Source organism: Vicia villosa, linkage group LG5 (assembly GCF_029867415.1).
Source record: "Vicia villosa cultivar HV-30 ecotype Madison, WI linkage group LG5, Vvil1.0, whole genome shotgun sequence".
Taxonomy (NCBI): Eukaryota; Viridiplantae; Streptophyta; class Magnoliopsida; order Fabales; family Fabaceae; genus Vicia; species Vicia villosa.
In genome coordinates this window covers 160,031,479-160,157,449 of record NC_081184.1, presented here as the reverse complement: position 1 = coordinate 160,157,449, position 125,971 = coordinate 160,031,479, and the positions used below count along the sequence as shown (strand labels likewise).

The 125,971-nt window shown below is 34.0% G+C and overlaps 8 protein-coding genes, 1 long non-coding RNA gene and 1 pseudogene across 23 annotated transcripts; 6 read left to right on the top strand and 4 right to left on the bottom strand.

The window, feature by feature from the left end:
- Window positions 1–28,759: 28,759 nt before the first annotated feature.
- On the top strand, window positions 28,760–32,174 carry LOC131603546 (uncharacterized). Of its 2 annotated transcripts, XR_009284450.1 has the most exons (4): window positions 28,760–29,384; window positions 29,517–29,662; window positions 29,836–29,940; window positions 30,079–32,174. It is a non-coding gene; the product is annotated as an uncharacterized LOC131603546 (long non-coding RNA). The 2 variants fall into 2 exon arrangements; XR_009284449.1 differs by having other exon boundaries at window positions 28,762–29,662.
- A 151-nt stretch (window positions 32,175–32,325) lies between these two features.
- On the bottom strand, window positions 32,326–34,997 carry LOC131603545 (pyruvate dehydrogenase E1 component subunit beta-3, chloroplastic-like). 2 transcript variants are annotated; one of them, XM_058875899.1, is made up of 5 exons: window positions 34,582–34,997; window positions 34,366–34,475; window positions 34,236–34,276; window positions 32,468–33,479; window positions 32,326–32,388 (listed from the first exon to the last, which is right to left on the bottom strand). In XM_058875899.1, exons 1-4 carry the CDS (start codon window positions 34,682–34,684, stop codon window positions 32,507–32,509), a joined length of 1,227 nt encoding a protein of 408 aa, XP_058731882.1. In that variant the 5' UTR covers window positions 34,685–34,997; the 3' UTR covers window positions 32,326–32,388; window positions 32,468–32,506. The 2 variants fall into 2 exon arrangements, with proteins under 2 accessions (XP_058731882.1, XP_058731881.1); XM_058875898.1 differs by having other exon boundaries at window positions 32,326–33,479; window positions 34,582–34,715.
- Window positions 34,998–47,766: 12,769 nt separating this feature from the next.
- Window positions 47,767–56,818, top strand: LOC131605863 (protein TIFY 5A-like; annotated as a pseudogene).
- Window positions 56,819–60,425: 3,607 nt separating this feature from the next.
- On the bottom strand, window positions 60,426–62,134 carry LOC131603544 (uncharacterized). 4 transcript variants are annotated; one of them, XM_058875897.1, is made up of 5 exons: window positions 61,762–62,134; window positions 61,574–61,668; window positions 61,399–61,448; window positions 61,151–61,258; window positions 60,426–60,617 (listed from the first exon to the last, which is right to left on the bottom strand). In XM_058875897.1, the coding sequence occupies exons 1-5, from the start codon at window positions 61,831–61,833 to the stop codon at window positions 60,586–60,588; spliced, it is 357 nt and encodes a 118-aa protein (XP_058731880.1). In that variant the 5' UTR covers window positions 61,834–62,134; the 3' UTR covers window positions 60,426–60,585. The 4 variants fall into 4 exon arrangements, 2 of the variants coding, with proteins under 2 accessions (XP_058731880.1, XP_058731879.1); XR_009284448.1 differs by having other exon boundaries at window positions 61,151–61,448; window positions 61,764–62,134; XM_058875896.1 differs by having other exon boundaries at window positions 60,426–61,258.
- Window positions 62,135–77,141: 15,007 nt separating this feature from the next.
- Window positions 77,142–80,212, bottom strand: LOC131603543 (glycolate oxidase 1-like). 3 transcript variants are annotated; one of them, XM_058875892.1, is made up of 12 exons: window positions 80,054–80,212; window positions 79,506–79,649; window positions 79,261–79,385; window positions 79,102–79,148; window positions 78,861–78,938; window positions 78,582–78,706; window positions 78,404–78,470; window positions 78,241–78,306; window positions 78,076–78,145; window positions 77,864–77,964; window positions 77,590–77,694; window positions 77,142–77,493 (listed from the first exon to the last, which is right to left on the bottom strand). In XM_058875892.1, exons 2-12 carry the CDS (start codon window positions 79,643–79,645, stop codon window positions 77,308–77,310), a joined length of 1,110 nt encoding a protein of 369 aa, XP_058731875.1. In that variant the 5' UTR covers window positions 79,646–79,649; window positions 80,054–80,212; the 3' UTR covers window positions 77,142–77,307. The 3 variants fall into 3 exon arrangements, with proteins under 3 accessions (XP_058731875.1, XP_058731878.1, XP_058731877.1); XM_058875895.1 differs by having other exon boundaries at window positions 78,241–78,303; XM_058875894.1 differs by lacking the exon at window positions 80,054–80,212 and adding an exon at window positions 79,885–80,005.
- A 19,001-nt stretch (window positions 80,213–99,213) lies between these two features.
- On the top strand, window positions 99,214–101,575 carry LOC131607984 (F-box/FBD/LRR-repeat protein At1g13570-like). The gene is made up of 4 exons (XM_058879931.1): window positions 99,214–99,394; window positions 99,580–100,452; window positions 100,601–100,756; window positions 101,134–101,575. The coding sequence occupies exons 2-4, from the start codon at window positions 99,622–99,624 to the stop codon at window positions 101,497–101,499; spliced, it is 1,353 nt and encodes a 450-aa protein (XP_058735914.1). The 5' UTR covers window positions 99,214–99,394; window positions 99,580–99,621; the 3' UTR covers window positions 101,500–101,575.
- Window positions 101,576–102,667: 1,092 nt separating this feature from the next.
- LOC131605862 (uncharacterized) lies at window positions 102,668–103,837 on the top strand. The gene has a single exon (XM_058878163.1). It carries the CDS (start codon window positions 102,668–102,670, stop codon window positions 103,835–103,837), a length of 1,170 nt encoding a protein of 389 aa, XP_058734146.1.
- A 5,810-nt stretch (window positions 103,838–109,647) lies between these two features.
- On the top strand, window positions 109,648–111,212 carry LOC131603542 (glycolate oxidase-like). The gene is made up of 6 exons (XM_058875891.1): window positions 109,648–109,854; window positions 110,234–110,380; window positions 110,463–110,587; window positions 110,699–110,745; window positions 110,910–110,987; window positions 111,077–111,212. The coding sequence occupies exons 2-6, from the start codon at window positions 110,241–110,243 to the stop codon at window positions 111,077–111,079; spliced, it is 393 nt and encodes a 130-aa protein (XP_058731874.1). The 5' UTR covers window positions 109,648–109,854; window positions 110,234–110,240; the 3' UTR covers window positions 111,080–111,212.
- A 627-nt stretch (window positions 111,213–111,839) lies between these two features.
- Window positions 111,840–121,715, top strand: LOC131603537 (glycolate oxidase 1-like). 8 transcript variants are annotated; one of them, XM_058875878.1, is made up of 13 exons: window positions 111,840–111,940; window positions 112,119–112,223; window positions 117,126–117,272; window positions 117,355–117,479; window positions 117,590–117,636; window positions 117,787–117,864; window positions 118,015–118,139; window positions 118,251–118,317; window positions 118,418–118,480; window positions 118,572–118,641; window positions 118,755–118,855; window positions 119,033–119,137; window positions 119,350–121,715. In XM_058875878.1, the coding sequence occupies exons 2-13, from the start codon at window positions 112,159–112,161 to the stop codon at window positions 119,533–119,535; spliced, it is 1,179 nt and encodes a 392-aa protein (XP_058731861.1). In that variant the 5' UTR covers window positions 111,840–111,940; window positions 112,119–112,158; the 3' UTR covers window positions 119,536–121,715. The 8 variants fall into 8 exon arrangements, with proteins under 8 accessions (XP_058731861.1, XP_058731869.1, XP_058731867.1 ...); XM_058875886.1 differs by lacking the exon at window positions 111,840–111,940 and having other exon boundaries at window positions 117,335–117,479; XM_058875884.1 differs by lacking the exons at window positions 111,840–111,940; window positions 112,119–112,223 and adding an exon at window positions 116,608–116,745 and having other exon boundaries at window positions 117,335–117,479.
- A 452-nt stretch (window positions 121,716–122,167) lies between these two features.
- LOC131603541 (glycolate oxidase 1-like) lies at window positions 122,168–124,857 on the bottom strand. The gene is made up of 11 exons (XM_058875890.1): window positions 124,709–124,857; window positions 124,486–124,610; window positions 124,264–124,310; window positions 123,957–124,034; window positions 123,676–123,800; window positions 123,538–123,595; window positions 123,376–123,438; window positions 123,221–123,290; window positions 123,006–123,106; window positions 122,789–122,893; window positions 122,168–122,552 (listed from the first exon to the last, which is right to left on the bottom strand). Exons 1-11 carry the CDS (start codon window positions 124,849–124,851, stop codon window positions 122,367–122,369), a joined length of 1,101 nt encoding a protein of 366 aa, XP_058731873.1. The 5' UTR covers window positions 124,852–124,857; the 3' UTR covers window positions 122,168–122,366.
- Between the last annotated feature and the right edge of the window lie 1,114 nt (window positions 124,858–125,971).

Sequence of the window (125,971 nt, the reverse complement as noted above, 5' to 3'; positions counted from 1 at the left end):
AAGACAAAAAAGAAGTGACCATTGGATCGCTGCTTGATACTGATATCAAGAGTAAGTTGACAGACCTTCTCAAAGAATATGTTGACGTGTTTGCCTGGTCCTACCAAGACATGCCTGGGTTGGATACCAATATTGTTCAGCATTACTTGCCATTGAAGCCAGAATGTCCGCCAGTTAAGCAGAAATTGCGAAGGACTCACCCCGATATGGCTAACAAGATCAAAGTGGAAGTTCAAAAATAGCTCGATGCAGGTTTTCTTGTCACCTCCGAGTATCCTCAATGGTTGGCTAACATAGTGCCAGTTCCGAAAAAAGATGGCAAAGTCCGAATGTGTGTTGACTACCGTGACTTGAACAAAGCCAGTCCAAAAGATGACTTTCCGTTACCACATATTGACATGTTGGTTGATAACACCGCTAAGTTCAACGTCTTTTCCTTCATGGACGGGTTCTCCGGTTATAATCAGATCAAGATGGCTCCTGAAGACATGGAGAAGACATCTTTCATCACCCCATGGGGTACCTTTTGCTACAAAGTGATGCCGTTTGGATTAAAGAATGCAGGCGCAACTTACCAAAGGGCAATGACCACTCTCTTTCATGACATGATGCATAAAGAAATTGAAGTTTGTGTGGACGACATGATAGCTAAGTCCCGCACAGAAGAAGAACATATTGAATACCCTTTGAAGTTGTTTCAACGACTAAGGAAATATCAGTTTCGCTTGAATCCTAACAAATGTACTTTTGGGGTTAGATCTGGAAAACTCTTGGGTTTCATTGTCAGCCAAAGAGAAATTGAAGTGGATCCCGACAAAGTCAGAGCTATTCAAGAGATGCCTGCACCAAAAACTGAAAAGCAAGTAAGAGGATTTCTCGGACGATTGAACTATATCTCCAGGTTTATCTCTCAAATGACTGCTACATGTGGGCCAATTTTCAAGCTTCTCCGCAAAGATCAAGGGGCTGTATGGACTGAAGATTGCCAGAAAGCGTTCGACAGTATCAAAGAGTACCTGTTAGAACCACCAATATTGATTCCTCCAGTTGAAGGAAGACCACTAATCATGTACCTTACCGTGTTAGAAGAATCCATGGGTTGTATGCTTGGACAGCAAGATGAAACCGGTAAGAAGGAGCATGCCATCTATTACTTGAGTAAGAAATTCACAGATTGTGAGTCTCGTTACTCCATGCTCGAAAAAACGTGTTGTGCTTTGGCTTGGGCTTCAAAACGTCTCCGCCAATACATGATCAACAATACTACTTGGTTAATCTCCAAAATGGATCCGATCAAGTATGTCTTTGAAAATCCTGCCTTAACGGGAAGGATTGCCCGATGGCAAATGCTGTTATCCGAATATGACATCGAATACCATGCTCAAAAAGCGGTCAAAGGAAGCATTCTCGCCGATCATTTGGCGCATCAACCAATTAATGAATATCAATCTCTCAAGTTTGACTTTCCTGATGAAGATGTCTTGTACTTGAAAATGAAAGATTGTGACGAACCATTACCTGAAGAAGGTCCTGATCCTGGATCAAGATGGGGCCTAATTTTTGATGGAGCAGTAAACGCTTTTGGCAATGGAATTGGGGCAATCATCATCACTCCCAAGGGTACTCATATCCCGTTCTCTGCCAGACTGCTATTTGATTGCACCAACAACATCGCAGAATATGAAGCTTGTATCATGGGTCTCGAAGAAGCCATTGACTTAAGGATCAAGATCCTAGACATATATGGAGATTCAGCCCTTGTGATCAACCAAATCAAACACAAGTGGGAAACTTACCACCCTGGCTTGATTCCTTACAGAGATTATGCAAGACGTCTGTTGACTTTCTTCAACAAGGTTGAATTGCATCATATACCTCGAGATCAGAATCGAATGGCAGACGCCTTGGCTACTCTATCTTCCATGTTCAAAGTCAATCATTGGAACGATATGCCTAAAGTCAGAATTACGTGCCTTGAAAGGCCCGCCTATGTGTTTGCAACTGAAGTAGTCATCGATGATAAACCGTGGTTCCACGACATCAAGCGCTTCCTTCAAACTCAAGAGTACCCACTTGGGGCATCAAACAAAGATAAGAAAACTCTAAGGAGACTTGCTGGCAGTTTCTTCCTGAACGGAGATGTGCTATACAAAAGAAACTTCGACATGGTTTTGCTCAGATGCGTGGACAGACACGAAGCAGACATGTTAATGCATGAAGTGCATGAAGGGTCCTTTGGAACTCATTCAAATGGGCATGCAATGTCCAAAAAGATCTTAAGAGCAGGATACTATTGGTTGACAATGGAATCAGACTGTTACAAACACGTGAAGAGATGTCACAAGTGCCAGATCTACGCAGATAAGATCCATGTGCCACCAACTCTACTCAACGTTCTCTCATCTCCATGGCCTTTTTCCATGTGGGGGATCGACATGATTGGAATGATCGAACCAAAAGCTTCAAACGGTCATCGTTTCATCTTAGTGGCTATTGATTACTTCACCAAGTGGGTCGAAGCAGCATCTTATGCCAACGTTACAAGACAAGTGGTTGTGAGGTTTATCAAGAATAACATCATTTGTCGATATGGTATTCCCAGCAAGATCATTACTGACAATGGTTCGAACTTGAACAACAAGATGATGAAAGAACTGTGTGAGGAATTCAAGATTGAGCATCATAACTCTTCTCCTTACAGACCAAAAATGAACGGCGCCGTCGAAGCTGCCAACAAGAACATTAAGAAGATCGTCCAGAAAATGGTCGTCACTTACAAAGACTGGCATGAAATGCTGCCATTTGCTTTACATGGGTACCGTACTTCAGTGCGTACTTCAACAGGGGCAACTCCCTTTTCTCTAGTATACGGCATGGAAGCTGTGCTCCCCGTAGAAGTTGAAATCCCATCAATGAGAGTCCTCATGGAGACTAAGTTATCAGAGGCTGAATGGTGTCAAAACAGATACGATCAGTTGAACTTAATCGAAGAAAAACGTATGACTGCTCTATGCCATGGACAGTTATACCAAGCAAGGATGAAACACGCCTTCAACAAAAAGGTTCGACCTCGTGAATTTCAAGAAGGCGACCTCGTGCTTAAAAAGATCTTGTCTTTTCAACCAGATTCTAGGGGCAAATGGTCTCCTAATTACGAAGGCCTGTATGTTGTCAAAAGAACATTTTCTGGCGGCGCCATGATTCTTACAACCATGGATGGTGATGAACTCCCACATCCTGTGAATGCTGATGCAGTCAAGAAATACTTTGTCTAAAAAAGAACAAAAGAACAGCTCGGTAAGTCGAAAACCCGCAAAGGGCGACTTAGGCAAAAATGAGCGTCTCGGTGGACTGAAAACCCGAAAGGGCGGTCCAGGCAAAAATTAGAGACAATAAACAGAAAAAAATTCATCCTGGTAGATTGAAAACCTGAAAGGGCAATCTAGGAAAAAATTAGGGATTAATGACAAAGTAACTGCATCAGTCCGTACTTCGTCACCTGAGGAGTCTTTTTCATCAAAGGATCTTCAATCAAATCATCGCCAATCTGAAGCGACAAGCACAGTTGGAACTCAAAGTTGTTAGGGGGAATAGTGGTTATTGCTTTCAATGTAGCCTTTTCCGCATAATTACCATTTCCAACTTTTGTAAATACTCCATGGAATCACGCCTTTAGCTGATTACCATCCTATTAAATAAATTTGAGCCTTGTGCCCATTTGTTTGCAATCTTTAATTTCTTTCAGCTTGCAAAATGACGCTTTAATTGTGTTATTCACTTTTGAAAAAAAAAAGAAAAAAATAAGTTTTAAATGAATTTACTTCACTTTTCTTTTTCAAAATAAAAGCGAAATTTTCCTTTGAGTTGTGAACAACGGAAGGAACATCAGCAGTCGTCTCCATAGGATGAACAAAAGGATTCTCCCTGAAAAATTGTTGAGACAACGGTATTCTTGTCCCAGAAAAGAATTCTTGAAGCAATTATCCCTTGAGGTAAAGAAGCTCTTCTATCCCCAGTGAAGAAGCTCTTCTATCCCCAGTGAAGAAGCTCTTCTATCCCCATTGAAGAAGGTCTTTTATCCCCAGTAACGAAGATTTTCTATCTCCAGTGAAAAGGTTCTTCCATCTCAATAAGGAAAAATGCTTATCTTCCCCAGAGAAGTTTAAAACATGCAGCACCATTCATCACCCGTGCTATCTACAACGTGTTGAAAAACATTTGCCAAGTATCTGGTTGTATTGCGACGTCGGTCCCTCTCCAGTATATACTCCTCTGTCTGTCAGTATTGTTAGCATGCATGCGACATTCATGACATTCATCATTCATACATATTTGCATCATTTATGCATTCTTGCATTTTTCAATGTCTGCTTAAAATCACTTGTTTAGGATATATCTATCCCAAAAAGTAGAAGAAAAAGAAAAGAGAAAAAAAGAAAAAGAAAAAAACAAAGCAGATATGGGCGTGTCATCTCTCCAGTAGGTTGTCACCCATAAGCAGAAAGAACATCTTCTTTCTCCAGTTCCCCACTGAGATCATTCCTCGTGGAAGAAGGTTGCTTTAGTTTTCTCCTCTCAAAACAAAGGAGAAAATCCCCATTTGAGTTCATTCCTCATGGGTACAAAGTCTTGTTTGACTGTTTCTTTCCAAGTTCATTCATGGATAGAGCCTTGTCTTTACCAAAAATTCAAATTCCGATTCCTCAAACAGAGTTGTGAAAAACAGGCAATAAGCAATAGCCTCATCATCTGAGCAGCTTATGTCTCTTTCAAAAGACTTTTCCTCTCTAGGAAATCAATCATGAAGACCATTTGACAATTAGGGCCTTATTACTGTTCACAAGGCTGAATAACCAGTAATTCCCCTAGCAAAGTCTCCAGGATCATTTTGTCACTTGGCTGATAATTGATCATGTCTTCAAAACCACTATCACGAGGCTGGTAGTCGGTAACCTTCTGTTCTGGTTATATTATTCAACATGTCTATCACAAGGCTGATAGTCGGTAATATTAACCGAACCTTTGAAACTCTTTTACCTTGTCAAGTCTATCACCATGATGATAGTCGGTAATACGGTTTCACACCTTCCACCTTCGCATTATTAAACAAGTCTATCCCCAAGCTGATAGTCGATAATGCCGATAGGTAAGCTTTTCTTACAAAGCTATCATACCCCGGCGAAGCATACACTTGCTTTCCCGAAAAGAAAAATGGATTCTCTTCCTAAAAAACGGAATGAGACATCCTTCTCGATCTCTTGTCCCCAGTGGAGTCAATTTTTGATATCCCTCGGTAAAGATATCCTTGCATCATTCGCAATTTTGGTATCTTAGGTCCAAAATTCGCGTCTTCTGATATTTAAGTCTCTTCCACCCTATCAAAACGAAGATTTTCAATCTTCATGTCTCAGGTTGAAGAAACTTAAATAGGGGCATCTGTCATACCCCAATTTTTGACCTAAGATACCACCTCATATCATCTGCATATGCATCATTTGCATCTCTAACAAATTGCATAGTTTGTGTTTGCTACTTGTGACTCAGCAGGGTTTAATCAAGAAATCACTCATTAGTACAAGTAACAATCAATTAGGGTTTTGTTCTCCCTTCATCTCAAAAGAATTATCTTCATCAATAATCAACATTTGGTCCTCAGAGATTCATTTCAACAATCTCAAAGGCTCTGAACTAATCAAATTAGGGTTTTGACTGAAGATAGCATACTCCTGACTTTTGCTCAGAATTTGATCTAATGACTTGGGACATGACCTCAAGACCCCAAGTGCATCATTTTGACCTAATCCATTGACTCAGAACATCTCCTACACAAGGATTGATCAACAGTGAAAATTCAAATCATCAGATAAGGGTTTTGAACTATCAGGGACTGAAATCAGGGATCACATTTGGGAAACCCTAAAAATCCCCAGGAAGTCAATCAAAAGTTTCAATCATCCTCAAATAATCCCTATGACAAAATCCAATGGAAATTACATCTCAATTCAAGACCTACAGTCATCAATTTCATCTGGTCGACAATTAGGGTTTTTGACCTAACTCACTGAACAACTGACTTTTTAATCAGGAAATGATGCTACAACTCAAAACATGGCTCAATAACCTCTAATGCTTCAATGTGATCCATTCATACCATTCATTTGGTGAGGATAGCCTGTTTCATTTGAAATCTCCAGGATTCGTCTGAAAAAGTCAACTGTACAAGAACACCTTTGACTTTTGGGAATTTTGGTCAACCATGACTTTTGAAGTTTTGAATCATCAATATATGATATATGAAGTCATTTGATCAAGAAAAATCAAGAAAATCAATCAAGAATCAAAAAGTCAAAATTTGACTTTTCATACTTAGAAAAATTTCTAAGTGTTTTTCATGGTTTTTTCCAAACTTTGGAAGGGAATTTCTCAAAATTTCACCTACAAACTGAAAAAAACTTCCAACATGAAAGTTGTAGATTTTGATCCAATAAACAACTTTGACACATATAAATTTTTTCCATAAGATCAACCATTTAAGAGATATGGAGCTTCAAAGTTGGCATCTTTGGAAAATTTCACTTGAAACTTCATTTTTCTCAAAGTTCATGGATCTTTTTCACCCATTTCCTTAAAGGTCTTGAAGAAACTTCCAACTAGGGTTTTGAAGTATGTAACATGAGCTTTCCAAAATGTCCAAGAGCATAAAAAAATATGGAGTGTAGCTATGGCTTTGAATTTTGCCATTAGTGATCATTTCACTTGAAATTTCAAGTCATTTTGCCAAAGTTATGAACTATCTTACCAAATAATGCAAGTGATGACACACCAATGCAATAATTAGAAGATATTTTCTGGTTTGGGATCAGATAGGAAAGAGATAAGAAGCTTAGAGAAATAACCATGGTTAAGTCACTTTAACCATTTTGCATTAAATGGTAAGATTCCTTTCTATCTCCAAATGCCAAATCACCAAAGAAGAAGCAAGTTGCAAGGCTCTGCATTCAGACACTTTGGCCTATAAATAGAGGTCCAAACTCCATTCAAAATCACACCAAAACCTCACAAAAGATAGGTTTTCTCTTTCTTTCTTGAATTGCAAGTTTTAAGTTTCAAAGTGAGGAAGAAATCCCAACCTCCAAACCCTTGAAGTTCTGGCCAAAGTAATGATTCTAACATCTCATAAACATCATATATGATGTGTTTGAACCATTCACACACCTCAAATCATCCCAAAACTCAGAATCATCATCTCACCTCCAAATATGCATAACACTAGCCTTATCATGCCAAAATCCATACCAAGCAAATTCTGTCCAAACTAACCTTCTAAACATCATCCATATACTTCATATGAACTGTTCCAACCATCATACATGATCTGAAACACCAAAATCACTAAGCTTGATCCTCACTTGAACCATACTGCAGATCGAGTACCATGGATTGATCAAGAGGTTTTCAAATTGTTCCAGGCATCCAAACATGTTCCATAAGGTCCACTGAAGGTGTTCAGATCAAGAAACAACAACTGGAACTCCTCATTTGCAGAATTCGATTCTCACTTTTGCCGTTTTTGAAGGTAAGCTACTTGAACTTCAAACTCTATGAATCATGCATCATGAATGAAATATGAACATACCATCTCATTTCTGCACACATGAGGATCATTAACCCTCAATCAATTGCTATTTATCTTGCACATACACGATTTCAGATTGAATCATAGAATTAGGGTTCTTCATGTTCATCAGAAAATTAATGATCTTAGAGTGAAAATAAATGAAATTAAATGGTACCATCATGTTCCTTGTGGAAAATCGAGCAAGATAGGCTATTCACTTGATCAAAACAATCCAGTTTTCAGAATTTTCAAATTCAAATTGTTCATGTGTTCTTGGCGCCAGATTTTGAAACTGAAATTAGAAATTGATTCAAAAATATAACAAATTCGTTGCAAGTGTTAAACAGACCACGCGCGTGGTCCAGTTGGCTAAGTTTTTGAGTGGTGAGCATAAGGTCACGGGTTCAACACCCTTAGGGACCAAAACATTTTTTTTACAACTATTTTTCTTTCATTTTCTTTTACAACTTCATTTAATTATTTAACACATCAAATTAATTCATTTTTCATTCATTTTTTACACACTTCTTGTTTAACACATATATTTTAAGAATATCAAAAAAAATCATCAAAAAATATTTATTTGATACATTTTTAAATAGGTTTAAAATGACTTATTTTTAAGTATTTTTAATACTTTTAAATATTATTTTTTCATTTGATTTTCAAACTTAATCACTTGTAAATATTTTTTGAGCAAACCCTGATCATCTAAGTGTTAATTGAAGATAATCTTTTTGTTTATCTTGATTAATTTGACTCCTTTCAAAATTCAAACCGATTTAAAACAAGCGATCGCGATTCTTTTCAAAAACGATAAACCATTTCTTTTTGAAACTATTGATTAAATCTTTTTAATTGATCAATTGATTTTCAAAACGATGTGGGGCCTCTCGAATGTTAGAGAGTATAAGACCCACTCCTTTTTTCCTTTTTTACAGTTTTTCTTTATACAGAAAACTCTTTCAAAAAACAAAAACTTTCAAACAGTTTTTCAAACGACGCGTCTGTAAATAAAACGATCAACCATGTTTTGTAAATATACCACGGGCCTCCATGTAGGTATAAGTCCCAAGCCCCTTTTGTACATACCCATTCCTGTACATGAAATTAGGTATTTCATTGTACACACACATTTTTGTACATATCTCAATCTGTTTTTCTAAACTTTGAGTAACAAACCAAAAATGAAGGTTTTCTTTAAATCTTCCCAAAAATATACCATGGGCCTCCATGTAGGTATAAGTCCCAAGCCCCTTTGTAAATACCTGTTTACATAGCTTTGAATAAACTCAAAGGGCCTCTCCCCGAGTATGAGTCCCGAGCCCCCGTGTATACAAATGGAGCATGCTTACACGTATATTTCCTTCATAAACTCCATTATATACACACACTTTGTCATATATAATTGTTCATACCTGTTCATGTTTGTTCATACTTGTTCATGTTTGTTCATATGTGTGATATGTGTGCTTGTTCAACTTAGTATAACACTAGGTTCCCCATAGCCTCCTATTGGGCTTCGTGCAAAGAATCTCTCTAGTTTAGGTTAGGACATAGAGTATGGTTTCCCGGTGAAATCGCTCTAAGAGCTCAAACCAACTATACCATGCCTCCCCTTGGGCTTTGTACAAACGAGTGACCCTCCCATAGCCTCCTCTTGGGCTTACAATGCAAGGACCCTGGATTGTCCCTCCCATAGCCTCCTCTTGGGCTTACAATGCAAGGACCCTCGGATAGCCTCCTCTTGGGCTTCGTACAAGGACCCACGGGCTTCTTATAAGCATCCCCACTATCCAAATCAAAACACCCTAGGAGATTAGACATTTATCATCTCTATGATAGGAGTATCTCTTCTATATCATCACAAACAATCAATCAATCAAAGTTTTTTGCCACAAGGCTGGCTAATCAATCAAACCGTTTTGCCACCATACTGGCTGATTAATCAAAGTTTTTGTCACAAGGCTGACTTCATTGAAACTTTTGCCACAAGGCTGGCTGATTAATCAAAACTTTTTGTCACAAGGCTGACTTCATTGAAAGTTTTTTGCCACAAGGCTGGTTAAACAAACAAAAACATCTTTATCATTCTAAGCGCCATAAGTGGCATGGCCCAGGGCTTATAATGAAAAGATTTTCAAACAAAAACAAACAGATGTATGTGATGATATAGATTAGATACATCGAACATTTAGATGACATTTGTCTCTTTTCTTTTGCTTCCACTAGCATAAGTGGGAACTACGATTGCTCTGACTTTCTCAACATCCCTTTGAGAATACGTAGGCACAAGGTCGTATCCTTGGCGAGCAAAACTTCTCTCTCAAACCATTCAAACCTTAGCACCCGTAGACCCGAGCTACAGATGCTCTGATTCCCTCTAAGGGATATGTATGCAGAGGATCGCGATGATCTTTGCGAGCATAATCAAACAAACACCTTAGGTCCCACCTATTTCACAAGAACCTCTCAATAACATGGAATGAAAAATATAGCAAAGAAACCTATAGAGTACTATAGATACGTTGGGTGCTAATACCTTCCCTTCGTATAACCAACCCTCTTACCCAAGATCTCTCCCCCCACTTTTAGGTTATTGCAGCTTTTTTCCTTTTCCTACTTTGGAAACAATAAAAAGTTTGGTCGGAACAAAAGAAAAATCATTTTATGAGCACTCGAGCCCAAAGAAGGCATCAGGTGTCTCATCCCGAAAAAAGACAACGATTTTTCCCCGCGACAGGACTAAGAGAATATCTTTATCTTTTCTTTTAATAAAGAGAGTAGTGTCAACTTTACCCCTAGAGTACCCTTGACTAAGGAGAAATTTGCTCAAACGTTCGTACCAAGCCCGAGGGGCTTGTTTAAGACCGTATAGAGCACGTTTCAGCTTATAGACATGAGTTGGATACATGTAATTCTCAAAGCCGGGTGGCTGAGCAACATAGACTTCTTCATTTATATAGCCATTTAGAAAGGCACTTTTAACATCCATTTGGAATAGTTTGAAGTCTTTAGAACAGGCATAAGCAAGTAAGAGACGAATAACTTCGAGACGTGCTACAGGAGCGTATGTCTCTTCATAATCAATACCTTCCTCTTGATTATAACCTTGGGCAACTAATCTAGCTTTGTTTCTAGTAATAACGCCGTTTTCATCAAGTTTGTTACGAAAAACCCATCTAGTGCCTATTACTTGATGATCTCCCGGATGAGGGACTAAGTCCCAAACATCATTCCGTTTAAATTGGTTTAATTCTTCTTGCATGGCCATTAGCCAATGCTCATCAAGTAATGCATCCTTAGCGTTTTTCGGCTCAACTTGTGAAACAAAAGCAAAATGATGACAGAAGTTACTTATCTTTGAGCGTGTTGTAACGCCCCTTGAGATGTCTCCTATTATATTGTCAATTGGATGGTCTTTCACATTTGTCCAGGCCTTGGGAAGTTCTTCATTGTTTGAGATGCTTTCTTTTTCATTTACATCGTGAGACTCATCTTTCTCTCTCTCAGCATCTTTCTTTACAATACTTTCATTCTCGTCTTCCTTATCCTTGACAATGTCTTCAGTGGATGGACCTGCACCATTAAACGAAAGACCTTTCTCGACATATTTTGTATAAGATTCATCAAAAGACACGTGTACTGACTCTTCTACTATAAGTAATCTCTTATTATATACCCGATATGCTTTGCTAGATTGTGAGTAACCAAGGAATATGCCCTCATCAGCTTTAGCATCGAATTTACCAAGATTATCCTTACCATTGTTCAAGACAAAACACTTGCAACCGAATACATGGAGATGAGATACATTTGGTTTTCTACCTTTTAGTAATTCATAGGGAGTTTTGTTCAGTATAGGACGTATTATTATCCTATTCAAAACATAACATGCGGTGCTAATCGCGTCAGCCCAGAAATACTTGGGTAGATTACCCTCATTCAGCATTGTTCTTGCCAGCTCCTCTAGAACCCGATTTTTACGTTCAACCACTCCGTTTTGTTGAGGTGTTCTAGGAGCTGAAAAGTTATGCTCAATTCCATGTTTATCACAGTATTTTTCAAAAAGATAGTTTTCAAACTCTCCACCGTGATCACTTCGAATTGCAACTATTTTGTTGTTCATTTTATTTTGACATAATCTTGTAAATTGTGTGAAAGCTGGAAAAGTTTGATCCTTACTAGGTAGAAAGATTGTCCAACAAAATCTAGAGTAATCATCGACAATGACAAAACCATAGGTGTTTCCACCTATGCTTTTAGTCCTTGAAGGGCCAAAGAGATCCATGTGAAGTAGTTCAAGAGGGCGTGATGTTGAAACCACATTTTTTTGATTTAAAAGAGATTTTTGTTTGCTTTCCCTTTTGACAAGCATCACATAGATGATCTTTTGAAAACTTCATTTTAGGTAAGCCGATTACTAAATCTTTTGTGACAACTTTATTTAGTAAGTCAAAATTTATGTGGGCGAGACGTCTATGCCAAAGCCATGAGTCTTCGCCTAGAGCAATTAGACACTTGGTACTAGACTTAGATACCTCATCCAAGTTTAGCATGTAGATATTGTTTACTCTTAAGCCCTTAAACATAATGTCTCTTTTCTTAGTATGTTCTATTGTGCAGCCAGAATTTGTAAACATTACTTTAAAATCTTTGTCACACAATTGACTTATACTTAAAAGATTATGTTTAAGACCTTCTACTAGCAGCACATCAGTTATAGTAGTGGTAGAAGGGTTACCTACACTTCCTTTACCAAGTATGGCTCCCCGATTGTTATCTCCATAGGTGACATACCCCTTTTTCTTTGCTTGAAACTCAACGAAAAGAGATAGGTCTCCAGTCATGTGTCTTGAATATCCGCTATCAAGGAACCACAACCTTTCGGCAATGTCAAGACACTTTTCCTGCAAGATTAATTTAGAGAGGGAGGTCCCCAATTTTCATTGGGTCCTTGGTAGTGAGTACACAATTTGTTGCACTTAGGCAACCATTGAAATACTCCTTTAGGAACTAAAATTCTCCTAAATTTGCATTTTTCAATGGTATGACCCTTTTTGCAACAATAATGACAGGTAATATGATGAGAACATGCTGTTTTGCTAGTTGATACTTTTGGTACAAAAGTGTATTTGCTATATAAAGGAGTATACGATCTTTTGAACTTATTTGGATCAACGGCAAAAGTCACTTTTGGTTGTAGAGCCTTGTCTAACTTGGCTTTTAGATCTCTTACTTCTTTTTGCCAAATGTGACATGTCTCACAACCAAACCATGATGTGGGATCTATTTCAACTTTATCCTTTTGAATGTCTAGCATAGATTGTTTTAAAGCTTCCATATCCTTTTCGGTTTTCTCAACTTTTGATTCAAGATATGAAAAGATTTTCTTATTTGAGGCCAAAAGTTTGAAAGCTTTAATTGCATCTCTATGTAATTCTTCAAAAGCAAGTTTTAGTTGAGAATGAGATACCTTATCTACGAGTTCAGGTTTAAGATGACTTACAGCTTTCTTTTTCTTGTGTTGATGAGCCATGAAACATAGGTTTGCTGATTCTTCTTCATCGCTTGATGAGCTTTCACTAGATGAATCACTTTCCCATGCTATGTAGGCTCTTTTAGATTTGTTATGACCTTTGCTTTGGTTCTTCTCTTTTTCCTTCTTAAGGTATGGACAATCCGGTTTGTAGTGACCGGCTTTCCCACAATTGAAGCAAAGGCCTTTGATTTTTCCTTTATTGTCGTCATCTTGTTTGAACTTGTTTGATTGCTTTCTATAGTTGATCAAGCCTTTGTCAGAATGTTTTGCTCCATTTTTCTTTAGATATTTGTTGTATCTTCGCACAAACAGTCCCATTTCCTCATCATCGGAGTCTTCGTCATCACTTGTATCACTATCCTTTAGCTCTTGTCTTGAGGTCTTGGAGCTTGAAGCTTTTAGAGCTATTGACTTCTTCTCTACCTCTTTCTCCATGTTCTTTTCTTTCTTTGCCCTTTTCTCATGCATGTCAAGGCATTTAAGGTGTTGTTCATGTTCCTCTAGTTTACCAAAGAGAGTGGTAATGTCTAGGGTGTTTAGATCATTTGCTTCCTTTATTGCTGTAACCTTGGGTTGCCATTCCCTGTTCAAGCATCTTAAGATTTTGTTAGTAGCAACTGCATTGGAAACAGGTCTATCAAGAGAATTTAACCGATTTTTCAGGTGAACGAATCTCTTCTGCATGTTTTCGATGGATTCACCATCTTCCATGTGGAAGAGTTCGAACTCTTGAGTTAACGTATTGATCCTAGCTAGTTTGACATCATCCGTTCCCTCGTGGGCAACTTGCAATGTGTCCCACATAGCTTTAGCGGATCTACAATGGGAAACGCGATAGTATTCATCAACTCCTAGAGCTGAGATTAGAATGTTTCTCGCTTTCCAATCGTATGCATATCTCTTTTCATCTTCAGCATCCCAAGTATTTTCTGGTTTTGGAACAACTGCACCAGCTGCATTTGTCATGGTGATCTGAAAGGGACCATTGACAATAGCTGTCCAGATGTTCCTATCAATTGCATTGATGTGGACACACATACAATCCTTCCAATAGCCATAGTTTTCACCGTTGAAAACTGGAGCTCTATTGTGAGCCCCTTTAGGTCCGGAAGCCATCTTTCCAATAAGTGTTTCACGTAGCACGGAATAAACCAGAGCTCTTGATGCCACTTGTTAGACGCTGGCCTTAGGATCTAGAGGGGGGGTGAATAGATCTTACACAGTTTTGCGGAATTAATTGAACTTTAAGCGGAAGTGATTCTGAATCGACTTGCGTCTATTCCGAACCACTATTGAAACGATTGTATATGTGTTAAAACCACTAACCATCTTGAGATAAACGATAAGAGAATACACTATAGAATCAATACGTCGCTCTATTGAAAATCAATTAACTTCTTATATGATGAACGACGTTTGCAATGCAGTAATAGTGAAAGAAGCAAAAACACAAACACTTGGTGATAATGATCAAATTGATGGTGATTCAATATGTGATGGATTGTGATGTTTATATAAGTTCTTAATTCACAATCTTAACACTCGAATCGTTGATCAATTTGCTATTATAACCAAATATGAACAGAACGTAAATGAAAAGGTAAAAGCGACAAGAACACGATATTTGTTTAGGCAGTTCGTCGATCGTCCTCGCTACGACTACGTCTGCCCCCAATTCCAAACTGAAATTGGGAAATCTTTCATTAATGTTGAAAGCAGTTTATACAAAGAAGATAACAAAGCGATAAACCATAAACCAATTATGTCGATCCTTTGAATCTTCTTCCCCCTTAATCTTGAGTCAGATCAAGGTTATCCAAGAGCTTCACTTGATCCCTTTTCTGCAGTGTCTTGAATTGCCTTGAACCCTTGTTCTTCAATCTTCACACTCAGATGGATCCTCAATGAAACCTCTTGATAAAAACCCCCAAGAAACACCTATCTTGGAGGACAAAACCCGCAGATTTTATTCACCAAAAACCCCACAAATCTTCACCCACTAGGAATCTTCAATTCCGTTCCATGGACGTTATCGAACTCGATCACTAACCCTCAACGCAAGAATGATTATGTGTAATTGTGTTGGAGATGACGAAGAACGAAGATGAGAAGCCTTTGTGTATCTTTCAGTCTTTGGTGTTGTATTCAATAATTGAACCTTGGACAATATATATGAGAGCTTTTCAGTTGATGCAGAGAAAACCAGAAATTTTGACAGTTTTGATCAGATAGGTCGACCTAATTTAGGGCTGGGTCGACCTAACAGAGCTGCATATACTTTGGAAGTCAGTTTTGATCAGATAGGTCGACCTAATTTAGGACTGGGTCGACCTAACAGAGCTGCATATCTTTTGGATGTCATTTGTTCCCAGTTAGGTCGACCTGTCAAAGAGGTAGGTCGACCAGAATCCACTTCAGATGCGTTTTGGGGAAATTTTCTCAAATTAGGTCGACCTAGTTGTTGTGTAGGTCGACCTAGCAGAGTGATATGTAAATTTCCTCATTTTTGGTCGACCTGTGTTGGGAGTAGGTCGACCTAACTGCTGATTTTCTGAGTTCCTCTTATTTTGCTTGTGTTGAGTCGACCTGCGTGCATAGTAGGTCGACCTGCCCTGTTATGAGAGACCAAAGCTTGCTTTTCTTTGAGTTCTTCTGCTTGTACCTTGTTGCTTGAGTGCTTGTTGAGTTTGCCATGAATCAAAAACATCTTTGTGAGTGTGATCTTGTATTCACATACTCTGTGAGTGTGATCTTGTATTCACAATTATCTTAAGTTATAAATTCATACCGTGAGCGGAATCTCTAATTGATTCGCCTGAAGGATTTCCTTCATAAACCTCAAAACATAGTATCCGCAATCTGAACTGTTCCGCTGTTGCGAACACTACATAGAAAAACAAATAAGATTTTATAGTTGTCTTGTTTTATCAAGTAGCATAAATATTATAAGCAAAATTGTGAAAAATAATACACCTGCACTTTGATCCAAGTAATGTTGTTTGATTTAGTCCGGGATACCTGTGCGTCTCGTTGACTTCGGAACACTTGTATTGATCTAACAAATATATAAAAGCATATGTTTAGATCAATCTCACAAATAATTAAATATATAAATATACACGAATATTTAGAACGATCCCACTTACAAATCAATGATTTCCTTCATAGCCGGATAATTGGTCCATTCACGATTTACCGAATTCAGATAATACACCACTTCTCTTATAGGGTTGATAGCAAGCAACAACCAGTGTGCTCTATAAATTAAAACAATAGGTTATATGAAAATTTTGCTATACACAAAAGAAACAGAGATTAGATGAACCAAGAATGAGAAACTAACCCTACTGGTCGGGTATTATACGCCCAAAGATGCAGACTTTCTGTATTGCCGGTGGACATGAATCTATCGACTAAGCGTTGTCTAACTGATTCCGGTTCCGAAGCAATTGCCATTCCGCTGCAATGGGCAGAAGACACGAAACGGAATCTGTTTGACAATGTAGTCCCGCGCAACACTCTGTCATACAACAACCTTAAATAAAAACATAATAAACATTAGATTATTTTCATTGAAATGTGTAAATAAATTGTGGGACTAATTAAATAATATATCGGATGAGTGAATATTACCGGATGTATGAGTGCATATTACCGACGCCTAGTTGTTCATGCGTAAAAATCTCTTCCAAGTCATCAATTCCAATATTTGACATGAATTCAATACCGAAGACACCTTCATCCATATTGATTTCACGTAAAGCACCATCCATAGGAATTCTGTCAAGATAAGAAATAGCTATCATCATTATGTCTTGATCAGAATACCTAATGAGATCCTATAAAGTGTGAATAATATAAATAAATCTTGTCAAACCACTCAAGTCTTGAAATAGAATGTTATGCAACTATAGTACAAAAATATACTACCGTGAATAAGCAACACTTAAGCAATACCTAATGAGATCCTATAGCTTTCATATTGGTTAAGTTGGTAGTTAGCTAAAGATAGGACGTTACAGTTGTCTCGATTGTTTGAGCCTCTAAAAGAAGACAGTACCTTATTTCATCCTACCCCCGATTTCTTAAAGAAGACATTACCTTATTTCAAGGTAATATAAGTCCACAAACCAAAAAACTGGTTGAGAGACACTAAATTGAAATTAAATAGAACCATAAACAATAAACTATAAGTAGAAAACAACAAACTATAAGCAAGAAGAAAGGGCTAGTAACCTGAGTTGGACTTGATGTGGGAGACGGGTAGGTTTGAATCGGCGTTGTACAAGTAGAAACCAGAGGCTTCAAAGTAACTGTAAAATTAAACACACACGATGCAGTTAAATACACCACTACTAACACAATATCAAAAAAACCCCAATCTAGAACTGAATTATTTAAAATGATATGAAATCATAATGTGATCATATTATAAGACATCATAATGTCAATATAATGCGTTTCTGTCAAAACGCAAAGTATAAATGGAATGAATCCAGAGCAATAAAACGCAACATATATAATCACACAATTTCAGACAAATTCATCATAATACCAGTAATTTGAGAAAGAAATTTACCTCGGATGTTACCGAACTCAAGAAAACACCAAACGTCGAACTAGGTCGGGAAACGATCAAACTTTCACTCTACACAAGTTACCCCTATAGCAAATTCACAAAGTTAGTAACCACCAAGACAAATCAAGGATTCAGAGTTTCATGTATCAACACATCTCACTGCTATTCATGTTGTCCTTAAAAATTGGCTGAAAAATCTGATGTTTGTTAACACCTTTACGAACAATACTTGCCTTACAAGGGAAAAAAAGGAAAAGAAAGGAACATAGTGCAACAAGAGACAAATACTGCTTAACTGAATGAACTGCGAGTTTAATATAATAGTGCTTTTTTAAAACATACACGTATACTAGTATATGACACCACACATTTATTTTCAAGCATCTGTTTAAATAGTCATACAAAGCTAATGTTTGTAGATAATCACAACCTCTTCAACAAAACTAGTGTTCCTATAAATAGTGGACTGTATAATCATACAAACTGACAATCAATCATATTAGTTTTCTATGCATTTTTTTATGCATTCCATAGTTTAGTAGATCAATTCCCACACATCATACTTAGAATTTATTGAATAGTTGAGAAGTCCACAAATGAGGGATAGAATTCCTCCTGCAATACAATCGCTTAAATAAAAAGAATCAATGTTAAACTTAGTTCTAGTGCGGTTTTTGGAATTAATAAAATAATATTAAGTCGAAGTGTTAATCTCTTGTGGCTAAATGATAATTTTTTTCATTATGGAAAAGAATTGTTTTACTCATGTTTGAAGAAGATTCCATGAGGCAAGTATGCGTTTCATGTACTTTCTCAATCTGGTTTTGTCCTTCCATAATTTCTATATAGCACACACACTACAAGCATAACTTCAATACTGATTGAAAATATAGCACACACTAATATTATACAAATATGACATAAAAATTACCTAAAACCTTTATTAGGAATCATGTACCTGGTGACGGCGAACCAGAGGCGGAGGGAGAACGGAGAACCAGCGGCTAAGACGACAAACCAGAGGCGGAGACGGAGAACCAGAGGAAGAGGGAGAACGTGGTGGAGTGACGGCCATAGCTGCAATTGAAGATGAAGGTCGTGGTGGAGGGACAGTCAGAGAACTGTGGATGAAGGTGGTTAGGGATTCAGACGCGAGGAGAAGAAGAGAGAATGAGAAATTAATTGGGGCAAAACGTGTTTCTGTGTTAATTAGTTTAATTAATTTAATTTTAAAATAGCTACGAGGGCGCTTTTGAAAAGCGCTTTAGTAGCACCCCCTATACTAGCGCTTTTTAGGAGAAAAGCGCTTTCGTAGCCTACCCCTATAGCAGCGCTTTTGAAAGCGCTTTCGTAGCCCACCCTATACCAGCGCTTCTATAAAGCGCTTTCGTATCCCAGGCTATACCAGCGCTTTTAAAAAGCGCTTTCGTAGGACCCCCATATTCTAGCGCTTTTTCCCCTTGTTTTATATTTTTGTCTTTAGTGAAAGCTATAGCAGCGCTTTCTCTCAAAGCGCTGTCGTAGCTGCGCTGCTAAATGAAAGATTTAGCGTAGTGTTTCATATGGAAAATATGGTACCAATCAAATCACAAGGAAGATATTATTCCTTCATTTTCCTGCATAGATTTGAATACAGTTGCCCAATAAATAGGAAAAGGATAGCATCTTAGCTGGAAATATATACTAAATACAATTTCATGGACTACATGACCTATACGAGGCATAAGTTTTAATATTAATTTTTCTCCAAAATTATATTTAAAAAACTCAGCATTCCTCCAATTACTTTTAGACCATATACATGCATATTCGAAAATGCCACCAAGACATGTTTTAGCATGTTTCAGCCATATGACTTGGCATCAGAGTCGAGTTTGGCTACAATATTATTGGACACAAATGAAATTATGTTGTCGTTCTCCCTTTTTGTTGGAATTCATTTTCTTTTTTGGCTACAATATTATTGGACACAAATGAAATTATGTTGTCGTTCTCCCTTTTTGTTGGAATTCATTTTCTTTTATCTGAGGTTGATATTCAAATTAAAAAGGATACATCGATTAGTGTCACCAAAATTCATTTTTTATTTTCAAAGTACAAAATTAGTTATTAAATTATTAAATTCAATTTTAATTTCAAGCGACAAAAAAGTCAATTTATTTAATATTTATTAAGAGGTTATTATTTTAAATAAAATTTATAAACTTTAATTTTAAAAAATTTATTTCTTTATACTATTTCTTTACAAAAGAAATTGATATCATTATTTTATAACATTTTAAAAGAATTGAGTCTTTTTATATAATTAAATGTCTCACTTTCAAAAGAAATTGAAGTAAGTTTGGAATTGATCAATGTTTCACTTTTAAAAAATTAAATCGACTGATACATGATTTTATTTTCCATTATACTTTAATGTTTGTTTAAGGTAAAAACTAATTTTATTTTTAATATCAATTGATTTTAATTTTAAATAAAAAAATATTATTCCATTGTTCAATTGATTGGACAGGAGGTTTATATAAATGAATAAAATAACACGGAGTAAAAAAAAGTAACTTAATTAGACAAAAAAAATACAGCAGAAGAGATGCATCAGTAATGAAGTCAGTAGTATGACAAAATTCGTAAAATCAATAAAGTATCTTAAAACATAGTGACAAAGTAATAATAATTAAATGTTACTATTATTTTTTAAAGTGAATTAAATGTTACTATTGAATATTGAATATGTATTGAATATACAGGCAAATGCCTAGGTTGCCTATACCTAGAGCTGTTAATATGGGTTACCCAGCCCTGAACGGGCCGGTCCTGATTGGCTCTGAGTTTTTCAGGACTGGGCCAAAAAGACTCTGTGTAATATGGGTTCGAGGTTTATTACTCCAATCCGGCTCTAGATGAGCTTCGGACTACCCGATCCTAAATGAGATTTTTTATTTAAAAAATTAAAATTAAAATTCTATAATATTTATTATAAATGAAATTAAAAATTATGTTATTTTAAACATAATACATTTTTAAGTACAATATTATCTGTTATAAATACTATAATGTGTTTCTAAATACAATATATGTCATACTTGAATATTTATTATTAGAGAAAAACTAATATAATTCGAAGAAAAAATGTTGATTATATTAATGTATAATATTTAAAGGAGAACTATTGAATAAAATAGAGATAAAATTTAGTGAAGTAAGAAAAATCAATATGCTATTTTGGAGTAAAATAATATAAATATTAATATATTTTTTAAAAATTTATAATTATGCAAGTCTAATGGCCTACTCACGGCCCATATGGGCTAGCCCTAATGGACAGCGGACTTTTCAGGACTGGACTAAAAAGACCTTGAAAAATATGGGCTCTAATTTTAAGACCCAAGCCCTGTAATTTTTCGAGTCTGGCGGACCGGCCCATATAGACTAACCTATTTTGACAGCTCTACCTATACCAATGACCGGGCCTGATACCTACTATTGGAAAGTTTCTCGTTTGATTCAAACTAAATGTTTTAAAAGATAATGTTTGATTATTTAAATCGATTATTTCAAAATGTAAAACTTTCTATAATTTTAAAAGATTTATTTATTTTTTCAAATTTTAGTCCATAAGAAGGGTGAGAGAACAAATGTGGTGGAGGTATGAGTCAAAATTTTCTAAGAAAATAATTTTGGTCCATGATTAATGGATCCGGATTTTCTGACTTTGTGGCGCCAACTGCAGAGTGCCTTTCAAAATATTTGGACCATTAGATTGATCTAAGGTTATAGATTGTGCCATTTGTTTTTTATTTTACAAATGAAACTCGTTACATTTATGTTTTTTGTCAAAGCAGAAAAATATTTTCATCTTCTTTCTCCGTCGAGCCACCGTTAACAAGCCAGAGCTAGCACGATACCATGCCTCTTTCTCCGTCGTACCGCCATTGACAAGACAAAGATAGAACCAAAGCTAGCACGAAACCACACTCCTTTCTACATCATGCCGCCATTAACAAGCCAAATCTAGCACTAAACCACGCTTCTTTCTCCGTCGTGCCGCCATTGACAGGCCAAACCTAGCTCGAAACAATGCTCCTTTCTTCATCGTTCCGCCATTAACAAGCCTAAGCTAGCATGAAACCACGCTCCTTTCTCCGTCGTGCCGCCAAGCCAAAGCTATCACAAAACCACACCATTGATCCTATAGCCATATCCATAATACAATTACCTCCTTAACATGGCTGCCCCATTGTTGAGTCATGTGTAGATTGTTGTGCACCATATCTCTCCTTTTCTACATATTTGGTTTGATTGAACAATTATTCTCACACTCCAAATTCACAATGGAATATTGGAAATCTAACAGAGGAAATCCAAACACTACAAGAAAACATTGATTTTGCCATGTCAGTTTGCCAAGTGAAAAGCACCTAGCAAAATAATGTACTTGCGGGGTGATTTTCACCTCGCAACACAATTTTTTTTATAAAAGAAAAGAAAAAGATTTTCCCTCTCGTAACTGATGGGTGAAATTTGAATTTTTTTGAAAATAACGTTGCGAAGTATTATTCACCCCGCAACTAAGTTTAAAAAAAATGGGGGGAAATTAAAGGTTGGAATTTATTGTGTGTCAGATGTGGTAGGTAACAGTTTGATACTTTTTCAAAGGCAGACACTGCGGGGTGAAAGTCACGCCGCAAGTCCCAACGTCTCTTTACGTTGCGGGGTGCAAAATACTTCGCAAGTGTTTTTTAAAAAAGTTGATAGGACAATGTCTGAACTTTTCTGATGGCACTGAGTACAGGGCAGGCTTTGACTGACACAAAAGTTGCGGGGTGGGAGTCACTTCTCAACTCTCAATGATAATAAATGTTGCGGGGTGAATTTCACTTTGCAACATTGTTATAAATACAAGTTTTTTCTTTCATTCTCCACACTCCATTTTATATCTCAGTTTTCCAAATACCCATTCTCTCTTCCCCACTTACTAGCTACGGATTCATCATTATATACACCCAAAATCTCTTAAAATTTTCATTTTTATCACAAATCAAAACTTCCAGGCCCCAATTTTATAGTTGGTTCAAGGTTTTGTCATCAAACCCATTTTTAAGGTACACATCTAAACGAAATTAGTTGTTATTTTTGAAATATCATGATAAAATTTGTATTTTGTGTATGAAATTTTTGTGATTTGGTTGAAATGTTAGAGTTTATGTTTTTAGGGTTTTATGTTAGAGTTTATGTTTTTAGGGTTTATGTTAGAGTTTATGATTTGATTGAAGTATGATTTTGTGTATTAAATTTCTATGAATTGATTGTATTATATTATACTGCATCAATGTTAAATTAGTTTATATTATACTGAATTAATGTTTTTAGGTTTATGTGAATAGTTTTTTTTTTGTTTTTTATATATAAATAAATAATATATTTAAAAAACAAGATAATACGTTTCTAAACAGAAAATTTTAATATTATGTTAAAAACTTATTTTGTTTATGTTTTTTATATATAAATAAATGTTTTATGAAAACAAAATAGTATTATTAATATTATATTTTAAAAAAAGAACTTTTATTATTAGCATTATATATAAAAAACAGAATAAATAATTTTCCAAAATAATTTTTTTTATAAAACAGAATATTTGCCAGGTGAAATTCACTCAGCAAGTTTCTGGATATTTAAATTTGCCAGGTGAATTTCACCCCGCAAGTTTCTGTCAAATCTGCACAGCTCCACCTGCTCCTCTGCTCTGACACTGCTCTAACTGCGCCATATTCTGTTTTAGCATTGCGGGGTGAAATTCACATGGCAACGTCGCGAAGTGATTTTCACCTGGCAACGTTGCGGGGTGTTTTCCACCTGAAAAAAAGTTGCGACTAACGTTTTTGCGGGGTAATTGGTCCACCTCGCAATAATTACGTTGCAGGGTGATTTTTTCATTTGTGAGCTGGATTTCACGTGGCAAAACGCTGTTTTCTTTGTAGTGAAAATTTGAAAGGACTGTCACAAATTTATTTTCTTATTTTCACCAAACTTACCTCGATTTTGAATGATTGTTTTGTTCATAGTGGATAAAAATGTCATACCCCAAACAACCATTGTCTCCTCCATATTGATTGTGATGGTCAGAGTTAAAATGGAGTCGATGAAAATGGGCGAAAGCGCGCAAAGATGAAATATGGTGTGCAAGTGTCTCTTTCTTTTGGTTTCAGTTTGTAGAAAATTAACAAAACCACGTGGCTAACTATGAAACTTTAGATTAATCTAATGACCAATAAAATTTGAAAGGTACTCTGCAGTTGGCGCCAAAACGTTAGACAATCCTTATCCATGATTAATCCTAATTTGTACCTATTTTTGATTATTTTTCTTTCTTATTCTTACTTTTATTTATAATTATTGCACTAAATATCATCATTTCCTATAATTATTGCTTCAATCTTAGAAAGATTAATGTCGGCGACATCAGACAAAAACTAGATACTCCATATTTCTTTGAAAAATATGCCAAACGAATTTCTTAATCAACTATTTTATAAAGAAGAAATTAAGAATTTGATAACCCAATTATTAAGCAAATTCACTGAGAAAGGGAATGAAGAAAGACATGCTAACTAGCTAAGTGAGGCCAGAAACAGAGTATATATCTTATTTTATCATCCAAATATCTAAACATAGATATTGCCATTTGATTTCTTATGTATTCCACATGGTGTTATGGCTTATGATTAAATTAGGCAGCTTGTTATATGGACCATTATTTGTCCTGTTGATGGCCTAATCAAGCTACTATTATTTTATTTTGATGTTAACATCTTTATTCTTTACAATGAGAGAATTCTTTAAGCTGGTTGATATACATATGACTATGAGAACAATTAAAAAATCAAAGTTTTTAATTTTTGTAGCTAAATCATATATATATATATATATATATATATATATATATATATATATATATATATATATATATATATATATATATATAGCGTATTCAGTGAAAACTGATATCTATGGTGAGAAACGAGAACTATCGATATCAAACATCTAATTTAATTAACGCTTAAGATTTAATAATTTCATATAAAGAGCACTTTATAGAATCTTTTCTATTATTTTTAATATTTAAAGTTTTCATAAAAATAAAATCTTATCAAAAATATTATTCTATATGCTATTTAATTTTATATCAAACATATCAATTTTAATTTTTTTCATGCTATCTCGTTTTTTTTTCAAACTCTCTTGATTCTTTAATTTATTAAAAAAAATTATATTCAATATTTTTTATTGTTGGAGAGTTTTGATATTATTTATTTTATTAAAATATTCATGATTGTAAAATAGACATGTCTAAGTGTAGAATTTTTTTTACTGACGGCTTTATTTATTTATCACTTATATATTTATTTATTAAAAATATTAAAGAATTCGAAATTATTACTTATATTTTACTCTGTCTGATTTATTTATTTCCAAGTTAAGGAATTATTATTTAAGCAAGTTCTACAAAATAAAATCATATTACTAATTTATCATCTATATGTTACGGGAAGAAAGATAACTTCTTACAAAAAAAATTAAATAAATAAAAAGATTAAAAATTTTAGTTTGTCAATATTTAAAAGAGGCCAGAATTATTAAAATATTATTAAAATAGTAAAATTTATTTGAAATAGTCACCATAGTAAAATTTGTAAAAATAAAAAAATTATAAATTTGAAAATAAATAAATCAACTAAACTAAAATATTTTAAATAAATTCTAACAATACAAAAATTTATAATATAATTTATTTTACTAAATAATAATTTCCCTAAAAATACAATAAATAACAATAGCAAAAAATTGTATATTTTAGACATACATATTTTACTAAATAAATAATAACAAAATTCCATAACAATAAAAAATATGATTTTATTTTACAATAGATATAAAGGATCAAAAGAGTTTATTAAAATTTATATATAAATGGTAAAATTAAATAGCATATTTGGTAAGATTCTATTTTTATGAAAATTTTAAATATTAAATATAATAGAAAAGATTCAATGAAGCGTTCTTTATATAGAATTATTAAATCTTAAACGCTAATTAAATCTGATGGATGATATTGATAGTTCTCGTTTCTCATAAAAGATATCAGTTCTCACTAGATACGCTCCCTCTCTCTATCTCTCTCTCTCTCTCTCTCTCTCTCTATATATATATATATATATATATATATATATATATATATATATATATATATATATATATATATATATATATATATATATATTTATATAGGGGACGACTCAGGTGAGAACACTTGGTTATTATGAGAAATGAGAACAATGAATCACGACCATTAAATTTGATTTTAATGGACTGTATTAGTTTCTCTTTCTAAGATCCTTAATATTTAATGGTCTGGATCTTAGAAAGAGAAACCAATCCAGTCCATTAAAATCAAATTTAATGGTCGTGATTCATTGTTCTCATTTCTCATAATAACCAAATGTTTTCACTTGAGTCGTCCCCATATATATATATATATATATATATATATATATATATATATATATATATATATATATATATATATATATATATATATGAGGAGGGATATATTTACTCAAAGAGTATGTGTTGAACATTTATTCCAAATCTTAATCATTTATTTCCATTAATTTAATGGTTTTAATTGATCATTTAATCTAATTATTTTTGAAAATATTTTTCTATTAAAGCCGTTAAATTAATGATAATCAATGGTTAAAATTTGAAGTAAATGTTCAACACTTACTCTTGAAGTAAATATATATATATATATATATATATATATATATATATATATATATATATATATATATATATATATATATATATATATATATATATATATATATATATATATATATATATATATATATATATATATATAAAAGAGATGCCGAGATACACCGGAAAAAAGCAATAAATATCAAGCATATACAATATAAAATAGAGCATTGCTATTTTGACACAATTTTCATACACCGTAAATCTTACACCGTATATTTCAACAAACAAAAATGATCATGCACAAAAACCAAGGTTCAATGAATCATTAAAAAAATAAAATGAGTATCTTATATACATACTTATACGGTGTAAATGTAGAAAATGGGTGTATAGATAGCTTTTCTCTATAAAATAATACATAGACAAGGGAAATTCCTAGAAATGATAGTATGTAAAAATCCAATCAACATCCATACCCATCAAGAAAAAAACTCATAGCAATAAACACTACATTCAAAATAAACCACCGTCAATTGAAAGAGGATCGATCCTTTAGAAAAAGTATCAATGCAAGATATATGTCATAAGGTCAGACAAATAATAGAGTTCCAAAGTCAAGTAGAAAAAGTATAGGAGTTGACACATGCATACTAAATTGTTATTTTCAAGCAATTAAAAAACGGTTAAATAAAAAAAATTATTCATGTGGAATTTTTCTTACTTTTAAATTTTTTTTTTTTTACTTTTTTAATTATATATTTTAGTCTTTATAAAAAAAAACATATTTTAGTCCCTAAATAAAAATGACATATTTTAACGCCTACAAAATTATAAATGGTAAAATTCTTCGCTTTATTCTTCTTAATACTAATCTCTAACTTGTGAACATTAACATTTAGCACAACCTCTGAACATCCTAGTAGACTTTTGTTGGTGATCTCTCTTTTTAAAACCTACTAATTTATTAATTTATTACTTAAACATCAACTTTGGGTCTTAATGATACATGTAATTTTTTTTTTTTCGTTTTCTATTCTAGGTAATTTTATTTGAAACATGTATGGCACTAAATTTGAGCACATTTTTCAGTTTTATCTCAAAACTTAATCTAGCAACTTAGATTAAATTTATTGATGAAGCGAAATATCAATTATAGTCCAACATTGTTATTGAGTTAGGATTTCCAATATATAGAATTAATGTTTAGTAATACAATGTGATATATAAGTTATGTAGACGTTAAGTACACTAGTTTATAACTTTATTGATATTAGGCCAGTCATAGCTGCACTGTATATCCAATTATGAATCCTAGTAAAGATATGTCATTTATGCTTGGTGATTACCCGTTTATATAAGGTATCCTCTGCTCAAAGTCTCTTATGATTGATTTATTTATCATTATGATACATGTGTCCTTATTTGGCTGAAAGCAATAAAGCAAATTAAGTCTTATGTTTTCTTGCCTCATGTCGGCCTTTCAAGGCTATTTTATCGTTTAAATACTTTGTCTACATGAATATTGAGTATTGATCGAAAGTGGTTCATATATGGCCCTGGGCCTGCCTTTTCGGTCTGGCCCATTAAAATATATCGCGTTTCTTAAGCATGAGGTCTCAAAGAACGAGATGCTTTGGAGAAGAAATAGGAATATGCACACTCACTCAAAAGGGGCAATAGGGAAAAGCCCGGAATATTTTAGTTACAACTAATATAAGATATTAATGATATGATCATTGAAGATTGAAGATAGTTTAGTAGTCTTGAAAATAAACTATAGAAACTTGATCCTTTAGTTGGAGTACTTAACATTTAACATTTTGTACCTATTTTGTAATTTACTTCTAGTTTAGCTTAGTTGTTAAGCAAATGCTTTTGAAAGAAAAAAAGTGCAAGTTGGAATCTCTGAACATGAATGTCATGAAAAACTAAGACTAGAAACAGTTGTAATTGTGTAATAAAATTAGTAATCCAAGTTGCTAGATTAAGTTGTGAGATGAGAATCTTCAATTGTCTTATATCAGTTGTAACTTATATACATCATATTGTATTATTGAATATAGTCCATATATTGGAAATTCAAACTCAACAATAATGCTGCACAATAATGTTTCATTGTTAAATTATTGGCTTGAAAATCATGTTGACTGGTAATTAGATAAGTGGAAAACGACTTACCTATTAAACTATGTTTGTGGCTGAAGATGAAACACATTTGCCAATTGATTTTTCATCAATATGAATATATTATTCATTCATTCCAAAATAAGTGTTACCAATCAAATCCCAGTGATGATATTGTTCCTTCGTTTTTCCACATGACTAGATTGAATTACTACTCAAGTAGCAGCAGAAAACACTTGCCCAATAAATAAGAAAAAGAGTAACCATCTTGACTTTGAATAGCTGGAACAACTCAAACCCGAGGCTGGTCAAGGCAGAGTTTTTCAATAAAATAGAGTTGGTTTTGGTTAGGGCTATTTAAAAAATTCAAGAATTAAATCGAATCGTCGAATTGAATCACTGAACCGTTATGTTTGATTTAGTGAACCAAACCATTATGCTCCAATCTGGAAACAAGTGACGTTAATGAAAATTCTTTCACTTCTTTTCTTTTTTACTTCACTTTTTTAAAGTCTATTTCATACCGATTTCTTTCCTCTTTATGATGTACTATTGAGACTGATTATGCAATATTGGTGCACCCAATGTCTTGTTCTTAACCTCTCTATATGGTTTCGCTACAAAAAAGTTGATTTTCTGATTTTTGAGGTTTAATGCATGGGGGCTTCATTTGTCGTGACTGCATCTCCTTATCATTTGATCGAAACAAATTCCGATGATACTGATCAGTCAGACACGAATGCTCAACGTGACTAGTAGGATCCTTCTTCTTTGAAGTTCTATCACCAGTGTCATTGTCATTAGTTCTGAATTGTTGCTGTTCACTTTTTATTAGTCAAAATTTTCAAATTTTATCTTTTTTTCTAACTGGATTCGCAATTTGACAGTTTTTCAAGGCCTTTCTAGTGTTCTACATTCAATGGACCAGGGTTTGATATGTTGTTCAAATTGTGATTTAGAAACAATGACAGAGGCTCCTTATCATTGTTACTACATTCTGCAGCCATCAGATAATGGACCAATGCTTATGAGGGTGAGAACTAGTTTTTGCTCTTTATCCCTCTTAATCTCCGTCTCCGCACATTAGCACATAGTATAGTAACAGCAACCATATAGTATCATTACAATGCAGTAGAATGTATATTGGGTTCCTAACATACACTTTGATGATGATTCACCACTTTTCATTATCCATAAAACATGCAGCGCCTTGCAGGGGCAGAAGAAGTCAAACAAGCTCACGACAACCGTTTAATTGATCCATCGGTCAATAAGGATGTAGAGAACTCTGTTCAAGCCTGTTTGCTAAAGGTGTGATTTAAACATTTACACTGAAATTTACCGTTTTTTTGTTCCTTAGATTGACTTATTTATGCAGACAAGATATTGTATGTGGGCATTATTTTGTGCGGAATAAGAAAACCCCTTATGCATAAAATTTTTCATTAGGTTTCTTCAATGTTTTGGGAGCTCTGCATATCTGAATTTATCTGAGAAAATATTGCTTGTTCACTGTTGAGGATTGAAGAAAGGTTGACTTGGCTGAACTCCAAATATGGTCAAGATGTTTAGTAAATAGAAATGTGAGATACTCTAAAATAGGAGATAGTTTATCAACAGAATAAACTATAACAAAACGTGAAGAGCCCAAGACGACAGAACTATGGCCTGTATTACAGAAGAATGGAGGCAATTGGTGGTAAGTGAAGAGCCCAAGTTGCACTCTCCATCTTGCATGCCTAAAGCCAAGTTGGATCAATCAAGTATAGCACCGCGAAATGGTAATAGACAGCTAGACAAGGAAACTTCAAGAATTTTGGAGAGATTGGAGGTTCCAAGGCCATTGAAAGGAAAGAAGGCCTCTCCCGTTTCAAATGAAAGTTGTATGAAAAATAAAACTGTGCCTACAAAAAAGCCTCTAATACCATTCCAGCCAACTCAAAATACAGAACAAGTCATTGTCGGAAGCCAGCTATTGAAACCAAATTTCCAGAGGCAGAAAAGGAAGCAAAGATGAAAAGAACGTAACTCGGCGTTACATGAAAATAATTGTTCAAAAGTCTATAAGGTCAGGACATTTCTTTTCCCTTTTTTATCAGCCCGCGAGTTATTTTGCTGCTAAAAAAGAGCCCACTAGTCATGAAACATGTTTTCTAATGGACCAGAAGCGTTAAATTGCATACATTTTTTTGAGCAGGCTCGAGATTTCACTTAATAAATTCTGTTAAATTTTTATATCTACTTCTCTCCACAGTACTCACAACATTGTTATCTAACCACTTGAAATTCAACACGTCATGACCCATTGAACTCTAATATCAATATGAACAATAAGGTGCGTAGTACTTTGGTTTTCATAATACATTTTGGATGAAAACAAACTCATGAAGAAAACTCTTCAATTCACCTATAACAACTCCGTGTTAGTTTTAATTTGAACAATAAACTTTGCCTTTGTAGTAGGGCAAAAAGCTTCGCAATTCTGACTACCGCATCTTAGTTCCCCTTCACGCATGTAATATAAAAAAAGAAGTAAATATGTGACAGTTGATATCTCCCCCTATTGTCAAACTGTATACCCAACTAACACAGACTCTATCATCAGAGCAAAGTTTCAAGTTACTCTTTCCTTTCACTATTCATTTGACATTGACATGCATGAAGCTGGTTAGAGACAGCATAAAATTATTCTATAACAATTAATTCTCTTCATTTGTCATGGCAAATTATTTCACATTCAACTTGAAGGGTGCTGCAAGAAGAACCGAACCATAACCGAACTGGAACTGAACCATAACCGAATTGATCCTCATACTTTCCAAAATTACAAATGAAACCCTCAAAATAGACAATGCGAGTCTCATATCTGAATAGAGATCATTGGATAATGCAAACTTGTGTTTCTCCTCTATTCAACACAAAATATGTCTAATTGAAGAATTTTAACAAACATGGTATGGGCAGCATCAAAAGAGCATTTTGTCATGGTTTGTTGGTGTTTTCTCAACCACTTTAATTAGAAAAACAAGTAAACAACACATTAATAGAGAGAATTAACATGTTGTACCAATAATATGATGAAACTTAGCAATTAGATTTACAAACCCAAATTTTAGTCTAAAATAAAACACATCAATGTGTTGGATTACATGTAAGTGTATGGAGGAAAAGGGTCAGCTAGATCTGGACATATAGATTTGTTTCTAGGTCGACGGAGTTATGGAGGGACACCGGTGGTGTGATGGTTGTCCCACACTCTCTCTCCACCTGGACAAATTGTTGGATAGATTCCCCATCAGTTCAGGACCACCACCACCATTATCCCAATCCAATCCACAACATCTACCAAACAATGTTCATTGTTATGGGTGGCCCTGCTGTCCCATGATAGACTGTCTTTTCCTCACATGAAGACAAAAATGGTTCTCAAATTGAACCACAAAAAACAGAACGCTACACTGGTACACTACTACTTCCTCGGACTTTCTTCCTCATATTAAAATGAATTCATAACAAAACATGAAGCACATGAAATTACCAAGAAATTGAATATAGGTTATTATTCAGGAGGAGAAAACTTACATAGTATTCTCCAAAATTTGATTGAACATAGTATTCAAAATTCTATAAAATAACCTGTTACATCCATACAACAATACAAGTGAACTAAAAAAAAAAAAAAAGTGAAAATAGTGGTTGAACAGACAACTTCAGCATCCATTAAAATTATTGTCCAGTTATAGGGCTCACTTGATGAATCTAAAAAAATGCAAAGGATTTCAGAAATTAAAATATCATGATGAATATTCTATTTTAAGTAAACAAACACAAGATTTACCGAAAAACCATATCTCAACTAAGCTTGTTTTGGCAGTTATCACTGGCAGAGTTGTTCAACTGCAGTCACAATTTGAGCAGGTTGGACCACGGTCCATTCCTCCAAAGTTCCGGCATATGGAGTCGGCACATCCTGAGAGGATAAACATATAATAGGAGCATCCAAATAGTCATGGAAATTTTCAGTGATGGCAGCTGTGAGACTAGCACCAATTCCACCTGTTCGCATGCACTCCTCCACTATGAGCACCCGATGCGTCTTCTTAATTGAATTTCCAATTGTGTGAAGATCAAATGGTTTCAAAGACCTGATATCAATGACTTCAGGGTCATACCCTTTGTTCACTAATGTCTTGGCAGCTTGCATGACATGATACCTCATCCTTGAATATGTTAGTATTGTGACATGCTCTCCGGGCCTAACCATCTCGGCTTCTTCAAGTGATAATACATACTCTTCATCTGGGATTCTTTCCTTGAGGTTATAAAGCAAAACATGCTCAAAAAGTATCACAGGGTTGTCGCTTCGGATTGCTGCTTTCATCAAGCCCTTGGCGTTGTAAGGTGTTGAGCAAGCCACCATCTGAATACCAGGGATTGATTGAAAGTATGACTCCAGCCGCTGCGAGTGTTCTGCTCCAAGTTGTCGTCCGACTCCGCCAGGCCCACGAATGACAACTGGAATTTTAAACTGGCCTCCGGATGTGTAATGAAGCATGCCGCAGTTGTTAGAGATTTGGTTAAATGCAAGAAGTAGAAATCCCATGTTCATGCCCTCAATGATTGGCCTAAGACCAGTCATGGCAGCTCCGATGCCCATGCCAGTGAAGGCGTTTTCAGCAATTGGGGTGTCCAAAACTCTGAGATCACCAAACTTTTCAGCCAGGTTTCTAGTCACTTTGTAAGATCCTCCATAATGACCTACATCCTCGCCCATGACACAAACAGTTGCATCCCTTTCCATTTCTTCCTCCAAACCTTCACGTAGAGCTTCAAAAAGGAGAAGTTCATGCCTAAAAATAAAAATCCAATGAATGTCATTGTTGTTGGTCATAAATATTCAATCAATGTTACCAATAAGAGAGAAAAAACGCCAGCACATGTTTTAGCAAATTCAACCAACCAATGCAACCAATATGAGAGTAAAAATATGCCAGCACTGAATAGGCATGAACAAACTACCCCGAAATGTTGAGCTAAAGGGTAAAGATAAAGAAACACATGAAAAGACTTATATCTAACATTCCACCAAAAGCAAAAGAGCTCTTTGTACACATCGCATTTATTTCAGAAAATGAAACTACAGAAACTGAACGCACGACCACTTAGTCCCACTCACAAACAATCTAAAACTACTATATCATGAACCAGCCACCGCAAGAGCTTAAGTTCTTTATTGAAAGCAGGTAAAGGGCTTTATATCCAAATTTTACAAAATACAATACTCAGAAATATCAACTAATCTTGTGATAATTCAGGCGTTGATTCTATATTTCATTACAACAACAACCAAGTCTTAATCTTATGTCACTAAGTGGAGTCGGCTGGCTACATGAATCAACTTTCGCCATAATGTTCTATCCAAGATCATGCTTTATCTAAATCGTTAATCTCGATATCTTTCTTAATAACTTCTCTTAATAACTTAGATATTACACAAAGATAAAACACATCAAAAAAGGTTCATCTAATGCTTACATAACAAAATAACAAAAATTATCAAATTGACATAACAAAACAACATCAAGTGATAGTAGGAAAAGACATACCCAGGTTTAGATGCAGAAGCAACAGAACTACTTCCTTGTGTCTATAAACAAACAAGAACAAAAACACAATTGATTACAAACACAATTGGAAACCAAACCTCAAAATAAAAAGTGGAACGAAATAACTTACAGCAACTGCATTAGGAATCAACAACTCACTCTTCCGAGTAGTACCGCCTGACTTCAAAACCTGGTTTGCCTTTGCATCAGATCTGACAACAAAAACGCTACTTTTCCTCTCTGAAATCAGTTACAAAATGAAACAAACAAAATTCTCGGTCAATAACACTAACCCGGAAACACGAAACTGAACCGAACAATAAAAAAAACCTAAATCTACGCAAACCTGAGAGGGATCTACGAGAGGAAAGAAGAAACTTGGTAGATTCAAAGGAATTGGAAGGAGATAAAGGAGTAACAGCTCCTAATCCTTGAAAAAGCGTAGCCATTTGGATCAGAGAAGAAAAAGAGGAATGGAAATGAAGGGTTGAAGAAAAAGAGTATGAATATAAGAGGAAAAGTGGGCGGAGAAATTAAGGAAGAGTTAGTTGTAGCTGTAAGTGTATCTGTCTCTGTTTTTCCGTTGTTCTTACAAAGGTTTTTTAAATTGTCTTGTTGAATTGCATTGTTTCCATCGACAATTATCACTTCATTTTAGTTGTGGACGATGATGTATATTGTTGGTGGCCTAAGTGGATCCGAGTTCTAATGGCACCTCCTATTTATTCGGCCTTTCAATTTTTGGGTTTTATTGGATCTGGCCCAATTAATCTTTTAGGTTTGTAGACTCATAAGGCTTTTCTTTCTATTTTTTTTCGATATTCTTTTATTTTGTGACAGTTTTATGAAAACTCTATTGGTTGTAGATTTAATCTTTCAAACATATTTTGAGATCGTTTTTAAGTGGACTTGATGATCATTTGAGAACAAGGTAATCAGAACCTGACCGGACCGGCCAGTTCGACCGATTAAATTGAAAACCGGGCCTACATCCGGTTCTACAATGGCAGATAACCGTTTGAACATAAAACCGAAAAATAAACCGTTAAACCAGTCTAAAACCGGACTAAACCGGCGGCTCACGTGGTTACTGCGGTTAGACCGTATTTGGGTGTTTCAAATAAACATTGATTGTTTTGCGTCTCATAAGAAGGAGAAGGAGAAAAGTTATGTTCTTCTTTATTGATGTAAAAGCTTTTTTTGCATTCTTTTTAATATAAATGCATGTAGAATAGAATATTAGAAGGAAGTCTGGGGTTAAAAATTGTTTGCAGAAGAAAACTACTAATGGATGAAAGGCAGATGTTTTAGTTGCGGCGGCTGTTAGCTATCAGATTTATGTGTCTTGTATTTAAATCTAGGGTTCTTTTTTTGGTTAGTGAATGTGCTCCATGGACTTGCAACGAAAATGGGCTTATAAATGATAGTCCAAACTTGTAAAAAGAAACTAATACTAGTAAGTGATACATAAATAATTAGAGTTTTATTTTATTTTTTTAAAATAAAAATTGGAGTAATGCAAAATTAATTCTCTTTACAATTTAAGATAAAATAAATCAATGTAAAATTAATATTATTTTGATTAATGCAAAATTAAATCTTAAAAATTTATTATTATGAAATAAAAAAAATTAATTTATAATTAACAAAATATAATATATGATATATTATATTAAAATAGTAAAAATTACTATATTCTATTAATACCGGTCTGATCCCGGTTAGACCCCGGTCAAACCTTTAAACCTTAAACCCTTGTCTATACCGGTTCAATTACCGGTCCGGTTTTAATTACCTTGTTTGAGAATAATATTCTTTTAAACTTTTTTAAAAAAATCTTTGAATAGTAGTAAAAGTTTTTTAAAACTAGTTTTATGCGTAGGATAAGAGACATAATAGTATAATTGTAAGATATTTTGTGGGATTGTTGAATACCACCATAGGTATTTACTATCGGTATATTTTTGTAACATTTTATTATTATTGAGTGTTTATGATGTGTAATACTTGTCTAATATTTTTTCTATATAACTTTTGGATCTTAATTGGGCTCTAGTGATTTTATGAAGTAAATTTTGGGTTTAATCTTAACTTTATCCTTAGTGACTATGCAAACCATCTCTTGAGTTATGGTTGTCTAGTTGAAGCTTATGACCATGTGTTAGATACTTAAGAAGCATACTTACGGACAATTATGATGAACTAAAGGTACAGTTCAGACGGTATGATTGTCAAATATGCAGGTTACTTTGGCCAAAATATTGACCATAAGTTGGAAAGCTAAGAAGCATATCTATAATTATTGTCAAATATGCAAGTTTCTTTTGAAATATATCTTTGTAAGAAGTTTTTTTTTTTGGTTCGTGAGCTTAATCAATTAAAATCACTTGTTTGCTTTTTGAAATTAATCCTTGAAAAATATTTGTTTAGTTCTTAAGATTAGATTAATAAAATTTATGTTTTTGTTGAGTTAAGTATGTGAAAATTTTGATGGGTAAAAGTTCTATTTGGTCCATAAGAATAAGATAAGACAGTAGGGGTGTTCAAAATCAAACCGGCCCAATAAAAAATCGCAAAATCGAACCAAACTAAATCGAAACCACAAAAAATTGCATTTGGTTCGGATGTGTTTGGACCATTTTTTAACAAACCGCACGTTTCGGTTCGGTTTGCGGTTTGTATTTTACAAACCGAACCAAACCAAACCGCACGTTTCCTCTTTTTTTTCTATTTCATTATAATGTTTTTGATATTATTTTATGCAATTATTTTATGTTTTTTATCCCACTTTTATCTAATATTATTTTTGTATATTAAATGGAAAGTTGTTATCCAAATATGATGAATTTTGTTATTATTTGATAACGCATTAATGACTAAATACAAAGTTATGTTGTCATCAATATGTGTATGTATGGCTCAATAAATTTTTGTTAAAAAAACCGAACGAATCAAACCAATCCAAACCGCATTGGTTTGGTTCGGTTTTATTTTTTGAAAGTCAACTGAACCAAACCAAACCGCACACTTTTTTCTCTTGCGGTTCGAATATTTTTTGCGTCAAAACCGGCCAAATCGCACCGCGAACACCCCTATAAGTCAGTTAAAATCTCTTGGTTTGTAGTAAGAAGGTTCGTGACATAACCTGTGAAAAAGCTCACATTTCAACTTAGTGGAACTCTTAACAGAAAGCTCTTTGAGATAAAAGTAGGTTAAGTGGTTAAGTCGAACCTATTTAAATTTGTGGTACATTTCACTCTGAGAATTTCTTTATTGACCCCCCTATGGGGGTGACCCCCAGCAAAATTCCCAACTTGCCCCTGCTTCGGAGATGTATCTCCGAAGTTTTTTTTTAGATTTTTTCAGACTTCGGAAATGTATCTCCAAAAACACCAAAAAATTGGTGTTTTCGTAGATGCATTTCTGAAATGCATGAAATTTCAAAGTATACGTTGGTTTTAACAGTCAGGTATTATTTCGGAAGTACATTTCCGAAATAATATGTTCATATACCATTTTCCCTCCTTCACTATTTCATCATTTTTCTCCAAAACAAACTCAAACCCTCTCCAAAATTTCCATCAATATCAATCCATTTTTCGTCTCAAAATCAAGTTTCAAACCGTTGATCACGCTAAAGGGACCATAGAAAGCTACAATTTGAGGTAAATATCTCTCATTTGATCCCTTATTTCACTACATTGTTGCTGATTTCTGTGATGAAAACTCTGTCAGTTCGGAAGTTCATTTCTGAAATAAGTCACCTAACAAATTTCGGAAATGTACTTCCGAAATAATGTCTGGCAGAATTAAAAAAAACAGTTTTGACCATTTTTGCATATTTTTGCATATGTTAGGTATGGTGCATCCGGACAACATTGTCAACGTTAATAACGATCCGGTTAATGATGTTAAATCCATGATCGATGCGGTGGATGTACGACAATAATTTACAAATGATAGGAGCTTTGCTTGTCGTGAACAATTGCTTGATTGGGTTCGTAGTGAAGCTAGTAAACTTGGATTTGGCATTGTTATATTAAGGTCCGACAATGGAAATATTAGACGGAAAGTCTTTGTCGTTTTGAATTTCGAGAGGGGTGGGAGGTATGTACCAACAAACCGGGTGTTAAAACACGAAGACACGGGATCGAGAAAGTGTGGGTGTCCATTTAAGTTGCGCGTGACTCGTAGGATTGATGATTTGTGGCGTTTAAGCGTCATTTGTGGAATTCATAATCATGCCTTGGATGTCAAGCTACACGGGCATCCAACGGCGTGTCGGTTGTCCCACAAAGAGAAGAATGTTATTTCGGATTAATCGATAATCAAAGTGGCGCCTAGAAACATACTTTCCAATTTGAAGCGAAAAAACCGGATAGCATTTCAAATATCAAGCAAGTATACAATGAACGGCAAAATCGTAAAGTCTTGAAAATGGGCCCGAGGTCGGAAATTCAACAACTTTTGAAACTATTAGGCGGTAACCAATACGTGTTTAGCTTCCGAACGTGCGAGGACAAAGTTACGTTGCGTGACATTTCTTGGACTCATCCCGAAAGTATCAAATTGTTCAACATATTTCCAACCATTCTTGTGATAGATTCGACGTACAAGACCAACAAGTATAGGCTTCCGCTTCTAGAGATTGTCGCTGTGACCTCGACGGACAAGACATTTTCGGTTGGATTTGCTTTTTTGGAAGGTGAAAAATAAGATAACTTTACATGGGCTTTGGGAATATGCAAGTCTTTAATGAATACGGTAGATACCGTCTTCCCGACATCGACCGTATTACTTTGTCAGTATCACATAACGTGCAACGTGAGAAGTAAGCTCAAACCCACGGTTGGCACGGAAGATAGACGGGATGAAAACGGTAAAGTCATCAAAGTCGTTGTTGTGGTGGATAAGATTATGGCCGCATAGAGAGAGATTTTAGATGCACATTCGGAAGAGTTGTATACCGAGAAATTGGTATACTTTAGGTCTTTGTGCGTTTTTATTAAGACTTTTTTTCATTATGTCGAATCTACTATCCTTGACAAAGTAAAGGAAAAAGTTATTTGTGCTTGGACGGATCGAGTAAGACATCTTGGTTGCACTACAACTAACCGAGTTGAATCCGCACATGCAGTGTTGAAGAGATGGTTGGGTGATAGCAAGGGGAATTTTAGTTTTAACCGGACTGTTTTTTTTTTTTGTAATGACCGGTGTGTGTCATTTTTTGTGTGTATTGTCGTTTAACATGTAAAATCAAAATGATTCAATACATATATAATATAAGTATGTTTAATGTTGTCATTGTTTATGTTGTGCCTATCTTGATTTATTATGTGTATTTGTTATGGTTATCTCAAAACAGAATGCAATGTAGAAAATTTGATTTTTCACCTCTGTTTTTGCATATTCCGGAAGTTCATTTCCGAAATATAATTGTTTCTGGACTTATTTCGGAAGTTCATTTCTGAAACATCCACTGAATGCAAGATAAGGTTTGTTGGGCCATTATTACTCCAATAAGTCTATAAATACAACACAATCTTTTTCATCCTCATCACACCACAAAACACCAATGACACAAACATACCCCCACCTAGCATTTGTCTACTTCATCAGTGGCTACCCGATGTCGTTCCAATTCTGCTTCTCGAGCGTCACGCCATTCGCGGAATTGATAACGTCGCTCAACACGTTATTGCAATATCCGGAAAATTAGAAGGTTGTCAAGCTTGAGTACCGCTCGCCATCGCTTAATGATGAGGGAGACGTTCAATTCACCCCATTTGAAGTCAAGAACGACGAAGATTTAGTGGTTTTGTGGACAACTTTCTACCGATTTTCTTCGAAGGGTCTGATCAAGTTGGATGCGAAACTTCAAAGATTTGGGCCCGACGTTATCAAAATGTTGACTCATCCTCACCTACTCGTGTTTAACAATATGTAACTTTAATTTTATGTAATGTGATCTTTGTAATCTTCATGCTTTAAATAAATCGAATCGTTGTTGTTTGTTTTTTTCTGTATCAGACATTATTTCAGAAGAACATTTCCGAATTTTTCAAAGGGGGGTGAATTCGGAGATGAACTTCCGAATTCACCTATTTTGTGGAAAAAACATTATTTCGGATGTACATTTCCGAAATCAATTTTTTTCAAAAAAAAAAATGTTTTCGGAAGTGCATTTCCGAAACCACCTTTTTTCTCATAAAAATGTGACTTCAGATATGCATTTCCGAAGTTAAGGGGCATTTTGGGGTTTTCGCCACGGGTGACCAAGAAGATAGGGGGTCAATAAAGAAATTCTCTTCTCTCTTCTCTTAACTTTTTATCTTTCTATTCTTTATTACTTTCTAATGCATTTCTTTCTCTTTATCTCCATAATATCCTTCTATTTAAATATTGTGCTGCTTAATATTTATTTGTTTTATAAAATCAATTTAAATATTTTATAAATTAAATTCTTACTATTGAACTTTGATTTTAAACCAACACAATTCCCCCTCTCTTATATTTGGAGTCATTTGATCAACAAAAACTGTAAAAACATACAAATCATAGTGCGTTGATTGATGACAACGCCGCAACTCGTCATCCAAAGGACAATTTACGCTATCTCAACTATCTCAACGCCGCAACATTTACACTAACTTAACCATCTACCAAGACAAAAATTCATTTTAAATTGCAAAGCATGGCGCAACTAGGACACAACCCAATGCATTTTTTTAGGGTTTATAATTTTAACTATAAATAAAGAAACATGATTAGGGATTTGAAGTCTAATTTTATATTGTTTAAGGTAATTTTCTTATTTTAATTATATGCTAAAAGAATTAAAAAAATTATTTGGGATTAAAATTAAGAAACTAAAATTTGGGTGCAATCTGAATAGATACTTTGAAAATAACTTGACAAAAAGAATATACTAAAACTGAATTAAGCAACTAAATTTTATCTTTAAGTTGAAGATTTTTGTATTGTTGAATTTTTATTTGATATTCTTTTATTAAGGGTTGTATTTAAATATAAAAAATCAATTAAAAAATTAATTAATATTTAGATAATTATTATTATAGTATTTCCCTGTTCCTTATTACTTGTCACGTTTACTAAAAATGGTTATTGTTCACTTGTCACTTTTAAAGCTCAATGCAATATTAATTATAAATTTGTTTATAATATTTTTAACTATTTATAATATAGAGAGAATATTGAATGAAATAATTATTAATTAAGGACATTACAGAAAGAGAAATAGTAGTATTAAAACTAACAAAAATTGTTAATTGTCTCAGATCGTATAAAATGTCAATAAGTAACATGTAAAAAGTGACATGTCAAAATTAATTATCGCATAATCATCTCGTAGAATTCTTAAACCTCCTCCACCATCCATAGATCCTCCATAGATAGAAGGTGCTCCACTATTTTCTAAACAACTTCCATAAAACAAATACACTCTGCTACCATACATAAATCCTCTACGAGACAAGGGAATCCCTGAAGCCTTGGAAACTAACAAGAAAACAAATGTGTCACTAAGAGGTGTGTTTCTCGTAGTCCATAGAAAATCCTTTGCCATTGAGTAAAGAATCGAGCGACTAAAACAAGTCAACGTGGTCGTTTTGCTACATGTTTATTCTCCTGAGTCTTTCTTTAAAGAAATATTGTTGGTCTAAAATATGTGTCAAGGCAGAAATTGACGTTGAAGTTCTGAGTTGTCTTTTTATGGCATTGTTACACTGCAGCATGCTCAAGATAGGGATCAAACCCAAAATCTCTGGTTAAGGTGGAAGACACTTCCGCCATCTCATCCAAGTGCTCTTAGATATTTTCATAAAAACATGCTCTTTCCTCACAGTTGGGTATTTTCAATGGCTTTGCATGCATTTGTTTTTGGTAAAAAAAAATTACAAATGTTAGATAAAGAAAATAATTTATCACGTTAAGGCAAAAGATTATGTAAGGAACACAAACATTAAGGTAAGACTTATTTCTTCCCTTGTAATCCATCACAGAGATTGTTTCCACACTTCTTTGAATTAATGTTTTCATTGTAAATGTTTCAGGCGTTCACATTTTAATTGGCTAGCATGAGAATTTCATGCGGATCACTATTACTTCTTGTGGATCGGTGATTTAACAATGTCTTGAGCGTTGATAATAAGAACATGAACGTCAAAATTTATTTATAATAAAATATGCGTTAATTTTTCCCTTGAATATTTATGAACACCGAGGTAATAGGTTATTTAAAAAAATAATAATAATGGATTTTCCCCGCCGTTTTCAATCCACCAGAGGGAATAAGATTACTCTTATTGCACCGCGAAAAAGAAAATAGTGAATATCACTTACATATTTTTACTATCCACCAGTTTTGGGTTGTAATAATTCTAAGTATGATTAGAAATGAGTTTCTCAATGTCGTTAGTCAAGCAAAGAATTAAATCATTGAATTTTTGTCTTTGATGACAACAACATTGAGAAATTTTTTCAAATATAACAATGGAATGAAAATATGGAATTATCCACAACGACCTTATTTTGTGAGATGGTTGCAAGAGCAGAAAAATATTTTGTTCAAGGTAAGGCAACGACGTCAACAACGACGTCAACATCAACGGCAATATCAACATCAACGACAACGTCAACATCAACGGGAATATCAACAACAATAACAACAACGACCACAACAACAACAACACCAACACCACCACCACCACCACCAACAACAACAACACCATCATCACCACCACCACCACCACTACCACCAACAACAACCACAATAACAAAAAGAACAACAACAACAACAATAACAACAATAACAACTGAAGTTGCATGTCTCTAATATATTTAAGGGATAACCCTAATTCAATTTTGTTACTTGTCTCTTAAGCTTTTGTTTCATTATTATTATTTATTGAGTCTCATCTCCAGTTGACGTCTTTGAATTAATTTTTGAATCTATTCGTTTTAGCATGCATAATTCAAGTTTTTGCTTTTGAGCATGATCATTGTGTCTTAAGTCAATTGCTTGAGTTAATGGAATAAGAACCATTATTCTCGCAATGAAGCAAATATATTGTGTGTTTCATCCAGCAAGTGCACATAATGGTAGATTCTTGACCCTAGTTGTTCTTACCACATGACACCATATTGATCATGGTTCACTACGTTCAAGTCAGGTAATTTTGGATTTTTTATATATGTAATGATAAAATATGTATTATGATTGAAATGGGATAAATTACATTTTCCATGGATGATGGTGCAGGTGTAAACATTGAACAACGTTAGATATGATTCATAATAAAGGAAGAGCTTGATTTCCCTGGGTACTCTATGAGCAAATGGTTTCTCTTACAGGTCTGATAGAGATAGGGACATTATAAAAGTTATCAAGAGTGCACTAATTGTGATGAGAGCGAGGAGGATTGCATGTAGCATCTACAAAATGTTGAGGAACATTGTTGTAGGTGATATTGCATCAGTTGAGTCTGATAATGATGCAACTAAACTCTGGCATATGTGTATGGGTCATCTTAGTGAGTGTGGGATGATGGAACTGAAGGTGTGGAAAAATACAAGAAAGGGAGGTTTGAGTTGGGTTTTAAGATTGAGAATTGTTGCTCACCCAAGAACACAAACAATAAAGATGCAACCAATGATAAAAGAACACAAATATTTTTATTCTGGCTCCCCTTTAACTTGGTTAGTCTAATCCACCTGCCAAGGTGATTTTGTCTTCTCAATAAAGACTTAATCCACTAATCAATGAATTGATTACAACCTCAATGACACACAGTCAAATACTTCTCAAGAATTCTAACTATAACCTAGTCCCTCATGGAAATACAACTCAAAGATTACCTGTTAATGACTTCTCGAGATTTGACTAACAATTAGTCACTTAAGGACATTAACTAAAAGGTTAAATACATGGATTGTGTGTTTATAGATTTTCTTACACAATAAGAAGATTACACAAAATTGAAGATCAAAAGATTACACTTATATGATTTGAAATATAAAGCTCTAAGTGTTTCTCTCTTTGTAGTTGTTCTTGAAGTTCACTAAACACTTTGCTCTTTTCTTGCTATGATATTCTTTTTTATCTTTTATTCAAAGTCTGGTTTGTCCACATTTGACTTCTCCAAAATTATAATTTGTTTTCTTTTGATTTGCCCACTTAACAACATAGTTTGAGTACAAAATTGTTCTCAATACAAAATAGTCATTAAGTGACTAATAGTGTCGTGTTTGGTTCAAGACCAAAATGTACAAAATACAGGGAAATTTATAGTATGTGCATTCATATGTGTGGGGGGGGGGGGGGGGGGGTCTACCAAAGAGGTTTTCATTGGTGATTCCAAGTTTTTTTTTACTTTTAACTTATGATTTTTCTTGTGAGGTTTAGTGTATTTCTTGAAGCTGAAATATGAAGTCTTTACCAAATTCAAGTTGTGGAAGGCAAAGGTAGAGAATCAAACAGGCAAAAAATTAAGTATTTGTAGTCAGATAATGAGAGAGTACAATAATTAGAATTTCAAGAGATTTTGTGCATAACACAATATTCAAAGACATTTTCCAATTCGTAAAATACATCAATAAATTGGTATGGCAAGAAAAATGAATAGGTCTCTAAGTGAAAGGGAAAGATGTCTCTAGTTAAATGCTCGACTATCAAAAGATTTCTAGGCAAAAACAGTTAAAATGACGTATTATCTTATTAACAAGTTGCCATGAGTTCACTGAAAGGGAAGGTTGCAAAGAAGTGTGGACATGTAATTCTATTGATCTTGAAAACTTATTGATTTTTTTAATATCTATCTTATGTGCATATATCAAATGAAAATCGACCTCAACTTGATCCAAAGTCGAAGATATGTGTGTCTTTATCGGTTACATAAAAGACGTGAAGCGGTTCAAGTTATGAGATTCGACTAAAAAGAATATGGTAATCATAAAAGATGTTGCTTTTTATGAGTAGGTAATGTTGAAGCATTCAGTTGCAACAAATGTATAAACATCTGAAGGATGAGCTTCCAACAAACAAGTGATTCAGGTGAGTGTTGAAATTGACCACGAAAGGACCCAGACACTAATACTAAAATTGACTACGAACCTGAAATTTCAAGTGGAGTACATGGTCATATTCTTGTATGGGACAAAAAGCACAAATCAACCAAGCCACCAAAAAGATACTTGCACGAAAATTTGGGAGTCTATGCACTTCTTATTAGTTCTAACAACCCTTATTTCAGAGAACCTTACGAAGGAGATTCTTCCTTCTTAAATAGATTTCCACTGATTGTACCTATGACGAAGGCTGAAGGTGATCATAAATTGGAAGATTTTGAAGTATTCTTGAAAATGAGATTCAAAGCTCTTTCCATCTTAGTGTAATTGTTAAAGCATATGAGGTTTAAATTAAAAGATATATAATTAAATGGGGAGAGATATGATCGAATCAGAAGACATTAAATCTTAAAAATTTGTATGAATCAGAAGTTGATTCCCACATATGGTAAAGTTGTGTTGTTCGGGAATCATATTTATTGTATAAATTTTTTATGTGGTGATGCAAATCTCCGATGTAGTTAAGCGAAAATAAACATGCAAAGTTAATACCGCAACATTGAAAATAAGTAGAGCAAATTATGATTAGAACAATGTTAGATTGTACACATAGTTAAGGGTGGCAATGAAATCCATTAGAGTAAAATCCATTCAATCCATCCACTAAATTATCCATCCAATCCATCTATTATAAAAAAGAATAGTTGATGGATTGAATCCAATCCATCCATTTAAAGTGTTGGATGGATCTAATCCATCCAACAAAGTTTAAAAATTCATTGGATTATCTAATATTTTATTTTAAAACTAATTGATAGTTTTTATAGTTAAATAATAAATATGGGTTTTTGTCAACAAAAAAAAAAGTTAATTAATTTTAAAAAAAATTTATAAATCTCTCATATATATATATTTTTAAGTTTCTTATAACAAATCTCTTTTTATTTGCAAACGAAATAAAAATATATTTAATAGATTTTCAAGATATTTTAATTTAATCAATACAGTACAATTTAAATTTTAAGTATTAAATATGCGTTAGACCCGGATTCAATTTAAACTGTGAGTAGTGGGGCAGAAAAAAAGATTTTATCAATCCATGAGATTAAAGAATGTGCATTGTAAAATTAATAAAAAGTGTACTGAAAGATTAATTAAAAAAAGGGTTAAATAAGTTTTTGGTCCCTATAAATATTCCAGTTTTCATTTTTAGTCCCTCACTGCCTTTAGGCAACGGTTTTTACAAGAAAACCGTTGCCAAAACCAACTAAAACCGTTGCCTAAAGGTAGGGAGGGACTAAAAATGAAACTGCAATATTTATAGGGACCAAAAACTTATTTAACCCTTAAAAAAATATGCAGTTAAGAAAAAACTATTTTAAAGAAATTAAAAAAAAAAAAAACAGATTTTCAAAAATTTATAAAATAATTAAAATATTTTAATTAGTTTAGTGGATGGATGGATATCCATCCATTAAAAATATGTTAATGGATGGATTGAATTAAATTTTATCTTTAATGAAAGGATTGGATTGAATTTTTTAAAGATTATTTAGTGGAATGTTAATGGATTAATGAATTGTTTTGATCCATCCATTAACAATCCAATCCATCCATTTTGCCACCCCTACTCATAGGGGTTGAGATCGTCTCCATTTTGAAAAAGAAATAGAAGACTCCATTACTATAGTTTTGAGTAAATAAAATTAAATAAATGTGAAATAAATATCATATGTCATGAAAATACGTGCTATTTACATAGTATAAAACTACGGGTCATGCTAACATGTGCCCTGCACATGTTAAGAGCTAAATATAGAAAAAATTTCTTAGAAATTGTGCATTGTTTTCATAAAAAGTTTATAATTAATGTTTTTACTACGTTTTCCAATACAAATTTACTATATTTAGGTTTCTTAACATGTGCCCTTGGGGCACATGTTAGCTTTATCCTAAAACTATAATAATAAAATAGAGAGGATCCTGACCCTACTGATATGTTTTGCAGTGGACATGTGGTGGCCGGCCATAACACATTTTAAAATACTCGTAGGCTTCGTAGCCCTAGGTTGACAACCTTTACACATCCATATATTTAATTTTAATTTATTTAAAACATTGTGCAGGTGCTAGCGCCAAACATAGACATCACATGTACTACTAGTATTTCGAATTGGCGCGATTAAAGTCGCTCACAATTTCAAAGGGGTACCATTCATAGCATGTGATTATTTTTATCTTGGAATACGCAGCGTCACTATTAATAAACCATATCACGTAAAACACGTGGTTAAATTAAAGTAGAAAAAAACAGCGCCGATGTTTTCATTTATCTTGTGCTTTACGTGTTTGTTTTGTTATCAATTACTCACTCTATCTCTTTTCTTCATATAGCATAGTAGTCATAGCTCTAAGGCTTTCTTAAATCTTTCTCTCTGTCCACAACATGAAGAAGAATTTGAATCTTGAACTTCGTCTTTTCACTCCTTCCATTACTTCCAATCTGTAACAATCTTTTCAATCTCTTTTTTTCTTGTTTCAGTTTATGAATTCATTCTGTTGTTAATTAGGTTTTTGTTTAATGCAGAATGGAAGAAGAAGCGCAAGATCAGCAGCAGCAGTACCGGCCTTTGACCATTGTGTATGATGGCAAGGTTTGCGTTTCTGATGCCACTACTGAGAATCAGGTCTGTGACTTTCGTTGAATACTGTTTTTTTCTTTATTTAAATTAACCACCAGGTTTCTACTCTAAGCAACCACAAAGTTCATATCATCAAATTAAGATTTTAAAAAATGGTCCCAACTATATCGCGGAATCGTGATACTCTTAAGTTGTGGTTAATTTACACTACAACAACTGTAATAAGTGTCAGAGGTGTACATGAGTTGGGTCAACCCACAAAATTCAGTCAAATTCACACAAAAATATTCATAGAAATGGGTTGGATTGGGTAATTTGGTGGATATGAATTTAAAAACTAAAAAACCCACTAAAAAATTTGGGTTTCGGATAAAACTAGACTCAATCAAAAAACTCACTGATCCACTAATCAAACATTATTTTCAATAATTTAAATGATTTTGATGAATAATAACTTATTTGTTGCAATTTAGGGTCAGTTTGTTTCAGCTTTAAAAAATGAATCTTTTCTTTGTATTTTTAAATAGATGTTCTAAAATTGTTTTTCAAAATATTACAAGTTTTTTATATTCGTTTTTTCTAAAATGAAACATTTAATTTAACATCCTATAACATAAATATACATAATTGAAGATCAAAACTTAGTAAAAATCATAATTTTTTTCAAAAGGTTGTATTTCAAAAATGATTTTTATGAAAATCTATTTGAAATAGCTTCAAAATTAAGTGATTTTTTGAAATTTTGATATCTAATTTTTTTTTCCAATAAATAGATTAATTTTTTCCATAAATAGATGAAATACCTAAAATCAAATTTTAAGAATAACTATTCAAACAAAATTTTCATTTGAAGTTTTTATAAAAAATTTCTTTGTAAAAATTTTTTTCACAAAATTTGGTAACACTATAAAAATCATTTTTTTAAAAAAGCCAAAACAAACGGACCCTTATTCTTTTGAATATTTACTATTTTAGTGAATTATGATTTTAACTAATTTTGGATATTTCACTCTTTAGTTATTTTGATGTTAATACGATTTTATGTCATACAGATTTAGTTTGTTGATAGTATTTTATGAAAATCTTTACCATTATCATTTATTTATTATTTTATAATGTTAAAAATAGTAAAAATAGGTTATCTAATTTTTTTTAAAGAAGATAGGAAATGTTGAATAATTTTTATGAAAAAATATGATACTCATTATTTAGTAATTTAATATTAATAAAACAAAAAAATTATTTGAGCAACTCACTATCCAATCCAACCCGACCCGAAAATTAGTGGATTTGCGCAAATCAGTCAATTGATGTAGCGGGTGGTTATTTTACCTCACTCAAACCAGAATGTCTTATATGAATTGGATATTGAGTTTTGTCAAAATCAACTCATACACCTACTCATGTACACCCCTAATCAATGTCGTAACACCTATACCAATTAAAATCACAAAAGTCTTTCCATGATTGCGGACTTTTTTTAAAATCTTAATTAACCTTTCATAGACCTTGTAACATCTTTGGATATATACCCTAAAATACCAGTGAGAGAAAAATAATAATCTTAGTAATAGTAATAAAGGACAAAGACCTTATTGGAAATAAAAACAAATTGTTGATAAGCAATTTCAAGATAAACAAGATTTAAAAAGCAGTAAGTGGAGGTCTATATCTGAAGTGTCCTTGTTGTAAGTGATAGTTGGCCAAATTTACATATGCATTGCACACACATTTGTTGACCTAAAAAATTGGACACAACTTTATTTTGTCCATGTATTTCTCAATAATAAATAATATCATCATCATTAGGTTATAGCTTGACCCACTATTATTGTAGCAATTTTTTTTTTGGATAAGTATAATTTAGCAAATGAGTTTTCACGTGTTGTAATATGATCACAAGACTCATAAACAATTATTATTTGAATTAAAATAGGAATTAAGTGGGGTAATTGTTAGGAGTAAATTAATGGTAAATTCATGTGTTAATATAAGTGATTTCTTATCTAAACCAATGCAAAAATGTGATGAATCCATAGGTTTTTATTAAGAATTGAACTGAATAAGTTTAGTTCGTGCGTAAAGCAAATCGAATCACTTGTGGGTGTTATGGTTGCAGGTTTTGAGCTGAATAAGAACTTAAGAAGAACATGAGGAGGAAAGAAAGCTGGAAGTCTCAAAGGCTGAAGAAAAAGATGGAAAGTACAAAGGGCGCGCCGCGAGAGTTCCTAGGCGCGCCGCGAAAATACTTCTGTTTGAGGGGCGCGCCGCGCCAGCCCGTTGCCGCGCCGCGGCCTCGGCGTTAAAAGCCCAAAAGTTCTGTTTTAAAGCCCTAGTTTTCCAAGTGGTAAGGGATACTTTTTTGTGGGAGCGAAATTAGGAGAGCTATCTGATTCTGAAGCTGAGAACAACAATTGAAGGTGGATTCTTTACCAATTGAAGACATTCTATTGATGAAGATGAATTCCTCCATTGATTCTTGTATGTTCTTCATGTTTATGGAGAGCTAAATCCCTCTTGTTGAGTCTAAGGTAGTAGTTAACCTATGAATATACATTACCATTGATTAATTCCTGTGAACAATTGTTTGAATTTATTATCAATAAGAAACCTTGCTTTTAATTTACATCATTGTTGAATCTTTGATCGAAAGAAAGGATTTAACTTTTGCCCTAGGTTACTATATTGATTCAATTGCAATTTGCAGAGATGGAATTGTAATTGGGTTTTCATAATTATCGTTCTTAATTACTATTATCGTTATTGTGATTTGGAGAGATCGAATCTCATACCGGTAAAAGTTATCTAATTTGATTTGCAGACATGGAATCTTATTTGAGGATAAGTGAAGATAATGATTCAAAGGATTGTTCTATTGAGAATTAATTGATAATTGTATAGGATTAGGTTGATGAACCCTAAAGACTCAACATCTTTCTTTAATTGTTAACACAAAGTCCTTTACTTGCTTTTATTTTATTATTTGCTTTTGATATTATTATTAGTATAAAACAAACCAAACCAAATTTCTTAACTCAAAATAAACAACTATAGAACGGCAGTGATATTAACCAATCCCTGTGGATACGATATATTACCGAAAATATTTACCCACAAATACTTTCAACAAATTGGCGCCGTTGCCGGGGATTGGTGTCAATATTGCATGCATTGCAATAGTTCTTATTTTGAGTTTTAATTTTTATTTTCTCTATTTGGTTGTTTCACGTGTTTGCTAGTTTTGCAGAAGATTGTGTATGCGCAGCAAAGTTTCTAGCGATTAACTTCTTTTTGATCCCGAGATCGAAAGGACCGCTAGGAGGTTAAATAGCAAAGCACGAAAAAGAGCGAACATAGCAAAAGCAAGAGACAACGCAACCGCGACATCGTCACAACAACTTGAAACCATTGACGAGTCGCAAGAAGGATTCTTCTTTCACGAACTATTCACGGAGGAAGAACCGGAAGTTTTTATACAACCTACTGTTGGCAACATGGCTGCTAATGGTCCATGTGCTAATAGTCCAAGACTCAATCCTCAGTTCGCGAGAACTGCCGCCAACGGGCGACCGACAGAACTGAAGACCGGTATCATACAATTGATTTGTGCAAGTCCTTTCGCCGGATTGGACCATGAAGACCCGTACACGCATCTTACTCGATTCTATGAGTTAGCGGGTACTACGGGTGTCGCTCAAGCTGATGAGGAAGCATTATTTAAGAGGTTGTTCCCACACTCTTTGCTATCTAAGGCAAAGGATTGGTATCTGGATCAACCCGAGGTAGTGATGACAAATTGGAACACATTGGAAGAAAAATTTCTGGAAAGGTTTTACTCTCAAAACCGATTCTTCGAAGCAAAAACAGCAATAGCAGTATTTTCTCAAGGTAGTAATGAATCTTTGAATGAAGCATGGGAAAGGTATAAAGCTATGTTGAGAAAGTGCAAAGGACACGGTTTTTCAGACGTTGACCAAATCCATATGTTCCGTAACGGTCTCACAGCTACAAACAAGACACTTTTGGACGCCACAGCTGGTGGTTCTCTCATGTCCAAAACACCTGAAGAAGCTACTCAGATAATAGAGCGAATGGCTCTAAATGATCGTCAAGGCAATCATGATCGAACAGTAAGAGATAAGAAACCCGGTATGTTAGAGTTGAACAACAGTGATGCTCTACTTGCTCAGAACAAATTGCTAACTTCACAAGTGGAACTTTTGACACAACAAATGTCTAAATTACCACAACAGATCAAGGAGCTGAACTGGGTATCTAATTCATATCAAGTTGCTAAGTGCGAATTGTGCAAGGGAGATCATCAAACAGGATTCTGTCCACCAGTGCAAGAAGAAGAAGTGAATTACATGAACAATAACCAAGGACAAAGGCAGAATCAATATCAGAACCAGCCATACCAACAAGGTTATCCACCAAGATATAACAATCAAGGGTACCAACAAAGGCCACCGAATCAAGGGTATCAACAACAAGCATTCCAACCATACACTCAACCACCACAACAACAGCAAGGAGGACAATCCAAGTTGGAGGAGACAGTGAATCAGTTCATTCAAACATCAGTAATAAATCAGAAGAACCAGGAAGCGGCAATTAAAAACCTGCAAACTCAAGTGGGGCAAATAACACATCAACTTACTCTACAGGCACAAGGAGCCTTACCAAACTCAACCGAAAAAAAACCGCAAGACCAGGAGAAAATTAATGCTGTTACAACAAGGAGTCAAAGGGGTTCAGAATCGGAAAAAGAGAAAGAAGAGATAGGTGACCCTATGGCGATGGAGGTAGATCTGGAAATAAGAGAGGACCTAAAAGAGCCAGAAGTTGTAAATCTACCAATGAAACCAGTTGAAGAAAAAAATAAGAAAGATGTTGAACAGGTGATTAAACCAGCCCTCCCTTTGCGAGTAACAAAGAAGGATTCAAAAGAGAAAGACGTTCGGAAATTTACGTCCTTGTTCAAAAAGTTAGAAGTGAATTTACCTTTCTTTGAAGCACTGGAACACGTACCTGTGTATAAGAAATTTATGAAGGAGGTATCGGCGAAAAAAAGATCACTAGAGGGAGAACCAAAAATGGCAATCGAAAAATGTAGTATAGTCGCTGCAGCAAGAAAAATCCCAATTAAGAGAAGAGACCCTGGGGCGGTGGCGATACCATGCACTATCAAGAATATATCATTTAAAAAGGTACTTCTCGATTCTGGCTCTAGTGTGAGTCTAATGCCGTTATCCATTTTCAAAAGGCTTGAATTAGATAAGATTAGTGAAAGTAAGTCGCAATTACGGTTCGCCGATCACACTATTAAGAAATCTTATGGAGTAGCGGAAGATGTACTAGTAGAAGTTGATAAGTTTGTTTTCCCTGTTGACTTCCACATCATGGACATTCTGGAAGATGAAGAAACTCCGATCCTTCTTGGGAGACCCTTTTTGTCGACAGGACGCTGTAATCTTGACATTGAAAAGGGGACGCTAACGCTAAAATCATTTGATGAAGAAGTAACCTTGAAGATGCTGGGAGTCAAGAAACACAGGTCAGGGGTAAATGAGAAAAATTCAACTGGTATACCGGAAGGTGCACAAAAAAACAAAAATCTCAAAAACCTCCAAGAAAAAGTCTCTAACATATCTTCTCCAATGAAACCAAATTATGATGATGTCAAAAGTCAAAAGAGGGCTAAGGAGAGTGATAAGAATGGGGAAGATAAAGTGAAGAGAAAAGTTATCCATGCTTTTTATCTTCATGAGTTTGTGGGTATGGAAGTACAAAGTAGCGAGTGTTGGAAAAGGAAATACCCTCCATAAAACAAGGGGTAATGGACCGTCGAGCCATGCGACGTTAAACGAAGCACTTTGTGGGAGGTAACCCACACTTCTAATGTTTTATTTTTGTCTATTTTTATTTCAGGAAATAATAAGGGAACCTTTCTGGTGAAAGCTAGGAAGAGGCAAGTAATATTGTAATACCCTCTGTGAGTCAACCCTCTCGGGCTTGTTACGAAACATTGAGGTCAATGTTTAGTTTAAGTTTGGGGGTGGATTTACTCTTTGCATTTTTATGTTCAATTTTATGTTTTTATGTCTGTTATGTACTCCCAGTTAGAGTAAGTAGTCCCATAACAAAGCGAGAATCTCAAGCGAAGTATCAACAAGGAAGCAACATGTATGAAAAGTGGTAGGAAGTGAATGTTCAAAAAAAATTTTCACTTTCACTTTCTTTTTCAATAAGTAACAAAGCAGGTATGAATTTTTGAACTCAAACTCTTAATGTGTGCAATGAAACTTAAGGTGTTAGTAAATACTGTCAGAAGTTCTTTATGGTACATTGTTTGTTGGATCGGCTTAGCCTTAACCATTGTGAGGAAAGCTTTCCATTGTTTACTATATGCAGGAGACCATCAATTATTTTGACGTGTTTGTATCATGCTAAACCGTTTGTTGCATCGTTTGTGGAAATCTGTGAAAGTGATTGAGGCACTTGTTTGAATCTGAGAGTTCTTTTAGCCTATTCCAATGAAAAAACTTATTTGCTTCTGTGAGAGTGTGATCCTTTGCTAACCATTCTTTGAGCCTGAGGTCAAGGTAAGTATCATAATATGCACCAAGGAAATACCTGGTGAGTTTGATCTCAATAAAAAGTTTTGTTTTGGACCATCAACCATAAAATTTGGTGATGTGTTTTCTCTTTGACCTTTTTAGAAAGTAGGGGAGCATTCATATAATCTGAATACAGGTTGATCTCCAAGTTGGGGAGAGTCACATTCAAAAGAAGAGTAAGTACTTATGGTAATCGGTGAAAGATAAAAGAAGTCGTAGCTTGAGAAAAAAGAGAAGTAACAACGTTAGAATATAACGGTTGCTGAAAAAAAGTGAAGAAGAAAAACCAAGCTACGAATGAAAAAAGATGGACAGGTAAAGGAAGTAGAGTTTTAGAGAAAAAGAAATAAGTTATGAATTGGATGCTTCCCTATATTAGGAACAACCCTTGATTATCTTCTTTTCTTTGAATCTAAACCACATTACAACCATAGAAAGACCTTCTGATTCTCAGATTCCACAAGACTTGATGCGAGCAATTTGGTGAACGTATGATATGGATCCTTGTTGATTTAATTGTTTGGATGAGTGTTTAACCCCTCTTTTATTCATCATACTTTTTGATGAGAGTGATTAGTGCTGATTCAATTACAATTGTGTAGTGTTTTGAACTTCTGGAGGTAATTTGCTTTCAACGTTTGTTTCATGTGTATATTCTGAGTTTGCAGGTAGAAGAGGAGTATTTGACTTAGTTACTGGATTGAACCACTAGAGAAAAACTTTTTTGAAAAACTTGTTGCTTGATTGTCGGTAAACTTTGCTGGAGGTAAGTAATTTTGTTTAGGGACAAACAAAACTCTAAGTTGGGGAGAGTTTGTTAGGAGTAAATTAATGGTAAATTCATGTGTTAATATAAGTGATTTCTTCTCTAAACCAATGCAAAAATGTGATGAATCCATAGGTTTTTATTAAGAATTGAACTGAATAAGTTTAGTTCGTGCGTAAAGCAAATCGAATCACTTGTGGGTGTTATGGTTGCAGGTTTTGAGCTGAATAAGAACTTAAGAAGAACATGAGGAGGAAAGAAAGCTGGAAGTCTCAAAGGCTGAAGAAAAAGATGGAAAGTACAAAGGGCGCGCCGCGAGAGTTCCTAGGCGCGCCGCGAAAATACTTCTGTTTGAGGGGCGCGCCGCGCCAGCCCGTTGCCGCGCCGCGGCCTCGGCGTTAAAAGCCCAAAAGTTCTGTTTTAAAGCCCTAGTTTTCCAAGTGGTAAGGGATACTTTTTTGTGGGAGCGAAATTAGGAGAGCTATCTGATTCTGAAGCTGAGAACAACAATTGAAGGTGGATTCTTTACCAATTGAAGACATTCTATTGATGAAGATGAATTCCTCCATTGATTCTTGTATGTTCTTCATGTTTATGGAGAGCTAAATCCCTCTTGTTGAGTCTAAGGTAGTAGTTAACCTATGAATATACATTACCATTGATTAATTCCTGTGAACAATTGTTTGAATTTATTATCAATAAGAAACCTTGCTTTTAATTTACATCATTGTTGAATCTTTGATCGAAAGAAAGGATTTAACTTTTGCCCTAGGTTACTATATTGATTCAATTGCAATTTGCAGAGATGGAATTGTAATTGGGTTTTCATAATTATCGTTCTTAATTACTATTATCGTTATTGTGATTTGGAGAGATCGAATCTCATACCGGTAAAAGTTATCTAATTTGATTTGCAGACATGGAATCTTATTTGAGGATAAGTGAAGATAATGATTCAAAGGATTGTTCTATTGAGAATTAATTGATAATTGTATAGGATTAGGTTGATGAACCCTAAAGACTCAACATCTTTCTTTAATTGTTAACACAAAGTCCTTTACTTGCTTTTATTTTATTATTTGCTTTTGATATTATTATTAGTATAAAACAAACCAAACCAAATTTCTTAACTCAAAATAAACAACTATAGAACGGCAGTGATATTAACCAATCCCTATGGATACGATATATTACCGAAAATATTTACCCACAAATACTTACAACAGTAATATGAATTGGATGCAGGCCAGGTCTATTTTAATGCTAGCAAGTAAAGAAATGGAGGAAAGAGTGAGGACACCAACTGGATCGTTATCAGAGACATCTTCACCAGCAGTATTTAGTACTAATTTGTATAGTCCTGGAACTTCTCTTTCCATGAAAAAATCACTGCAGAGGTTTCTCCAAAAGAGGAAGAATCGGATTCAAGAAGCATCACCTTACCATTTTGATGATGACAAACGCAGATGACTGCCAAAGTCAATGGTAATGACTTTTCAAGTCTATGATGACGGTGACCAAACTTAAGAACATCTCAAGCCTCATCTAGAAGGAGAATCAAGATTCCATTGAAGTGTTATATGATCGATGTATCTGACAAAGTATCTTGAAGGTCTCAGAGTTGTGAAAGAAAGGAAATGTAAAAGCTCGTCTGGTCGTGGCAGTGTGAGTGACTAGAGTTTTGTGAAAGTATGGTATTAACTCCTAAGATACTAAGGAAACTCTCTCTCTCTCTCTCTCTCTCTCTCTCTCTCTCTATCTATCTATCTATCTATCTATCTATCTATCTATCTATCTATCTCTCTCTTAAAGTCTCTTTTTTAACTATAAAAATCTCTTAAAAATGTTTTCAAGTCGATCTAGTTGATTAGGATACCTTCAGGTTCTTTACAATTAAATGGCTTAAGGTTCCAATCCATTGGGTTGCTAAAAAAATGATTTTAAAAGGAACGGCTCTCTATCCAAACTTTCCAAAATGGACCAGAATAATCTATTATTTTATTCATCCAATCGATTGGGACATTGAATTTTCCCATGAATCATTTTCTTTTTTGGTTCTCTCGTCTCCTATGTAAAGGAGATGTCTCTCCACCTCATTTAACACCAAATCTGTAGCACCCCAAATTCAATTCAATTATTTAATTAAATTTAGTTGCATTTTATTTAGTTATTTAAATAAATTTATATGCTTTTAGTTAATTATTTGGAGAATGTATATGTGTTGTGTGGGTATTTGACCTTAGTGGATATGTTAGTGAGAGTTAGGAAGAGTGGTCGAAATGAATTTGAATTTTTGTTAATTTTATATGAATAAAATAGAAGAATAATAATTAAAAAATATATAAATATAGAAATTTCCTTCAATTAGCTCTAAGTGAGTGTTTGGTTTGGCGTTTAAGCCTCCAAACTCATGTCTAGCATGTTGTAAATGTGATTTCTCAGAAGCAACAAAATCAAGCTTCTACATAAACATGAAAAATTTAACATGATTAATGATTTAATGTGAAATCAAACATAGTTTAAGTTGTGATTTGGCTCCCAAAGATTGTTATAAGACTTTTAACTTTGATATTATCTGCCTTCTAATTGAAAACTATTGTCCTATGAATTTCAATGAGGAAGAGAGGATTAATTTACAATTTTAACTTGGACATTTTACTACTGACATTTGTCAAACACCAAGATTAAAGTTTTTATCAACTATTCAAAACTTATGTTCATCTTTAATTGTAACTAAAAAAATTAAGAAAATTTACTACTTGATTGATAAACCGCTCTACTTTGTCTCGACACTCTTTGTATCTACCACCACTTTTGAAAGGTCTTTTTAGCAATAAAAATTATCAAAGTAAGATTAAGAAGCAAAATGAAAGTTGATCTTTTAAAAAATAACATGGAAATTAATATGAAAGAGAAATTGCTACAAATATTAATTTTGAGTCTATTATTGATGATTTCAAGCAACTCAAAGACCATAAAATATTATTTTAAAATATTTTTAAACACATTGTTAAATCATTTGATGTTCAACTTTATACACACATGTATATAACCCCTTTCTTCTCTGACTTTTCTCTATCCACTCACCCTTCTCCTCTCCCTCAAATTCAAATTTCCATTCATTGATGTAATTTTTTGGCTGGGCTCCAGAGTAGTCGGCGCCACACTAGTGGTCTCTTTTCAACAGCTTCAAGCGTTATCAAGGTTCTTGGAAGGGGCCCAAAAATGTCAGTTCTCTCCTCTGTTTTAATGGTCTGTTATTCTCGCAGCTGTTGATTTTCAGGGAGTTGGTCAGATTTGTTCTCATCCATTTTTTGTTGTGACCAAATCGACAACTGGTATCTTCGTTATCGTTAGTGATATTTTCTTCTTTCAACAAAAGCCAATGGTTGTTTATGGATACACATGGAAGTATGTCGATTTTGGTATGCGTGTTCGCGGGTCGATTTGGTTTGATTTTGAGAAAACCCGATGCCCAAACCGATCACAAATATATGGATTGGTTTGGATTGGATTTGCAAATTTTTACAATAAAACACAAATCGAACCAAACCAATAAACATGTTGGTTTCAGTTAGATTGATCAGATACATTAAAAACAAATGTTTAAAAAAAATTTAAAAAAAAAATTCTAATTTACATCAACCAATTTTCCAAAATAATACAAAATCCTTAATTTTTTTCGTTTTTCCATATAGGCTGTGAATATCACAAATATCATTTCAATTTTTTCTTATTGAACTTGAATACTTTATACCTTACAAAAGACCAGATACATTCATTATTCAATGAACCTAAAAAAAGAATCTTTGCTTATAAATAAGGCCGGAGGGGGTACCAGTTTTCATAAAAAAAAGATATATATATATATATATATATATATATATATTATACTAATTAATTATGATTTGGACTGGCTGTTGTCTGTTATTAGTTCCAAGGAGAAACTTTGTGTTCAACTTTTGAGCACTACCTCATGGAAGATCTAGATAGCTATAAGCGATGTTCTTTACAACAAGAAGATGGTGGATCTAGCAGGGGTGACATGTGGTGCTTTGCAACGTGTGACAGATGCTTCCAAAGAGAGCCAACCGATTACCAGCGTGGAGAATCAAGGCCAAACCCCTCTTGTTTTGTCTATCCCTAAAGGAGTTTATGTGGTTCAGGTGGATTCTGGCACGATGAAAGGGGAGGGAATCACTTTCGGTTGCGTTGTCAAAGACCAAGAGCATAAACTTGTTGTTGTAGCTTGCGCAAAGGAGATATTTTGTGCTGAATCTTGTACAATGGAGATGCTTTCCATAAGATAATGCCTTAGCTTGCTGAAAGATTAGAGTTTTGAAGAGGTGCTCATTCAATTCGACTCTTTCAATGGTGTGGATTGCATACACTCTAGCAAATCTTGATCATATTGCGTTGGATTGTAGGTGTCATACCCTAATTTTTGACCCCCTGAGATGTCACATCATTGACGTCAATTTCAAAAAAATGTTTCTTGATCGGTTTGGAAGCCGTGATCAAGATTTCATTCATTCACTCGTTCATTGCAAGATAATTTCATGTTCATGAAGTTTTTCATTTGAAGTGCGCCATTTCCAATTTGTGGATTCAAGAGGATTGTTCGGAATTTATTTCGTGACTTTTGGCCTATGGATTCATCATGGTGAAGAAAATTGTTTCTTATGGATTATTTGGAAGATGATACAAGTTTGAAACAATTCATGGGAATTTCATCAAAGTTGCAAAAAAATCATGTTTAGTCCATTGTTGGAAGATTGTTTCAAATATGGTTCAAAGACCATGAATTCAAGAATTTTAGTCCAATATCATCTCAAAATCCATGGTACAAGAACACTTTTTCAAGACTTGAAATTCAAGTTTCTCACTATCCCAAAGGTATTCTACCATTCCTATTCAAGAATTACCATGGATCATTCAAATTTGCAAAATTCAAAGTTCACTCAAGAATATTCAAACTTCATGTTTGAATAACAATTTCATCCAAAGTTCTAAAAGGAAATTCAAGCATTACAAGTGGAGTTCTTTTTTACATGAACCAATTTCTAAATTCCAAATGAATTACAAAGTGGACTTCATTCAAAATACAAGATACAACATTCAAAGTTCCATTTATTTTCAAGAGTACAAGTTCATACGAATTCTATTTGGATTACAAGAATAAAAGAAAATGCAAAGTTTCTTGAAATCTTCAATCTTCAAATCTCCATTCTTCAAGTTCAAGTTTCTTCATGCTTTCTCTTCAATAATACTCATTTACATGAAAAAGAAACAAAAAGGGTGGAATTAGCAAAAGTCAAATAAATAATTCAAAAAAAGCCCAAAAGCCCACATGGAGGCCATCTTTTTCGAAAAAAAAGGGAAAAAGGAAAAGTCAAAAGTCAAAGAAAGTCAAAGAAAGTCAAAGGGAGATTTTTATGTCATAAATTTCTACAACTTAGAGATATCATAAAATGACATGAAAATTTTCTCACATGGCTTATGTCATAGAGGAATCTTTGGCTTATGTCATTATGGATATTCCTTTCTTACAAGAATCACAAACTTGACTACAAAGTTACATAATACCTAACATATCCTAATTTTTGCCTATAAATAGAAGGGCTCTCCATAGTATTTGTCACACCAAAGTAACTTAACTTCTTGCTTTCTCTCTTCTCTCTATTGCTCATATTGTTCAATAGACCTCTTGGCAAGAAGAAATTCTCAAGCCAAGAGAATCTCTATTGGAGGTGAGTATTCTAGTTACAAAGTAAGAAAGAAGGCAAAGGTAGTTCTTCATACCTTTCTTGAAGATCTTCATCTTCAAGCTTCCAACAACTTGAAGTTCCATCTTCAAGGCGCTCCCATAAGTCCAAAGAGGTGTTGTGGCATCACCTTCATCAAAAGCCTACAACAATTTCAAAGAAAGAGAGGTTGTTAGTAACAACAATTCAAAGTTGTTCTACAACAATCAACAACAATTCGAGGGTGTTCTTCAACAACACCACCCGAATTTCCAGAAAAAAGAAAGGAGGTTCAAAGCCATTCCTCCAATTGCAGCCCCGTGTTTACGAATTGTTCGCGCATCATCTTCATCAACCTGAAGCAGCAACAATTCGGTTCAGCACCACAACAACATTTCCGAAGCAGTAGCAGCAGAAGTTCGGTTCAGAATAACAACAATTAACAACAATTTCGCAGCAGCAGAAGGAATTAGGAACATACCTCAACAATAACCGGTGAAAATATCCTCGCCGTAGGTAAGTCAATTCCACTTTTACTCTTAAAATATTATTGCTGCTATGAATATAGTTTCGTTCCTGTTAGAACAAATTTTCCAGAAACATGAGAAATAGCATGAGTTGTTGTTGCTATACTGTTAAACAAAATTGAAAACGAAATTAAAAACATACACCTAGAATTTTGCTTCTGATTTCTCTCCCATGGCCGCCGTAAAACTTCCCCTGAGAAGTTGCTGTTGTCATTTGTTCTACGCGAGTTGAGTGAGAAACCGAGAGAGGTTTTTTTACTGCTGACTTTGTCTCACCGAGAGAGGGGCTGGTCGCTGTTGTTGTTGTTTCGTGGAAGAGAGAGCACCGCGAGAGAGACTGTGAGCCACCGAGAGAAACGAGAGAGAGTGCTTCGTCGTTGTTGTTGCTCCGTGAGACGAGTTGCCATTGTTGTTCATAACTTTGAGCGAAGTCGAGAGAGAAGAGAGAATTTGTTTCTTACTGATTTTTTTTTCTTTGCGTGAGATTGAGAGAGGAACAGAAATGAGGCGCTGCCTCTGTTGGTTTAGGGTTCTCAAACCCAACCCAGCTTGTGGTAAGAAGCATGGGTGGATCCGGGTCACCCCGACCCGGTCCGGCCCAGCATATTTTCTTTTTTTATTTTGCATTCAGCTTTAGTCAATTTGGGCCTGCACACTTCCCATCCGAATTACACCCCCCTCAGGCCCAAGTTCTTTTTATTAACTATTTCTTCTTTTATTTTCTTTGAGAAAAGTTTTGCATAAAAAAAATTAGTATTTTTATTATAATATAGATTTTAGTTTAATTTTCTAATACTTGTTAAAATACCAAAAAATATATTAGATACATATTTATGTTTATGTTTCTAATTATTTTCTTCTCTCATAAAAATCACAAAAAATATCTTTCCTTAGATTAATTTCATTTAAATTTGATATTTTCATATTATTTTGTGTAGTTAATCATTTAGATTTTTATTTGAATATTGTTGCACATATCACTTGAATTTTCTCACTTTATTCGAGACTCCGAGATTCTTTCTCCGTTGTCTTGTGGCTTTGTCTGTTTTGTTTGGTCTTCCATTTGCTGTAGAAGTCTTTAAACAATTACTGGAAGATCATGGAATGCTGTAAGCTGTGAGCTTATCCGACGTTCTATTTTGCTGGTGTGGATGCTTAATATCTGTTGAGATCCTAATTTATTCCAAGCATATCACTTGAGGATCAAGGTAACACATTAAACTCAGAAATCCAATTTCTCATTCTTCGAGGTAAGCCTAAAACTCGTAAAACTGTTTTCATAACAGTAATCATTTCAAATCATTAATCAACTATTTTCGCAACAGTATTTCAAAATTTTCAACTGTTTTCATAAACAGTAAATCATTTTTATGTGGGCCTCTAATAGAGTGTAAGTCCCAACACCTCTTTCTTTTCATAGTTTGTGTTTCAAAAACTGTATTTTCAAAATCTCTTTTCTGTTTTCAAAACATTCTTTTGGTATTTGAAGGGCATTATTCCCGGTGAAACTCTTCAGATACCTATGTGACCTTTGTCCATCTTCACTTCTTCTGTTTTCAAAACTCTTAACTGTTTATCATAAATATTCAACTGTTATCAAAACAACAAAAATTACTGGTAAGGCTTTGTACATACTTCTTCAAAGGTCTCCACTCCATCCAGGTTAGGCTTTACAAGCTTTCAATTTACAGTCTTTATTTAAATTACTGTCAAATATAAACTGTACATATATTTGTTTAGAACTACGTTTGAGTGTAAACCCTAGGACAGTTAAACTATATATATATATATATTATAGGAATATGACCTAGGATTGAGAATGTCTTCCCGGTGAAGGCTCTTTCCTAATTAGAGATCTGTAGTTCAAACCCCCAAGATGAATTATTCCCGGTGAAACATCTTGGCAAAAACCTTAGAACCCAAAATAGGACACATCCACCCAAAGAGGAATTATTCTCGGTGAAACCTCTTACCCATTTGCTTAAAGCCAAAATAATTTCAAAAACCACATAGCTTTCTCTTGTGCTATAACAAGGACCCTCGACTAGCCTCCTCTTGGGCTTTGTACAAGGACCCACAGGCTTCTTAAAAGCATTTCCAGCTTCCTCTTGAGCTTGTATACAAGGACCCATCAGGTTTCTTATAAACATAGGAATAGGTCTTTAGTTATCTTTTAGCCTACCTTGGTGAGTTTCTTCCAATTAAAACCAGACTTTAAACAAGCTAAGTTTGTCTCAATTTCACATTGAGTACACCTTTTGGAATGAGAGACATGGACAGTCTCTGTCACCCTTATCCTCATCAATTTTCCTTAGCAGAGTCTAGGATCCATGTTTGCTTATCCTCAGCAAGAGTCAGCCTTCATCTTGGGCTTTAAACAAGAAGTCTCTACTAGATAATCTTTCTGCCTTTCATTTCAACAAAAACCCCTGGAAAGGGTTAGCCTCCACATCATCCATCCATTTCAATAAAAACCCCTGGAAAGGGTTAGCCTCCAAAATCATTCTTCCAAAACCAAAGATTTATTCTCTTAGGAGACAATTTCCCCAAAAGAGTCAAAACCCCTGGAAAGGGTCAGCCTCCAAAGAACATGATAAAATCAGTCTTTTAACAGACAATTTCTCCAGCTGAGTCAAAACCCCTGGAAAGGGTCAGTCCCCAAAATCACTCCTTTAAATTCAAAGACTCATTCCTTTAAAAAGATAAATTCCCTCAAAAGAGTCAGCCTCAATTCTGGGCTTTGTACAGAACACCAAAAAACTCCTTAGTTTAAATTTTCCCCAGTAGAGTTATCATTTCAATAAGTCAATAAATCAATCAAAAAGCCTCAAGCTTGGGCCTCATGCAAGCCAGCTAAAGTCAAATCTTTTATACAGTAGATAGACATAGCTTATCTCTATAGAGAGATATTTTTACTACTCTACCACATTCAAACAAACAAACATTACATTTCATTTTAATCAAGTCTCCCATTTAGGATTTTGAAAGGCATGAGCTGGCAGTAAAACCCAGACATGTGGTAACTTTCCCTAATTTGGATGAGCATCTTTCTTTCATTTAAGAGGCATTTGACTGGTATACTTGCACATACACAAGTAAGGTCCCCCTCTTGAATGAAATGAATTCAGTTATTCTGTCACTCTTTTAAATGTTTGTGGTGGAATAGTACAAATACCTCTCTGTAAAGATGATTTCATGTCTCTTTATTGTAAACAGAGATTTAATTCAAGCTTCAACCTTGAGCTTCAAGCAAGGCACCAAAAATCATTAATTTCCCTAGCTAGTTCCCCGAACTACATTAAGCTCTGACTTCCACTAGGGATATGTAGGCATGAGGTTCACAAGGAATCTCAGCGAGCTAATAAAATACCAAAAATAGTCAGTTTGTTTGTCTGTCTGTCTTTTTCAAATCAATTCAATTCCTTCTCCTAACACAAAGGAGAAACTTTCCCAATCATTAGCAATAAACACAAGACACAGAGAAGGTTCCTGTAGAGTACTACAGATATGTAGGGTGTTTAAACACTTCCCTATGTATAACCGACCCCCCGAACTCCAGAATTTCTAGTCTAGGTGAAATCCCCACACTTAGCAAACTCTTAAGGTTCCTGTAGAGTACTACAGATATGTAGGGTGTTTAAACACTTCCCTATGTATAACCGACCCCCCGAACTCCAGAATTTCGTGTGATATCGTAGGAAGAACTGAAATAAAATTCATCCCACCCCGGGCGCATTCTCCTTCCAAATTTCGCGTGAAGGGTCTAGCGTGCCGTCCTCCCAAGTGAAACGGGGAGGTAAAAAAAACGACAACCACAATAGGTCTTTGCTAGGTAGTTTTAAAATTGCTTCAGTTATGTTCTTGAGCAGACGTTTTCCTGTGGATGCTCACCACATGGCTAATTTGGCCAAAACTGTAGGATCTAACATTTGGTTGGTGTGTCTTCCTAGTATTGTCCAAGTTGTTTCTGTTGTTGCCAATTCAGCTTAATGAAAATGTTTCAGTTGCTAAAAAAGATTATGATTGATTTAAGTATACGGGCTCGCGGGTAGAATTTTGCAAAACCGATGTCCGAACTAATTAACATCAGATTTCATTGGTTTGTTTCAGTTTTTTCCCGAACTAAAAAAATGTCTGACCCAAACACTATGATTTGGTTTGAATTTCAGCTAAGTTCGAATTATCCCGAACATATGAACACCCCTAAATTCTGGTTTGGACTCAAATTACCGTTTCTCGTTTTGTTTCAAACTGATTTAGATCTGGCTGCCTAATCAAATTATGTTGTTATTGTGCTCGATGAATCGTTCATCGATTCACATTATCTTTGTTAGCTCTTCAAATGCCTGTATGAGATGGATTGATAGTTTCTTATTCGTCTTCGATTTTGATGTCTCAACTTGTTTGAAAAGAAATGGTCGTGGTCGCTTGGTGCAATTTGTTAGTGTATTGTTGGTTAATGAACTTGCTATTGCATTGGCGGTTGAATTTATTCACCTTTTTCAAAATCTAAATTCAGTGCTTGTCATTTTACATTTTTGGTAGTTTGATTTCGCATTCCTACGTGAGTTCACTGAATTGTGCACGTGATACGTGAGTGTCTCTCAAAATTCAGGTTTTTTTAGGGTTTAGTTTGTGTATAATGTTATTTTTTTATCTACTTATATAATAATGTTGATTATTCGACATCCATTTTGTCATATATATACTATGATTTGAATATCTAAATTATAAATAAATTATAGTTTATTTATCACTCCAAACTTTTAAATTTCGCTCCGCCACTGAATCTAGTAGTTAGATTTGGAAATGAAGAACAAACTGAAAACTCACCAAAGGAGTCACCAAAGATCATCGGTTCTCGTAAGAAGGTTTGATACGAAATGCTCAATTTCAATTTTTGTTTTAACTGATTCAATTACATTTTCTGATTTTGAATGCTTAATCGTGTGTGGCACATTTCCTTCCACTATAGAACACGTTGAATTAATGATTTCTAATGGCATAGCCTCGCTGTCAGCTGCTATACAACACTTTCAAGTTGTCATAATCAACATCGAATTTCAACACGTGGAAAATTCATCTTTAAGACAATTTTGTAATGTTTCAAACAAGAGCTATGCTATTGCTACACCAATTTGATACACCGTAGACCATGTACACCGTATAGATATAATTATTATAACATTGGACAAATCCAAAGTACATAAAAAAATTATTAAAAAATTTGATAAGTACATATTTGGTGTATAAAATATGGTGTAGGTGTACAATTGGGTGTACAAGTAGCATTTCTCTTCAAACAATCACGAGTTCTCCGGAACATTATAATGTCAATGACATGAATCATAAATGATAGTTATGTGCACTTAAATTTTAATTTAATTTTTTAAATTTTGGTTTATAACAAATTCTATATTTTATGTAAAAAAAATAAAATGTATTTATTGATTTATCTTTAATTATAATGACCATTATAAGTTTTTTTTAAAGAAAAACAATAAATAAAAATTATTAGTTGATATTTTCTTTTATTTGAATCCAACAAGTTTATAAAACTCTATTAAATAATGATGATCAAAATTTTAAATTTTAAAGCAGAATTAATATAAAATTTGAAATTACAAGTTGGTTTAGATTTTATATTGATTTTTCTTTAAAATGTAAGATTTTGATGAATATTTTTTAATACGGAGTTTTATTATTCATGTGTTTTAAAGGAGATCTATTAATTACTTCGAAGAAGTCAAACAACTACTGGATTCATGGGTATAACTACTTTTACATGCATAAGACTAAGGTAGACTTATATTTTTCTTACTTCATTTTACTATTTTCGAAGCTTATTAATTGACTTGGGCGTTGGAGAGTTAACCTCGTAAGTCCACATCTCAAGATCTACCACATCAAAGATTTGCAACACCACATCAGGAATTCAACATTATAATTCAAGCATAGTTTGGGTTTCACTCCGAAACAGTGGCGTTGTCAATGAAAATCCTTCCTTGAAACATAATGCAAGGACAAAGAAGGATGATTTCTGTTTAGAGCTCCTTCATATCTTTCGCTTTGACGTTCCTCCCAATTTGTGGCATCAGTAGCCAAAAGGAATCACCACACAAAGAGAAGTTCATGAAGTTTAACTCCCATCGATATGTACAAGCAGAATGAGAAATGGAGCCAAGGACCCTAATGCCATGAAAGGATCGACGAAACACTATATAGAACATCGTCGAAACCATTACGAACCATAAATCCAAGCAGTTCGATGTCCCTCATGATGGTCGGGGCCATGAAGATTTATTTTATTTATTTATTTGATTAAAGTGCATAAGCAAACTAGCGTTCGAGAAATGTGGCTTTTCTAGGGAAAGCCCGACTTACTTCGACTAACTATTTTCAATTCACAAGTAAATTTACATAGATTTTTTTTCTTCGGATTGGGGTGCAACAACAATTTGGTTGAATAATCGTGTGAGGGTTACCCAACTTAGAGGGTGCAATTGCCTTTTATTGCAAGTATTTTCCGTTTTTCAATTTTTTCTTTTTCATTTTTTCCTCAATTAACCAGATACGGTACACGAATCAATATTATACTAGACTATTTTAATAAACTACTTGGGGATACTTCTCAAAAATTTAAGACTACGGTACGAAACGAGTTAAACTAACATCTCATTCCAGAGACCTACAGTGTTCAGATAATACCTATCTCACCAAATTTTTCGGGGTCATTAGACTCAACTTTTCTTCCCTTGGACTCTACTCCCTCCGTCTCATATTATAAACAAAAGTTATCATTTCAGATTTATTGAATAATTAATGTATCTGGACTATATATAGTCCAGAACTCCAGATACATTAATTATTCAATAAATCTGAAAAGGTAACTTTTGCTTATAATATGGGACGGATGGAGTATATACTTTTTTGCTAAAATCAAGATCATAAGTTTTTCGAAAAAAATTCACGCGGTTTTATTTTGAGAGAGTCTAATAAATGTGTTCACAATAAACACAACCCAACAAACACACAACAGAATAAGCACATATCAAAATAAACAAAATGCCATAAAAGTGAAAATGCAAAAAATAAATAAAAGGGAAATATTCCTCAACTTGAACTGGACATTGTCCCCAATGTTCCTGTAAAAATAAAGAAAGGTATAGAAAAACTCACCAAAACCTCATTGCGAAGGTGGAAAGCACAACATTAGCTGTTGCAGAGTCAGCTGCACATCTATGAGTCAGTGCCTTGTTTACTCTGCTATTCCCCATGCCTCATCAGTTCAACCTTAAGACTTTGAGCCTCTGATTTCATCCAATCCCATCAGTCCATATATTCATTTGAAGTACTAGTTGCATGATGTCCATCATTATTTCATCCATATCATTACCTGAAATGTCAGTCTTATATTCTGGGAAACCATCCTCTTCTGAAACATCATCAGTTGGAACTAGGGGTGTTCAAAAATATGGTTAACTGAATTGTATATTTGAATTGAACTGAATTGCACCATAAAAAAACCGAACCATTTAAATGGTTAACAAACTGAACCATTTAATTTAAACAATTCAAATTCAATTTAAAATTGGTTCAAAACCAGTTTTCTTTTATAAACTGGTTTAATTATATAATTCTTTTTTATTAAAAATAAAAAATCAATTAAAAGTAAAAAAATAATAATAATTTTGTTTAAAAATTTTTAAAATAAAAAATTTAGTTGATTATTCAAACAAGCTTTTATATATATATATATATATATATATATATATATATATATATATATATATATATATATATATATATATATATATATATATATATATATATATATATATATATATATATATATATATATATATATATATATATATATATATATATATATATATATAAAGATAGGTTAGTGCTTATATTATAAGCACTAAGTGTAGCTTAAATATTAATCTATACAAGGACTTACTAACAGAGAAATAAAGCTAACAATTAATTAGATGAGAGATATTGTTAAATTTGTTTGAATTATCGAATTTGAATTACCGAATGGTTCAAAGTGGCATTGAGTTCTTTCACTGTCAACATTTCTCCAACCCTAAAATAAATATAAATTGTGAAGTGAAGACGTAGTTACAAATTTGGAAGAAGAAGAAGAAGAAAAAGAGTATCTTGTAAGTGTAGAAGACAAATCGGAAGCATGTTGGAGTTTGGGTGATTTTATTGCGGAAAAGGGTTTAAATTTTGGAGAAAACAGAGATCGAGAAGATTGAGAAATTGTTTACGCAGAAGCAGAAATTGTTGAATGACGAAACGGTATATCAAATGCAACGGTTGTTATCTCAAGTGCTATAACTTGATTAAACCATGACGGTTTTAGATATTAAAATTTGGAAATAAAAAATAATTTCTGAATATAAAACAAAGATTTCAAAATTTAAAAAAAAATGTCGAAAATAATTTAATTTTTTTGGAAATTAAAAAAGATCTTGAAATTTTTTAAAAAAATTGGAAATAATTTTTTTTCACTGAAAATGAAAATAAAAAATTTAAGTTAAAAAAATATATATTTAGAAAAATATTTTTTAATATAATTTTTTTTAAAATTATTAATGAAATAAAAAAAATTAGTTTTAAAAAAAATTCAAAATATAAATTTGGTTTAAAATTGCAAACTGATTATTAACCAATTTATAAAAATAAACTGGTTTTAAACTAGTTTTAAATTGAATTAAAACCATTTTAACAGTTAATTGGTTTTTTATTGAAGTGGTTATTACAAACTGAACCGAACCATAAATGTGGTTTGGTTCAGTACAGTTTATGAACCATGAACACCCCTAATTGGAACGGCTCAACTATATAACCAATTGGCATCGATATCGACCCTTATTTATCTAGGGTTAGGAAAATACATGATGGGTCAATCATGGCTTATAAGTCCCCCAAATGGTTAATCATGCCTATACTAATGAGGGACTCCATTTCGCACCTAGTCTTACCTAACACACACATGAAGTTTTCTTCATTAAAAGCATATTTCAGATGTTCAACGATTGGATAAATTAATCCCCTGATTGAGATATACCCCTTACTGGAAGCAAAGATCTTTTTCAGATGCTTAACAAAGAAAAAACTGCATTAACATAATAACATTTAACCATGCAATGTAAAAAAAATAGCTCCCTTTGACCTGCTACCCCTGTCCTATTGCCCATGGCTAATATTGAATGAAGCAGGAATTTTTGTATATATATCTAAACACATGGTTTTGTATTTGAGGGGCCTTGGCACCGTTTGGTGTATATAAAGCATAAAAGATAATGTAAAGTGTAGATGCTTCCAATGAATCCTAGGCTTAGTTATAGAAAATTATTACATCCCAAGGCACTAAATTCAAATAATTGACACTAAAGATCGTAGCTGGAAATCACACGATAAAACGGAAAGAAAACAAGGTAAAAACATAGTGTAAACACCACATATCAGTCAAACACTCAAACTTGAACCATGCTAAAAAATGGGGGCATGGAAGGGGAGCTCACTCTTGGTCGGGGATAGTCCCTGACGATGTTGGAGAATTACACCATTTCCCAACAAATGGGATGGTAACACTTACACAAGCTCTGGACAAACGAGACGAGTAAGAATTACGCCAATTACCAATGGATGAGACAAGTAATGACGAAACCCAAAAAAAAAACATGAAGATTCCAAACAAGTGGGGCAGTTGAACCAAAATATAACAAGCTACCCCTATTCCCGACAAAGAGGAAGCATGAGACCAAACATCTCAAAGAGAAAAAGCGGTAAATCTATCAAACAGTGAGAAAAAATTGAATTGACATAATAAAATAAGTCATTACAAAGCATTGAAAACGAAACAACGACGCATAAATTGCGCCAAGAAGAATATTATACACCAGGACCTCCTTTGGGGTATTTGATGTCTCTTACAATGGCTATATACAGACCATTCTTTGGGGGTCAAATCGAGTGAGAAACTTGAACGCCTTAGCACTATAACTCCACCTGGTTGACCGAATCCTCTAAAGCACCAAAGACGACCATAAGACCCTCATCCATATATTCATTGACTTTCTTATGCATTATCGTCAACTTTTTAGTGTGACTCTCTAACTCTTGGCAGGATAGTCCTTTTCCTTGTTAAAGGAGTTTTCAACTAGCCAGTTGAGTCAACATCTCCATAAAAACCTTTGCCTCTTCTGATGCCTCATCTTTGGCCTTCAAAGATGCCCATAGCTTGGGCACCCGGGAAGCCAGAGTAGAGGGTGTACCATGAGCATCTTCCTCCTTCTGTAGGCCATCATCGTAAGTATGAATTCCTCTAATGACCAACCTTTCTCATCTACAACCTCTACTTTCGAACAACAAACTTCAATTAAGCTTGATGAATCAAATAATCTCCAATGGTTGCAACAAGTTGAAGATGTGCTTTAAGGCACAAAAATGGTGAAGTATGTTGTTTCTCCACAAATTCCTGAACGCTATCTAACTGTTGTTGATCATGATTTGTAAATTGAGAACCTTGTTTATGTTGCATGGGAAGAACAAGATTCACTGCTACGTACATGGTTGTTATCCACCATATCTGATTCGCTTCTATCTCAATATGTTCTCCTGCATCATTCGTGGCAGGTCTGGGAGAAAATTCATGTGAATTGCAATACGTAGATGGAAATTAGGTCACGCTAACTCAGATAAGAGTTGTGGTCTCTCTCTAAAGGTTCTCACACTGTAACTGAATTTTTTGTGCATGTTAACGATCGCCATTACGCTCATGCCTATTGGTGATCCTGTTATTATCCGAGATCAAGTCAAACTAATCCTTGAAGCTTTTCCTACTTGTTATGATTTAGTTGTTGGTATTGTTGTTGCTAGGTCATGATTTCTTTCCCTTGATGAACTTGAAGCTCTCCTTCTTGCTCAAGAGTCTAGAATTGAAAAGCATAAGAAAGAGGTAACTGAGAATGTCACAGACCAATGTGTGTACCGTTCTCCCACGTCTCCCAATATGATCTTCCAAAGACCTCCACATGCCACTACCATATTCACCAAGTTGGTGCAACACGACTACTAGCTCTAGTAACTAGAACTGATGCATCCAGTTCCTTTTAGAGACAATCTTTTTATCCTGATTCTAGTGCAACTCATCATGTCACACCAGATGTTGCTAATCTCATGGATGTTATGAGTCTACTTGGTTCAGATCAAGTTCACATAGGTAATGGACAATTTTTTGTCTATAAAATCTCTTGGTTCAATGTTTTTTCCTTCTGCATACTCTCCTCATAGATCCCTCAAACTAAATAACCTATTACTTTCATGCCATCACCAAAAACCTTGTTAGTGTAAACCAATTTGCCATGGATAATTTAGTTTTCTTTTAGTTCCATATTAGCACATGTTTTGTCAAATTTCATGATTATTATAGAGTTCTATTGAGAGGCTCTCTTAGAGATAATGACCTCTACAAGTTTGATAATCTGGATCAACCTTCCCCCTCAGCTTATTCGTGATTCAATACTTCCTTCCACAAGTCACCCTAATACTAGTTTAAATTCTAGGTCTCCATGTAATAAAACTACAACCATTGTTTAAATTCAAATATGGCATTTTAGATTGGGTCATCTCCATCATGAAACTCTTTGAAATATTCTCACTTAATGTAATATTCATATTGCTAATAAAATTATATTTGATTTTGTAATGCTTGTTTTTGAGGGAAATTTCATAGACTTCCCCCTCACACTTCTATTACACACTACACCAAACCTCTTGAGCTAATATTTTGTGATTTATAGGGTCCTGCCCCTATTACATCATCCGGTGGTTATACATATTTTCGATCATGTCTTGAAGCTTTTAGTAGGTTCACATGGATCTATCCCCTAAAACTTAAGTCTCAAACCTTTGACACTTTTAAACAATTCAAAGCTCTAGTTGAGCTCCAATTAAACTACAAAATAAAAGTCATTCAAACAAGCGGTGGAGGAAAGTTTAGACCCTTCTTCCAATTTCTATCAAATCTAGGGTTATCTCATAGACTAACCTGCCCCCATTCTCACCATCAAGATGGATCTGTTGAATGCAAACACATGCACATAGTAGAAACATGTCTAGCATTACTTGCTCAAGTCAAGCTTCCATAACAATTTTGGGATCAAGCCTTCTTAACTGCCACATATTTTATAAACAGACTACCTTTAAATGCTCAAAATAGTTCCTCAATTTTATTCACTCTATACTTCCAATTTCCTGACTATAAGTTTCTAAAGACATTTGGTTGGGCTTGTTTCCCATTCATAGGGCCTTATAATACACATAAACTTAACTTGTGAGTGGATGTGCTTGTTTCCCATTTTTGGATACTCACCCATTCATAGAGGTTACAAGTGTCTTGATCCTATTGGAAAAACCTTCATCTCCAAGAATGTCCTATTTAAAGAGATAAGATTTCCTTACGCAGAGCTCTTACCTTCCAATACAACCTTTCACTCTAGCACAGGTAGTTCCACTCACATCATTGTCCCTATGCTAGCTTTTCTTAAAACAACATCTTACTTCCTTGTGCCAAACCATGTGCCTGCCACTTATAATCATTCTACATCCTCTAGTCACGAGCTTCCATCTTCTACCTCTAACTCAGCCTCAATTTCCACTCTTGGTCAGTCTTCATCAAAGTCATCTTCCCCAACTCCAAATCAACATGAGTCTCTTCCCAGTACCACTTCAACACAAATTCAAATACAACTAGTTGAGCCTACCTCTACATCCTCACCTAAACCCTAGTTCACACACTCAAACCTCATCAAGTTCTTCTCATTTATCTTCAACTTTCTCCACTACTCTTCCCCTCCCACCTGATCCTATAATTCATCCTTAAAACTCACGTCACATGTTAATAAGTGCCAAAAAAGGTATTGTTCAACCCAAATTTAACCCTACACTTCTTCTCATTCAAGTTGAACCAACATCTTATAAGCAAGCCTTGACTATTCCTGAATGTCTTTCTGCCATACAAGCAGAATATGATGCTCTTATAAAAAAATGGTACATGGACCTTGGTTCCTCCTACTCCCCACAGACATCCTATTAGATGCAAGTGGATTTTCAAAATTAAAGAAAATCCTGATGGTACCATGAATAAAAACACGGACATGTTGGTGGAAAAGGGGTTCTATCAAGTAGAAGGCTTTGATTTCACTAAGACATTTTCACCAGTTGTTAAACCTATAACTGTGAGAATTGTACTTACTCTTGCAATTTCTCATAGTTGGGTTATTCAACAGCTTGGCATCAGTAATTCATTTCTCAATGGTATTCTCAATGAAGAAGTCTATGTGGTTCAACCTTCTCAATGGTATATATATATCTAAAATCAATCACAACTCACTTTTCAATATTTCTCTAACTAACTCTCTCACTCTATCTCTTTCTCTCAATTCCATGCATATTAGTTTCTAACATTGCATCATAAAGAGGAGGAACTGAGCATAATGGAAAAAGGAAGAGGCTCCCCCATTAAGGAAATAATTAATTTTCAAATATTTATCTCATAATGAATTTATTGCACAAAGTGTAATTTTGAATTTCTTAATCATGAATAATGTTAGTAATGATATGTTCATTATATTTATTTTTTTACTTTTAGCTTGTGATCAATCTCCCTATATTAATGGGCTTCGCCTCTCCATATAACAAAAAAAAAAACTCCCTATATTAAAGGAAGAAATTATAATAAAAAGACAGATGGAGTTTGAGTAAAAATTGAGAGGGGTTTTTCTTTGGTTCTAGGAATTGTGTTTTTAGCTTATCGACTCGCTGAGATGCTAAACTCCGACTCATCGACTGGAATTTCTATAACCGGTTGCAGCGTCTTCCACAAATCCACCTTCGTGACTCCTAACTCAGTCTTGAAGGATGGTTGGACAAAAGTGTTGGCAAGATGATAAAGATCAGTATGGATCTCAATTATACCAATAATCCTGAGGTGACTTGTATAAGGCAGTTGGTGGCATTAAATATAAGAGAACAATTCAAGTTAAAAGCTAATTTAGGCACATATTAAATTGCATTAAAGGAAATGACAACAGAAGAAATGCAAAAATTAAGAAAATCTGTAAGATGGCAGGCCAAATCTATCCTAATGAAGTTAGGTAAGATTTTCCTCCAGATAGAACTAGCAAGGTTATGGCCATGACAGACAAGTTTGTCCATACAAAATTTCCCTTCTCTAACCTTTTTCTCAAGCACAGTTAACCGTCTGTTTCATACCAATGAGCTCAGCATGAAGAGCATTATTCAAACCAAAGTTGCAAGCAAAGCAACCTAAAAAGGTAGCACAGTGATCCCGATAATCACCACAAGAGGCTCTTGAACGCGAACCAATTGCAGAACCATCGGTATTCATTTTTATCCAGCGAGTGTTAGGAGTCGTCCTTAAAAAATTGGAATTATTGCTACCTCTTGCTTATGTCTTGCTTCAATCAAGAAATGACTCGGGATTTCGTGATCCTCCAACCTAGCAGATATGCATCCCTTTGACAACTTGCCACTCATGGCTGCAGATGTCGTGACTTTTGATATGGCAGCGTGTGTATAATCAGGGAGTTGTTGAACCTGATGCAGTTCCTGGCTTCCAGATAGTGTGCACAATTTGAATGGTTTCTGCTAGAACTACCTGAATAGCCTGCTCACACCAGGAATTATTGCAGATCTTGAGTAAGTTTGCAGGAGAGGTTCTATCAATATTATGGTTGATTAAAATTCCAAATTAAGACCACAGATAATTAGCAAAGAAGCGGTGGAGAAACAAGTGGTGAGATGATTCATAATCAGTATAACATAGAACACAACCAGAGACAACGATCCATCCTCTACTCCACAAGTTTTCATCAGAGAGGATCCTCCTATGCATCAATCTCCTTAGGACAAAAGAATGAGATGGAGGAATGGACCTGCACCATATCAATAGACCAAGGCAACAAAAGAGCAGCTGATTTTAAGTGTAGGAAAGATTTCTTGACTGACAAGTAACCATCTCTGATGACACCAGGGATAAACCATGTATCTTTATTCACTAGATCAACCACATTTGCATTGAGCTTCTCTCTCTGATGACACCAGGCATAAACCATGTACCATTATTCACTAGATCAACCACATCTGCATTGAGCTAGTGATGAGTGAATCTAGGTATCACCAAGCTCTCAACCAAAGGGCTACCAAGCCGAGTGAAAGGGATTGAACCAGGACTAATTCCCAAGGGAGCAGAGAGATTTGCCAATCTAGCATGAAATATTGAACCAGTATAAATTTTTTTCTTGAAGTTGTTACATTGCTGCCCAGAAGCCTCCGCATATAATTATATTTGCAACAACCATCTTATGTTTCTTTTAGGAATGTGTATTTCTCGTTAATTGACCCAGAGATATTTTATACTGTTTAACAAAAGACATGGATAAAAGAGGAATAACTACAAATAACACAAGTCTAAATGCATTTTGAAAAGAAGTTCATTATTATTATTGAAAGTAGAAGTTTCTTATGGATCACTCATGGCTTATAATGCAAAACTAAGTTTTCTATTGAAGAATGAGATAAGAACAAATGATCCTCTAAAATATTCCTATTATTATCAGAAGCTCCAGCATGGAGTTCTGTCATTTTATAACCTAGGATCAATTCTTGGGCGGTCCCATTCTGTGACAACATGATCACGAGTTATCTCCTTGAGTGAGCGACAACCACATAATGCCATAGTTAGTTGAAACTCGTCATGAAGAATCTCAAGTACTTTCCTTACACCAGCTTCGCCATCAGCAGCCAACGAGAACACCACAGGTCTTCCAATCTAATATATTACAAGATCAAAGATAAAATGTATAAACACAAGCGATGTATGTAGGGATAGCTTTATATTTGGTTGTAAAAAATATCATATACTTACAAATACACCGGATGCTCCAAGAGCCAATGCTTTAAAAACATCTGTCCCCCTACGGACTCCGCCATCAAGAAAAACCGGAATTTTTCCACCTGCTGCTTTCACAACCTATTCAAGGCAAGCAACAAAAACCTTAGTAAAATCCATGCAAGAGACTTGAGAGTATAATGTTATAGTAGAATAAAGTAGCGTTTCAATATGTTAAAAGGATATAACTTTGCAATATGTTACAAAGTTGATAAACTAGGACCAAAAAGAAAAGGAAACAAACTTGTACCTCTTCTAAAGCCGTAATAGTTGCAGGCACATAGTCAAGTTGGCGAGCACCGTGATTGGAAACAATGATTCCAGAAACTCCAGCTTGTAAAGCTAACTTTGCTACATTATTAGAATAGTATTATGGAATTAAAATTAAGATTGATAAGAATAAATATGAAATGGAGGAAGAAAGCATAACATCAGAATATAGCTCTTTTGTAAGAAGCTTACTATCTTCAGATGTAATCACACCCTTCACTAAAATTGGCAATGAGGTGATTGTTTGAAGCCATTTCACATCCTGCAATAAGGTTTACCATAGTATTAATTACTTCCATACGCAATATTTTCGCAGGCAAGGAAATCTAACATACATATGTGAAAGATGTAAGTTACCTTCCAGTTGAGTGACCGGTCAACTTGGCCAGCAACATAAGAGGCTAGACCAGAATCATTAGTCTTCTAAATGATTGATTACAAATCGAAAATGGAAAAAGTAAGATGATCAGGAATGGTAAAAGCTATCTAATTTCTGAATTCATACTGATCACAAACAAACCTTATCCAGCTTTCCAAGATCCAATCCTTCATAGTTTTTCAAGATAAGGTGTGGCGGCATTGTAAATCTGTACAAGAACAAGCCATTGGCATATACATCATAAAACATAAGATTCATCAGTTCAACTGCGTTGAGCTATGTTAAATTTTGTAGAAAGATTGTCCAAATGATTTTCAACCTGTTTTTAATATCAGCTTCTCTACGACCAAGAATTGGAGTGTCCACAGTAAGCGCAATTGCCTTGAAACCGGCAGATTCAGCTCTTCTCACAAGCTGAGTAACCACATTTCTGTCTTTAAGCACCTAAGTTTATAAAAGAAAATAACAACAAATTAAGTTATAAAAAAAATAAGATAGTTGAGATCACTACTTGTGTAATTGCAGCAAGAGAGACATGCAACAGACACGTCACAGGGAAAAAGAGTCATGAAATAAGAAATGTAGGCAATATACTCACGTAGAGTTGGAAAAAGCGAATGCCAGGTCCAGTTGAAGCAACCTCCTCAACACTGGAAGTAGCCCATGAGGATAGTGTCTGTAACAAAAAAATCAATGAAACAATCAACAAGAAACTAATTAGGCATAACTGGTGCGTGGAGGATTGGAGAGAGATTCAATTATATAAATTACAAGGGAAAAATATAGTTGATGTTTGGGAACAAAACTAAAGTAGAGAACAAATATGAAGGAAATCACACCATGATTGTGCCAGCAGCTGATGCTGCCCTAGCAGTAGCGTATTCGCCTACACAAAAATACTGTCATTAAATTATATATAACAAGAAGAAAATACATGATACAATGGAAGTAGCATACTTAATGTAACACAGACCAATGAATTTAATGGCATTATATACCTTCAGGGTGAGCCATTTTTTGCATAGCTGTAGGAGCAATCATGATAGGCATTGATATATCAAAGCCTAATACATTTGTCGTCAAGTCTATCTTACTTACATCCCTAAGAATTCGCGGCCTGAACCTGTTTCGAATAAACATAGAGATTGAAATAAGGGTTTTACAGAACACATAAGGTTAAACCTAAATGCTTTAGCAGATAAAAATAAAATAAAATCAGGTTTTAGGAAACTAAGTAGATTACAGAATCCTTGAGAATGCATTTCGGTTCTCTTTCAATGTCCATTGGTCTTCTGCCCCTGATGCATAGTAGTCATAAATCATCTTTGGCAATTTTTGTTTTGCAATTGCTTCAAACTCGCTCACATTAGTTATCAAATCCATCTTCCTGAGGTGAGTAAAACACGGTGACTAAACAACATGAATTCATTCGAATATTTAAAAAAGTTCTATAACATCATCATATCACAATTAATATCTATGAAACACAGACACACACGACATTGACACATATCGGACATGGATCAAATCACAATTAATATCTATGAAACAGAAACACATACATAACACTGACTCGTATCAGACACGGACACGCATATGTTGAGTGCTACATAGATCAATACCTAACTCAATTCCAGCTATTTTTCCAATTGATGTGCGGTGTTAATTAATATTGTACAAAAGTATGATCCAACATAGATACATAGGTCCAATCTATACGGCTAGAAATAGCGTGGAATTAATAAAGAAAAACGAAAACAAAACGAAATATAAGAAGAAGGGATCACAGACCTTTGTTTTGAGAAGAGGGTGGAGCAAGAAAAAATGGTGAGAAAGTTAAACAAGTCTGGTAAGTGTGAGAGAGTGTAAGATGGCCAAATAGAAAACGAACAAAGCAAAGGCTATATAGTGACAAAATGACGAGTCATTTGTCAGCACATTGATATGGAATATATTGCAGGAATGTGGAATAGTATATTACAAAAAATGTAACTAGTTATCTCTCTTTCATCTTTTTTATTTGATCCCGCAATTATTATCATAGAACATTAATATAATAAATTCTCATCAATCTATTATACTAATGTATTATAATTAATTATTGGTCTCTAACTAAAATATTAATTTAGTGTAGTGAAATTAGGGGTAGAAATAGGTTAGGCTAGACTTTAGAAGATCTGAGTCTGACCTACGATAAATTTAAAAGGCCGGAGTTTGGCCTATGACCTATTATAGGTTCTCTATTTTTGTCTGGTCTGACATGGCCTGAAAGTCTATTTAAAAGTGTTTCTCATTAAAGTTTTCAATTAATTCAAATTTCTTAAGTCTTGTAGGTCGGCCCGCCTATATATGCATATATAGTCTGACCTATTTAGCATTTTTTTTAATATATATATGCATATATAGGTCAGCCTATTTTTAATATATATAAAAATATAGGCTGGCCTATAAGGTTTCATTAGCTTTTTTAATAATTTAAACCTGATCTATTTATTTAAATAGACTTTTAAAAAAGCGTAAGCCTAACATTTTTATTAAATTGACCTGGCCTGACCTGACCTTAAGAGGCTAGGCTATAGGGGCCCATATAGGGCGGCCTAGCGTATTCCCACCCTAAGTGAAATAAAGAGAAAGATGACTAAAGTTTGTAGAGAAAGATGAGAAGTATTAGGATTTATTTTTTCACCTTGGCGAAACGGCTCCGCTCTATTTGGCATGTTCGTTTTGTCAGTTTTTTTTTGCGGGGAGCACCAAAATTTTAGCCCCGCATTCTCTTATATATCTGCCCACGTCGTTCCGTTTTATTTTGCGGGTGCAGATATTAACATTAATTTTTGAAATTTTTAGGCTAAAAATATCTCAATTTTTTACGGGGTGGGTTAGGGTTTACGTCTACTCCATCCAAAATGCATGCCCTACGCTGCCCATTTTTTTCAGACTTTTGTAGGACGATCTAAATGAAGCAGACATGTCCGTTTGCCAGTCCTAGTCATATTTTTCGCACATCAAAAGCATATAATATAATCAATACAATTATTACCAATAAGGAAGAAAATTATTGTAAGACAATTACATTTAACATCTATTATTCTTAGCACTCTCCTTGGATATTCGTTTATGATGTCTCTCGTTAAAAAATTACTAAATAAATCTAATGGGAAAAAAATCTAGTGAAAGAAAAATAGTACAATATTATTTTAAGATAAATTCATTTCTCTCCCTCGGTTGAACGATCATTTCTTCGACGATGAAGATCAATCTTTTGAACTAGTTGATTAAAAGTTCTACTTGAAACTGACTCTGTGAAAAGGTCCACAAGATTATTAGATGTTTATATCATCACTCTTCTAAAGATCATTAGTGAAAAAGAACTTTGGAGAAATATGTTTGGTTGGATCTCCTTTAATATAAATCATCTTTCAATTTAGCGATGTATGTAGTATTATCTTTAAATATGGTTGTTGCATTTATTTTTCTGGAAGAAAAATCACAAGTTCGTTGTATGTGTAAAATTAGGGTATTTGAATGAAGAATTTTATGTTGAACAACCTAAAGAATTCATTGAACCCTGTTCACTAGATCATGTCTACAAGATTAAGACGATATTATATGGCATAAAAAAAACTCCCAGAGCTTGGTATGAAAGACTCACAAAGTTTCTCACTAGCAATGGTTATGTTATATATCGAATTGACAAAACATTGTTAGTTAAGAAAGAAGAAAGAAAGCTCACGATAGCCCAAACCTATGTGGATGACATTGTGTTTCGAGGGATGTTGAGCAAAATGATAGAACATTTTGTTCAACAAATGGAATATGAGTTCAAAATAAGTTTGGTTGGGGAACTTACTTACTTTCTTGGTATTCAAGTTAAACAAATGAAAGATGACATCTTTGTTACTCAAACAAGAATGTTAAGAATATTATAAAGAAGTTTGGTCTTAAAAATGTTACACCCTCATGTCAAGCTTACTAAAGATGATCAAGGAGTGAATCTTGATTAAAATTTCTATAGAAGTATAATTGGGAGTGTAACACCCTAAAACCATGAGTCTTATTTTTGAAAAATAAAACACACAAAGGATGTCACTTCATCTAAACATGCATACTTTATTCATGCAAAGTCAACTTAACTAGCAGTGGAAAAATTCAATTGAAACATAACTTCGAAAAAACATTAGTCCAGGGAAGTCTAGGAAATTAAAGTTCAACCACAACTCAATAAAATAACACAAACGCCTCGTTCCTCGATGTTACAAAATCAGAGCAATGACCAAAACTATACGAAAAACGAATAAATGCGAAGAGAGTCGTGAAGCCATCTTCCAATTCACAAGCTATCACTCTTACTGATTATCTGTACAAAATTGCCCAATGGCACACAACAACAAAAGAAAGGGGTGAGAATGCACCTTACAATATTAGCAGTGAGAATTACCCGCAAAGTGATAAAAAAATAAATATCGATACATCATTATCATCAAAACACAATCACAATTTACAATTCCAATTCCAATTCTTATTATATGCAATGCTAAATGCACCAACTCCTCAATCTATATGCATGCGGTACCGGATTGTTGGATATCAGAGGTGTATTACTGATTTATCCACGGTCTTTGATCCCTCTATGAACTAACGATTCCACCAAATGAATCTGAGACCCACCTCTGGTCCCTCACCTGAACCAACGATTCCACATAATGAATTTGAGATCACCACTTGACTGAAGTCCTACCTATCTCCAAAATATATGCATGCATGATAATGTGGACAACAAGCATGCAACTTAACACTCACCAAAAGTCATTTAACCATCATTCACCAAAAATGTTTCATATACGAACCAAACATTTTCCAATAATTAGGCCACCACTACAATTTCACAAGACTACTAATAACAACAAAATAATTACTTTCACCAATTATAATTATCAAACTCTATGACACCCAAAATTACCCTAAAAGGTTCTAAAGGATTTCAAAGAGGCAACTTTTATGAGTGATAACATCCTAAGGGTTGGCAGTTTGACTCATAATTGACCCAAAGCTAACTCGTAAGATCACTAATTTCAAAAATTGCATAAAATCAACGAGAAGCACCCCGAACTGGAAACTGCCAAAAAACGTCCCAAATCACCCGGACCCACCATCGACCACCATCAAGTCGTCGTCACCGATGATGGAAGCAATTATACCCAACATTTTTGGATGAATCAGATGTTGAAAGAGTATAATGTCATACAAGATGTTATGATATTATACCATAAGAACATGAGTATTATTAATATATCCAAGAATCTAGTACATTATAGTCGTACAAGTACATCATAGTCGTATAGGATTTCATTTCACCTAGGAACTTGTGGAATACAAAGTCATTTCTTTTGATCATGTTCCTAATGAAAAACAACTTGCAAATATATTTATTAAAGCCTTGGATGCAACTCAATTTGAAAAGTTGAGAAGTGCATTAGGGTTGAGTGCGATGGATATCTTGTAGCAATTAATGCTGAGGTGGCAGAAGAATAAATGGATCGAATTCTTGTCCATTCAGTCTATTTTTTCCAAGAATAAAGTAAATAATCTTTTTAGGACCAATAGGAGACCTAAAATAATTAATATTCAAAATATCTCATTTATTATTTATGTTTTTATTTCACGCTTCTCTGATATCACTCACCTTTCATCTTTCTTGAAATTATAATCTCTCTCTAATTGTTCGTCTTCAACCCCAATTTTTTGCAAGCTTGGTGGGTACACGCCAAGAAAATAATTCTTCTAGAAAGGAAAAGAAAAATGTGAACAAGGTATTTTTGCCATTTAAGAATTCCAAAAAGGATCTCCCCGAGAATGGTGTTTTCGCCATTTAAAAATTCCAAAAAAAGATCTCCCCGGGGATCGAATCCATGACCCTTACACATTACCCGTCGGTTGTGTTAAAAACTAAAGGTCAAGTGGCACACTTTTCATGTCGCCATTCGTTACCTCGTATGTGAAACCGAGGTAAGACCTCTTTTTCAACTAGGTAAAAGACGTTTTTTGTTGTAGTGTATGTAAGGTTAGAAGGCAGTGACAATGTGAGTGTCACCCGTGGAAAATGATATAAATACTAGAAAGGATGTTCCAGCAAATATCAAGAACAGTTCGGAGAACATGTTGAAGGATGAGGCTTCAAATAAGAAGGAAGTAAAGAAAGATGTCTCTAACATAAATGAAATCCTTGAAGAACTTGGAGAATACGTGTTAGATGAAGTTTAGAAGGATGTGATACCATATGTCAATGACAATGTCAGTGGAAATGTTGAAGATACAATTCCTATTATTGTTGAAGCTGAAACCTCAACAAGGACTCCAAAAAGGTCTAAGAGGACAACTGAGAAGAAAAAAAATTGTTTTGAAACCCAAGAAAACTACCACCAAAAAGTTTGTCACTCCAAGTAAGAAGAAAAAAATTTCAAATAAAAAGGAGGGTATTTTGAAGAAAAGGAAGTCTACTGAAAAGGGAAACAAAAATGCTGCTAAGAAGTCTACCATCAAGGACAATACTATTCTGAAAAGAAAGAATGTCCCTAAAAAGGAAGTTGGTGAAGAGGATGTCATTGAAAATCCTGAGGATATGTTGGTCCCCGTTGCTAAAAAGAGCAAAAAGGTTGTTGGAGGAAAGAAACTGCTAGTTAATGTTCCTGTGGTGCCCTTAGATAACATCTCCTTCCACTAATAGGAAAGTGTCTTAAAGTGGAAGGTCTTCCACAGGCGCGTTGCACCATAAAGAGAGATGTCAAAAGAAGCCCTAAAATTTTCAAAAATTATGGAGTTATTGGATGATGCACATGTCACAAAGAATGTGGTTATTATTGGTCTGTTTTACCCTAGGCTTGTGAAGGAATTCATTGTAAACATCCCAAAAGGTTTCAATGATGCAAGAAGTGCAAAGTTTAGAAAAGTCCATATGCGAGGACACAGGTTCAGATTTTTGCCACCCATTATAAATGAGTATCTGGGCAGAAGGAGACTTATAACTACTAATCGTGTTCCCTCTATGAAGACAATAGATCAGCAAATCACTAGGAATATTCATGATGACTAGCCGACCAAGGTTTTACTCACTACATTCAACTTGAGTGTGAAGTACACGAGGTTGCAAACTGAGCACCTACAAACCATGAATTAAGTATAAATCCAAGTCATGCTAATTTAATTTACCAAATATGAGTTAGAGCATATTTTGATTTTAGAGAGTATGATTTTGATCAAATGTTGAAACAAAATGAGTCTTTTGTAATTAAGCTTCCCATTGCCTTTCTATCTTTGATATGTGATATTCTGATTAAGCAAAAATGGGATACTTTAACTAGTGATGATATAACTGGTGTTCCACCAAGTCTTCTGAATTTTAGTTACAAACTTTTTGTTGGAAAACATGAGCTAGACATCATTCTCCCCAACTTTTTGGATTTTGGAGAATCACTTTTGTCTATAGGTGATTATATTCCTGAAGTGCCTCTTATGTCTAGGGCTTCTAGAGGTCACATTCTTAATATTCTTATGCAAGAGTCCAAAGCTTTGCAAGAAAATATTGCTACCTCGGCCACTAAAAAATTATGGTTAATGGTCTTATCCAAATGATGAACTCAAGGGCTTCTGTGACACCCACTTCTCAGTAAGTAGAACAAAATGTCAAGAAAGTTGTTGAAACATTAATTCAAAATGCATAACGGTAAAGCATTGAAGACGAAAAGGATGTGGAAAATGAGATTGATTCAAATGGTGGTGACTGTATGTAAAATGTGTTTAATGACGAAGTTTTTTATGGTTCCTTGATTAATTGATCTTGTAAGCCATATGTATGGCATGATATTGGTTTGTTCTATTTTGTCCTTGTGTGGGAGTTTGTTACATGGTGTTACTATTGCCCCTTGTAGAAACCTGCCCTAAAAATTTAGATTTTAGAGTTGCCACCTATTCTATTCTGCCAGGGCGAATAGGAAACCCTACGAAGTTTAGAAATCTGGATAAGTTATTATAATCAAGTCAAGGAAAGGTGTTAGGCACCCTTAATCCTTTTCTAAGGTTTCTTTGTAAGGTAAAGGTTTATGGCTAATAAAGAAAGGTGACAAAAAGTTAATTAGGGTAAACCTTAACCCTATTGAGATTTTGGAGAAGGGGACTCGCCTTGGTTACCAAGTGCCTACGTACCTCCTTAGGAAGGATCAGAGTCTACGTAGTTCAGGGTATGTTGGTGTTTTTTTAGAGGTTGTATGCCTTTGAAGTTTGTATGTTGAAGTGTATTTTAAATTACCGTACGCAGTTTGGTAATTGTCGCAGTTTTGTGTAATTCGCAGTTTGTGAAGATGTTAAAAGTTTATTATATGGCATACAACCCTTTTTAATATTTTGAAATTTTATTAATCGCGTTGCTCAATTGATTTGATCAACATAATTAATAAATTAGTAAAAAAAATTCCTAATTATCGTAACCGATTGATTCGATTAAAACCTTTAGTAAATTGAACAGTTTTGAATAAATTATTTAAATTAAAGTAAATTGAATAATTGATTCTTAATCATCATAATCAATTGATTTGATTAAAACAATTAATAAATCGACCCTAATATAAATTAGCTTGACAAAAATTAATTTTTGTCGCTAATCATTGTAATCGATTGATTTGATTAAAACAATTAACGAATTAAACCTTAAGTGTGCATATAAAATTATATCCAATTATTAATATCAATTTGAATATTTTTAATCCGAAGAACTATTATTAATCTGCGCGACTATTAAACATAATCGAACCAAATAACAATTATTTAAAATTAATCATGTAATTTAAAACAATTAATTATTCTTTCTTTTAACTAGAATGCAGGAGGTGTATTTTTTTGTTTAATATTAATCCAGGAGGTGTTAATCTAACCCTAAGTTGAAGAACCCTAACCCTAAATTTCCAGAAACCAACATCAAAACACACATGCATTCGACATAAAAACCTAAGCTAAGTGTCTCGGGTTAACTTTTATCTTGAATTCTGGATCGTGTAAGCTCCAATCTCCTTATTAATCCTCTCCTTTTTTCCTTGCAGGTGTTGGCGCAAGGTTGAAGGCTTCGCGCTTCAACACCCTTCTCCGATCTCTCTTTCTCCGTCTTTTAGATTAGGGTTTCTTCTTCATCCTCTTTTCTGTAGACTTAGGTTTCTTATTTATAGCCTTAGCGTTAATTCATATTAGGAATGATTCAATTTGTTGTAAATTATATTTGATTGTAATATATTTGATTTGTTAATAAAATTGGATTTGATTCAATTTGTAAATTAGATTGATCCTGTATTTGGACTTTTATTGTATATTTGATTCATAAGATTTGATTTTGATAATAATAATGATTAATAGTAATATTAATATAACTGATATAATAGATTTGTTTTTTAATGATAATACTAACTAAATAATAAAATAAAGATAGTAATTTATATATAGTTTATATAAAAAGAAATTAATGTTAGAAAAAAAACATGTTTTAAATAGGGAAAAACCGAAATATATAATTTAAACAAAAAATTAAAAATTAAAAATTAGGAACAAGTTAATGGGCCTAAATTTTCAATTGGACTCAAAGGACGTCCTATAGATACACCCCCACATTCAATTAGAAGGGTTTTTTTTAAGAGATTGGGTTTAACAATACGCACCGCAAAAACTACAATGACCACAATCGCAACACCCGCGGCTGCAACCGCATCCGCAGCCGTAACTGCAATTTAAAACTATGCACCAACCTTGTTAACCCTTTAGAAAATATGGTAAAAAGGAATGGGTATATGAGATCCCCCTATCTCAGTCTCAGACCTCTTTCAACCTTAAAATCTAAAGTTGGGCTTCCAATTATCAATACAAACATGGTACTTTTGAAGACGCGAGCCTTTATTCAAATCATCCATTATCCCAAAAACCTACACTCCTTAATATGAGTCTCATGTAATTCCAGTTAACACAATCATATGTTTGTTGAAAATCTACTTTCAAAATCATGCATTCAATGTTTTACCTTTTTGCTAAATCAATGATTTTAATTAGGACAGCCACACCATCTAAGATTTTCCTTCCAAATATAAAAGTTATATGGCAATGTGAGACAATATTACCTAGTACTCTTTTCAACCTTGATGCAAAAATATTTGAGATTATCTCGGATAAGCATCATACGAAGAAAGCTTACATGTACTTTCCTGAACCTTGTGGGTTGTAGTTCTTTGGTGTTCTTTAGTATTAGGGCTATGAATGATGCATTAATAGCCTTTGGTAACTTTGCATATTGATGAAATTGCTTGAAAAACTTCACTATACCCTTTCTAATATGTTCCAACATTTCTGCAGGAATACAAAGTTTAATTCATCTGGTCTAGGACTCTTCTATCCACATTATCCCTTATTTCCCTTGTTACCTCTTCCATTGTGAATTCTTGTTATATTCTTGCTCTTTCCTCCATAGAAATATTCCTAAATTCAATACCATCCAATACATGTATGCAATTATTTGTCTCTTTAAACCTTTCTTCAAGAACTCACTTCAATTCTCTATTGACTCCTTATACATTCTTTATTCTTATTTCATTTTATGACTGAAACAATTGCATTCGTTAACCTTAGTGCCTCCAGTAATGACTGGAAATATCTTGTGTTTTGGTTCCCTTTTATCACCCATTTGTGGCTTTACTTTTCCTTTATTAATTTTCCTTGTTCTGCAAGTTTCTCCTCACATGATTGGATGCCTTATTCATTCTTTCTATCATCTCTTTATTTTGTTCATCAGTGGTACTCATTTGTGAATTTATTTAATTTAATTCCTTAATTGCCTGTTCCACCTTTTAAATGTATCCATCCAAAAACTTTCATGTTCCAGACTCTCAACTTTGTTCTTAGCACTTCAAAATTTTCTTTCAAAACATATGTATATTTACCTTTTACATCAAATGTTCTTCCATTCCTTTTCCACAAATTTGACAAAGTCTTTATGTTCAAACCAACATATGTTCACTCTAAAGGCTTTTGGACTCCAATCCCTTTCATTATACTTGATCCAAATAGGGCTGTAATCTGAAACTTACCCGCCCCTTACCTCTTGTGCCTCCACTTTCTAATTGTCAATCAAATCTTCTGATAGTAGCAATCTATCCAATCTACTTTTTGACACAACTACAAAAAGCACATTTTGTAATATTTTCTTACTACCGCCACTTAACCAACCGAAGTAATATATGTTCATTAGGAACCTTTCATTTTCTTTTTATTTTTAAATCGCATATAACAACGGTCCAACTAAACAATCGTTGTGATATGTGAATGAGTGACACACTTCGAATCCCAACACCTGCAGTTTTATGTTTTTTGGTTAAAAAAAGGTGTGTTCTCTTAATTTTTATTTTTAAATAAAAATTAAACACTTTTCACCATACTCCGTATTAACAATTGTAGGTAAATATCAAGACGATTCACCATGATTCATTTTATCAACCACGGTGAAATTCTTTACCTATATAAGCTAACTTAAATTACTTCAAAAGAGACTTCGCTCAAAGTGAAATCCTAACTTTTCTCGCCCAATCTCTCAAAACTCCATCATATCTTTACAAAACTCCAATATAACTTCTCTAACTAGTATAAATCAAGGAAAGATGTTACAAATCCATGCAAGACGAAACAAGTAACTTATTTCTTTATCTTCATTTTTCAAGAATCTTTTCAAGGAAAGGTACGTACATGATTTTTTTATGAGTTATGATATTCTTGTTCAAAATATTTGTCTTATTTTTCTTGTTCAAAATATACATGAAATATTTTTCTTAGTCCAACATAGGGTTTATTGTTTTCTTTTTGTTAAGAGGAGATTATATATTTTTTTTTGTTGTTTTTGTTGAGATAAGTAAGGGTTTCAGTTATTCTCGAGGTATGTATCATACCCTAGTTTTTGATCCTAAGATCCCACTTCATTTGTATTGAATCTAAAAGAGTGTGATCATCATTAATTTCATTTAAAAAACATTCATGCATCATTTGCTAACCAAAAATATACAGAAATGTGTTTGCTTGTTGTTTGTTTCACAAGATAGTTGATTAACTTAAAGGCTCAAGCAATTAGGGTTTTGAGATTCTCAAAGAGACTCAAGCTTCTCATGTTATCAAGTGATTCCCCTCATCAATATTCAAGCTAAAGAATGCTTCAAACCAATATCAACAACTTTCAAATTTATCTGGTACACCAATTAGGGTTTTGACCTAATTCTCTAAGGAAGTTGACTTTTGGTCAAGGAATGGTCCTATGGCTCAAAGCATGCTTCAAAGATCACAAGTGCTTCATTATAGCCCACTCATATCATTAATTTAGCTAGAAGAGATTGATTCAATTGATTAACTTTGACTTTTGGAAAATTTGGTCAACCATGGACTTCTAAGATCAAAAATCATGAATATATGATTATTGAATCCATTTTATCAAGTTTAAAGGAGGAATCCTTTTCCGTCTCAGAATTTGTCTCCAAATACGTTGAAGACGAAATTTAAGCATTTTAGACACAAATTTCTTCCGTCTCCAAATAGACTATTTCTAGTAGTGAGTTAAAACAAACTCAACTGTATGATATTTACACAACATGTAAGAGCTTGGGATTAAATTAAAAATAAATTGTGTTTAGTGGAATCTTTCATTAATCGCAATGAAATTGAAAAGATTTTATACGAAAAATATATAATAGTTATTGACTATTGCATTCTTTTTGTATGTATATGTAACAGTCATTTTTTAAATTAAAAGAAAAAATAGTTTTCCGTAAATATATTATTAGATTTGCACTAAATCAATTGCTTTTAATTGAGTTTAATTTGGTGATATAAATATATGTAATATATTTTTCTCATATTACATAACTGAAGCAAAAGTAGGAAAGGTCTTGGGAGTTCCAGTTGTATGATGTGTGGGCATGCATGTGAATCTACCCTGCATGCTATTAGGGACTGTGCTAAAGTTGTGCATATCTGAAAGAGCATTGTTCCAAGTAGAATTTATGTTGACTTCTTTGCTTTAGATTTACGAAATTGGATTAGCATCAATCTTAATTTTCATGGTGAAGGAATCAAGAGCTGGGGCAGTATATGGGCGATTGCTTGTCATGCAATTTGGTATCAGAGAAATCAACAAGAACATAATGTGGATTATGTGCGATCGAGTGAATCGATTATGCATATATTTCAAAGGATAAAGGATTATGAGCTAGCTAGAAGTCTATCCATGCAAGTGACAAAGAAAGAGATAAGAAGGAGAATCCCCAAGTGGAAGCCGCTGACAGACACTATGGTGAAATTTAATACATATGGTGCTAACAAAGGTCATAACATAGCTGGTTGCGGGGGAGTTATTAGAGATCATAGAGGGGTTTGGATTACCGGTTTCTCCAAATTCTTGGGGCAATGTGGTTCGATGGTGGCAGAGTGTTGGGGAATTTACGAAGGGCTTAAGCTTACAAAGAGTTTAGGGCTTAAAAGAGTGGAAATTAATGTGGACTTGGAGGTTGGTGTTGAAGCCATAGAGAGTGAATGAGGTAGTAATGCTGATTGTATGGCATTGATTAGAGAAATTTGGAAGTTACTTGCTGATCATGACTTGGTCCAGATATCTCACTCATACAAGGAGGCAAAATCATGTGCTGATGCCTTAGCAATTATGGGATGTATTGACAAGACTTATCGTAGCTTTAGTGAAGTTCCAACAAATCTAGTGAAATTGTTGGAAGCTGATAATTTGGCAGGTAACGACAGTTAAAATCGCCGTAAATTGCAATCTACGACTGTTATTGAGCCGTCGCAGAAGTGTGTGTCCCCAGGCTATTTAACGACGGTTGTCAAAACTGTCGCACCAAGCTAAACTAGAAATCGCGACGGTTACATGCCGTCGTGAATGTCGTTTTGTGTTTTGTTTTCATTTTTTATTGCGACGGTTTAAAACCGTCATGAATGTGATATCCTAACGGTTCAAACCGTCGTAATGTGATTTATAAATTTTAAATATGATATAGCAACGGTTACAAACCGTCGTGAAATTTTTGGTGTTTCTAAATCAATGCTTATTGTGGAGGTTTATAACCCCCGCTAAACTAATGATTTTTTTTTTTAAATTTAATGTAACTATAAAATTGATTATTGAAAATGGAGAAACATCCAACAACACAATGTCACTTACATCTCTAGCCAATACACCAGTTTGAAACCAACCAAAATTAAACATAAGGATAATAATAATAATAATAATAATAATAATAATAACAATAATAATAATAATAATAATAATAATAATAATAAACAATTAAAACATAGTAGCGAAACAAATATTTTAATAGCACTTCAATCAAACAACCATTTTTCCTGTTTCACTATAGCTTAATATAAATTGGAAAAACTGCAACATTGAACTGTGAGAAAGGCTAGCCCTACTTGAACAGCAGCTCCTAGGGCAACCACTTCATCTATATTAACAGTGACATTTGGGTCCTTCCCAATCAGCTCCTTTACAAGCTCTTGAACAGCAGGAATACGTGTTGATCAACCGACAAAAATCACCTCGTCAATATCCTTAATTGAGAGCTTTGCATCCCTTAATGAATTTTCCACTGGTGTCCTAAGTATGAAACACAATTCATACAAATATTACTATATATGAATAGTTTAAGCTAAAATTTCTATTTGTAACAATCAAGCTCATAGACAGTGTATTTTAAATTAGAGGGTGAGAATAGATTCAGTAAGTTATTGTTACCTGTCAAGAAGATTTGAACATGATTCTTCAAATTTAGCCCTTGTAAGAATGGTCTCAATATGATTGGGGTCATCTATTATGGCAGTCATGAACGGCAATTTGAAAACACAAATACCAATAGCAGCTCAATAATTCACACAAAGGTTACAAGGCACGCTCATAAACTACGAGAATTTTGTGCAAATTGCTCCCATGAATTTGCTCCCAGTTGCAGAGCTTCCAATAAAAGCAACCTGTTAGAAATGTCCAACGTATATCTGATGGCACCAACTGCAACAGAGAAAGTTACTTGGTCAGATCTGATGGCACCAACTGCATCAGAGAAAGTTACATGTTATTAATACCAAAAAAATGGGGGGATTTTTAGTATATATCTATCAACCTACATATATGACAGAACTCCACACATATAGAATCACATGTCAATATTTTTATCAACAATTCTATAAGCTTATGCTCTGATGTGAGCTTATACCAAGTCATATAAATGAGAACAAAAATTGCTAAGATACCATTTTGGAATTTGAGAAACAAGAAAGAGATATATTCCATTCTTCAATCCTTAAAAGCAAGTCGGAAATGATTTTCTCAATATAGCAAGCTAAACATCCAGTACAGCAGACGAACACTCGGTACAACAACCGCAATATTTTGGTGTGGCAGTGGCATACTTCAGATCAACACCTACAATTCAGAAAGGCTCACTGGGTATTTAAATAAAAAAATTCATTACTATGGTCATTACCGAACTGAAAGATCTTTCATCGTTTTCATTTTAGACAAATTACTTCTTTAGACTTCTATCTATATTCATGCAGATAAAGGCTAAGCAAATAATATATATAAAATATAATAATGAAATTGTGATATATATATATATATATATATATATATATATATATATATATATATATATATATAAGATTTTTATTGAGTTATTGAAATGCTAACAAATCAATAAACCATATAAATAACAAAATCCTATCTCTCTAAAAAAATCTCCAAAACTACACATGAGACATGACCTTATTTCAAGTTACAAAACAAAGTAAATTAGATTTTAAACTACCCACACTTCAAGTAGGATTCTTGCCGATGGGCCAAGAGACCATAGGCAAACAAGAATTGACTAACTAAGTGAAGTACATTTAGTTCAAGAACAAAGGCATACCCCTAGCCAAAATAAAGTCCACATACTCACATTCTTTGGGCATTATTTTAGTGGAGCACTCAAGGCTTCTAACATACTAACTGCAGAAGCAATCACAACACACACACGCATAGTATGTCAACATAAGAAAAAATACATCGTCAAAAGTGGCTAGAAGCTTTCACAAAGCAAAAACATATTCTAATTTTAAACTTTAGATGACATAAAACACAAATCATTACCATGGTCAAAATTAATTCTATTACAATCCAAATGGAGTCCCTATATAAAAACACAAACTTTAATAATAATTTTAATTCTATTTCGAATAGTAATTTTCATGATAGCAAGAAAAGCCCTTCAACTTAGAGTCTCCTTTAATTGATATATTTGAAATTTAGACATAAGCACTTTGAACACTCTTTTAAACTTACTTCCATAAACTTTCAAGGATAGGTTATGAAAAATCTTATGCATTATATTAAAAAAATTCATTTTATTTTTATCACAGTTATAAATTAATCTATAAATTAATCTGCAAATTAATCTGCAAATTAAAAATAGACGAACCTTAATGTAACTACTCTGAATAAGAAAATGAGAAACATAGAGATGATAAGGAAAAAAGAAGACCAATAGCAGAAAAGCTAAATCCAGGGATGGTTACAACACTCCAATTGCGTTCTGTTTCAACGCCTTTCAGTAACAGCATTCTCTCAACCAACTCACGTTCTTCTGGCTTCACCAAAGTAACACCTCCGCATAACTTGTTAAACTTTTCTCCAATTCTTGAACCTGAAGCAGAAGATAACAAACAAAAACTATATCTTAGTCGAAACATTCGAAATCTCCAAGTCCAATTCAACAATGTGAAAATGAACATTAACTACGTCCATTATCAGGTACACTTTTTTTTCACAGATATATTCCAGTGTTAAATTTGATTGCAACGATTTAATTTCTACACCAAGTTACATACATAAATCGCAAGACTCGTCCGCTTCAACATTAGCTGATACCTTGAACAAACTTCTAACTAAATTTTTGTTTGATACTTAATAGAGTCAAATGAAATCTAATAAACAATAACATTGACTAGTTTCCCATGAATACATAACAATGGCCACATAAAAAACAAAGGTGTCAAGGTAGCTGAAAAACATAAACTAAGCATACAAAGCAAGAAATGCATCAAACATAACAAATGTTACAAATGAATAAAAGAAAATGAAGGAAACCCAAACAAGGGTTTTGATAATAACTAATGAATCATAGGTTTTTAAGGCTACGAGTTGATAATGAAATACGATATTGGAGCCTGTTTCTCTCACGATATGGGAAGACGAATGACAGAGAGATTGTTCCAGCGGAGAATTGCGTGAGGCGAACAAGGGTTTCAAGCGGACGAACACATGAGGGAAGCAAGGGTTTCCAATGTTAAGAATTCAGAAGTGAGATTGTAACTGAAATTGAAATAAGTTCTCAAAAGAAATTGATTTTGCGGGTGAGAGGTGATTGGTTTGAGGGAATCGAAATTTTAAGTGGGAGATGAAATGGTCCGAGGCTTCGATTTGCAATGATGAGAGGGATGAGGGTTGCTATGGTGAGAGTGATGAAATGTTTCAATGGTTAGAATGAGCTAGGGATTCTGGTGAGAGAGAAGGGACGAAGGTTTTAGGGAGAGAGAAAGAAGTAAAAAACGTTTTGTGAGAAGGGAAGAACGTAATGGTTCTGTTTTTCTTATATTTTTTATAGTAATTGGTAATTGGTAATATTAAAAATAATGGGAAACAAAATACTTAGTGGATTTACAAAAAAAAAAATTGTTTGGGAAAAAAGATTAGGAGATTTTTAAGAAATTGCTTCTTAGAATTTTAATTTTCTATGAAGATATGATTTTATTTTTTATGCAAACAAAAAATAAATAAGTTAATAAAAAATAAGATTTTATTTTATTTTATTTGGTTTTAATTTTTATTTTTAAAACCAAATTTATTTATTTTTAATTTATATTAAATATAATTTTTAAGTGATTTTGAAACTTTTGGTTTTATTTTTAAAATAAAATTATTAAACTTTTATAAGATAATTTTATATTAAAATAATAAAAAAAGTTCGGAAATTTAAAAAATTACATTAAGTAAATACTTAAAATAATGGGAAAAAAAGTAGGAAAACTACATTTGAGATAGCGACGGTTGTTTCACCGTCGTGGATATGATGAGTTGTTTCAGTTTCTTAGTGTACAACGTGTGTGATAGAATGTACAAGGGCGACTGTTGACGTACCGTCGTGATAAATGTTTTAAGGCGGTTACTTGACCGTCGTAGACTTCAATTTAGGGCGGTTATTTTGATAACCGTCGCGATAAATGTTTTAGGGCGGTTATTTAACCGTCGTAGACTTCAATCTAAGGCGGTTTATTGATAACAGTCGCAATTTTTTTATTAATTTTTTAAAAAGGTAAGGGCGGTTGGTGTTAACCGTCGTGATAACTGTCCTTATATGCGAATTACGACGGATATCAAGTAACTGTCGCAATTTTTGTGTCGTAAAACCCTAATTTTCTTGTAGTGAAAGGTCATAACATAGCTGGTTGCGGGGGAGTTATTAGAGATCATAGAGGGGTTTGGATTACCGGTTTCTCCAAATTCTTGGGGCAATGTGGTTCGATGGTGGCAGAGTGTTGGGGAATTTATGAAGGGCTTAAGCTTACAAAGAGTTTAGGGCTTAAAAGAGTGGAAATTAATGTGGACTTGGAGGTTGGTGTTGAAGCCATAGAGAGTGAATGAGGTAGTAATGCTGATTGTATGGCATTGATTAGAGAAATTTGGAAGTTACTTGCTGATCATGACTTGGTCCAGATATCTCACTCATACAAGGAGGCAAAATCATGTGCTGATGCCTTAGCAATTATGGGATGCATTGACAAGACTTATCGTAGCTTTAGTGAAGTTCCAACAAATCTAGTGAAATTGTTGGAAGCTGATAAAACTTTGAGTGTTTCCTCTCCGGAGGTTTTTGTGTAGTTGTTCTTTATTTTTTGGGCCCCTGACCCTCTTTACTTTAAAAATAATAAAATAATGAACATTCACTTTTTAAAATAATAAACAATAATTATTAACTCATTAATTGTATTAATGAAAATTTTAGTTAATAAATCAATCAATTATAATTTTTATTATTAAGTGTTTATATATCAAAAACTTTATTGATCACAAAGTTAGAATGATAGATTAATTTTATAAAAAAAATACATATTTAATTTACCCTATAAATTATTAATAAAATTAATATTTTAGTCGAACAGTAGTTCAAAATATCAATTTTTATTTTTGTACAATATCTATAAAGTTTAAAAATTATTAGTTTATAATTTTTTATGACGAGCCTATTGTGTTTCTTAAGTATTAGATTTTTTATTTACAAAATAGAAAATAATTGAGGTTTATGGGTGGTTAATATTATAATGTCGATTTTGTATTATTTTATTAATAATATAATAATATTTAATTATTTTAAAACAATATTACTAATTAGAAGAATACTTAATTATTTTAAAATAGGTTTTTATTTTCCGTTTAACTATCTTAATTAATATTTTTAATTAGTAATTAATTTTATTTTTATTTGATGAAAAATAATTAATTTCTACTCTGAGTTTAAATTTATAAATAAATAACATATTATCACTATAAAAAACAAAGGACACATGCCATATATAAACAAATATGTATTCAAAAAGCAATAGAATAAAAAACATATAAAAAGACAGCCTATGTTATATTTTTTTTAGAATTGACCATATAATTTGAAAGTGACATTCATCCATATTCATCCATATTTATTAAAAATTAAAGTTATTATTTTAATTTTTTTTAATTATATGCTATTTTAAGTGTTAACTAAAATCTTCGTATATGTATTATGAATCAAATCTCTACTAAATAATTCATAATCCAAATGAATTATTACTACAGGTTCTAACAAATATAAATATATACAATTTAAAAGATTATACTAATATATAAAATATATTTAAAGTTTTTATATGAGTAATTTTACGGACAAATATAATATATAATTTAAATGTATTAAATATTATAGAATTGATGAATAATATTAATTGTTTTTATAAAATTAACCGATAAAAGATTGTTCACAAACATTCAAAACTTTTTTTTAAAAATGAATATTGGAATAAATATTTTATTATTTAACTTTTTGTGATATATGATTTTTCGATTATTTAGTTTTCTTTGGATAATATCTATGACTAAAAAAATCATTAAATTAAAGTTTTTTCATTTTATTTTATAATTAGTTCATTAATTTAAAAAAATTTATCATTCAAAATTTGAAATAGGCCATAATTATTTTGAATTTTTTTTCCTGTGATGAACTAAAAATGCAATTTAGTTTTTATTCTTTTCTCTGTAATATGATTGTAACTCATTAGATATTAATTTATGGTTTAATGGATATACACTGACAGTGTAAAACAGTTTTACACTGTCATCCAATAGAAAACAAACAATTTGCCATGTCATTAAAATTTTTTAAAGATACAAATGTGATGGAATTGGATACATGATTGTGATTGGTTGATAGTGTAAAACTATTTTACACTGTCAGTGCATCACCCCTTTTCTCTTCGTTTATTCTATTCTATTTTTTAATTCTACTATTTTCTAGATTAATTACTATTTTATGTTTAAAGTTATTTAAACGTAATTACATATTATGTATTATATTTCAATTTTATAATAATTTATTATTAAAATTATTTAGGATTTACAAAGTAATTTTATATGCTAATAAAAAATTAAATATTACTTATTATAAAAAATAATAATTTTATTTCTGATATACCTGCACAAGCATGGCCCGGCCCGGTGAGTTTTTTTTTTTTTTGATCAGCCCGGCCCGGTGAGTTAGTTATAAATAATTGGAAGATATTTACTGCTTATTAGACTACTGAAATATTTCAGTAGGGTTACGATAACCCTAACCCTAATCTTTCTCGTTCATTTGATTTCTGTTAACTATTGTGTTATGCTTTATTTTCCACTTGTTTATTATTTTTTCTGAAATTAGTTACTGTTTGTGGTTTATTGTAGCAATCGATTATTGGCGGCTTTTCTTGGAACTCTTGAATCCGTTGCTTTACATTGTAAGTTATGAAACTCTTGTTCTGAATATAATATAGAAAACCATCTTTGTATTCTAAATAACTTTAGAATTACATTAGTTTGAATTTCAGGGGACTCTTTCAAATGACCTACCAATAATATTTGTATGCATATATAGATTCATATACACTAACCTAATTTGTTTTCAATATGTATATATCTAAAGGGAACACAACAGATAGAGTCTACTCCTCAAATTGTGATTGATATGGAGCCGGATAGACTTAGTTCGTTACCGGATCTTATAATAGAAAAGATACTGTCCTACATTCCAATTAAGGAAGCAGTTGGAACAAGTGTTTTATCCCATAAATGGATCAACAAATGGTGCACACTACCAAGTCTTGTATTTGATACAGATTGTTTCTCAATTAAAGCATCTGAAGACCCTTCAATTTTCAGTAAGAAGTTTGTGAAAATGGTTGATCATGTACTTTTAGTTCATTATGGACCAGTCAAGGTATTCAAGATTTGCGACTACAAATTTAATCGTCTGAGTCTTAAAACTGATGTTGTTGATCGATGGATTCTTCATCTAACAAGAAGGTCTATTCAAGAGCTTGTGCTGGAAGTTTGGATAGATAAAAAATATCAAATACCTCGGTGCTTATTCTCTTGTCAAGGCTTACGTTGTTTAGAGTTATATTGGTGTTGGCTTAAACCTCCAACAAAGTTTGAAGGTTTCAAGAACTTGAAAAGTCTTGGTTTGTATGATGTTACTATATCTCAAGATGATTTTGAAAACCTGATATTTAGCTGCTCTTTGCTGGAAAGTTTGACATTGATGAAGGTTAACGGTGTCTCCCGCATTAATATCCATGCACCAAATCTTAAAGAGTTGAACATTTCAGATGAATTTGAGGATATTAACTTTGACATTGCTTGTCAATTAACTTCTGTATTTGTTGATTTACATTTGTATTTCAACTCTGAAAATAATCAAAGTAGATGGCATGGTGGAGGTTCTAGCAATTTCCTCAAATTTTTCAATCATCTACCTCACACAAAGGGCCTAGCTATTGATAATTATTTTTTAAAGGTATAATGCTTCAATTCAACCATCTTATTAATGTTGAATTTGATTGTAGAAGTTACTCATTTATGCTTGTTTAAATCCCCTACAAATTTATGTAACTATTAAAAACATTATATTCATATTCAGATTTATAGCCATTGTTCTTTTCTAGTATTTGGCTGCAGGTGTTGTGCCAGTAAAACTTCCTACTCCATGTATCAATCTACTTGCTCTTTCTTTATTCATAAACTTTGATGATTTAAAGGAAATTTCGGCTGCTCTTTGCCTGCTCAGAAGCTCACCTACTCTTAAATCATTAACATTATATGTGAGTTTGGTTATACTTTGCTTTTGTTGATTTGTGGTTGCAGTACTAGCTCATTCTTGTTTTGTTTTTATGTATTTATTAAACTCTAGGATTTGTAAATGATTTTCGCCCAGGGAATTTGTCTTGTTTTTACTGAAAAAACTTAAATAACTTGAGATTAAATTCCATAACTTGTAGATGTGAGTTAATATTGCTAACAAAAGGTATGAATCAATTGTACTTATACAAAATAAGTGACCAATGTGCCTCATTTGCCATATTTTATCAATCAATACGATGTTACTTATAGAGTTTTAATATGATATATATGCCTTTTATCAGTCAATTGTTTCTTCTCCCTTTGATTTGATCCATGGGTTTATATTAATTGCAAGTAGGCACGGATTGAGCAGCATTCCGCCCCCCCTCTGACACCTATAAGTGAAAACTATTGCTGGGAAGATACATTTTCCAAGCCAGACACACCCATCCAAGTGCGGCACGTGAGAATGAATAACATCTCTGGATTCCAACCTGAACTAGAATTTATCAGATTTCTGGTTCTCTATTCGCCTGTGCTAGAAAAAATTATTGTGGAGCGTAATCTAAATGTCGGAACGAATTTGTTTACTGAAATAATTGAGTACATACTTCAGTTCAAAAGTGCATCAGAAATACAAGTTATTATCAACCAGAAAGACTCCTCCTGCGTTTGTATTCTCTTCAAATCATCTAAGTTCTTCAAAAGTGCGCATCAGAACTAGAGTAAATTTTTTAATTAAGTGTGAAATCATGATTGATTAATATTGAAATTATTTAGTGTTTTTCAAACTCTTTCAAGTTTGCATTTTTGGGTTCAACATCTTAAGTTCTTTGGAATTAGGAGGTAACAACTATAAGAGAGTTTGTTACATTGTTTTTTCTTGCTAATGTTGCTGCAACTAATTTAAAAGTTTAACAATTATTTACATACTGACATCACATATGAATACTCACATCACATGTAATATAAATACTTTCTTGTGCAATTACAAAATTCAAGAGTATTCAATGCACTTTCTTTTAATCCAATTATGAAGCCACTACTAATATTTTCATATGGACATTTATAAAAAAAATCCAAAATTTACCTAGGAAGGTTGCATGCAGATTTGAAGCAGAAATATTGATAAAAAAGCAAAACCTTTTAACTTTAACGCACAAATTAATATAATTATGTAATATTATGGAAACAAAATAGAATTATAGTAGACTTCGTACTAAATTAATCTACACATGCATGAAATGTTATGAAATATTAAGATGAAGAAGGAACACATCAAGAACACATGCTTTCAAAAAAGATAAGGAAGAAGAAGAGAGAAAATAGAGAGAAACTGAATTGTAAAAATTAGGATTTATATATTTAGTGAAGTTTTTTTTACATCATATTATGTCCTTTAAATAGGCAACTAAAACTCAGGCTTAAAAGTCTATAAAATCCAAGTCCAAAACATATAAAGTGTAAAATACAAAACTACAAGTTACACTTCAACATTATAACTATAAGTTGTATTCGACAGACAGAATACAGCTGACTCCTCTACAAAAGCAAGTTGTATTGATAGAGTAAGGATTATGATTAATTAGAAGTAGAATTTATATTAGTATTTTATTTTATAATGTTCTCTAGAATGTTCTTAGGATCTTTAAATGTTGTTGAATTGGGCTTTAATTAGTATTGGGCCTTTAGTTTACTATCCATTAGTATTATTATATATATGTAATGTTTTGACACTTGAAAATCAATCAATGAAATCAAATTATCTTTTATTTTAATTTCCTTTACTTTTAGTGTTCTTCCCCTTTTAGTTAGAAAACCCTAATTTTATAGTCTTGATAGGAATCTTCCTATCAATTGGTGCTTTCATTCTTGAACACCAAAACCCTACAATGACATATGAATTTCCCCCATCTTTCACTACTCAATTTTATCCATATCATCCCAATATCACCACTGTTACTCCATTTCCATCTTATTCCACAAACATTTCTCCTTTAACTTCATCTCAAAATGTACCCTATAATCATGGATACACACCACATCTACAACCTACATATGACTATTACACACCATTCTATCAACAAAATATCTCAACTCCTTTTATTCCTTCATACCAACCCACACCAGAGCTATCAGATTCAACATCTCATGAACATTCTTCCATTTCACCTCATTTACATCCATCCTATACCATTTCCCAACAAACTCACCTGCCCACAGATTCATTTCAAGAAACATTTTACCAAGAGTTAGAAACTCTAAAACAATATGTGATTGAGACTCATGAGATCTCAAACAAATATAGAGAAGATTTGAAAGAACAGATTCAAAATATTTCTGATTCACTGAAAAAGTCACAGCAAAAATTTAAAGAAAAATATGCTTTCAAGAGAAATGTAGAGGAACAGACAGAAAAAAAAGAAAATTCTGGTTCACACATAATTTCTCCGGCGAAATTTCCGGTGTCTACTCCGGCAAGCATTCCGACAGCATCTCCGGTACAAAAACCCGATGGTATCCCGACATCCTTTCCGGTGATAACTCAGGTGACTACTCCGGCGAAAAATCCGACGGTATCCCCGACATCTTTTCCGACGATAACTCAGGTGACTACTCCGGCGAAACCACCGGATCTGCAACCAAAACCATCAAAGCCATCGTCTCCACCACCACCAGATTTGTTGCCTTTGACATCACCTCTAGTGTCATCTTCTCTGATATTAATGACAGAAACATTGAAACAACAATCAGTGATGTTCTCAAACCCATTTTTGCGACCACCAAAAAAACCACCGGATTTGTTATGGCCATCGGGAACACTGACAGGCTTGCAAGGATCTCCGGTAGAACAACTATCATTTTTATACTGCTTCCTTAATTTGGATTATTATTTAGTATTGTTGGAAAGAAAAGGAAACACAGAGGTGTGGAAGATGAGGAAAGAAAGAAAAGAGAGAGGAAAGAAAAGAGAGAGGAAAGGTTTTCAATGTACTATCTCTCCATGTGATAGTATAATTATCTCTCTCACTCCCAATACAATCTTATGTGAAGCTAAATGACAAAATACCTTTCTTCAACGTGTCAGTTACTATTCATAAAAAAAAGATTGATTATTTGAGTTGGGAAAATAGGAAGGAATTGATGTGATTAAAAGTGAGTGGTTCTGTGTGCTATCACGTGAAAAAAAAAAAGTGGAGCTATTTTCACAAATCAATCTCTATTACAATGCATCATCACTTCTGCCATTAGATTCCACTTTTGAAGAAATGATTGCTCTTTCATAATCACACTCAAGTGGAGATGTTTACTTTTCTTTATTAAAGAAATGGTCACTTCCAATTCTCACACCTCATCTCTTTCTATTATTTTTGGGTTAATGTTAGAACCTTGAGGACAAGGTTCAAGTGAACCCGACGGCAATGATAGAGTAAGGATTATGATTAATTAGAAGTAGAATTTATATTAGTATTTTATTTTATAATGTTCTCTAGAATGTTCTTAGGATCTTTAAATGTTGTTGAATTGGGCTTTAATTAGTATTGGGCCTTTAGTTTACTATCCATTAGTATTATTATATATATGTAATGTTTTGACACTTGAAAATCAATCAATGAAATCAAATTATCTTTTATTTTAATTTCCTTTACTTTTAGTGTTCTTCCCCTTTTAGTTAGAAAACCCTAATTTTATAGTCTTATAGGAATCTTCCTATCATGTATGGTATTAATGTGGGAAATTGGTTCTTCAATGCTGCGTTGTCTTTCCTTACGTGCAATATTGACAGCTTGCCTTTCAAATTTCTTGGATTTAGGCATGGCAAATAAACCCGTCACCGCCCCGAAATTAGCGTTTTTTTAACTTTATCGTGCAATGTTTGAGTTTTTTCTTTTTTAAAAACAAGTTTGCATTATTCTTAATTTCATCGATATCATAGAGAAGTAAGTTTCTCACTCTTTTTGTAAATTTTTCATCATTGTGGTCATCCATGAAGGATCTTGAAAAGTATAATTTCATTGTGCTTTAACTTTCATTATTTATAGTTATTGAAACTTTAAACTATCTATTATAGTTTGTTCACATGCATTTAAAGTGTTTGAAGTGAACGGTGTTAAAATCATTTATGAAAAATATTTATTAAGAAAGTGGATAAGATACCGGCATTGAAATATTGTGAAATATTTTAGGGTAAAAGAGGTTGAAAGAAACCCAAAGTTATCTAGAACACATAAATTTAGAGATTGTCTATGAATTCATTAAAGTTGAAACCAAGGCATATTTGTGGAAAGAGTACTTCATGATTGTTGATCATTGTGTACAAGTCGTGTAAGAAAATAATGGAACTTTGCTTGTAACCTAGAGACAAGGACAATCATAATAGTGATAACCCGAAAATATAAGTTGTGATATTATGCAACCAAATGGACTGAAGAAAAAATTTGGTTTAAAGAGACAAGATACATACACTACGGAAAACCCAATTAACAACGGTTGAGAAAGATATATAACAACGCGGGCTCAGGCGTTGTTATGTAGAGTGTCGTTGAATATATGATACTTATAATTATGGTCCAGTAGCCGTTATAATAAACTAAAAAGCGTGCTCCTTATCACAACGTTTTTCCAAAAGGCCATTGTGATAAATTTAATGGTCTTGGGTGCAATTCCCTAATGCGCCATTTTGATATTTATTTTTTTATGGACAGCGTGCAAGATATTATAACGATTATGACTATAACTGTTGTTAAATTTTTTGCATAATTAATAAATATTATCCATTTTTTTATAATTAATCCCAAATTTTAACCTGTATTATTATTCACCATATCACAACAAAAAATAAAACTCACATTTGTGATAAAGTTATCTGAATAATATTAATTGTATCATATTCATAATATCACATAATTGTACCATAACAAATATCCTACAATTTATGAGAATAAACAATCTAAAGTTTACACATTACGTAACATCACATAATTGTAACTTGGTGTTTTGGTGTCTTGTCTCTTGGTGTCTTGTCTCTTAGTGTCTTGACTCTAAAGACCTATAATTTCAAATAATTATACTTGTTAGTAAAAATACTTAGAAATTATCACATATATGAATATGTTATGAATAAAGAAAAAATTACGTACTTGTTAATTTTCCCAAATGTCTTCTTCATGATTGATTCGAATAGCATGAACAACATCTCCATCAACTTCATCATATGAGGTAGGAATTTGTGTACTGTAAGAAGGTGTGGACGGAATATCAAGACTTTCATCACTAAGAGGAATGCGTTTTCCTTGGAGAAGGATTGACCATTTCCCCGATATGTCTGATTGGTCAATAACATAGAAAACTTGTTTTGCTTGAGAAGCCATGATGAGTGGTTCCGTCATAAAGATGCCTTTCCAAGGTTGACCCAGGTGAATCCTAAGTTATCAATGTGTACACCATTACTATTATTGGAACTCACTTGCATTTAAATAAAGCCACTTTAAAAATAACATAATCAATCTACCAAATCTCATCAATGACACCATAAAACGCGGTAGTTTCCAATACATGATTCTTATCTTTCTAGCTAGAGAAATAAATTGATCCGGTTTCAACCATAACCCCACTATTTTGCATTATATTGCGATCATCTTTTGATTTTGTATAAAAGGTATAATGACCAATGTCGTATGCAGTCCAAGTAATGACACAAAATTTTGGCTCGTGCGACAACCATTTAAGTATCTCAGATGCACTACGATCATTAGATACACTTTTATTAAACCAATATATGAATCTCTTGTTAAGCTTTATCAACAAAAACTTGTCACTCATTCAGGGTTATTTTTTCCTCAAAAGTCTTTTGTGAGTATCTATGAAAGGTTGAACTTCATTTATATTATTCAATATATAGAAATGTGCTTGAATAACTACATTCCGAACCATTGACTTAACATTTAGACCTTGAATACCTCTTCCGTCTGTGTGATCAGGGTGACGAGACTTTGGAATGCCTATAGAATTTGCTTCCGATAAATAGTTTTTACAATACTTAACATCTTCTTTAGTGATGTACCTTTCAACAATCGAAGCTTTCGGTTGTTGATGATTCTTTGTATATCCTTCAAAGATCTTCATATATCGCTCTATTGGATACATCCACCTTAAATAAACTGGACCACAAAATATGATTTCTCTGACTAGATGAACAAGTAAGTGAACCATAATATCAAAAAATGATGGAGGAAAATACATCTCCAATTGACACAAGATTATGGCAGGTTCATCTTCTAATTCATCTAACTTTTTGAAATCAATAACTCTATTACAAACGACATTGAAGAATAAGCACAATCTCGTTATAATTACTCTTACATTCTTTGGTAGGATCCCACGGATAGCCACTGGTAGAAGTTGTTGTATCAATACATGACAATCATGAGATTTTAAACCAATTAATTTGAGATTTTTCACTGATACAAGTTTCTTAATGTTTGATGAGTAACCTTGCGGAACTTTAATACCTTGCAAACACTCGCAGAAAATTTTCTTTTCCTTTTTAGATAAAGTGTGACATACTGAAGGCAGATAAGTTATTTTTCCTTGCTCTATTGGAGCTAACTGTTTTCGTATACCCATCGCCTCCATATCAAGACAGGAAGTCTTACTATCTTTAGTCTTGGAAGGAATAATTAGAAGTGTGTCAATCAAACTATGACACACATTTTTCTCCACGTGCATCACATTAAGACAATATCTAACATCAAGACTTGACCATTATGGAAGATCAAAGAAGATGGACCTCTTTTTTCATAAATTGTTCGGAACTGCCCTTTTTGTTTTTTCTCTCTTCCCGAAGACAACATTAATATGTTCTTGCCATTGATAAACTTCATCCCCGATTAAAGGTTTAGGAGCCTCATCAAACTATCTCCATTAAAAGCCGTCTGCAATCTACGATAAGGATGACCGGGTTTTAGAAATTTTCGATGCCCAAGGTAAACGGTCCTTTTTCCAAACTCAAGTTGGTGATAACATTATCTTCACACATAGGACACACTTTATATCCTTTGACACTATATCTAGCCAAGTTACCGTAAGCAAGAAAGTCGTTGATTGTGCAAAATAACATTGCACGCATCTTAAACGTTTCCCTAGAATATGCATCATCAACTTCAACGCCTTCATCCCACAAGAGTCATAAATCATCAATTAATGGACTTAGATAAACATCTATGTTGTTACCACGTTGTCGTGGTCCAAAAATCATCACATTTAACAGTATATACTTGCGCTTCATGCACAACCAAGGAGATAGGTTGTAAACAGTGAGAAGAACAGGCCACGAAGAATGATTAATTCTCAGATTACCAAAGGGGTTCATTACATCAGTGACAAGCGCAGGCCTAAGGTTTATTGGCTCAAGTCCAAAATCTGGAAACAACGAATCAATTTTCTTCCATTGCAAGAATCAACTACATGGTGAATGTTTCCATCACAAGTCCTTTCATCTTCATGCCTTATATAAAGGAGTTAGACTTAAGCCTACGGTAGGGAATAAACAAGTTAAACGTTGGCGATATGCATTACTTGGCGAGCATAAAATTTTCTCCTCGTGGGAATCCTACCGCAATCATGTTCAAAGTGCGAGTCGTTGGGCCAAGATTATATGTCTCTCCCTAATTCTGACATTTTCTAGGTAGGGAGTGTTCTATAACAATCAGTCTTTGAGCGTCCCAAATCTTCGCTGCGAGTGGTTGGGGATGAGGAGACTCCTCTTCCCTTACCACATCTGGCTTTATGTGTTTTTGTTGTTGTAAGTTATGAATATTTTCGTATAACACTTTGTTCTAGCAAAGAAGTTCGTCCAAAACGGGTAACATCTATGTTATAGTAGTACGATCCTTGTTGTGGTTGGTTTATGTCAAATTTACCAAACACCACGGTGGATGTCAAATGTACTCGTAAAAGTTCAACAATGATAGTTGTATTAGTGAAGACCAGTAAAGCCAAAATCAAATTCTCTTATGAATTGTGAATACCTCTTCTCCTAACACTCTTCTCCTTATATAATAACTTTGATCTGCCTAACACGAAAACCCATCATAAGCAATTTAATGTGATTGTCTCCGATTTGTATGACTTCTTAATGGTGATTAGGAATCATGCTTCATTGCTCAAATATCAATTTATAATATCTTCATTCATCTAAAACTGCATTCTCTATTATATCTCAATCAATTATCGTTATGCGCTAGACTTGGGTCAGCATAACCAATCTCCATTAGTTATTTCAACCCAACCTTTTTCTTTCGGGTGAGTCATTAATTCGGGCGAGCTCCATTGAATCCGAATCGACTCCTTTCCTTTTCCCAATGTGACCCAAGAGATGGGACTTACCGCTATGCTATTTTGTCTCTTATGTTATGGAAAACACCAAACATATTCTTATGGATCCATTAAATTAGTATTTTAGTTAGAAACCAATAATTAATACATTAGTTTAAGAGAAATGCTACCATTACACCACATTTTACAACCACACCGTATATATATATATATATATATATATATATATATATATATATATATATATATATATATATATATATATATATATATATATATATATATATATATATATATATATATATATATATATATATATACACACACGGTTTATGCAAACTTTTGCTTTTTTTTAATAATTTTTCTATTGCTTTGGTTTGTGTGTGAATGTTAAAATAGTTTGAAAGGACTATGGTGTATATACGGTGTAGGGAAACTAGTGTAAATATAGCAGGTCTCTTAGTTTAATAGATTGATAAGAATTTATTATATTAAAGTTCTATGATAATAATTGCGGGATCAAATATAAAAGACGAGAGAGATATGATTGTTGAACCAAATTCAGATTTTCCACATCTCTGTAATATATTCCACGTTGATGTGCTGACAAATGAGTTGTCATTTTGTCACAACATAACCTTTTCTCTGTTTGTTTTCTATTTGGCTATGTTACACACTTAAGAGACTTGTTTTACTTTTTCACCAGTTTTTCTTGCTCCAGCAGCCCCTCCTCAAAACAAAGGTGCTTGGTCCCTTCATCTTATATTTTGTTCTGTTTACCTTTTTCTATATCAATTGCACGTTATTTCTAGCCGTATAGATTATACCAATATATCTATGTTGGATGACACTCTTTTACAATATTAGATGGCAAATTTGAACTGCTTCTGTTTCTGTAAATACTCATCAACACCATACATCAATCAGAAAAATAGCTGGAATTGAGTTTGGTATTGATCTATGTAGCACTCAACACATGCGTGTCCGTGTCTGATACGTGTCAGTGTCGTGTATGTGTACGTGTTTCATAGATATTAATTGTGATTTGATGATGTTATAAAACTTTTTTAAATATTCGAATGAATTCATGTTGTTTAGTCACTGTGTTTTACTCACCTCAGGAAGAAGATGGATTTGATAACTAATGTGAGTGAGTATGAAGCAATTGCAAAACAAAAATTGCCAAAGATGGTTTATGACTACTATGCATCAGGGGCAGAAGATGAATGGACATTGAAAGAAAACCGAAACGCGTTTTCAAGGATTCTGTAATCTACTTAGTTTCCTAAAACCAGATTCTATTTTATGTTTATGTGCTGAAGCCTATGAGTTTAACCTTACTGAAAACAGGTTCAGGCCGCGAATTCTTAGGGATGTAAGCAATATAGACTTGACAACAAATGTATTAGGCTTTGATATATCAATGCCTATCATGATTGCTCCTACAGCTATGCAAAAGATGGCTCACCCTGAAGGTATATAATGCCATTAAATTCATTGGTATGTGTTACATTAAGCATATTATTTACCTTGTATCATGTATTTTCTTGTTGTTATATAAATTTAATGACAGTATTTTTGTGTAGGAGAAAATGCTACTGCTAGGGCAGCATCAGCTGCTGGCACAATCATGGTGTGATTTCCATCATATTTGTTCTCTACTTGAGTTTTGTTCCCAAATATCGACTATATTTTTTCCCTTGTAACTTATATATTTTAATCTTTCTCTGATCCTCCATGCACCAGTTATGCCTAATTAGTTTCTTGCTTATTGTTTCATTGATGTTTTTGTTACAGGTACTATCCTCAAGGGCTACTTGCAGTGTTGAGGAGGTTGCTTCAACTGGACCCGGCATTCGCTTTTTTCAACTCTACGTGTGTATATTGCCACCATTTCTTATTTCATTACTCTTTTTTCCCTATGGTGTGTTTGTCACATGTTTCTCTTGCTGCAACTACTCAAGTAATGATCTCAATTATCTTAGGTACTTAAAGACAGAAATGTGGTTACTCAGCTTGTGAGAAGAGCTGAATCTGCCGGTTTCAAAGCAATTGCGCTTACAGTTGACACTCCACTTCTTGGTCGTAGGGAAGCTGATATCAAAAACAGGTTAAAAATCATTTGGACTATCTTTCTACAAAATTTAACATAGCTCAACATAGTTGAATTGATAAATCTTATGTTTTAAGATGTATATGCCAATGGCTTGTTCTTGTACAGATTTACAATGCCACCACACCTTGAATTGAAAAACTACGATGGATTGAAATCTGGAAAGTTCAATAAGGTTTGTTTGTGATTAGTATGACTTCATAAATTATATGGCTTTTTCCATTCTGATCACCGTACTTTTCTATTTTTGGTTTGTAATCAATCACTTTGAAGACTGATGATTCTGATCTCGCCTTTTATGTTGCTGCCCAAAATGACAGGTCACTCAACTGGAAGGTAACTTATATCTTTCGCATATGCATGCTAGATTTCCTTGCTTGCGACAATTTTGTTTATGAAAGTAATTAATACTATGGTAAACCTTATTGCAGGATGTGAAATGGCTTCAAACAATCACCTCATTGCCAATTTTATTGAAGGGTGTAATTACTGCTGAAGATAGTAAGCTTCTTACTTAATAACAGATGTATTCTGATGTTATGCTTCCTTATCCATTTCATCTTTGTTCTTATCAATCTTGAATTTTATTCCACAATTGTATTCTAATAATGTAGCAAAGTTAGCTATAGAAGCTGGAGTTTCTGGAATTATTGTTTCCAATCACGGTGCTCGCCAACTTGACTATGTGCCTGCAACTATTACGTCTTTAGAAGAGGTACAAGTTTGATTCCTTTTCACCTTTTGGTCCTGGTTTCTCACCTTTTCAACATATTGCAAATACCGTTGTTATATCTGTTAGTTATAGGTGGAAAAGCTGCTTTACTTTACTATCACATTATACTCCTAACTCTTGCATGGATTTTACTAAGGTTTTTGTTGCTTGCCTTGAATAGGTTGTGAAAGCAGCAGGCGGAAAATTCCCAGTTTTTCTGGATGGCGGAGTTCGTAGAGGGACAGATGTTTTTAAAGCACTGGCTCTTGGAGCATCCGGTGTATTTGTAAGTATATGATTCCTTTACAACCATGATAGCAAAATTAAACTTCAATTAGAGATATAAAATAATAAAAATGGTCAGGGCTGTCTCAAGATTTTGGAGGCTTCGTGTAGGTTAATAGCAGTTTAACCATGGAAAAATAAATAGAGGCCCTAGCTAGCCCTACATACATGCTTGTGTTTATACATTTACCTTTAGTCTTGTAATATATCAGATTGGAAGACCTGTGGTGTACTCATTGGCTGCTGACGGCGAAGCTGGTGTAAGAAAAGTACTTGAGATTCTTCGTGACGAGTTTCAACTAACTATGGCATTATGTGGTTGTCGCTCACTCAAGGAGATAACTCGTGATCATGTTGTCACAGAGTGGGACCGCCCAAGAATTGATCCTAGATTATAAAATGACAGAACTCCATGCTGGAGTCTTGTGATAATAATAGGAATATTTTTAGAGTATCCTTTGTTCTTATCTCATGCTTCAATAGAAAACTTAGTTTTGCACTATAAGCCATGGCTGATCCATAAGAAACATCAGCTAGCTATCAAATAAAAAGTTTTTGGATTCTTAGATTATTTACTGTTGTGTTACTTATGGCTCCAGTCTCATATCAATTGGTCTGTGGAGAAACTCTTATGATGGTTACTTGTCCGCCAAGAAAGCTTTCCTGCACTTACAATCAGCTGCTCATTTGTTGCCTTGGTCTAAATTGATATGGTGCCTAAATTAGCTCTTAACTTGAGTCGTTCCCTCATTTTCAATGCCACCCACTGCCTTATACAAGACACCTCCTTCACAGAGGATTATTGGTATAACTGAGATCCATAATGGTCTTAATCATCTTAGCAACACTTTTATCCAACCATCCTTCATTCTTCATGATTTCCATTGAATATATGGCATTTAAGATTATGACACCCATCTCATCTCATAAAAAAATTCTACATATTTGTTGTAAATAGAAATTCTGGCAACACTGTTCATTCTGCATGTGCTTCATTTCAAGATATTGTTCATCCCGAAAGTGCTAATTCTGTGTATTCATTCTAAGGAATTGTCCATCCCAAAAGTATTGTTCATTCAGATGATGAATGTGATTTGGTTCATTTTACACTTTTTGTAGAAACCGAACCAATACAAATTGATAAAGCATTGCAATATCCAAAATGGATAGATGAAATGAAGGATCGCTTTAGCATTGCAATATCCAAAATGGATAGATGAAATGAAGGATCGCTTGAGGTCAATAGCAGTCATACATGAGAATTAGTAGAGGTGTCACCGCAAAAGAAAGTAATTGATTTAAAGTAAGTCTAAGTGGTGAAGTCCTAAAAAACAAGGAAAGGTTTGTTGTGAGGGGTTTCTTACATAAGGTTGGAGCTGACTATAAGGAGAGGTGTTTACATCCGTAGTTAGAATGGATACTGTCATACGAATGTTAAATCATTTTTTGACATTTCTGACTGGACCACGTGATGTGGAGGTTTATGTCAAGCAACTCTAGATTTTGAAGTGACCTAAATGAATGTGGATTAATGACTCATGTGTGTAAGTCTTTGTTATTATCCAACAAAGAGGAATAGAGTTTTTGCGATAATCCAGCAGCCAATCCAAATCCCGCAGCCCCAAATTCAGCTCCACGAAATCGGAGTTTTTTCACAATCCAACGGTCGGATCGTCTTGAAATTTTGGCACATTGTTCGTCACTCATAGGAGTACATCCTGAATGGTGGAGATCGGATTCTGAGTTTTCCAAGTCAGTTTGTCGAGTCCATTAGAGAGGTGCAAATTTCTTGATGTTTTTGGAGTTTGTTTCTCTCTCTTGATTCTTGTTGTATTCGAAGATTGATTGTAGATCTTAATGATGTTTATGTATGCCTCTAACTAGTGTGAGAGAGAACCTTGCTTGTATCTATTGTTGATTATAGTGGAGATATTAAGTGGCCTACAGGTCTCGTGGTTTCTTACTCCTAGTTAACGGAGGTTTTTCCATGCTAAAATTGTCTTGTGTTGTTTGGTGTGTTTTTGTTGATTGTCTCTAAGTTGCATTTGATATTTGCGAGAGATTGTGTCGTTGGATTATTACGCAGCGTTGTGGATTTCCTCCCAACAAAAATACTTGTATGGATTGGACCAAATAGCTAGAGCTTGGAACAAATGATTTAATGGATTTCTCTGTCAATTTATTTTGTCATGGACCATCTGCAAGGCCTACGAAAAATGACCAATAACAAACACCGATTGGGAAGTCACATCAAACAAGGGACCTTAATCTATGCCAAGAACAAACAATCACGCACTCCATCGCATCTCTCACCGTTGATATCTAATCGAACGGCCATCCACACATGACACCGAATCACACAAGCGGTTTTAGCCGTTCATAATTTATAAAGACCAGATTGCATCATTTTAGAGATTCAATTCATTCTCACTCTTATATTACTTATCACCCAGTAACTAACTTTAGCTCTAGAGCCCTAACTTTGAAGGGTTTTCCTCTCTCCACGGAAGCTCGCTCTACTGCTCAAAGACCTCATGTCACCACTCACTATACATTTTTGGTTTCAGAGTGAAACAGTTTTGTTAAATGCACATGTGAACACGTACATGAAGAAATCTGTAAATAAAGTATGTTGATGACTTACTAGTTATAGGAAGTAGTTAATATGTTAGAGAAATTTTTAAATTGAAGATAATGGAAGAGCTTGAGATGACTAACTTGTGAAAAATGACTTATTTTCTTAGAACATGATTTCAGAAAACAAAGAGTAGGATTATAACACTTCAAAGCAAGTATGCATCAGACTTTTTGGAGAAGTTTACTATGTTGAACTGGGATCCTGGTAAGATTTCAGTTGAGATAAGCTTGAGACATCATAGGCAAATGAATGAAGTTGATAACACACTTTATAGAAAAATGGTAGGTTTCTTGAAAAATACCTGCACATGATATTAGTCCCACATGTCAGCCATCCCGAAATATAATAAAATGTGGTCAAATGGAATTCTATACCGGTGAGTACTGTATGACATTCAGACGACATCATGCTGAGTCCGATCAAGAAACAAATAGAACGGCACCACAACATCATTCCCTCTACGCGGGAGATACATGCAAGCATGCAGGTAATCTTCAGTATACGATGGGTCATATCCAAACCCGTGTATACGGTGATAGTGGGCAAGAAACCATCCCTGAAAATGAATAAAGTTAAAATATTAGTAACAAGTGTAGAAAAAGTTGTTTTTAACTTAATAGTGGGATTTGGAAATTACCGTAAGCAGGGCACATGAGCCTGTCATTTGCTTTGTCGTCCAACGAGAACCTTCGCTCAGCTTGGAGTACACGTATACCTAGCATGCGACTCCCCAGTTCCACTCGTGAATGACCTCCTAGTCGATGAGATTTTTTTTTAATAGGCAATGGATTTATTAAAAGGAGTATAAGGGATACTCCACCCGATTATAGAACGGAAAGCCCCTACGTCCTAAAACAAATGAGAGGTAGGGTATTCCACACATAAAAGTTATACAACATCCACGTAGGTTGCACTTTTGTCCACAAACATGGACGTGCCAACCAAGAATAGGAAGAAGCACCTCAATGCACACTCCATGTGGAAGCCAACCTATAGATCATAGGCGTCTGCATCTTCGGCTATCTCCAAGTTGTCGTTATACAACGTCTCAAACCAAGAAAACTTGGCATGTGCACTCCTGGAACTGTTACTAACTCATGGCTGCCTCAGGATCAGCTCCAAATAAACCACCATCATCTACACTGCATCAGCCCTGGTGATCTTAGAATGATCAAGCAACATTCCTCTTATGGGAAGGTGTAAGAGATAAGCGGCATCATCTAATGTAATAGTCGTGTTCGCCAACGGGAGGTGGAAAGACGACATTTCGCTATGTCATCTCTCAGCAAATGTCACATGCATGCCATGGCTGACGATGGAGTATCCGGAAGCACAAAGACCTGCAAGACCGGATGCCCGAAGTACAGTAAGGAACCACTCTTCCTGAAGCTGAGCAAGCCTGTGAATCTTTTTGAAATGGTTAATTGATTTCAAACACTCTCGTTCCTGTTGAAAATAAATTATAACAGTTTCAGACGAATAGAATTTATTAGATTATTCCCTCTATCCCAAAATCAGAGTCTTTCTAGTAAAAAAATTTGGTCCTAAAATAAGAGTCTTTTTACATTTTCAATGCAACATTAATTAATTTTACCAACTTTACCCTTAATAAATATTGTCTACACTACTTATTAAACCATTCTATACCTTTATGACAAACAATAGTAATTAAAAGCAGTTTTATAAAATGTTTATATTTAATTATTCAATTATTACTTTTACTAATTTATGTGCAACACATAACTGTTTGACCAAATTAGATATTCCACATTGATGTGCTGACAAATGAAATGAGTTGTCGTTTTGTCACTACATAACCTTTTCTCTGTTTGTTTTACTTTCTCACCAAATTTTCTTGCTCCAGCAGCCCCTCCTTAAAACAAAGGTGCATTGGTTCATTCATCTTATATTTTGTTTTATTTTGCTTTTTCTTTATTAATTCCACGTTATTTCTAGCCGTATAGATTATACCTATGTATTTATGTTGGATCATACTTTTGTACAATATTAGGTGGTAAATTTGAACTGCTTCTGTTTCTGTAAATACTCATCAACACCACACATCAATCAGAAAAATAGCTGAAACTGCGTTAGGTATTGATCTATGTAGCACTCAACACATGTGTGTTCGTGTCTGATACGTGTTAGTGCCGTGCATGCGTATGTGTTTCATAGATATTAATTGTGACTTGATGATGTTATAAAACTTTTTTAAATATTCAAATGAATTCATGTTGTTTAGTCGCTGTGTTTTACTCACCTCAGGAAGAAGATGGATTTGATAACTAATGTGAGCGAGTTTGAAGCAATTGCAAAACAAAAATTGCCAAAGATGGTTTATGACTACTATGCATCAGGGGCAGAAGATCAATGGTCATTGAAAGAGAACCGAAATGCATTCTCAAGGATTCTGTAATCTACTTAGTTTCCTAACACCTGATTTTACTTTACTTTTATATGCTAAAAGCCTTTAGGATTTGATAACTGAAAACAGGTTCAGGCCGCGAATTCTTCGGGATGTAAGCAAGATAGACTTGACGACAAATGTATTAGGCTTTGATATATCAATGCCTATCATGATTGCTCCTACAGCTATGCAAAAGATGGCTCACCCTGAAGGTATATGATGCCATTAAATTCATTGGTCTGTGTTACATAAGTATATTATTTACATTGTATCATGTATTTTCTTGTTGTTATATATAATTTATGACACTATTTTTGTGTAGGAGAAAATGCTACTGCTAAGGCAGCATTAGCTGCTGGAACAATCATGGTGTGATTTCCATCATATTTGTTCTCTACTTTAGTTTTGTTCCCAAACATCAATCATATTTTTCCCTTGTAACTTATATAATTGAATCTCTCTCCAATCCTCTATGCACCAGTTATGCCTAATTAGTTTCATTGACTTTTTTTGTTACAGACACTATCCTCGTGGGCTACTACCAGTATTGAGGAGGTTGCTTCAACTGGACCTGGCATTCGCTTTTTCCAACTCTACGTGAGTATATTTCCGTCATTTCTTATCTCATGACTCTTTTTACCTGTGGTGTGTCTGTCACATGTCTCTCTTGCTGCAATTACTCAAGTAATGATCTCAACTATCTTGTTTTATAACTTCATTTGTTGTTATTTTATTTTGTTCTCTTAGGTAATTAAAGACAGAAATGTGGTTACTCAGCAAGTGAGAAGAGCTGAATCTGCCGGTTTCAAGGCAATTGCGCTTACAGTGGACACTGCAATGCTTGGTCGTAGGGAAGCTGATATTAAAAACAGGTTGAAAATCATTTGGACAATCTTTCTACAAAATTTAACATAGCTCAACATAGTCGAACTGATAAATCTTATGTTTTAAGATGTTTATGCCAATGGCTTGTTCTTGTACAGATTTACATTGCCGCCACACCTTGAATTGAAAAATTTCCATGGGTTGAAACTTGGAAAGTTGGATAAGGTTTGTTTGTGATTAGTATGAATTCAAAAATTAGATGATTTTTTCCATAACTGATCATCGTACTTTTTCCATTTTTGGTTTGTAATCAATCACTTTGAAGACTGATGATTCTGATCTCGCCTTTTATGTTGCTCTCCAAAATGACCGGTCACTTAACTGGAAGGTAACTTATATCTTTCAAATATGTATGTTAAACCTGGTTGCAACAATATTGTTCTTGAAAGTAATTAATAGTATGGTAAACCTTATTGCAGGATGTGAAATGGCTTCAAACAATCACCTCATTGCCAATTTTGTTGAAGGGTGTACTTACATCTGAGGATAGTAAGCTTCTTTCTTAATAACTGATATATTATGATCTTATGCTTCGTTAACCATTTCATCTTTGTTCATATCAATTTTAAATTTAATTTCATAATTGTATTCAAATAATGTAGCAAAGTTAGCTATACAAGCTGGAGTTTCTGGAATCATTGTTTCCAATCACGGTGCTCGCCAACTTGACTATGTGCCTGCAACTATTACGGCTTTAGAAGAGGTACAAGTTTGTTTGCTTTTCACTTTTTGGTCCTGGTTTCCCAACTTTGTTAACATATTGCAAATATTGTTGTTATATCTTAGTTATACGTGGAAAAGCTACTTTATATTTCTATCACGTTATATTTCCAACTCTTGCATGGATTTTATTAAGGTTTTTCTTGCTTGCCTTGAATAGGTTGTGAAAGCAGCAGGCGGAAAAATTCCGGTTTTTCTTGATGGCGGTGTTCGTAGAGGGACGGATGTTTTTAAAGCACTGGCTCTTGGAGCATCCGGTGTATTTGTAAGTATATAAATCTTTTACAACCATGATAGCAAAATTAAACTTCAATTAAAGATATAAAATATTACAAATGGCCAGAGCCGTCTCAAGTTTTTGGAGGCCGTGTGTAGATTAACTGCAGTTTAACCATGGCAAAATAAATAGAGGCCCTAGCTAGCCCTACATACATTGCTTGTGTTTGTATATTTACATTTGATCTTGTCATATATTAGATTGGAAGACCTGTGGTGTACTCATTGGCTGCTGATGGCGAAGCCGGTGTAAGGAAAGTACTTGAGATTCTGCGTGATGAGTTTCAGCTAACTATGGCATTATGTGGTTGTCGCTCACTCAAGGAGATAACTCGTGATCATGTTGTCGCAGAGTGGGACCGCCCAAGAATTGCTCCTAGGTTATAAAATGACAGAACTCCATGCTGGAGTCTTGTGATAATAACAGGAATATTTTAGAGTAACCTTTGTTCTTATCTCATGCTTCAATAGAAAACTTAGTTTGCACTATAAGCCATGAGTGATCCATAAGAAACTTCTACTTTTATAATAATTATAAACATTTAAAAATACATTTAGACATGTGCTATTTGTAGCACAACTGGGATAACACTTGGGAATGCATTATTTGCGGGTATCGGTTCATCTCATTAAATATATGTTAATCTAAATCAATTGCTTATCACTTTCTCAAATGTGGTTGATCTAGTGAATAAAGGTACATGGTTTATCCCTGGTGTCATCAAAGAGAGATGCTAACCTTGTGATGCAGATTAATAATATTGTGTTACCTATGGCTCCAATCCCAGATCAATTGGTTTGTGGAGAAACTCTTATGATGGTTACTTGTCTGCCAAGAAAACTTTCCCTCACTTAAAATCAGCTGCTCATTTGTAGATTGATGCATAGGAGGCTCCTCACTGATGAAAGCTTGTGGAGTAGAGGATGGATCATTGTCTCTGGTCGTGTTCTATGTTATGATTATGAATCATGTCACCACTTGTTTCTCCACCACCCCTTTGCTAATTTTCTGTGGTCTTAATTTGGAATTTTAATCAACCACAATATTGATAGAACCTTTCCTGCAAGCTTACTCAAGATCTGCAATAATTCCTGGTGTGAGCAGATTATTGATGTAACAGATTATTACTATAACTGAGATCCATAATGGTCTTATCCTCTTACAAACACTTTTGTCCAACCATCCTACATTCTTCATGATTTCTGTTAACTTTTTTGCACAGTGGAAAGAATATTTTCCATAAGAAAAAGAAAAAAGAAAAAACAGATAATATTCAATTGAAAAATCTGTTTTGCAAAGGAACTGGGCTTGCATATTTATAGCCCACACAGAAAGAGTTTGTTAGAGAAAAAGGAAATTTCTATCTCTATAGGTTCTCCCTAACCCCTGGCGAAAAGTCAAAAATATCCCTAATTTTCGGAGATGCATCTTCGGACGCACCGTTTTCCCATAAAATAGGCGCAATTGGGTTAGCGTTCGTCATTTTGCCAAAATTTAATTCGGAGATGTATCTTTGTATGTGTTTTAGGGTGTGTCCGCAGATGCATCTCCGGATTAACCCTTATTTTCAAATTCAAGGGTTTTTCGGAGATGCATCTCCGAACGCATTTAATTTATATCTAACGCACGGACAAACCCTCTTCTCCTTCTTCATTTTCTGAAACTTTTCCAAATCTCCATTAGAGCTTGTGAGCAACTTTCTTCCAATCCATTTTTCAAGGATCAGCACTACCTCTACTACAAGTTTTCGAATCCGAACTCACTCCACTAACTACATTCAACATTTTTCATCCACAACTCTTTTTGGAGTAAGTTTCTCATTTCACTTGTTTTAGTTTTGATTAATGTATTAGGTAAAATAGGTTGTTTTAAATGCATTTGGTTGTAGTCACATTCAAAATGGGTAGCTGTTAGAGACATGCATTCTCATTTGGTTGCATTTTGGTAGGTTAGGGTAAGATTGGTCTGCGTTTCTGCCATTGTTAAGAAACACGGGCTTATTCGGATATGCATCTCCGAAATGTGTCTTTACTGGTTTTCGGAGATGAATATCCGAAAAGTGTCCTAGATGCAAACTGATGTCATTTTCTGATTTTGTCCTGGATGAAGACTAATGTCATTTTCTCGTCTTTTCAAGGAAAATGGCTGCAAACAACCCTAACAGATTGAGATTCGGCCGTGAAACCCAACACGCATTCGTTCGATGTGAGAGGTCTAGACGTCAGAATGAGCAGGACAAGGCTAGATGGAGAACCGTCGCTAGGCCTTAGGACAGGGAAGAATCAACTACTAGGAGCCTCCTGTCTTAGGGGTCGTCATCCTAGGGGCACATCTCCCTTGCTCACGAAGATCGGGATGCGCCTGAAGCTCTCGAGGCTTGTGCATAGGAAGCTCTTGGTGCACATAATGGCGTCCTTGTATAGGGTTATCCATGAGGTCCCTTTGACACCTCCTTATTGATATACTATAGAGATCATGTTGTTGGACATGTCTGGGATGAAGAAGTATATTTGTTAACAGTTGTTATTTACATGTTTTATACAAATTCCCTACGATTGATATTGCTATATTTTTTAACAGGAGCGCAAATGTTTGAAGTTTGTTAACCACAATAGAAAGATTTTGCAGCTTTATCTACCTGAGGATGATTGGTTCTAAAATGTCATCTGATACTCCTGTCTTGCCGGCCTGCGTTGCTCCGAGTACAAGACTATTAGCTATGGCATGCAGTAGGATTTTACTGAGAGATGGCATAAATAAAAACTTTATCTTTCCACTTCCCTATTGATGAGATGACGATTACACTAGATGACATCGCTTTCCTTCTACACCTTCCCATGAAGAGGAAGTTACTTGCATAATCAAACGTGATGAAGCCCAGAAAATGATGGTCACTTATTTGGGAGCTAACCTAGTTAATGCCCTGATGCAGTGTGAAAGGATCAGAGATGCTCATGCCAAAATTTCATACTTAAAAAAGCTATATGAAGACAATTTGTAGGAACTCCCTTCCAAGTTTTAGAGAACTTGGATTTCTCCTTCCCATTTTCCCATAATTTTCCTATTCCACACAAATACATATCCGTCACACATAACCATAGCTATACTAATTAAAACATAATATATAAATAACTACCCTATTTCAATCATTAGGAACCGACAAGCTCCTATGATATTGTTTATTAATGATAGCTCCAACACAGTAGAGAATGATGTCTCATATTCTAGGAGCAATCCTTGGGCGGTCGCGCTCTGTCACAACATGGTCCCGAGTTATGTCCTTGAGTGAAGGGCAACCACAAAGTGCCATGGTTATTTCAAGTTCATCATGAAGCATCTCAAGGACTTTTCTTACACCAGCCTCACCATCAGAAACCAATGAGAACACCACAGGTCTTCCAATCTGGCATATTACAAGATGAAAAGTAAATCTATAATATAGGTAAAATTTCTATCAAGGTACTTTAACATAGCTTAATTTCTTAAGTTAGTCCTTTAACTTTTATAATGTTAATGCATTCAAATTTTTTATTAGATTTTTATTATATTACCTCCCTTTAGTAAAACAATTATAAAACACATCACAGTTAGATTATTTTAAATGTTCACAATGGTAACCAAATTTTCATATATACTTACAAACACGCCGGCTGCTCCAAGAGCCATTGCTTTAAAAACATCTGTCCCTCTACGGACTCCGCCATCCATAAAAACAGGAACTCTTCCTTCTGCAGCTTGCACGACCTATTCAAGATAAGTTGAAAAATTAAAAATAGAACAGCTTGAAGTTTTAATGCATCCTACAAATTTAGCAAAATTGAACCAATAATGATAGCACTAAAGGCTAAAATCAGACCTCTTCCAAAGCCATAATAGTTGCAGGAACATAGTCAAGTTGACGAGCACCGTGATTGGAAACAATGATTCCAGCAGCTCCGGCTTGTATAGCTAACCTAGCTACATTATTGGCATGGGATTGGATTGTCAATTGTCGAATTAAAATCAAGATTGATAAAAAATCAAATGGATAAGGAAACATAACGTCATAATATATCTGTTTAACAAACTTACTATCCTCAGCAGTAAGTACACCCTTGAGTATGATGGGCAATGAGGTTATTGATTGAAGCCATTTTACATCCTGTTACAATTTTGCCATAATATATATAATGACTTCCCACATTCAATGTCGTGTATTAGGAAAGATCTATGTATCGTTATATCACCTTCCAGTTGAGTGATTGGTCATATAGGCCGTTAACAATGGAGGCCGGATTAGAGTTTTTAGTCTGCGAGGTCATATCCAATTTCCGTAATAATAAAGCAACATCATGATAAGAATAACAGAAAAAATCATTTCGTTAGAAATTTTCATACTAATCACACACCCTTTTAGGAACCATGGCTTCATAATTCTTAAATCTCAAGTGTGGTGGAAACGTAAATCTGCATAAAAAAAATCAGGAAATTTTATTTTGAAATAGTGAGATTAATCAATTGAACTGAGATTTCCAATGATTGTCAACCTGTTTTTTATGTTAGCCTCTCTATGACCACCCACTGCAGAGTCTACAGTAACGACAATTGCTTTGAAACCAGCATTTTCTGCTCTTCTCACTAGCTGAGTAACTATATTTCTGTCCTTAAACACCTAAAAAGAAAATAACATAAACAAATTAGGTTATAACACAGATACTTGAAATGTTTACTCAACAACAAAATGTTTTTGTTCAACAAAGAAGGGACAAGTGACAGACTTCATAGAAAATGAAATCATGTAAAGAAGAAACAAGAGTAATATACTCACATAGAGTTGGAGGAAACGGACACCAGGTCCTGTTGAAGCAACCTCCTCAACACTAGAAGAAGCCGCTGTGGATAGTGTCTGTCACAAGCTTTTGAAAATAAACCCCCCATATTGTAATAAATACAACAATAGTAGTAGCGTTTTCGCACCAAGTGGAATTAATGGTATATCATGTCCATTAACAAACCATTTAAATCTAAATCCTTTTCACTTTCATCCACTTTACTTGAAAAGATACAAGGAAGAAAAACACTGCTTGATTTGGAAATAAAACTAGAGTAGAGAGTAAATATGGTAGAAACCAAACCATGATGGTGCCAGCTGCTGATGCTGCTCTAGCAGTAGCGTACTCTCCTGCACAAAAGTTGCATGATTTGTTTTAATTAACAAGTTTTTAAATATTATAGTGAACAAAAAACTTCAATGCCGAACACAGAGAACCATCAGCTTCTGTTTTAATAACAAAAGACCGGATGCAATGGCAATATCTCAATGTAACACAGACCAATTAATTAGTATGATGACATACCTTCAGGGTGAGCCATCTTATGCATGGATGTAGGAGCAATCGTGATAGGCATTGAAATTTTGAAGCCTAAAACAGTTGTTGTCATATCTATCTTGCTTACATCGATAAGAACGCGTGGCCTAAACCTATTCTTAGTAAACATATATATTGAAATAAGAGATTCAGCAAAACACAAAAGGTTTAAGGGCGGATGAAAATCAAATAAAAGAAGCTTGTAGATTACAAAATCCTTGAGAATGCATTTTGGTTCTCTTTCAAAGTCCACTGATCCTCAGCCCCTGATGCATAGTAGTCATAAATCATCTTTGGCAACTTTTCCTTTGCAATTGCTTCATACTCGGTCACATTTGTTATATTCGTCGTCATCTTAATAGGTAAGTTACTTTATTATTTTATATGTATACGAGATCGTCTGAAATTGAGATTAAAATGTATAATTACTCAATAACATCAATCTAAACCAGGTAAGAAAAAGAATGAAATTAACATAAATGTAATTCGCTGCCATGACCCCTTCCGGCCTCTATTTCCCGGTCACCACCACCCTGCCACCACTGCCGCCGTCTATTCCGGAGAACCATCCCACCATCAGAAGCGCCTTTTCCGATCCTGTAGATTGAAATTAACATAGATGTAAGATGAAGAGGAGAGAGAACCTGTAGTTTGGGGGTGGTGAAGTAAAGAAGATGGAGCTAATTAGGAGAATGAATGAAATGTGAGTATAGAATAAAGAGTAAGAAGTGAAAGTATAAATAAATAAACATAAGGTGAGAATGACAATAGCCAGATTTTAATGTCGACAGTTAGATCCAAGTAAAGATTTTAATGATTGTACTGCTAAAACAAAATTCTGCTGAAAATTGTTTTATGTGGCTGTTTGTTCTCTCCCAAAGAATCTCAACAATGTGGCGGTTTGCTATGTCGGGAATGATTTCCCCTATAGCAAATGAGTAATATGACAAATATTGTCAGGTTAGTCAAAAACAATTAATAGAACACATGTTTCATGAATTCAACACATGTGCTCAATAGAATGGTAATGGAGTGAGTACACTGCACACATACAAGTGAATGAAGGGGACCATTGTCGAGGGTCCTACGCCTTTTGTTTTTCGCTGATTAGTACACGAGAGAGCTCCAAGAACACCACAGCCATTGCTCTTTTGCTGTGTTTCTTAACCAGCACGGAAGCTAGACTCACAATCACAAGCTCCCCCATTACCATCTATTCTCTCACAATTTCCAGCATTCACTGCAATAAAGGCTTTGTAGGTGAGACATTCCATTTTATTAAAATTCAGTTTCCAAATTAATTCCAGTAATATATGTTTGGTTTAAAAAATAGAAAGAAAAGAAAATGAATATATTTTAATTAAAAATATCTTTGAATCTCTATGTTTGGTTCAGGAGACAATGGTTTAAAATAAAAATAAATGAAAATATATTAGAATACATATCAAAATTAAAAATAAAATAAAAAACTAAC

What these genes read in the sequence shown, in the direction of transcription:
- LOC131603545 (XM_058875899.1), bottom strand. Translation starts at nt 34,684, where the DNA reads ATGGCTACGCTTTTTCAAGGATTAGGAGCTGTTACTCCTTTATCTCCT. An exon ending in TGATTCCTAATGCAGTTGCT is followed by an intron (nt 34,277 to 34,365) that starts GTAAGTTATTTC and finishes GTTTGTTTATAG; the next exon opens with ACACAAGGAAGTAGTTCTGT. An exon ending in GCTTCTGCATCTAAACCTGG is followed by an intron (nt 33,480 to 34,235) that starts GTATGTCTTTTC and finishes TTTTATTTTTAG; the next exon opens with GCATGAACTTCTCCTTTTTG.
- LOC131603544 (XM_058875896.1), bottom strand. Translation starts at nt 61,833, where the DNA reads ATGACAACAGCAACTTCTCAGGGGAAGTTTTACGGCGGCCATGGGAGA. An exon ending in TCAGAAGCAAAATTCTAGGT is followed by an intron (nt 61,669 to 61,761) that starts GTATGTTTTTAA and finishes TTGTTCTAACAG; the next exon opens with GAACGAAACTATATTCATAG. An exon ending in AAACACGGGGCTGCAATTGG is followed by an intron (nt 61,259 to 61,398) that starts AGGAATGGCTTT and finishes TGAAATTGTTGT; the next exon opens with AGGCTTTTGATGAAGGTGAT.
- LOC131603543 (XM_058875892.1), bottom strand. Translation starts at nt 79,645, where the DNA reads ATGGATTTGATAACTAATGTGAGCGAGTTTGAAGCAATTGCAAAACAA. An exon ending in AAAAATGGCTCACCCTGAAG is followed by an intron (nt 79,149 to 79,260) that starts GTATATAATGCC and finishes ATTTTTGTGTAG; the next exon opens with GCGAATACGCTACTGCTAGG. An exon ending in TGTGATTACATCTGAAGATA is followed by an intron (nt 77,965 to 78,075) that starts GTAAGCTTCTTA and finishes CTAATAATGTAG; the next exon opens with CAAAGTTAGCTTTACAAGCT.
- LOC131607984 (XM_058879931.1), top strand. Translation starts at nt 99,622, where the DNA reads ATGGAGCCGGATAGACTTAGTTCGTTACCGGATCTTATAATAGAAAAG. An exon ending in TTGATAATTATTTTTTAAAG is followed by an intron (nt 100,453 to 100,600) that starts GTATAATGCTTC and finishes GTTCTTTTCTAG; the next exon opens with TATTTGGCTGCAGGTGTTGT. An exon ending in TTAAATCATTAACATTATAT is followed by an intron (nt 100,757 to 101,133) that starts GTGAGTTTGGTT and finishes AATTGCAAGTAG; the next exon opens with GCACGGATTGAGCAGCATTC.
- LOC131605862 (XM_058878163.1), top strand. Translation starts at nt 102,668, where the DNA reads ATGACATATGAATTTCCCCCATCTTTCACTACTCAATTTTATCCATAT.
- LOC131603542 (XM_058875891.1), top strand. Translation starts at nt 110,241, where the DNA reads ATGGATTTGATAACTAATGTGAGTGAGTATGAAGCAATTGCAAAACAA. An exon ending in AACGCGTTTTCAAGGATTCT is followed by an intron (nt 110,381 to 110,462) that starts GTAATCTACTTA and finishes TACTGAAAACAG; the next exon opens with GTTCAGGCCGCGAATTCTTA. An exon ending in CAGCTGCTGGCACAATCATG is followed by an intron (nt 110,746 to 110,909) that starts GTGTGATTTCCA and finishes TTTTTGTTACAG; the next exon opens with GTACTATCCTCAAGGGCTAC.
- LOC131603537 (XM_058875878.1), top strand. Translation starts at nt 112,159, where the DNA reads ATGGCGGAGTTCGTAGAGGGACAGATGTTTTTAAAGCACTGGCTCTTG. An exon ending in GAAGCTGATATTAAAAACAG is followed by an intron (nt 118,140 to 118,250) that starts GTTGAAAATCAT and finishes GTTCTTGTACAG; the next exon opens with ATTTACATTGCCGCCACACC. An exon ending in CTATTACGGCTTTAGAAGAG is followed by an intron (nt 118,856 to 119,032) that starts GTACAAGTTTGT and finishes TGCCTTGAATAG; the next exon opens with GTTGTGAAAGCAGCAGGCGG.
- LOC131603541 (XM_058875890.1), bottom strand. Translation starts at nt 124,851, where the DNA reads ATGACGACGAATATAACAAATGTGACCGAGTATGAAGCAATTGCAAAG. An exon ending in TAAGATGGCTCACCCTGAAG is followed by an intron (nt 124,311 to 124,485) that starts GTATGTCATCAT and finishes ACTTTTGTGCAG; the next exon opens with GAGAGTACGCTACTGCTAGA. An exon ending in TTGGAGCAGCCGGCGTGTTT is followed by an intron (nt 122,553 to 122,788) that starts GTAAGTATATAT and finishes GTAATATGCCAG; the next exon opens with ATTGGAAGACCTGTGGTGTT.